The sequence below is a fragment of the Microtus oregoni genome, unplaced genomic scaffold (assembly GCF_018167655.1).
Source record: "Microtus oregoni isolate MIOR12 unplaced genomic scaffold, Mior012 000000F_ref0000247, whole genome shotgun sequence".
Taxonomy (NCBI): Eukaryota; Metazoa; Chordata; class Mammalia; order Rodentia; family Cricetidae; genus Microtus; species Microtus oregoni.
The window spans coordinates 67,557,046-67,701,224 of NW_024543059.1; the positions used below are offsets into that span (position 1 = coordinate 67,557,046).

General features: G+C 43.5%; 3 protein-coding genes across 5 annotated transcripts; 1 reads left to right on the forward strand and 2 right to left on the reverse strand.

Annotated features, from left to right (window-relative positions):
* Positions 1-1,869: 1,869 nt before the first annotated feature.
* Trmt10a (tRNA methyltransferase 10A) lies at positions 1,870-17,377 on the reverse strand. Of its 3 annotated transcripts, none has more exons than XM_041652126.1 (8): positions 17,246-17,377; positions 13,685-13,881; positions 12,606-12,768; positions 9,757-9,828; positions 8,775-8,849; positions 6,892-7,041; positions 5,176-5,281; positions 1,870-3,404 (listed from the first exon to the last, which is right to left on the reverse strand). In XM_041652126.1, the coding sequence occupies exons 2-8, from the start codon at positions 13,861-13,863 to the stop codon at positions 3,148-3,150; spliced, it is 1,002 nt and encodes a 333-aa protein (XP_041508060.1). In that variant the 5' UTR covers positions 13,864-13,881; positions 17,246-17,377; the 3' UTR covers positions 1,870-3,147. The 3 variants fall into 3 exon arrangements, with proteins under 3 accessions (XP_041508060.1, XP_041508051.1, XP_041508068.1); XM_041652117.1 differs by lacking the exon at positions 17,246-17,377 and adding an exon at positions 16,735-16,954; XM_041652134.1 differs by lacking the exon at positions 17,246-17,377 and adding an exon at positions 16,090-16,628.
* A 10,440-nt stretch (positions 17,378-27,817) lies between these two features.
* Positions 27,818-66,343, forward strand: LOC121448361 (microsomal triglyceride transfer protein). Its single transcript, XM_041652325.1, has 18 exons — positions 27,818-27,948; positions 33,640-33,827; positions 34,991-35,134; positions 39,805-39,912; positions 41,658-41,774; positions 42,057-42,196; positions 42,917-43,067; positions 43,981-44,138; positions 45,603-45,771; positions 46,445-46,552; positions 49,447-49,659; positions 51,296-51,507; positions 53,315-53,412; positions 53,502-53,623; positions 54,868-55,095; positions 61,092-61,216; positions 63,724-63,894; positions 65,033-66,343. The coding sequence occupies exons 1-18, from the start codon at positions 27,888-27,890 to the stop codon at positions 65,205-65,207; spliced, it is 2,688 nt and encodes an 895-aa protein (XP_041508259.1). The 5' UTR covers positions 27,818-27,887; the 3' UTR covers positions 65,208-66,343.
* Positions 66,344-80,398: 14,055 nt separating this feature from the next.
* On the reverse strand, positions 80,399-93,926 carry CUNH4orf54 (chromosome unknown C4orf54 homolog). Its single transcript, XM_041651030.1, has 2 exons — positions 88,491-93,926; positions 80,399-80,601 (listed from the first exon to the last, which is right to left on the reverse strand). Exon 1 carries the CDS (start codon positions 93,924-93,926, stop codon positions 88,527-88,529), a length of 5,400 nt encoding a protein of 1,799 aa, XP_041506964.1. The 3' UTR covers positions 80,399-80,601; positions 88,491-88,526.
* Between the last annotated feature and the right edge of the window lie 50,253 nt (positions 93,927-144,179).

Consider the following 144,179-nt stretch of genomic DNA (forward strand, 5'->3'; position numbering starts at 1 on the left):
CCTTAATTCATAAGCCAGAAAGTTTATTTCCACACAGTGTTAATGGTGAATGTTAATAATCAATATAGATTTTTTTGTGTGTTTTTTAAATTAACTATTTTTGGGCCACAGTTATTATTTTTAGTAAAAGTTTGTAACATGCTATGGTTCAACCATAACAGGGTTTATTTCTTTTCTTTTTTCTTTCTTTTTTTTTTTTTTTTTTTTTTTGATTTTTCGAGGCAGGGTTTCTCTGTAGCTTTTGGTTCCTGGCCTGGAACTAGCTCTTGTAGACCAGGCTGGCCTCGAACTCACAGAGATCCGCCTGCCTCTGCCTCCCGAGTGCTGGGATTAAAGGTGTGCGCCACCACTGCCTGGCAGGGTTTATTTCTTACATAAGAGTTTAGGGCTAATGTTCATATGCAGTGGATCCCTTTGCATTGCTTGTTGATTGAGAGAGGCCCAGGATCCTTCTACCTTGTGGCTCAATAATCATCTAAGGGTATCACTGCCAATTGTACCCAGCAGGCCAAAGAGAATTAGACCAGAGGAAAGCACTAAATTTTCTACTGTTGCTGTAACAAAGCATTACAAACTTTGTGATTTAATGCCACACGATTTTATTTTATCATAATTCTGGAGGTAGAGATGTGGAATGGGCTATTATGAAAATGAAGTAATTTTCCTTTGGGAGGGTCTGGGAAGAGTCTGGGTTTTTTTGTCTCCTACACACCCCTTCATTCATGGCTTTCCTCTATCTTAAAATAGAACCATAGACAAACAAGTAGTTCACTTCTTATAATGGATCAGTCAGACACTTTTACCTGCTTCTTATAAAGATCACACTGGGCCTGTTCTCCAGACTAATACAGATCATATCACTGGGGGCTGAGAAGATGGCTCCAAGGGGAAAGTGATTACTTTCAGGTCTGATTTCCTCTTTCCAGTTACTTAGCTTTTTTTTTTTTTTTTTTTTTTTTTGGTAATGAATATCTCCATGGGTTGGTTCACTCCCTGACTACTTTAGCCCTCTGTGCCCACTAGTTCAAGTCATCTCTACCTGTTCTTTTCTCCTTTTATTGCTTACCTGTTGCCATACAAAAAAAAAGTGAGAGAAAAGGCACATTCAGATTTTTGTCAATGGTCTTTAAGTGCTATTTTTAGAGCCCATCTTTAAATAATTCAGAAATTAATTATTTGAAAGTGAGCATTGATTCTTGTCTTCTGGCCGATGCTGAAAGAAGATATGCTGTTTTAAATGTGTGTGTATGTGTGTGTGTGTGTACCACTTGTGTGCAGGTGCCCTTACAATACCGGGAGGCAGGAGTGTGGCCCTACCATGCTTGATTCTGAAGCTGTAGAGACTAAGCTGTGGTTACTTTAGCTTGCTCAGCCTGTGCTGACTTCTTACAGTACACCTCAGAAACCTATACAGAGCTTTTGCAATTAATAAAAACTAAACCACGTGGTACTTGAGATAACTTCCTTCACTTTTATAATTAATAGGGTTCTGTTCTATATAGAATCGGTGGAGGCATGGAGTAGTCACACTTCTCTGGCTGCATGACAGAATGCCCTGACAAAAGGCAGGGGAAGGGCAGGCTAGCAGCAGGCCTAACTGGCCTGGCAGCTAGGAAGCACCTGTCACATTTTACCTGAACAAAGGAAATAGAACTGGCTATAAACCCTCAAAGCCCACCCCCAGTGACACGCTTCCTCTAGCAAGGCTTCACCTCCCAAAGTTCCCACAACCTCCAAAACAGCACCATCAGGGGAGACCAAGTGTTCAAACATGGGCACAGGCGACGCTTACAAAACAATGTTATCAGGGGAGACCAAGTGTTCAAACACAGGCGCAGGGAACTCTCACAAAATACAAACCTTGGACAATACAGTAACAACATGAACTTTATTCTCTCAGAACTGTAGTGTGGATATTTACATCCATTGTTTATAGACTTTGAAATAACTAGCTACAACAGATAACTAAGAAAAAAGCAACAAAAAGACAGTGAACATCACTACTGAGTCTTCCACACAGGCTTGCACCTAAGTGTGATGCTAGCACACACACATATTATCTAATAAACTGGGAGCTCCCGCTGCACTTGTGCATACACTCCTCTGGAATTACCACACAGAAGCTCGGCAGCTCCCCTCTGCTCCCTCCTCATCAGTTTCCAAACTCCTGTTTAATTTTGGATTTGGGCATTAGTGCATTCCACACAACCATTCCACGGTGATACATTGATTACAGGACTGTAATCGTGGACTAAAACCTAAGAGCTAAACGTGCATTTTCCTGTATGCTTACGTTGTTTATAGAAACACACATTTACATTAGTTAGGATAGTATAGTAGGAGGCAGATACACAATATTCACATTAAAAGCTAACATATATGGAGATATATGTTATTTACATGAAAAATATATAGAAAGAAAAGATATTACTTTTTGCTTTAAACTGGGGTAAAGACAAATTGATCCTTCAAAAATAATATTGTAAAATAATCTAGTCAGAAAAAATTTAATTTTGTAACTGAATTAATTACTGTTATTAAGGGATTTAAGATTATTCTTGTGATTATTTCAGAAGTATGAGAAGGCATCACAAGGGAGGCACAAGAATGGGTTCCACTATCCAAAATGAATGAATTACTGTGACCAGCAAACAACTGGTATTTCTCCTAGAATTAACTTATTTCTTAGAAAGAACCATACTGAACACAAAAGTTACAGACAGAAGGGCAGCCTTCTGAGTTCAACACTGTAGTAGACACACAGAACGTGCATGAAATCTGCTCCAATAGAATCAGACAAACAGTCACTGATGGGAACATAAACGAACAAAGCTGAAGGTCAGAAGGCACATTCTGAAGAAGATGCTCCAGCGAATGAAGGAGAATAAAGGCCTAAGACTACGGTAACATTCTCCATGACTCTGATTTGAGGCTTAAAACAACTTTGAAATGATACCTTTAAGTCTTCTCACAGAAAACCAAACAATCCTTTCTTGGTGTTTAGAGTGTTCATTATCGTTGACTCTTGACAAGATTTCAAATTCCACAACAGTGATGAGAGAAAATGGATTTTCTTGTGGTCTGAGAATTTGGTGGTACCACCCTCTCTGAGTTCTCCTAAAGTGTAGGACAGCAAGGGAAGGCTGGTCACTGTGGGACAGGACTCACTGAGGACACTGGGCTGCTCTGCTGGCCTTGCTCTTCCTTCTGTGGTGAGTCGGGGTCATTCCCGCAATGCTCTCCCTCGCTGGAACTGTCCCATCCTTCTGGCCGGGGCTGCTGGTCCTGAGGAGAGCTTTCACAGCCTTTGTGTGCAGGAACAGCTCCTTTCCGCCGGGGTAAGATCGTAAAAAATGCCTCCTGCCAGTCTCTTGTTTCCAAGAACTCCAGGATAATTTCAAACACTGCAACAAGGACAAATCGCAGTCACCACAATGCTGCAGACTGTCTACAATGTGACCTTTGTGCTGTGTGCTGGTTTGTCCTAGTTACTGCCAAGTTCTTACCTCCTCCTTTAGTGATTTTTTTCATTTGTATTTTAATAAATAATGCTTGCCTGAAGATCAGAGAGTAAAACAGCCCCTCTGGTCAGTCTTACAGACTAGGCAGTGGTAACACACACCTTTAATCCCAGTAGCTACACTAGTTTGCCACAGAAACTGGGTGATAGTGGTGCACACCTTTAATCCCAGCCCTAGAAAGGAATATAAAATGGGAGGAGCCAGCTCTCAGGCTCAATCTCATTCTGAGATTCCTGGAGGAGGACCGCCATTTCTGAGGTAGAGGTAAGAGTCAGTGGCTGGCTGCTTTGCTTTTCTGATCTTCAGGTTAACCCCCAATATTTATCTCTGGGTTTTTACTAATTGTGCCACCTCCTTCCTCCTTTTGGCTACCAGGGACAAACTGCATTGCGGTTCTCTAGTCTTTATGTTCTTTCCAGCTTTTTTCAGTCAGTTCTTAAGCTCCAGAAACTTACTAGATTGGTTGTCCATTACAATCAAGAGAGGACCTTTTGAGGTCCCATTATTCTCCATCTCTATGTACTAACGGACAGCTGGAAGACAGATGCTGGGCATTCAGCTGCATCTCCTGTCTTTCCTACAGAGAATCACTCCAAGGAGTCTTTTGCTTTCACATCAGTAGAATGGAAACCATGCCATCCCTAAGTTCACCATACTATGAGAGGGCTCTCTCGATAATTTTGTAGACAAGTAATTTCCACTAAGTATCAAAGGTTTTCAAAGAAATTTGTCCTTGAATAAATAATTTCATTTTTCTAATCCCATAAAGCCTATTACATGAAAAGTATTTAACTGTTGTGTACTGACTAAAATTGTTCCTTTAAAAAATGAACTAAAGGGGCTAGAGAGATTGCTCAGTGGTTAAGAGCACTGGCTGCTCTTACAAAGGACTGGGGTTCATTTCCTAACACCCACATAGTTGCTTATAACTACCTATAACTCCAGTTCCAGGGGATCTAATTCCCTCTTCTAGCCGCTACAGGCACCAGACATGCACTTGGTGCGCATACATACATGCAGGTCAAACACTCATACACAGAGATTAAAAATAAATCTTAAAAAAATCATTGAAGCTGGGTATCATGGTAGCACATGCGTTGTATCTCAACATTCATGATGGAAGAAGAGGCAGGCAGATTTCTTGAGTTCAAGACCAACCTGGTCAACTTAATGAAACCCTGCCTCAAAAAATTTTAATGATAATTTAAATAAAACTTAAGGCAATGAATTATATCTAAGCAGTGGTATATCACAGTGTTATTCAAAAAATCAATCCAAGTTTAAAATACTCAACAATGGGAGAATGATTACATGATTATCTATTTAGTGGCTGGAATATCACATGATCACTAATAATTGCTTCATCAAAACTATGATCAAGTGAGGGACAGAAGGACAGGTCCCCGGATTAGCAAGGCTGAGAGACCCGCCACAGGAAAAGATCTAAGAGGAAGCACCCCAAAAGCTAATAACAAGTATCTGCACATCACAAGATCAGAGCTTGTTGTTTTTACACTTTGGTAGATTCAAAAATCCCTAAAGTCCTCACCCTATTTCTAATAAACCGACCTCCCTTTCCTACTGTCACAATGGGAGATGCATGGTCTCCTTCCCAGCTCCCTCAGCTCCACCTTCAGCCACCTCTGCGGCTTACCATGGTTGACTGCCAGGACCTTCCGACTGTTCATCTTCACAAAGTCGGCCAGAGGCAGCTGGGCATGTTCAATCCCATAACTGGACGCTTGTTTAAACGTGAGTCCCTGCAATACAGACACTGGGACTTAGATGCTGTGCAGTCTATGAGAGTGTAGGGCTTTTGCAGGACTTCAGTGTAGACAACATTATCTGAAGAGTGTGTGCGTTTCAGTCCTGACAGTAAGAGGACCCAGGTCTAACCACCTCACTTCCCGGAGAAGAAACGGCATTCCCAGCAATTAAAAGCCTCTCAGTGGCAGAACAAGGAATCCCAGCGGGTCTGTGTTTTCATCTTTCCCAGCCCCAGCCCCATTCCTAACAGAGTTAAACTCTCCAACTGAATTCAGAGGAAAACACCATCACTCTTTCCGTGAGTGTAAAATGTATAAAGGAAGTTCAGTTTCAGTCACACACTGAGGCACAAGAACGGCAGTGAAATGGAATGCTGAAAAGCATTTCAACTGTCCTTATATTTTATTTTCCCTTTCCATCAACTAAAAAACAGATAGGAATTTTGTATTTTCTCAAACATAAAATGCTTGAAGTCTATGTCTATCCCAGATGAAAATTCCCAGAAGGCCATGCAGGAAGTGTAAGCTGAATTTTCTCAACAAGTACTTAGCATATTGGGGGAAGGGTTAAAGATGAGAGGAGCCAGGGGTTTTTGGAGAAAACTAGCTTATTACAACATGAGCAGAGAATCTGCATAAATTATAAGCTAGACTGTTCCACTGAGAACAACAGAAAGGTTGGAGACAAGGTTCCTTTGATGTTCTAGAGTTGCTCACACAATGCCAAGTCACACCTGGCAACCTCAAGATTACGATTTAACAAATTCAGTTTCTCTGCCATATTACACCGTGGTGCTTCACAGCTGTGCAGCCATTGCTGGACAGGCAGATGTGGTCACCCATGACATGGCAGAAACTGGATATACACACTGCTGCCGAAGAATACAAAGTTCCTTCATATACTGTGCTGACAATATTCCTTTAGAAAGAAAGAATGAACTGAGTACACACACAATAACGCTCTCGTCAGAAAGTGGAGTTGTGCAACTTTTTATCTCCACAAAAACATGAGATGAGGAAAGGAGGATAGGAGAGAAAAATAACTGGAGAAATCATATATTTAAAAACTACTACAGAGCTGGAGAGATAACTGCTCTTGCAGAGGACTGGGCTCATTTCCCAGCATCCACATGGTGACTCACTGCTTCTGCAAGTCCAGTTCCAGAGGTCATGACATTTTTTGACCTTCAAGGGCATCAGGCACGCACATGGTGCAGACACACATTGCAGGCAAAACATTCATATATATAAGATAAAAACCACTTTTTAAAAAATTGATAAAAACTTCAAAGGCTTAGCACTTCATTAGCACCAGAGCCCCTAGGAACACAGCGCAGCATACACACGCAGGCTCGGCAGCAATCCGTCATCTCCAATAACCTGCTCTGCCACCTAGCATGGCTGACGTTAGGCTTCATTTCCTTGTTCCTGCACGTGTGGAACATAGAAAACAACTGCACTGAGCTCCCTGAGCTGCAGGGTGGGGTCAAGAAGGCAACGTGAAGCCCTTTGCTTTGCTTAGGTCACCGCCACAGTGACAGGTGCTCGATCCTAGGGCTCTGTCACTGTGAAACACAGACGGAGGCAGGAGCAGAGCACAGTACCTTGTGGTGGTTGTGGTCCACCAATCCTCCAATCACATAGGCCTTTGACTCATCTAAGTCCTTCAGGACATTAGGAGAGTCTGACGTCAGATAAACCAGGTCTTCTTTCTTTATGAGTTCACTATAGTGCTCTGGTTTGATGTGGATATCCTTCAAAAAGAAAAAGAGAATGAGTGTATAATATTAGCAGGATATGATGAAAGCTGACTAAAAATAATTATCCTCTTTTCCCAAGAGAAACCTGTCCAAAAGCATCTGAGAGTCCGAGAGGCTATTGCTAGAACAGCATTTAAAATTCATAACCAATTTCTCACCTCACAGTAGTCACTGACTGTTCTACTAACCTTATTTCTTTGTTGGGGCCTTGGTCCCTAACTAATCCCACACACTGACGGCAAGCTATGTTCCTCAAATGTCACATGCCGTTATTCAGCCCTTTCCTGGAGGGTCAACTCCACACTCCTTAACTTAGGAACTCTTTCCTAACTATGGCACCAGCCCATTTTTCTCATTTATCTCTGCTCCAACAGCAAACAATAAGAATGTATTTTCCTGCCTTCTTGACCACAATGTTCTCCAGACAAGAAATGCCTTTTCCGATTTCATCTCCTATGAGAATCAACAGAAGGAAACGCTTGCCAGCTTAATCAACTGAATGTTTCTAGCCATAAACAAAGGACATTGAGCCTATAATTAGTGATCCTAGAGAAGCTAAATAAGGAGAACCCAAAGAAAAACATATAGGCATCCTCCTGAATATTAACCTTCATCAGGGGATAAAAGGAGACAGAGACAGAAACCCACATTGGAGCACCGGACAGAAATCTCAAGGTCCAAATCAGGAGCAGAAGGAGAGAGAGCACGAGCAAGGAACTCAGGACCACAGGGGTGCACCCACACACTGAGACAATGGGGATGTTCTATCGGGAACTCGCCAAGGCCAGCTGGCCTGGATCTGAAAAAGCCTGGGATAAAACCGGACTTGCTGAACATAGCAGACAATGAGGACTACTGAGAACTCAAGAACAACGGCAATGGGTTTTTGATCCTACTGCACGTACTGGCTTTGTGGGAGCCTAGGCAGTTTAGATGCTCACCTTACTAGACCTGGATGGAGGTGAGTGGTCCTTGGACTTCCCACAGGGCAGGGAACCCTGATTGCATATTATATGCTTTTAATGAATGCAGCTATTAGATTAGTAGGCACTAGGAGAGAAAGCTGGACCCCGAGAGCTGAAAACCGACAGTAAGCAAACAGGTACGGGCACAGCACAGCACTCCTCTCAACAGAAGAGTGCCCAGCCAAGCTGCCACATCTGCACCTAGCCAAGCTAGCCGCACCGGTACCAAGCCAAGCTGACCACATTTTTATAGAAACCTAGAACACGGAAATTATATATCACAAGCAAATTTTAAATCTGCTAGAAAAGTAAAAAGTAAAAGTAAAAAATAAAAATAAAAAATTGATAAATTAACTTCAACATATTTTAACACACTATGCCCATGTCCTATCCCCGCCCCCCCTTCCTGATCCAGCAGCTATCTCACATTTACAGCACACACCAGCTCACGAGCCAGAAGCTCACATCGGAGGAGTTTACAGCCGCGTTTGGTGACTGGATTTAGATGCAGAGACACTCAAATTTTAGAGTAAGGTTTTGAGATTTTCTCTTATAAGGAAGTAGCTCTAGACTAGCAGACATGACTTATGAGAGTGATTACTAATGAGCAGACACGTCATTCTCTCTCTCCGCTTCTCCCTGTGTAACTCTAGACACGGATGTAATGGCACACAGGTCTGAAGCACGGCATTTACTTAGATAAAACAGAGGCCTTCCAGCAGCATGAGAGAGAAATCACATGAGAGAGGACTGTTCCACTACCTTCCAGTTGACCCATCCTTTGTCATTTTCATTCATGTTCTTCTTCAGTTGACCTCCATGGCTTGTCAAATAAAACTGATGAGCAATTGGTAAGAGAAAAAGAAGGAAAATGATCCAATTAGTTCAAAATTTTACTTCCCTCATCACTCATCTGATCACCAATGGAAGGCAAAATATTTTTCACTGATTTAGAAAAAAAGAACTTGTGATCACCCCTGGAATAGGTGGTAGAAAGGACACGTGCTAACCCACTGGCTGCAGCATCCCAGCACCTCTTCATCCCTCTCTGCCATTGAGGACCACCCTGCAAACTCCCCGCCTTGATCAGGTTCTCATCCACCTCCCCGGTAGGTGCTGCTGCCGCTATTATAGTTGTTAGTTTTGCTGCTGTAAAGCCTTCCCTGACACCCATTTTACAGCTGAATCAAGGATGCTGAGGGCCTTGTGAAGGAAAAAAAAAGGTAAAGACTGTCACTGAGATAGGTGGAGAATTATAGGAAAACACAGTCCACACTGCTCCCATGTGGTGAGACACACACACAAGCACAGCATTTTGGGCAGCTCTTTGGCTCGTCACATCTCTGAGGCAGTAGTCACAACAGCAGTCAAAAAGTCTCCACCATCACTTAAACTAAGCTTAAGAAATCCTTTTCAGAACTGTCAGTGACTCAAAAGGAAATGTAAAACAGACACACTGCTAAGAGGCCCAGCTGTACACATGAGTACAGGGGCAGCCTACCTCCCCTCCTTTCCCAGTCCCCACAGCTGGGGGAGTCCAAAGCTGAGAAACTGGTGTGAAAACATACACATGCCCTAAAACAAGGACACCCAACTAGACAGCAACGAGCAGACACTAAAATGTACAAGAGTGGTGATACAAGAAACCTCTAAGACTCTCAGGTAAGCGCAACTGGAACAATCCATGCCTCTTGTCATGGGAGATGGGAAAGAACACTGAGTTCTTTTCACCTTTCATACACACCTGCACAGGATGTGATGCTCGTCGGTTTTCTGCATAGCAACGTTGAATCTGCTTATGGAGCTTCTTAATATCCTATAAAATAGCACAATTTAAAAAACAGAATTATCAAAACCATCTAAGGCCATTCTGTGGTATTACAGGAATAGAATAAGCAGAAGGAATGGCTAGGTAGGCAAAAACTTTTTTTTTTAAATGTAAAGGCAGCCGCAGAGGTGGTGGTGCCACATGCCTTTAATCCCAGCACTTGGGAAGCAGAGGCAGGCAGATCTCTGTGAATTTGAGGCCAGACTGGTCTATAAAGCTAGTTCCAGAACAGCTAGGTAAATACAGAAAAACCTTGTCTCAAAGTACCTCTGTTGTGATAGTTTTCATTTGATTTTCCTACATACTGATAAAATTGCTATAAGTTAACGTGTCCTGTCCTTTAAAGTCTCTATCTATTCAAAATGCTCGTTGACGCTGTCTTAACAGAACAAAAATACCTTCTTTCTAGACCATGCTATTTCCATGCTTTACCCCAGTATCACTGGTAAAATTCAACATTTAAAACAAAATGTGTGTTTGCACACTTAGTCTATGTATGTGCACCATGTAGATGCAGTGCCTTGGAGGCCAGAAGAGGAGGGTCAGATGCCTTGAAACTGAAGTTCCACATGGCTGTGAGCCACCACATGGATGCTGGAAACCAAACCTGGGTCCTCTGCAACACCAGCAAAACAGCACCAACATGGACAACCAAATCCACTGAAAATCTGAGAACGTTTGGGAAGGAAGTCTAGACACAAAAGAACAGAGTTAAGCACTAGCATTTTCTCAGGTGGGCTCTATTTGCTAGAGGCAAGTGCGTCTCATTTAAGAGAGGCTTCCTGACTCAGCTTTAGCTTAAAAAACCTTGCAGCTTTGAAGAGGCCCCACCACCAAACACAACAATAGTGTTTATGAATAGCTGACAGCATGTTTCTTGGTTGTTGGCAGAAACCTTTAAACTCTAGAGTTGTGGCAATAAAGTACCTCCGCCATGAAGCTAGACTCTCAGAAAGCTAAGGAATGGGGTGGATCCAGCAGTCAAAGCCACGGTTTTAATCCTAGCCATATTGCTTTGCAAATTAAAGACTCATGTGGTCGGAAAAAGAGAGGTATATAGTAAAGATAGATTCAGGCGGAAAAAAACCTCTAAACGGTTTATTGTGTGTTTAAAAATATATGTAGGCTTGGGAGAGAAAAGAAAAAGGATAAAATCCTTTAAAAAAAAGAAAAAGAAAAAAAAAGATGAAAGAAAGAGTAGTTGGGTGTGGTGGCATACAACTTTAATCTCAGCACTTGGAAGACAGAAGGAGGGGGATCTCTGTCAGTTCAAGAACAGCCTGGTCTACAGAGTGAGTTCCAGATTAGCCAAAGATACACAGAGAAACCCTGGCTCAAAAAACCAAAAATTAAAAATAAAAGAAGTAGAGTTTAAAAATAAAGCCATGTAAAGATGGAAAATACACAGAGAGTCTGGATCCGTATGTTATTATGTTCTCTTTGAATTGTTTGATGGCTGGGGAAGGAACAACAGCTGCTAAAAGACATTTGATTATAAATGCTGCTGATTAATCCAACATATATATTTTGAAAATGCTTTGACTTCAAAATTTAAGTCAAAAGATATGTTACTTTGGAGAAGAGGATTTGCTTTTGTTCCCAAGGGAAACGAAAGGTTGTGGATTCATTTATCAGTCAGGACTTGACTATATTCCTAAATTTTCTTTAGGTCTGAATAAGATTACCAATGCTCCCAATTAGCATGAAGTAGCTAGAAAACTATGCCCACATTCCAAAAAAAATGAATTATGGATGTTTGTCTTTGTTTAGAGTGTTTTGGTTTCAAGTTCTTATGGATAATGGTCAGGAAAACGTTAAACAAAGGAGATTAGATTCAGAGTTCTTGTTCTGAAAAAAAAAATGGCAGGGGAAGTACTGTGGGACAATGGTCTTGTACCCTGTAAAGATTTGTCACTTGTATTGGTTTAATAAAACACTGATTGTCCAGTAGCCAAGCAGGAAGTACAGGTGGGGCGACCAGAGTAGGAGAATTCTGAAAAGTGGAAAGAATCAGTCTGCAGTTGTCACCCAGACACAGAGGACGTAAGATGAGACTGCCTCACTGATAAAAGGTACCAAGCCACATGACTAGCACAGACAAGAATTATGGGTTAATTAAGATGTAAGAATTAGTTAATAAATGGGGACTTTGGGAGAGGGTTGAAGGGGAGGGGAGAGGCAGGGAGGGGAGCAGAGAAAAATGTAGAGCTCAATAAAATCAATTAAAAAAAAGAATTAGTTAATAAGAAAGCCTGAGCTAATAGGCCAACCAGTTTATAATTAATGTAGGCCTCTGTGTATTTCTTTGGGTCTGAACGGCTGCAGGACCAGATGGGACAGAAACCTCTGTCAACAAAACTGAGCTATATTTCCAGTCATGCTACAGACTTTTTAAAAACAAATTTTGAAACAGGATCTCACTAGTTCAGGCTTGTTTCAAATGTGCTATATAACCTAGGCTGGCCTAAAACTCTCAAAGATCCTCCTGCCTCAGTTTCCCAAGTGATTACAGACATGTGCCATCATAGTAATTCCGTAGATTTTTATAACTAAAATATAGTTATAACATTTTACTACCTAATTATGGGTAAATGTGTACATATGCATATATAAACATATACATAAATACGCATATACATATCAAAGCTCTTAATTTAGGAATAAGAAGTTTTGAAAAACTTAAGATGCAGTTTAATGCATCTGTAATATTACATATGAGAATAAGAGTGATTTAGCTGAGTTCAGATGAAGGAACCGTGGGATACCTTTAACACCATCAAGTCATCGAAGCTACAGTCGATGACAAGGCGGAGGCTGCTGTGAACCACGTTTCTTCGAATGCGCTTCCTGTCACCTCCATCTGAGCCGGATTCCAGCTGACACTGCCGTTCTAATTTCTTTCTCTTGCGCTTTTCTTTTCGTTTTTCCCTAAAATTTGTAACAAGACATTTTGTTATTTGTTTATTTAGACATTCACAAGACTTCTAATTAAACAAAAGACTGATCATGTTTGTAAACAGGCATGGTTCTAGGAAACACCTCTTCTGTGGATACAAGAATCAGATAGCAGCTTTATTTGCTTTATTTACTGCATGCAATAACGACACATGGAGGAAATGACTTTGTAAAGACAGCATAAACCTTTCTCTAATGAATAACTAAATATATTATTCAACAGTTTCATTACTGGTACTATACTATGCCCGAGAAAAACTTAAGAGTTAAAAAAAACAAAAAAAATGAAAAACTTAAAGATTTATGAAGAATTTTACTTTCATAACTCATCCCCTAAAACAATAATCTGGTTCAATAATTGGAAATACTAAAAGAAAATTTCACTAAATTTACTAAATGAACAAAAATAAAAGACTAACTTTTTCTAATCTCTTATAAGTTTTGGCATTAGACAATGGCTATAGCCTAGATGCTTTCACGAAAACCTGTTTTAGCCACATCTATGTCGGGCCAATGTTTGACCTTCCTGTGTTGTTTTAACCCATATCTAGGACACAGATGTGGGCTCCCTTGTCTCAGCTATTCCAACGGGTGTCCTGCTGTTCAGGCAGTTTAAGGAGAGAAAAGACGCTGAGCCTAACATTATCAGTATTGCAAAAAATGAAGTCACAGTTCAAAACACGTGCAGTTTTAACAGCAACTCAGAGTTGGCTCATAACACGCATAACCTTAGTTTTTCATGGCTTTGGTTTTAACGAAGACAGCTACAGACAGGAGCCGACACCCCGCTGCTGAATGAGGTGCAATCTCCTCTGCAGTACGCACTTGTGCAGTGCACTTGCACAGTACCTGCTGCTGAATGAGCCGCAGCCTGCTCGGAAGTACGTACTTGCGCAGTTCTCGCTGCTCTTCCCACTGCTTCTGCTTCAGCAGCTTCTTCATCTGTCGTTTAGATATTGGCTCAGTCCCTGCGTCTAGTCTTGGCTTCTGCCCCTCCTCTTCGCTCACACCTGGCTTTCTCTCCATGTTAGGAGTCTTGAGAGTTGCTGGCAGCATCTCAGATGACATATTTGTTGTTTCTGAAAACTGGGAAAGCAACGTTTTTTACATGAACAGATAATTTACAAACACAAAGCAAAATAACCCAAACGGCCAACAGATGCCAACAAATGTCAAATTCTATCAGTAATAAAAAAAAATACCAATTTAGATAGCAAAATTCCATTTATTGGCAAGGATCTTTTACTACGTAAAACATGAGTTAAATACCATTTGTTGGCAGTACTGGTATAGGACTGAGAAGTGGTGTTTACATATACTACTGAGGTCAGCATATGGTCTTTCCAGAGAGCAGGTTGTGTTTTGAGAGCTGTAATCCACCGATACTGCCCTAGTTATCTTCAGCTGTCAAGCTAACATAGCCCAGAGTTATGGGAGGAAGGATCAATGGGGAGACTGTCCAGATGGTATTTGTGGGTGGCCAGATCTGTGAGAAATTGTCTTATATTTATTGATGGGGGAGGGGCCAGCCCACTGTGAGTAGCTCCATCCCTAAGCCTGGTCCTGGGCCACATAAAAAAAGTTAACTAAGCATGAGCAATGGAGTCAGGCAGCGTGCAGCATACTCTGGCTTCTGCTGGAGATCCTGCCATGGCCTCTCTCAATAATGAACTGTGATCTATAGTAACCAGAGACACCCTTCTCACATTCTTTCAAAGTACAGTGGGACATTAGTTGCGATTTAGCTGATTCTTATTTCATACTGACAGGAAAAATGAGTAGATATGGAAATAAGAGTATTATCAAACAGTTCCTGCGTTTGATAGTGTATCACCTAACTTAATAACCTCATGAGAGCTGACTGTAGTTAGATTTACTTTAAAAATAAGCCATCATGAGATGATTTATTCAGAATTGAAAAGGCATTAAATCATTCCTATGAAAAAAGGCATTATAAACAAATCTAGCATACAGAATATACTCAAAATACTTAGCTGATTAAAACGACAAATGAGCCTGACAGTGGTGGCACACGCCTTTAATCCAAGTACTCAGGAAGCAGAGGCAGGCAGATCTCTGTGAGTTCGAGGCCAGCCTGGTCTATAAAGTGAGTTCTAGGATAGCCAGGGCTACACAGAGAAACTGTCTTGAAAAACTAAAGAGAGGAAGAGAGAGAGAGAGAGAGAGAGAGAGAGAGAGAGAGAGAGAGAGAAGGAGGGAGGCTATGGAACGATGTCCACCAGGAATGATATCACTGATGCTCTTGAATCACAGTGGTTGTGATCTGCGAGATCTGCACAACACTGGGTCATCAGTACTCCTGCATGGAGTGGGAGGAAGGCCCCAGCCCTCTCTGAGATCTCTACCCAGTTAACAGTTGGCAGGGAGAGGGCATCATGAGACCCTACAGCTATCTGCAGTTAATGGTTGCTGAGGGGAAAAGGGAGAGAGATTTTCTTTAGTGGTGTTGCAGAATTAGTACAAGGATGCCCATGTTCCTGTACATACCATACTGCTGAAAGGAACCCTAGTTAAACATGAGAGAGAGAGAGGAAGTATGGTGTTATGACTCAAACCCAGCACTTCCCAGTAACTTAAAACCTTAAGGGTGGGGGTTCTGAAGGGACCATGCTGACTGCACACTGTTGACAGATGGTGCTGAAGCTATTAAACTAAAAAATGTACAGGAATAAGGGAAAAGCAAGACTCATTAAACATGCAAACTTAAAAGCAAAATTAGGACAGACGCCAAAGCTACACAGAGAAACCCTGTCTCAGAAAAAAAGCAAAACTAAAATCCACAGGAAAACATTTTATGAAACAAATGTCTAATTTCTGTTTATCCATGGCAATATTTTTCAGTAGTTCTCAATGTTTGTTCAGAAACCTGAAGTGCTGTGAAAAAGGCATGTTTTCTCACTCCCCTACACCAGGGGGCGCCTTTGTCTTTCACATCTAAAATGTCTCAAATTAAATTTAATTTGACCTATCACAGAATGGTGACGATTTTTGAACAGCCTATCGAAAAATAAAGAAACATGAACTAGTCCTAACTAATATTAATTGATCTTAGCGATTCTCGAAACGTTGTGCTGGGTGAGTTTCCTAAGCTTTAAATAAGCCAGACGCACTGAAACAAATTCATGAAACGCAGATAAAACACTAGCCGGCTATCTTATTTTGGCTAGACTTTACCAAGATAGCGTCCGCTCCGACTGTCTACCACACAATAAACACATTGTGTAAGAATCTGCTGCAATTATGTTATGCAAAACATGGCACTTTTGAGCATACTTTGTTTTTGTCTGGGTCATGACGTAAGTCTCTATAGCAGAGCCTGGAATTCTCCCTCACCGGCAGTGATGCTCACGGTACATTTTCATCCACGAAGACAAGTTAATCGAGTATTTAAGAACATTTCATAGAAACTATAGAATCTAAGTGTGAAATTTTACTGGAGCACAATTTAAAAAATGGATGGCTAATTCATGGATCTAGGTTATAGATGGGATTATAAAACGCAGAACTGAACAATGACTAAGGGTATTTGGTGTGCGGAAAGCATACACCATCGATGGCCAAAGACAAAAACCTCAGCTGTTATTACGTCGTCTGAAACAAAACCCTAGTGGCTTTAAGGTTTTGTTTGCGGGAATTGCCAAGTTGCAATACCGGCAGAATCGAGTCAACGACCTGCCGGTAACATGTTTTTTAACATGTTGGTCAGTTCCGCAGTAAATACAGCCCTTTGTTCGGTTGTCAAAGCCCTTTGCCAGGCTTGGGAGGAAATCTTTTTTAAAAGACAGTTTTGTTCCGTTTTTTTAAGTGATAATCCCCTACTAGTCTCTTTACACCTCTGCACAAATAGCCACATTTCAAACACGAAGTATTTCAGTGACATCAGGCAACTCGTGGATCTTAAACTCATCCTCGGCTCACCACGAGGCTCGGCCGCATCTGCAGCAACCGGCCCTCGGCTCCCTACATCCGACCGCCGGGCCTACCGGGCGCAGGGGAAAGGAACGAGGAGCGGCAGGGACGGCGCCTGGCCCGCTCTCTAACAACAACGCGGCGCGGCGACGAGCGCGCCGCAGACTCCACATTTCCCTTCCTGTCCCACTTCCGGCGCGGACCCCCCCACGAACAACAGATACCCAGAGACTCCCGGGCCCAGGGCGCGCGCACACACACACATGCTCGCGTGCGCGCCCCCGGGGGGCCGTGCGCGCGCGGACGCACGCAGCCGACCAATCAAGAAAGGCGCGGGGGAGCAGCGTGGAACGCGCCACCTAACGTCACTTCCTCGGAGACCAGGCAACTACTTCCCAGGCTGTTGCCCTCTCCCCCCGGAAGCCGTGATTGCAGCGGAGGGCAGCGTGCTTTCGCGTTCCTTTGGCATCCGAAAGGATACCGAAGAGCAGCCGCGCCACAGCCGCAGCGCCATATTTACCAAGCCGCGGGGCCGCTGGGGAAAGCCACGGTGCGGTCAGTCAGCCTTTCTGAAGTGCCCGCCGCTCCAGGCCTCAGTCCTCCTCCAGAAACTTCAACTCCCAGAGGCGGTGGTTGCACGCCTGGTTACGCACTTACGGCTTACGTCATCGAGCTGCGCCAATTAAATACTTAAGTTGGGAAAGGGGAGGGGCTTGCAGGGGGCGGGGCCAAGGCCTGGGTTTTGTTGAAGAGCGAGTAGCCAGCGCGAGGTGTTTTCCGTTGGCAGGCACTGGATTGGTACTCACTCTCGCTTTGTCCATGTATAAGATCGGGTCGGGAGAGGAGGAGAGCCCTACTCATAAAAATTAAAATACGAAACAGACGAAATGCTTTTATTCTTTCGGTGTTGAGAGGATGATCTGTTGCCCGAATGATTTCTAATTTATGTAGAAGAGGTTGCCAGTATCACATAAGTTTTCCCTTGTGGAAAAAAGTTAAAAGTGAGGTTCTTGGTAAAAATGCATTGAAGATGAGAATTTTAAGGTTTTTTTTATATATATATCCTTACTAAAAACATACGCATTACACTCCATTCTTTGATGTTTTCCTATGCTATTTTGTGAAACACTCGTGATATTTCATCGTTTGTAACATTTGACCTTATATAATCTTTTTGCTAAATATAGAACAAGTCAACCGAGGGGGGGAAAAAGCAGTTATGCAGATTGACCCTTTTTTTTTAAATTTGACATTTTTGATTGATGACTATTGTCGAATTTGGAGATAAAAACAATTTTCAAACTTTTAAATAGAAGATTGCCCTTTCAATATTGAAAGAACCATGATGTAGGTTGTTCTTGATCCTTGCCCCTTGGACATGGTTACATGCTCTTAGATAAAACTGAAATGTCTCTGAATTTAGGGGCAAGACTGAAGTCTTTCTTTAAAATCTCGGGTTTTATTTGGGATGTGAGCCAGGGTTCTGGTGTGGATCTCTCGAATCTACAAGATTTTTGTTAACTGAGCATGGCGTGAAACCTGGATCGGTTGTGATCTGTTAGTAGGACATCTTTTTTCAGCTGCCTCCATATCAGGGCAGAGAGTAGCTGAGGAAGGATTAGTAACTGGATAGGGAGCTCTTTGCATGTAGGTCGTTAGATCCAGGCTGGCATCGCAGTGTGCCAAGTCTTTGAGCAGCTGTTCAGTTGCCCCTGTGGGATCTGTTTTATAAATAATGATACATTTTTAGAGGCAATGCCTAGCATCCTGGATGTTTAAAAGAGTCTTTAAGTTAGGAGGAAAATCCTCATTTTAATGACGTTAGCAAAATTTGACTTAGTTATTTGATTTTGTAGTTGCAGAATCAATCTGAAGTGTGTAAAAAAAAAGTACCAACAAAAGCTGCAGAATGACAGCATATAAAAAGTGTAAGGTAAGGTCATGTGATATGAAGCAGTCATTGATTTATAAGGCTCATGTTTATTAACAGCCATGGAGTTTGTCTTAGGATTTTCTACAATGACTAAATGTTATTTTTGTCTTAAAGGCTCCAGAAGTGAGTATATACTTAAGATGCTTATAGACATAAAGGAAAAGGTGAATGTTTCTTGAGCACATGGTTTCAGAGATCTTGTGATTTTGCTCCATCTTGGAAAATAAGGAGTTTCCAAATGTAAAGAAAGAAAAAGAATTTGCAACCCTGGGACCAGTGAAAGCAAAGACCAAAACGTGAATGTTTCACCCAATGGCTGAAAAAACAGTGGGTAGAACACGGAAGGAAGGAGAAAGGATAGCTCTAAAGATGTTTCTTTTTTGAGCAATGGTAGAAATACCATTCCATTGACTGGGTCATGTAGAGAACACTAAAAGGAAATCGTACTTAAAAAATTAGCAAGTTTGGATTTGAATATGTATGGAATCTGAGGGATCTGCAGGCATCTAAATAGAGACAGACTTAAAACCTTAAGGATAGCAGACCTTAAGTTTTGTTTTTTGTTTGTTTGTTTGTTTGTTTGTTTGTTTTTGGTTTTTCGAGACAGGGTTTCTCTGTAGCTTTGGTGCCTGTCCCGGAACTAGCTCTTGTAGACCAGGCTGGCCTCGAACTCCCGAGTGCTGGGATTAAAGGCATGCGCCACCACCACCCAGCCAGACCTTAAGTTTTGAAAGAGAAGCCAGAAGTTGAAATTGTGTGAAATCTGGTTTCTAGGTATTGACATTGCTTTGCTTTTTAAAATATTGAGAGGACATTATAGAAAATAGTCCAAAGGTTTCTAGAGAAGTTGAAAATAAAACTACATACATAAATCTGGAAAATGGTATCACTGCCTTGTAGATATCTGCTCTACTACATTCATTGTAGCATTCCCCATCACCAAGATAGGAAATCTAGTATCTGTCTCTGTCAGCAAATGAATGGATTAAGGAACGATTAAGTATGTACAATGAGCTGTTAGTCCTGAAAAACAAAGACCTTGCCCTCTGCCTAAGTATGAATGAGCTTAGAAGACACTGTGCTGTGAACTAAGCTAAAGTACTTTGTGTTTTCACTTGTGTGGAAAATAATATTCAGGTATGCAGAAACGGAATAAAGCAGCAGTTATGAGGAAGGGGACGCGCAGGGGAGGGAGGAAGATGCGAGTCAAAGTAGAGTGTCTAGATAAACAAGTCGAGAGTGAATGCTTAACCTGCGGACTGTAGGCCACAGAGTTGTTCTGCAGTTGTTCTCATACTAATGAAGTGGTTCTAACGGCTCTCGTTGCAAAGGAAGCAGACAAGTTGGTTGACTGAAATGATGGATATGTTAATTTGCTTCACCATAGCAACCTCTTTACTATTCATATCTAGCCCATAGCATTGTGTTGTATGCCTTGCAATGACATTTATGGAGAAAACAGAGTTTATGTGATTTAACCACAAATAAATATTGAGCAGCCTAAATAAATCATATCTGTGTACTGCTTTCAGACAATTGGCAGCCAGTTTAAGTTGGACCACAGATTGTAAAGTAAGAAGAGAGCTGCAGATAGAGCAGAGTTTTAGGACACAAAACATGGTAATAAATGCAATTGTGAGCTTCTCCATATGTTTGGCCACATTGGACAGTCACTAAAAATTCCATTTTTGTCAACCTAGTTATGACTTTAAGTCTGAGTACTCTTCACAAGTTGGGAATGGTAGGTGGGGGTCGGTAACACTTGTGACTACTTTAATTTTAGACTAGAGAGTCCAAATGGAATCAAATCTAAAGCATGACTTGAAAGTTGTCTAAAAAGAAGAAACAGCTTCTCAACTATATTATTTCAGCTGGCATTTTGGTTGACTTAGAGAAAATTTTAAAAGATATCTTAAAGCACCTTGTAATCCATGAATATTGAAGATGCTAGAAAAACGCCTTAGGGAGGAACGTCAGCAAACCCCCTGAATGTCTTCGTAGAAACAAGTGGAGCAGCCAGTGTGGCCAACTGCCTCAGACTGCTGTAACTAGGCACAAAAGAACCTGAGAGCCCCAACAACAAGAGGGCCACTGCCGAGCGTTTGCTGCAGTGTAAGGGATGCTCCCTGACACCCACAGGAAATGTGGCAGGTGGTCTAGCAGACTCTCTAGTCCAAGGTGAGTGTAGAAGACTGAGCGGGAAGCTCTGAAGATGCCACTGTGGAATTTGTAAAAACCTGTGTATGGGGGCACCGCTCTGGAGCTAAGCCCAGCACTTTGGAGAAACTGCTTGGGTCTAAATTGAACAGGAGCAGACAACAGGAAGAGAAAAAAGCAAGGCCAGATGCAAGTGAAGGAAGGGCAGAGATGAAGGTCGTGACACAGGTCCTTGTGTGCCATTTTACCAAAGTGACAGAAAGCTGTTTGTAGTCGTGAGAGTAGAAAAGCAGTTTTACCCTCTCCTTAAAAGTACAGATAATGCCCAGCCAGCAAGATGGCTTAGTGAATAAGGATACTTGCTGCTAAACCCGAGGACCTAAGCTCAATCTCCAGGACCCACATGGTGGACGGTAACTTGACTCCTGAAAGTTGCCTTCTGACCGCCACACAAGCTCCATGGCCTAGGCACACTCACAGTAAATGTTTTTAAGAGTATCGCACAGGATTATGGTTGGATTCCAGTTAAAGGTGCAGTAATACAAAATTAACAGTGAGGCAGATAGAGGCAGGAGACGACTATAACCAGTATTTCACACTAAACATGGAGACATTTTTTAAGTGGTAAAATATGAACAAAACAAAAAAATAAAATAGTTGAGAAAAGAATAATTACTAAAAAGTGCTTGTATGCAGAAGACATGCCCAAAGGTCTAGCCAGTGAAATCAACAGAGAAAGGAAAGAAGCAAAATTCAGATGGCATGATTGTCTCTCTATATAAAAAACCAAAAGGTTTCCTAAATCCTCATTTCACTAATTCGCAAGTAGAGCAGAATTTTAGGACAAAAAGTTAACACACAAAATCCAGTTGGTCTGCGTGCTGGCAATGAATGGTCTGATCTTGAAATTAAAATGCTTACCCCACCTTGTGACTTAGCTAGAAAGCTAGTAAATTTGTAAAGAGCCTAAAGGAGGAATCTGAAAGGCTGGGGGAAAATCCAGGATCTAAGTAAATTCAGAGATGTTCTCAGGTACTAGAAATTCAAGACCCTAAGAACATGCTATCCATACTTAGGTATTTATTATTTTCATGAATAAAAGAAACCAGAAAGCCCTGGGGAAATACCTGATTCTAGGAATTGTAGGAAAACACAGAGGGTGAGCCAGCAGCCTGTGAACACTGGAAACTCAAACCTAAACACGCCAGTGTGGGGTTAGCCACTGGAACACAACAGCAAAACCCGAAAGGACTCGTGAGTGTGTGTATGGGGGGAGGGGTGTGTGTGAGTATTCACTTGTATATGTGGGTGTGGATGTTTGTGAGTTCACAAGCGCACTGTGTGTGTGTGTGTGTGTGTGTGTGTGTGTAGAAGTCAGAGGTCAACACCAGGTATATTCCTTGGTGGCTCACCACCTTACTTTTTTTTTTGATATTTAATTTGTATTTTTTTTATTTAAATTTATTTATTTATTAAGGATTTCTGCCTCGTCCCCGCAACCGCTTCCCATTTCCCTCCCCCTCCCCCGATCAAGTCCCCCTCCCTCGAAGAGCAATCAGGGTTCCCTGACCTGTGGGAAGCCCAAGGACTGCCCACCTCTATCCAGGTCTCCTAAGGTGAGCATCCAAACTGCCTAGGCTCCCACAAAGCCAGTACGTGCAGTAGAATCAAAAACCCACTGCGATTGTTCTTGAATTCTCAGTAAACACATAGGCATCCTCATGAATATTAACCTTCATCAGGCGATGAAAGGAGACAGAGACAGAGACCCACATGGGAGCACCGGACAGAAATCTCAAGGTCCAAATCAGGAGCAGAAGGAGACGGAGCATGAGCAAGGAACTCAGGACCACGAGGGGTGCACCCACACACTAAGACAATGGGGATGTTCTATTGGGAACTCACCAAGGCCAGCTGGCCTAGGTCTGAAAAAGCATGGGATAAATCCGGACTAGCTGAACCACCTTACTTTTTGAGGCAGAGTCTCTCACTGAATCTGGAGAGCAACTATTGACTAGACTGGTTGGCCAGCAGGTCTGCAGGATCCTCCTTCCTCTTCCTTCCCATATTGGTTTGCAGCTGAGCACAGCCATGCCTGACCTTTTACGTGGATGCTGGGGACGTGAATTCAGGTTTTCATGCATTAGAGACTAAGCCGTCTTCCTAAATCCCTGAAAAAACTGTGAATGAATAAAAAAAAAAAAAGCAATTATAGCAAGATTAAATAAAGTAATATTGGGCTATGGCTCAAAGTATAAAGTATCTGTGAGTTCTAATGCAAAGGATTAAGTAAGTAATTGGGCAATAGAAGACAAGAAATGTGCCAAAGAAACCCTATTAATTCATGTCACTGCTCCATGCTAGGGATGAATGCGGCTCCCTTTTTAAAGAGGGGGGTTGAACATACTACTTTCTTCCAAAGAATCTAGAGTAAAGAATGAGAATAAAAAATAAGAATAACTGTACATGGAGAATTCTGACAACTCCAATCAGTCAGGGACTTAAAGCAACCATACCACTAATAGAACACATTGATCATCACAAACTGTTATAAAAATAAGCCTTGAGCTCTGTGGCCCTCTGCTGGAATAACTACAGTTAATAGTCCAGAGTTTCAAATCGAAGAATTTTTACAAAATACCAAACAGGATTCCTCAATATTGCCACAGCCAAGGAGAGCCCAAGGGGACATGGCTCCCACATCTTGATTTCAGCAAATGATACTCTTGTAGAGGTTCTGACTTCCAGGCTAGAGGATAAATCCTGTTGTTCTAAGCCAGTAACTTGATTGGACAGCTACAGAGTTAGTGCAGTGCTCTCCAAAAGTTCTGGGAAACTCTTCAAGCACTGTCCCCAAATACCATCTTCTGCACTCTATCCCTCATCTCTTGACCAATACTAAATATTTTATAACTTTTTTAATACTTGCTTTAGAACTATTGGCTTCATTTCTGCTGTAAATTAATTTATTTGTTTATTCCTATAAATAATTGGTCTGTAAACGTAATTGAGTTATATTATGTACACCTTTAAAAGAAATTGGTGCTTCTACTCGACATTTTATGTTAGGTTTGAAATTTCCATTTTAAAAAGTGCAATAAAATTTTGTTATTCATTCTTTATCATTTTATCAAAATTAAATTTTTATTTTTTTATATGTGTCTGTTGAAATCACTTTTACTAATTCTCTTCAGTCTGTCAACCTAGTTCTGAGTGACCAGACATAGTATTAGAATCCTTTTAGGTTAGTACAATGCACAAGGTTTTTCAGATTATTGACAAGTATGTGTAAATGTGTTTATGTATGTTTGCTTAATTCTGTTTTGAAAAAAATGACTGTTTTTATCTTAGATTCCAAATCTCTCATAGTAATTTAGTATTTCTTTATTTTGACAAAGAAAATCTTTAAATATTTGTTAAAATGGTATATATATTCAAGCATGCCTTGTCACCAAACTATAAGAATGTTCTTAACAGAGTATGTGCCTCAGGATTCCACCAAAGTGCTAAGTCCCTTACTACATTAAAAATGCCATCACACTTTCAAACAGGATGAGCTTTACAGAGTGATTCAGAGTGTCCTGAGTTTTCTTTCCTTTTCCTCCTGCCCTCCCTCCCCCCTCCCTCCCTCAGTGCCACACTCTTCCCAAGAGCAGATCAAAGTGTTCTGATGACACAGATAGACTTTTCTTCTCAGGGCTATCGTACATCCTGACTTGCCACATCTATATCTAATAGGGTAACTCATTTCCTCTAACCTTTAGTGGGCTAAAGTTCATTTATCTTCTAATCTAGGGAAATAAGTTAACTCCTAACAACCTATGATACTCAACAGAACACAGCTGTACTTTGAAATCAATAAGCCATCTTTAATTTCAAATCTTCCTCCTTTGTCAAGGCAACATAGTAGTGTGAGGGCTGGGTACCACCAAAGGGGTTTGTAGCAAAAATGTTATTTTGAAATGTATTATCTGAGCCAGGCAGTGGAGGGGGGGGGCTCACCTTTAATCCCAGCACTTGGGAGGAAGGGACAGGTGGTTCTAGGTGAGTTTGAGGCCACCCTGGTCTACAAAAGCAAGTTCCAGGCCAGCCAGGACTGTTACATAAAGAAACTCAGTCTTAAAAAAACAAAAATAAACAACCCAAAAAACAAAAACAAATAAATAAAAAACAAAACCAAAAAACCAAGCATATTATCTGCTTCTGTGCTGACTAGTATAGATGGGTGTCTCCTTGAAATTTAGTGTGGAGTACCCTTCACAGAAACATGTGTTGTATAAACTTCCATATTAAATCGTATAGTCTTATGCAAGGACATCTCCTTTAACTAATTAACAACATTATCAATTTTATTCCAAGTTCAAAAATTCAAAGATATTATATCTCGCATTTTAAGGTTCATTTTTCTATGTTCCTCAAAGTAGTTTTAATCAATGAGCCTGAGCCAAGAGGAAAGGGTTGCTGTGGTGACCAAATGTAAACTGTGGTATGGACACCGGCTTTTGGTATTTTATGCCAAGCTGTCAATCTTTGCTCCCTCGTGTGCCATGCGAAATGCTGGTGAGTTCAGGAGACATCGCTCACGTGTACTGTACGCGGTTTGCTCTGTGTGCTAGTGCAGCAAAGGCCGTTTGTGCTGTTCTCAGTTCACCTCAGCGAAGCAGTCTTGAGACACCTTCTCTCTAATGCCTTTGTAAAAAGAGAACCATATATGCCAACTCTAAAAGGATGGTGTTAGGACCAACAGAAGCGGCCTACTTGTATGCCTTGTGTTGAAACGATTCCTGAATGTCGTGTGTTCTAGTGGAAATCAGATGCTCAAATGAAACAGCTCTCCCCTGATTAGGTAATAGTGATATGCTTTTATTGGTTGGACTCTGATCCAAAAGCCTGACATCGACTAGTACTTTACCCAAAGAGACACGTATCACACACCACACAGTCTAGCGACAGCTGTAAATGTATATGATTGTGACTCGGAGGTGAAAATACAAGACGGTTCTCAAATACTAGAGTAAGATTCAAAATAGGTCTTGATTGACAGAAATATGTATGAAGCACAAACGACTAAAAGGACTGACTTTCCATGTCTACCCATCGAATGCTGTGGGCACGTTCGGGGATCTATTAAACTCCAAGCAAAGCTAGAAAGACCTTGTGGCGCGCGTGTTTAATCCCAGCACTTGGGAGGTAGAGACAGGAGGATCACTGTGAGTGAAAAGTCAACCTGTTTTACACCTGGAGTTCCAGGTCAGCCAGGGCTGCATAGTAAAGCACCATCTTAACAAACTAAAGGAGCAACAGCATCAGCTAAGCAGAAAGGAAGTGCAAGGACTTTCGCCTTACATTGTGTATGGGCACCTGGTGTCCTCATAATTTTTCCCGGTAAAGCTTCGTGTGTGTGTATGTGTGTGTGTGTGTGTGTGTGTGTGTGTGTGTGTGTGAGAGAGAGAGAGAGAGAATGCCCTTGTGTGTGTGTATGTGTGTGTGTGTGAGAGAGAGAATGAGAATGCCCGTGTGTGTGTGTGTGTGTGTGTGTGTGTGTGTGTGTGTGTGAGAGAGAGAGAGAGAGAGAGAGAGAGAGAGAGAGAGAGAGAATGCCCTTGTCTGGCCTCAGAAAAAGTGGTAACAACAAATGAAGTTCAACTGTCAAGAGGAGATTAAAATAATTTTCACCTTTCAATTTTGCGTATGAAAACACACTTCAAAGGAAATGCTTCAGTTTGGAGATTTTTCAATTTTACATTTCCTTTTGCAGTCTTGTTGCTTGCTATCTTTTACCTAAGCTGTCTAAAAGACAAGCTCCAGGTTAGAGGAGAACCCATTTTAAACGTAAAACATGGCCATGAGTGTCTTCATAGACATTCCAATAGCACTTGCCACCAGAGTTTCTCCTACCTCCCCTCCACACCCACATACCATGCCACTTCACTTATGTTTCTGTCAGGACTCTGGTGGAAGTTTCCGGTGACAAGTGTTGGCCGGGTCAGCTAGTGTGGCTTTACCTGGACAAGGGCATTCACTTTAATGAGGTCTCCTAACTAATATTCTGTTGCAAAAGTGGTGAGGACTGGGACTCATCCTCTGAATCTCTTCTTAGAAATACAGCTCAGAAAAGCCAGGACTCAGGTCCGAGGAAGGACCCAAACAGGTGTTACTTGTTGGTACAAGCAGGGGTCTGCTCTGGTGGCCTCGGCTGGCCTGTTAACACCTTAATGGTGGCCTTCCTGGTTTGCTTCAACCTTTGCCATTTCACATAGTAAGAACAGTCAGCCACATTGCAGGGATGACGGTCTGACACAATATTATCTTTGTCAATGGTGGTATGACAGTTCAAATTATAAAACTAAGTAATTTCTATAATGGTTTATGAATAGTATAAAATTCAAAAATAAGTCTGGTGGTGGTGGCACATGACTTTAATCCTGGCACGGAGAAGGCAGAGGCAGGTGGATCTCTGTGAGTTTGAGGCCAGCCTGATCTACCAACTAAGTTCCAGGGCAGTCAGGGCTACATAGAGAAACCCTATTCAATCAGGTTCATTGGGGTTAGGGCTAATTGAACCACACCATGTTTCCATTATAAACTAGGGAAGTATTCAAACAGTCAGTTAATGTTCTAGCTTTGGTGATGATTTTGTATTTGAACAGAAAAGTACCACAACCAGGTTTTCTTTGTTTTGTTTTTTTCTTTTGTTTTGTTTTGTTTTTGTTTGTTTGTTTTGTTTCAGCACGGCTCCTGGGTGCTTCTGCATTTACACATTTGTAGGACTGTAGACTGGTTTAGTTTGGCTCTCAAGATATGAACTTTCTTGGTTTTCCCTCTTGAGTGAAACATGTTTCTTAAAAGTGAAAGACTAACAAGTATAGCCCACCTAGGTTTAATCATTAATAGTGAGCCCTTCCATGAACTTAGGTCCTGATTTTGGAGTTTGGAGTCTGACCTTTCCCCTATAGATAAACACTGCTGTCGCAGATTCTGAGGAGGGTCACTTCCTTGCTGGCTGTCACCAGAGGAGTCCACTTCTCAGAGGCTCCTGGGAAGTGGATGCTGCAGAGGGTAGCCGGGCAGCATGATCCTCCTAGCTGTGCTTTTCCTCTGCTTCTTCTCCTCATACTCTGCCTCTGTGAAAGGTAAGAGCGTGCTGCCTTTTTCTAAGCTTGAATCTCAGCCGTGCATGTGTGTATGTGTGCCTTGTGTTGTGTTGAAAGAGTTCCTAACTACACAGTTTTTGAAAATATATAGGGTTGGAATATCTGGGGGTAAGTGACAAAGTGGAAATGGAAAAAAAATTAATTTCTAGCTCTATTTTACAAGAGTGGAGGTCCCTTTTCGTCTCAGCCCGCCATCCCCCAGAGCAGTATGTCTCTAGCTTCAGTTTGTCATTCCTGAAAAAGATTTGAGCTATTGTTACCTGGGGCTGACAGACCCACAGAATGCAGTGCCTTCATTTGAATTGTAAAATAGGATTTTAAAAACCCAGTCCTGAATTTTCCTTCTAGTTGCTTAGCAATGGGACAGCAAGAAGAATCAGCGCCAACTGAAAGATGGGGGTGGGGGTAGTTTGATTGCCAAAGAATTATGAATGAAATGGGAAAGCATGTATGGAACTCTGTTGGCATTCAAAAGAATAGAATAAACCAAGTCAGTAAATTGAAGAAAATAAAGCTGTGTATATGGGTTTAAGAAATAAGACATATTTAAAAATAGTGTTACTAGTTAACAGTTTCTGCTTTAAGATGAAAATCACGTTAAAAACATGTGAATTGATAATGTCGGAAAAAACAGTGAAAGCATTTTCACAAGGAATGGTTTCAAATGTGTTGATGTGAAATCTATGAATCCACCAAACAGTGAAAGCATTTTCACAAGGAATGGTTTCAAATCTGTTGATATGAAATCTATGAATCCACCAGCTTATAAACTTTTTGGCCTTCAGATTGTTGCCTTGTATACATATATCACTTTTTATAGTTCATAAAAAGATATAAGATTAAAACCAATTGATCTAAAGGCAATCTCTTATGGTGGGGTGATTTCTAGTGTTGCATACTCTAAGTGAGGGACATAAAGTAATCACACAGAAACCTTTAAAATTTGTTTGGGATAAATGCAACTTTTGATCACAAAGTGAAGTTTGTCTCAAGATTTGTGTGTGTGTGAAATTTCTATATGGAAAAAGGAATAGCTGTTATTACAGCAAGATACAGAGGACTATAATTCAATTATTTCATCTGAACAAATAAATTCTTAAAGTAGAGGGAATATTTTCAGCACTTTCAAAAACCATAGTGCTTAAGAGATAACCCTTCCTTAGGTACAAGCAAAAACTTGTAAATCTATTAGACTTGGAATTGTTAGAAGGCTGTGTTTTATTGTTTGCCTAATATGTACACAGTATACTATAGAACCCAATATCATGATTATTTTGAAAAAAAATGAAGATATAGTGGTTACAATGGATTCTTTTTTAATTCCCATCCTGTAAACGAAAAACAACAAGCACACACGGGCCCACGCACACACACACACACCAGCAGCACGAAGGCATGCCACCTGCGCATGGGGAAAATGTGGCTTAGAACATGACAGTTTGCTGTGTACAAGCTCAATGACAAATCCAGGTTTTCAGAGCCCAAAGCTTGTGCAACTGTGAGGCTGTCCTTGATAAGACAGTGCAAAAATACTTTATGCTTACAAAGGTTACTGAGAAAAGATAAGGAACATGTACAGGTTGTGAGGGCCCTCTTCCAAAGTCTTCCGAGGACCCTGGGCAAGTGAGGGGCCCAGGGCTTAGGCTTCTTTACATGAGTTTCTTCATTTCATTACAAAGACTTTCTTAGACTAAATATCACAAGCATGCAACACAGGACTCAGTCCTCTCCATCTACATGGAGTAGCCTTTGGTATTAGAGGACAGCGATTTGATGATAGATTCTTTGCCCTCATAATGATTGACATATAGCCAGCAAACGACATGAGACGGCTCTACCCTCCTCCTAACCGTAGGATGCTGGGTGATATGGAGGGCAGTCTGTTTGTCGAGTGTGGACTTCAAAGGCTGTTATTGGCCATAGCTGGTAACAATGGATCTGTTCTCAATGCTGACTTGGTGGGGTTTTTTTTTTTTTTTTTTTGGTTTGTTTGTTTTTTAAATGTAGGGCTTTCCCTTCCTGCTCGTTTACTCACCTCTACTTCATACTGGCTTCATTTCTGGTCTTCGCTCAGTCTCTGGCTCCACCTTGTTTGTAGGCCATCTGCATCAGTCTCATCCCATCTCTCCTTTCTCTCCTCTGCCTTACACTTTCCTGTCAGATCCTTAAACTCTGTTGCCTCTTCCCTTACCTCCTAAATACGTCTCCTAGAGCCTCACTCAAACTCACCTCGGCTTTGCCTCCTGACTTGAGCCAATTACCAGTGCCATTGCTCTGCCTCAACTTTCGGGCCAAAAATGCCATTGTGTCTTCTCTTAAAGAGCAGCAGCCTAAGACAGAAGCTAAGCAGCTCATAGATTGGATGCGCGGTGTTGCCACACCCTGGGCAGCATACAGAGAAAGACCAGAGGAAGGCTGGCAAGAAACACTGGAGCATAGTCTAGCCATTTGGAGCATCTTCAACTTTGAGCATTTGATGGAAAGGGCAGGCACTTAAGGCCTGTTGAAAGAGGTAGGAAAAGCCAAGGGAGAACAGGGCCCTTCCTGCTCAGGGCCTCATTGTCCCAGCATTCAGTAGCTGATGTGTCATGTGCTCCTTGTTACCGCTAACGAAAAAGCTAGAAAACATCAGGGTAATAGTTTTGAAGACTTTGGATTTTAAGAACTACTTCCTCCTACACATTCTTCCATAATTTTCATCAGAAGGCTCCTTCATGTAGTCCAAAAACTCAGATTTCATAAATTCTAAGCTTCAGAGCCTACACTGTGGGTGTGGGATGGATTTAGAGTCAGTCTTTGTCAGCTGCCCTGTTCCTGCTTATCTTTCACAGTTGAGGTGGGGGTTTGATAAGGCAGCGTGCAGTGCTTTTGTGCCCTATATGGACTGACTCTCTCTCTCTCTCTCTCTCCTTCTATATGTCATGCCTCCGACTTGGCTGGCCTGTGTTTGCACTTTGTTTTGTGTGATGTCAGCTCTCACTCATCTGTCACCTGCCTCTTCTGTGTTCCTACTGAAGTCCTTGTTCTCCCTTTGAACCTTTGTCAGACCATGGAACGTAGAATTGGGTCAGAAACCTCTTTCAGCTTCCAGTCTCAAATTCCAAGGCTATGGCCTTGTCCCAGGCTCCCTGATGTCCAGAGGCACCTGTTTAACCTCCTCTTCTTCTGCCATGTTGTTTTCTTCGTCAGTTCCCTTTCTTGATGTTCTTGGGTCTGCACGAGCCCTCTTCAGGGCCTTTGCACTTGCTCTCTCTGTGAGAATGGAGTGGGAGGAGCAGAGTGTAGCTCTTGCTACAGATGTGCACAGGACCAGCCTAAAGCTGACCTTGCCTCACCGAGTTCTAACCATTCCCTTTCTGATTAGACAAGTCTCCAACAGCATGGCTGTCATCCTATGGTGTTTGCTCATTCATTCATTTATATTTTATGTTCTAGCTCCTCGTCACATAAATATCAGCTCCATAAGCGTAGAAAAATTATCTCTTGTTTGTAGGCATAGCAGGTGACCCAAGGAAACTGCCCACATCCTAAGTGTTTCTCCGAGCATCGTTGTTGGAGAAAATAATGAATTCCTGGCGCCTTCCCTAGGAATGAAAAAAAATCAATCTAGAATTTTAGGGGTTTGTGGTAAAAGTAAGAGCATGATCTTTAGGGCCAGATAGCTATGGTTCCCATCATGGCGCCATTATTAATCCCCTGAGTAACCCTGGTCAGTGGTGTAATCCCACTGCCCTTTAGTTTTCTCATCTAATGAGGGATAGTAATGCCCATCTCCGAGCCAGGTGCAGTGCAAAATTATAAACGAAGCACCTGGAGCAAAAAGCAAGCGAAAGAAGGGTTCCAGGCCAGCCTGGGCTACATAGTGAGACCCTGTCTCAAAACAAACAACAGCAGACCAAGGCTGAACTGCTTAGATTTTTATGACTGTCAGCACACATAATCTTGAGGCAATTAGTGTTGGTCTCTTTTTCCCGGAGTCTATGCAGTCGTTGCATGGAGTGGGTGGGCAGAAGCTGATGTAGACCAGGCTGGCCTCGAACTCACAGAGAGTTCTTGCCTCTGTTTCCCAAGTGCTGGGATTAAAGGCGTGCACCCCTACACCAGATTATATACATACTTCTTAAAGGGAAAGTAAGTTATGACTTCCTGTTAGAGTTCACTGGCAAAGCTGCCCCAGTGGCTCTAAGGAAGAACATACGTACTGAATCCTTCTTGGCTGCATCTGTGAGTTCATACACAGAAAATAAACAAAGCCAGTTTCTGTGATCATAAACTTTTTGTGCCTGAGAAAAATTTAATCCTTCCACTGTGTGTGTTGTGGGGATGAGTTAACCTGAGTTGGAAACTGTGAACTTCTCCTTTGTGGGGTTTTTTGTTTTGGCTCCCAGTACTGATTTCTATGCTATTTGATATTAAATCCCCCTGTCCAAATTTAAGCCATCTTAAGATTTTGTGTAGTTTTTTTCCCCCAGGCACAGCTAATTTAAACTTATTTATAGGTGGCTCTTAAATGTTCCAATTTTCTTGAAAATATTATTACACAAGCCAAGTGTGGTGGCACATACCTTTAATTCCAGCACTTAGGAGGTGGAGGCAGGAGGATCTCTGTGAGTCTGACTCCAGCCTGGTCTACAGAGTGAGTTCCAGGACAGCCAAAGATACACAGAGAAACCCTGTCTTGAAAAAAAAATATATTATTATACAATAATATGCCTGGTACAGATTTATTTCATTTTTATTCATTTATTTACTTTTGAGTTTTTGAGACATGGTCTCATGTTGTAGCCTAGGTTGGCATGGAACTCACTATGTAGTTCAAGGCTTGCCTGGAATTATTATATAGCCCAGGCTACCCTCAAACTCATAGGCATCTTCCTATCTCAGCCTTCAAAGTGCTGGGATTATAGGTATGAACCACCACCATTACCCTGAAATGTTCTGTGGACAAGTTTGCTAGTTAAGATATAGAGAGAACTGCAGAGAAATCATTCTCAAGTGCAGCAAGTATGCCAAAGAACTGTCTCGTTGATGACTAACACTCAGCTGTTGAAATTAAAATCTTATCAACTATGATGCTGTAATGCTGGATCTGTGCTTTGGTCAAAAGCACTTGGTACTCTTCCAGAGTACCTGGGATCCATTCCCAGCATCCACATGGTAGTTTACAACTATGAGCTATGTAGCTCCAGTGCCAGGAAATCCATTGCCCTCTTCTGGCTTCCTTGGGTACTACATGCTTTTGGTGTACATACATGCAGGCAAAACACTCATAAAATTTTAAGTGATCTTAATGAGTTTGTAAAGCAATTCTTGTCAAGACCTCTGCTTGAACTTACAGTCAAGTGATTCAAAGCAACATGACCGTTGCTTTATAAACCGTCTTAGGCTCAACCAGAGCAGGGTGGAGATGACTTGATTAAGTGATATAAACAGTGCTTTTCTGAAATGGAAGCTTGTTTGCATGCTCATCGGTTAACTTACTCCTGTGTGGGTTTTAAGCTGATGGCTTCAGTAGACAGAGAAGCACAGCATCTCTGATTCAGCAGGTGCTTGTTAAGCTCCCCTGAACCTCAGTGAACTGAAAGAATGGAACGGTAGCAAGACAGTATGTTCTCGGGCCTGACAGGTGCCTGACGATTGAAACTTGATCCGTGCCCCTCTTTAATGCAGGTCACACAACTGGTCTCTCGTTAAATAATGAACGGCTATACAAGCTCACGTACTCCACTGAAGTGTTTATTGACGGGGGCAAAGGAAAACTGCAAGACAGCGTGGGCTACCGGATCTCATCTGATGTAGATGTTGTGCTACTGTGGAGGAATCCTGATGGTGACGATGACCAGCTGATCCAAGTCACGGTGGGCATTTTCTGTCAGCAGGAAGAAACAGCACCACACTAAGACTAGCTGTCAGAAACACATCATCCAGCAGCGCCTGGTTTGTGCTGTTGGTTATACTTGGCTTGCTGTCTTTCCCAGAAACAAGCGAAGCATCCACAGTTTTTGAAGTTGTTGCTGATCATTAGTGAGTTTTCTCCAAATCGTTGAAGCAGGCTGCTCCAGGCTACTGAGTAACTGAAGTCTGACCTCGAGTCCTATGTAGCATCTTAATATGAATAGGGACCTTGTATTGGAACCCATTCAGAGTGTCCTGGGAGGAAGGGATTTGCTATGCAAGGAGAGGCCTCATTTAACGGGTAGAAGGGTAGAGTTACTAATGAGGGACAGATCCTTTTATGGACTGAGCCAAGTACTCCACAGAATGACCGTGTTTGGTCAATGACCATGTTTGCTCAGCCATGATGGTTTAGGTTGGTAAGACTTTTTCTAATGTTGATACATTGTAATCCTATGGATTTCTTTTAAAGTTAGTTACTGTCAGATAGGTGCGCTGGACCAAATACTTAAAACAAATAGCTTTTTGTAGTAAGATTTATTGCAACCCATCTGACAATCATTGCTATTTCTTTGAATGTTTTTAGTGGTTGTTGTATTTTCAAAATTGGACCAAGACATCACCGTCCATTCCTCTAAGTCATCATCACTAGGACAGCAAAGCTTCCCTGCAGAAAACATTGCCCGCATCCTTGTTCTGTAACTCGGCAGCTCCCCTTTCATTTCATAAACGAGGCGGCAGAATGGGCAGGAATGCTTTCAGACACATTACAGACAGGGGGGCGAGGAGGTAGACAGCAGCTGCTCAATACCAGCAAGAAAAGTGGCAACGGCAAGAAAGAGCCAAACTCAAGTCGCACATAACCCAAGACCACAGAGTTGAGCATTGTCACTATTGACTCGTGAAAATAGCTAACATTAAATACTTTCTCCTTTTTAAAGTAAATGTCAAGGTGAAGCTTCATAGCTTGGTTAAGGCACTTGTCACGTGATGTGATGTGAGTGACAAATCCTAGGGATCAACATTTGAAAAACATGGCGACCTCAGGTGGTCTCCTTCACCACTTTATTTTTAAGAGGCAGATGTGGGAATTTTTTTTCTAATAACTTTTCCTTCTCGACTATAGATAACAGCTGTCAATGTTGAAAATGCGAACCAACAGAGAGGAGAGAAGAGCATCTTCAAAGGCAAAAACACAGCTAAGATCATAGGAAAGGACAACCTGGAGGCTCTGCAGAGACCCATGCTGCTTCATCTAGTCCGGGGAAAGGTAAGGGCTTGACGGGGGAGGAGTTCTCCCTCCTCACTGTCGGCTTCCTTTCCGCAGGTAGGACTCTAAGGGAATCATTGTTGCTACCTTTGTCCTCATGGAATCATTTCAAGAACTGAGGGGCTAAGGCTGCTGACTAAATATCTCTGAACTAAATCAAATCATGCTCTGAGTTCTATTTTCTACCCTGCTTCTCTCCTCCCCACCCCCTCCTCATTAAATCTTTGTAACAGAATGAAGTATTGACTTATGGATGAGAAATGCTGCTTTTAAAGCGCACCTCTCATGAACTATTAAATTAGGAGGGATTCCAGAGCCAGTGTAACCGAGACAATCATCACAGCACATTAGATACATTCAGGAAAGTAGTCAGATTAAAATGAAAGGTCAGAGCTTAGGTAAATAATGTGAATTCGTGAGGATGTCTGTCTGTGCCACCTTAAAGATACAGCAGCTTTCAAAAATATTTAGCTCTTCTTTATAAATATACTTGGAAAAGCATTAAGTATAGCGAAATGATGAGTGAATATTGTAATATCCATCTAGAAGCCCAGTAAGGAAATTGTGTGAATGCTCAGAAGTTTTACATATGATTGAAATCTAACCTACCTTATGCTCCTAATATGCTGGAACCGAGAAGCAATTGTGAACAGCAAATCATCAGGCATTCCACATTCTGCTAGGAAAGTTTTGGTCATGCTGTGCACTCAAGTTCAGTCACGAGGCAGAAACACAAAAAGGAGATGGGGGAGTTACAGTTGTTGGTTTGTGTGCCTCCAAAGTTCAGCTTTCGACCTCAAAATAATGCTGAGAAGTATTTTAACTCGAAGACGTCAGAAACCTGGATGGCCCACCAGGATGCACATTTGGTTATGAATTACTGAAAGGGGGACCAGAGGCTGGCGTGTGCTGTTGCACATGGAATCTGAACCCCAGCCTCTCAGAGTGCCTTTCTCTTTCCCCACCTGTCAGGGTCTTGACCTCCATTCAAGCTTGGTCCCCATGTCCTTCTTTCTCTGGTGACATTCACACCCCTCTAGGCCAGCTGGTCACAATCATTTGACTTCCCAGCCTTCTTGGTGCTTTGGAACCCACTCCTGGCCCCCCATTTCTCCTTTAGCCATCCATAGTCATTGAAAGTTATACTTTTCAGGAGAGAAAATGCCCCATCCGCTTGTACTCCAGCCCCTCCACTCCCGGCTCCATGAATCTTTTCTCCTTTCCCAATGTATCTCCACTTTGTGCTGACTGGAGCAACCATAAAGCTTTTCCTAACGTCCCCCAGGCCCACCACCCCTTGAGATCCCTTCTATTCAAGTCTGTCAAGAGCATTCTATTCCGTCCCCTGTCCATGGCAGCCACGAGTTTCTCGGGAGCAGCAATCACGTCTTTCTCCTAGTGCTTCCTGCAACTTGACTAGTCTAGTGAAAATTCCTGAGTGTTTGTGGAGTAAGCTGACGGGAGCCTAAGTGGGCCAGTCCTGGTTTATGATTTGGTTAGTTTATGCTAAGTAAGGGGAACGCAGTGCTTACGGAGCACTGAGCTCTGCCTGAAGACACCATGGACGTTGTCCCCCTCTGCTAGTCACAGACCTAGGAGGAACTAGAGTTCTGAGAAGTTAAGAAAACTTCCAAAGGGCACAAAAGTGGGCAGTCACAAAGTTGACATTTGAAGTACAGCCTCTGCCCTAACTTCTGTGTCCTACTGTCCTCTCAATGTCCTTCTGGGCTGGCTTGGGGGATTCTCTATTTTATTTTTCCCCCACATGTATTCACTTACTTGATTTGCATATGGCTTAACTTTATTAACACAAAGCACAGTTCTTTTCTTCTCTGGACCTCCAGAGTGGCAAGCTTCTTGAGGCCATTAAATATTAATTGCATTTATGATCTTCCCCACAGCCTATCATTTTACAGTGCCCTTGCCAGGAGCTGAGTGCAAAGTCTTGTAGCACACACACACGAGGACTCAGGGGCCCCGCTGTCCAAAGGCTGGAGGGACCTGCCACATCACTATTCCAGGGACACCCTTGTGCCAGCCCAGTGGGAGCTGTGGTTTGTGGTGATTCGCCGTAGCCACAGGTTAAAGGGCACCATTATCTATCCCACAATTGTACAATAAAGTACTTGGAAGAGGCTCGACCCTGTAGACTAAGAAGTCAACAGGAATTTCCGGCCACATCAATGTTAGAAAGGTCATTGTCATCTCAGATTACAAGGAGAGGAACTGCAAAGGCAGGGAAACTGCTGCTGGGCAGCTTTCGTGGAGGACATTTCTGCCCTGGGCCAACATTAAGTTCTACACAAAATCCTGGGGTCTCCAGAAAACCCTTTTGTTTTTAGAGTCCCTCTTTCTGCTCTTCCCATTTAGAACTCTCAGAGTTACATTTTGAAAGAGCCTAACAAAATACTGAGATACATATTCATTGCCTGTTTTCTTTCTCCCACGGTCACTGGTTGATCATGTGTAAGTGTTTCGGCGAGTTCTGATTTTGTCCCCAGGCAACAAACGAAGTTGGGAACGTGGCAGTTACCTGTTAATTCATTAACATTGACAAATAAAAGGTGTCTGTTTGGTTTTGGTTGTCCGTACTGCTAGAATTAAATTTGCCTCTTATCTTGCATTGTGTCCTGGTGTGGATCTGCCATCTACACCTGGCTTTGTAGCTCCTGCTCACACTGACCCTGCAAAGGAGCCGTAAGTGGTACCTGTCAAGACCATCCGTGTCTTCCCTTGCCTCTGTCCCATACTTCTTAGTTAGATAACAAGATAAAACAGTGAGTCCCTGTTTGCTGGGATCCGTTCTACTTATTTTTGCTGTTTAGGAAAGGATGTAAAATTACAAGGGCATCTTCTTCCCTCTAAGGAAGCTGGCCCAGATTTGATCGCATGACTCTAGGCGGTCCCAGCAGTCTGCCTTGCCTGCTCTCAGTTTGAGCTCCTTGGGTGGGTGGAACACTCAGCTTGCTGTTCTCTGGACGCTGGTGACTGTGGATGCAGATCGGAGGCCTGAGCACTTGGGTATTCAGAATTCATTTCAGAACTAAATGAAGTTATCAGCTTTATGGCCTGAACACCATAAAACACACTCAGTTCCTCTTGTGAAACAGTGAATTTAAGATTACTGCTGTGACAGCCACATGGGTCAGATTTCAATGGTCCAGCTTATTAATATGGTCATGGTTAAGTAATTTGACATTTGATGATAAGGGTGTCATCTTTACTTTGGGTCAGATTGGTCTATTCTAAAAGTGAATGGTTTTAGCTTTTGAAATAGCAGTCATAGAAAGGACAAAAACAAAACAAAACAAAACAGGCTTTCCACTTTACCAGCTGTGGGAAAACAATTACTCACGGGAAAAATCAAAACGATTTGGTTGTCGCTGAGTTTATGCTGTTCAGATTCCGTACCGTTATTGCTAAAGAAATCCAGTTTACACTATAGAGCATCAGAAAGCCAGCTTGGATCTGAGAAATTGCCTGTGGTTTGTTTGAGAATATGATCCCTGGATTTTCAGACAGTGAGGTCACTGTCACAGTTCCCTTTTAACCGGTACAAACAACACTATTCCAACACTGAAGGACAGCACAGTGGACGGGCTAACACCGATCACAGATACAGTAGCCAGAAAACCCGCCCCTAGCAGGGTGTGTCTAGGAAGTAAAAACAGAGAGTTGAGGCACTTGGGAGGTCAATTCAGGCACAATATTGTCTCCTAAGACACAGGGAATTTTTAGGTAGGCTGAATTACTCGGATTGGTATTAATGAAATTCAGCACATTATTGAACTTTGTATTTCATTTGAGATTCTCTGCCACCGCCTCTGTAGACCATAGAGATTTTTTACAGGGAAGGCGCATCTGTCCTCTGCTTCTAAACTGCTGGAAGTGTTTGAAGTTGGTCCAAAGTGAAAACACCAGGGTGCCTTCTAAAACCTCTTTGCTTTTTTGTGCTGCTTCTTAACGATAGGTTGACTCATTAAAATGATAGAAGATAAGGTGCCAGTGAATGTCAGTGATAAAACAGAGGCAAGTCACTTGCTTCCTACTCCTGCCCAACCAATCTTCTCATTTCCACCTTTCTCTACCTCCTGGTGAGAGCCTAAACAGTAGCCACAGGAAAGCTGTGCAGTAGAGACAACCCTGCCAGTCCTCCAGCCTTTGCAGTCTTCTGTGCTGAGTGGTGTCCATGCTCTGGAGCCCTTTGGCCCCCTGGGTTCCACTCATGGGCAAACCTGGCCCTGTCGTAGCCTACAGACATCAGGCCGTTCTGGAATCCTAACTGCCATTTGTGGCCGTTGTCATTCTTTTCTTAGAGCCTTAGTCGTTGTTTAGTTTGTGTTTCAAACAGAATTGTAAGAGAAAAGCGTGTGATATGAACGAGAGGAATGTTTCTCTTTCTTGCGCAAGCCTGGTTTTCACAGAAATCTTGACTCTCTGTAATGACTGCCATGTTCAGAACCTCCATTTTCAGCTCCTATGTCCCATTTCTTGATGACCCAGCATCTCAGAAATAAAACCTGCTTCTTTTCACAAGAGAGAAATCACAGCTTTGTGCTAACAATATCTCACACAATCAGTAGGGTGAGAACCCGGCCTCTCCCCCCACATTTAACCAGATCTGATAAACAATGTGTCATTGCTTCATTTTTATTTCTTTTTTGCTTTAGGTCAAAGAATTCTACTCATATGAAAATGAACCCGTGGGCATAGAAAATCTCAAGAGAGGCTTGGCCAGCTTATTCCAGATGCAATTAAGCTCTGGAACCACCAATGAGGTACTTAGCAAGAATTCTAAGAATTCTGGACCTTGGTGAAGGGTAAGGGGTGCTCGCCTGTAATCCCAGCAACCTGGGAGCTAAGGCCAGATGTTAAGCAAAGGTCTGCCCAGACCATACAGTAACTTTAAGACAGCCCAGGTAACTTCAGGAAACCCACCAGATCTCCACCACCCTCATAAAAGCTGCCTATGGCCATTCGTGTGCTAGTACCCAGTGCAACAGGCAGAGACAGGCGAATTCTGAGAGTTCGCGGGCCAGCCCTGTCTCAAGGGAATAAGGCAAAAAGAGATAGAGGAAAATACCTTTGGTCTTCTGTAGTCTACATGCATGCATATGAATGTGTACACACATACACACGGAATACACTCATGCAGTTACCACATACACACACATGCATAACACATGCCTCCCAAGCAATGATAAAATAAAATATAAAAGGGGCTGGGGATATGGATCAGCAGTAGAGAGCTCGAGTATGCATGAGGCACAGGTCAAGCCCCAGTGCTGCAAAATAAATAACTTGGCCAATAAATAAATCAGTCAGCATCTTGTCAATAAGGGTATCCAAATTGTTTGAAAGAATTCCTGCCTATTGAAATTCCACAGAAAATTTGAACCGCGGTACTCTTTTAGAAAAGTTGTCTTAGGTTGGGCAGTCAGATCTCATTTACATATAAAATTATTTATTGATTAAACACAAAGTTAAGGAATTGGAATCAATTATATTAAAGGTACTTTGGATAATTGTTGAATATGCAGAAAACTTTGGGGATCCAATGGTTGTTAGGTGTCTCTGTCCTGCTGCCTTGTGGGAAGCATATTAAAAATACATTCATGGATTTATCCCAAGGATGCTGAAATTATAGATAAGCAAAAAGCTGAATATTTTTTTCTATTTTTTTTTCTATTTTTTTTTCTTTAAAGACAGGGTTTCTCTGTGTAACAGCCCTGGCTGTCCTGGAACTGCCTCTGTAGTCCAGACTGGCTTTGAACTCACAGAGATCCACCTGCCTCTGCCTCCTGAGTGCTGGGATTAAAGTTGAGTGCCACCGCCGTGTTTTAAGTATCTCAGCTATTTTTGAATGCAATGTCAGTGGGCAGAATCACTACTTTACCCCAAGTCCCCTAATTCAGCGAGGAAATAGAAATGAGTTAGAGAGTTAAGTAGATCTCCAGCTCTCAGATTTGAGTCACGCTGTACACCAGTTTTCCTGTCCTTAGTTCATTCAGTCGGTCAGTGGCGGGCCAAGGGAATGTGGCTAGCTTGCTCCAGCGGCAGCAGGTGTAGCTCCAGCAGGGGCCAAGGGGAAAGCTTGGAGGGTTAAACAGGGTGTAGAGTGGGATGTTTTTGTCTACACTCAGATTTTTATTATGAATGGCAATGAATTTAGTTAATCCCATCTTGATACAGCCTAAAAACACCTCCCATTCCCCTGATAGTTACCCACATGACCAGAGATTTCAGTTATGGTCAGGCAGTTTGTCCAAATCCTAAGCTCAGAGAGAAGTAGGAATTGCTCATGATTCCCGGTCAAGTTGAGGACATACTTTAAGACTCAACAAAAGAGAGAATCAGCATCCTGTAGGAGCTGTCAAGGACTTCAGCTCTTTGTTTTGACATCCTGCGGTAAGGTGGGGTTCTGCCATGGATGTCAGGAGCCCAGGAATCAAGCCTCTATCTGTGAGAAGGCAGATGCTCCACACAGCGTCCCAAGCATGATGCTCTTAACTTCCTGTTCCAGATGGATATCTCTGGGGACTGTAAAGTGACCTACCAGGCTCAGCAAGACAAAGTGGTCAAGATTAAAGCCCTGGATACATGCAAAATTGAGAGGTCTGGATTTACAACAGTTAATCAGGTACGGCTGCTCTTGCTTCCTTTGAGGCATTCACTAGTAACATTCTGTAGAGACTTAAGGTACTAGAGAAGAACAAAGCAATAAAACTTGAAGACATTTCTCCTTTTAGGTTATGTTTTCCCATGTGTCAAATGAATAGATATTTCAGTGTGTTGTGCGTGGGGCTGGTGGGCAGTGGTGTAAGAGGGACTCTTGAAAGTTGAAAGACAGCTGCCATTTGATTCCATTAAACATTAAGAATAATTACTTTCTACTTATTCACTTATTTGTTTACTTATGCAGGTGTTGGGTGTCAGTTCAAAAGCCACCTCTGTCACCACCTATAAGATAGAGGACAGCTTTGTCACGGCTGTCTCTGCAGAAGAGACCAGGGCTTTTTCCTTAAACTTCCTACAGACCATTGCAGGAAAAATAGTATCGAAGTAAGACAATGCCAAATTTTTATTTTCCTCCATATATTACTGTATTTGATTTGTAAATAGGTGTGTGTGAGTGAGTGTGTGTGTGTGTGTGTGTGTGTGTGTGTGTGTGTTTGCATGTGCATGCCCACCAGGCTTCTTTATTTCAACTGTAAATTTCTTGAAAAAATTGAGTTCAACTTGTTCATCTTCATTTTTCACACAATCTAAAGTAACACATGTGAAATACTAGTTTTTCCGACAGAAAGATTAAATTTTAGAAGAGTAGACCAGAAAAGAATCACTATTGAGACCATTTTTTTTTTTTTTGGAATAAGTTTTGCTGACTGGCTTAGTTAGTAAATGGCACGTGATTGCCCTGAGCATGGTTTTCAGAAAGCAGGTCCAAACTCAAAAGGGCTGACATCCCATGTCTTGTCCAGCATCGAGGCAAAATTTCAGATATTTTGAAAGTCTAGACTTATACTCCCAAGTCTTTGAATATAACAGTTATGCCAGAAAAATTTTGTAATTTTGTGGGGTTTAAGGTGTCACTGGAGATGGTGCCGCGCAAGTGTAAGTGGAATAGATTAGTTGGTTTTGTGTTTTCTGAAAGAACCGCAGTTTTTGTACCTCCCTCCACACACACACACACACACACACACACACACACAAACACACACACACACAAACACACACACACACACATCTTACCCTATGCTGTTTCCATCTGGTGCTGCACAGGCAGAATTTGGAGCTGAAGACAACTGAAGCAGGTCCGAGGCTGGTACCTGGGAAGCAAGTTGCAGGTGTAATTAAAGCGCTTGACTCGAAGTACACAGCCATTCCCATAGTGGGGCAGGTCCTCCCTAAGACCTGCAAGGGCTGCCCTTCTGTAAGTATGAGCAAACCCGGGGCTAACGCTGGATGGGAATTGCTCCCCTCCTCCCTCCCTCCTTCCCGTCCTTCCTTTCTTCTCAATCTCCTTCTTTCCTTCCTTCCTTTCATCCCTCCTTCCTTTCTTTTGTCCTTCCTTTCTTTCTGCAGCAAAAATATCAGCTAATTCTATAAAGGAATCAATCGTCTTAATACAGACAGCATGGTGATTTGCCACACAGTTAACAGTCATGGATAGAATCTAGCATTCTATGCAATGAAGTAAAAAAAAAATACAGATGTGAGGAAGTTAAATTGTTTGCTTGTTTCAAAACTGAAAGATGCCACTGATTAGAATTATTACTATTTTCAGAACCATTGTCCGATAGCTGTAGTGTGTGAGAAAATGACCTTTTCCTCAATTCTGCTGCCCCTATAGCATAGGTACAGTCTCTGAACAGTTCAGAGCCCAACAGCAGCATGGCACTAAATTTCACTGTGAGGTGAGTAGGGAGCTCAAAGTATTTGAAACTTTAATTTTCAGCAAGTTAGAAAAGGGGTATAGTTCTGCAGCAGATCTCACTTTGCCCTTCCCAAATACCAGACGCCCTGCTGTCAGTTAAAAGTCTGCACACTTTCACCAATATGCTCCAAGGCTGGCCTCAGACGTAATTATCACGACAGTCATTGAGGGACCAACACATCCAACCATCACTTGGCTGTTGTCCAAGGTCCCGCAAGTTCAGCACTAACTGAAGAAAAAAAAACGATACTATGGAGGCGTGGCCCCCAGGGGAAGCAGGCCGCTCTTTTTGCTTCTAGCTTCATACACCATACGAAATGATCCGGGTGACCACTGTGTCTCTGCGGAGAATACTTTGTAAATTGGGAGCTCAGAATGAAGGGGGCTGCCCTGTGCCTGTGTTTTGCAGCTGGCGGAGCACTGGCAGTCTATCAGAAAACACCTGGAGCCTGACAACTTGTCCAAAGCCGAGGCCGTCAGCAGCTTCCTGGCCTTCATCCAGCACCTCAGGACTGCAAAGAGAGAGGAGATCCTGCAGATTCTGAAGGCAGAGAAGAAGGAAGTGCTGTAAGCCCACATTGTTGCTCAGGGTTGTCTGTCAGGAAAATGGTTTTACACTCTTCCTGTCTTTTTATTTTTTTAAAAAAAATTAATTTACTTTATGTGTTTGTATGTACACCATGCATGCCAGTTGTCCCTGGATGTCAGAAGAGGGTATTGGGTCCTCTGGAACTGGGATCACGAGTTGTTGTGAGCTGCCATATAGGTGCTGGGAATTATACCTGGTTCTTCCGCAAGAGCAGCAGCACCCTAAATCCCTGAGCCGTGTCTCCAGTCCTGTTGTTTTTGTTATGTCAGAAGGGCCCCTTTCGATATTCTGTCCTCCCTGCAAACCTGGGCTTCTGCTGGTCTGAACTCTCTAGATGCTGTGCCACGGGTCAGCAACATAATGCTCTCTTGGCCAGAGGTACACCAATTCTCACACTGATTCTCAAGACTGTTGTTTTGTGTCCATGAGTCTAAATTAGTACTGGCTCGGCTTTACAGTTATGTCCTGGTATGGGGGTCGCCTCACTTCTGTGGAATTAGTACTGGCTTGGCTTTACAGTTATGTCCTGGTATAGGGGTCGCCTCACTTCTGTGGAATTAGTACTGGCACGGCTTTACAGTTATGTCCTGGTATGGGGGTCGCCTCGCTTCTGTGGAATTGTGTTCTCAAGCTATTAATCAACAAAGTTTTGCTCTGTAGTCCAGGCTATCCTGAAACTTAGTATGTAGCCCAGGCTAGCCTTGAACCTGGGTTGATCCTCCTGCCTCAGCCTCCTTAGTGCTAGAATTACAGGACTGAGCCACTGTGAGCACGAGCTCAGTATGTAGTATTTATATTCATTATTCATATTCACATTCATTCATATGTTTATTAGCATGAAAAATCAGTTACAAATTTTATCATGCCCAGACTCAAGTAACCAAAGGTATTTTTCGTGGCTAGTTTTTAACTAGACTCTTTCTGTGAAAGACAATAACACATTCGTTGTGGATAAAATAAAGCTATACCATGGTGTCTTTATTTCTAAAGGGAAAATACTTCTCTCTTACGTGTGAATTTAAAATAGTTATCCACTTTCTATCAGTAATGGTGCTTTGGTTAAACTAGGTGTTTGAGAAATGTGTATATTTACAAATCTAATTAGAGAAAAGTATTCAATCTGGCACTTCAGATTGTATGTGTTACTCACATAGAGAACATTTTGAGCCTAACTTATGATTTTATGCACATAATTTTAACCTACAAATCTTCAGTTGTATTTTGCTTGGGCAAGCATAGTGTAGCAGGTTGTATGTTCTGAGAAAAGAGAAAAAGAATCAGAGAAGTTTAAGTAGAATTAAGAGGTCTTTTGAAGAATGTATTATTCATACTTTTTGTTCGAAGGAAAAATGTACTTCTCTAGGAAGTTCAAGTTAATGAGTGACAGATTTGTAGCAATCCCGTTGTAAGCACTGGTACCTGAAGAGATGCCTGCTTTACAGGCCTCAGCTGGTGGATGCTGTCACCTCTGCTCAGACTCCTGATGCCTTGGAAGCCATCCTGGACTTCCTGGATTTCAAAAGCGACAGCAGCATTGTTCTCCAGGAGAGGTTCCTCTACGCCTGTGGGTTTGCCTCCCACCCCGACGAAGAACTCCTTCGAGCCCTCCTTGTAAGTCAGGGATACTGGAAAGACGGTGATCCTGGACCACTAAAATAAAAATGATAAACACAAGCCCCTGGGGCGTAGGGAGGCCTTAAAGTGGATCCAGTCAGAGACAAGGCCAGAGAGAAGCCCTCCTAGGACTCACATTCTGAGTTCGCTGGCCTCTTTTCTGTGCATCAGTCAGCAGCAGCACAGCAAACCTTCACACTTAGGGTCTTCGCAGGCCTAGTGACCATCACATCCTATGCTTTATGACAGTCTGAAGATTATGGCCACCTGTTTTACATGGGGCAAAGGAGAGAACACTGGAGTGGAGAGTCTATGTGGTGCTTCCATAAACAGTTAAATTACTTTCACTTCAAAACTCTTCATCTGTTTCTACATACACATTGATGTCCCTGGTTCATATAAAGACTCAACTAACCTGAATAATCAAACCCCTGAACCCTGAGGGGTTCACAGACTAGAAATAAGATCACCTTATAGATCGGAAATTCTAATAATCAATCCTTCATGCAAAACTAGACAGCACGTTTCTAAGTGTCTCAAAAAAAAATCTGGGTTTGTTGTCTAGAAACACAGATTCATTTCCCTAAATGCATATACTTTATTAACCAAAACTGTCCCTTTGGAATGCTTAAGTGTTCTGATGGCATGTTCGATCTCTGCTTGTCCACAGAGTAAGTTCAAAGGCTCATTTGCAAGCAACGACATCCGAGAAACAGTTATGATCATCATCGGAGCCCTTGTCAGGAAGCTGTGCCAGAATGAAGGCTGCAAGCTCAAAGTAAGTGCCACTTGTCTTATTCCTGAGAAGCCTTCAGCCTTTCACTGTAGTGTGCTAGCTATGAATTCACCACCTATGGCTTTTACCATGTGGTACATTCCTTCTACATCTAATTTGTAGAGCCTTATCAGAACCGGAGGTACCATTTTGTCTCGTGTCTCTTCTGCATCTGTTGAGATGGCCATATTGTTTTGGCCTTCACTCTGCTGATATGGTTGGTTGCATTTGTTGGTTTGCATATCTCAGAGGATATCCAATATATTATTAAGCGTATGGCTCAGATACATATGCTTGCTCCAGGTGGAGCTTGGGTTTCAATAGCATGCATTTAAAAGAAAGTCAGGTGTTTCCTTGTTGACTTTGTCTGGGTGACCTGTAAAGTCCTGTGTGTTTCTTGGGTTGCAGTGTGTCCCCTTTCATATCTCAGATGCTCTGTTGTTGCATGTGTGTATGTCTATAGTTCTCACTGTTCTCTTGATGACTCAACCCTTTATCACAATTGAATGATATTCTTTATCTCTTTTGGGTGATGTGTATAATATAGTTCTTGTCCTTAGAAGTTATAGGACACTACAGCTTCTTCCTTGATTGGAACTTTTTCTATGATTAGTACAGTCTTCGTATGTGAGTTTTGTTGATATGAATTTACTTGCTACTGATCACCTAGAACTTTGTATTTTAGTCATATTTGCTAAAGTATCTTTGCTTGCCTGAGTAGGCTATCAAATCTCTCATCTGTCCCATTAAAAAAGAGAAAAGAATTCACTTCATGAATATAACTAAATATGGAAAACCAAGTGGATTAAAATATAGTAATATCTGACCAGGCAGTGGTGGTGCACGCCTTTAATCCCAGCACTTGGACGTCAGAGGCAGGCAGATCTCTGTGAGTTCAAGACCAGCCTGGTCTACAAGAGCTAGTTCCAAAACAGGCACCAATAACTAGAGAGAAACCCTGTCTCAAAAATTAAAAAAAAAAGTAATATCTGTAGATGGAACCTGTGTGTTTGTTTTGCAGACCCAAATAATCATACAGAAATTATGTTAATTACAACACTGTTTGACCAATGGCTTACACATATTCTTAGCTAGCTATTATATCTTAAATTAACCCATCTCTATTAATCTATGTATCACCATGAGGCTATGGCCTACCAGTAAGTTTACTGTGTTTTTCTCCTTTGGCAGCTAAATGGCGTCTCTTACTTAACCTTTTTTCTCCCAGCATTCAGTTTAGTTTTCCTGCTTAGCTCTATTCTGCCCTGCCATAGGCCAAAGCAGCTTCTTTATTAACCAATGGTAATAAAACATATTCACAGCATACAGAGGGGAATCCCACATCAAATATCCATTAAAAGCCTGTTTCCTATTTCACAAGGTTAAAATGATGAATATATACAGCCCCTTCCTCCCTATTCTTATTATGAGCTAGCATCAGTCCCTATTTTCTTCTGCTAAAGAAAGACAGCACTGCTTTTTTTCTTCTAAATTCTTGCTATTAAAAACCATATGGAAGATCATTCTTGATACCAAATGGTTCCACAGGAAGCAGCTGAAGATAGAATGCAGAATAGGCATTCAAGATAGGACTGCTAACAACAAGGATGCTGAACATGACTATCAGATATGACAGAAATCAAAGTTGGTATTGCATCTAAGATATTAGAAAAATGAAAGATCTCTATGTTTCCAACTTCAATAGTTACTAAATAGCTGATTTTTAAAATCAATTTCTGTGTTGAATATTGTGGCTAAAGACAAAATTGTTGTAAGGAGAGGAGGAGGAGGGCCACCCAGCTAGCTTACACCCGAAATAACAACATGGAAATTGTATTAGTTAAAACACTGCTTGGCTCATTAGCTCTAGTTTCTTATTGGCTAATTCTTACATCTTAATTTAACCCATTTCTATTAATCTGTGTATCGCCACGTGGCTGTGGCTCACCAGAGATTCTAACCTACATCTGTCTGAGGCGGAGGATCTATGGTTTCTCTCACTCTGCTTTCCTTCCTCCCAGCATTCAGTTCTGTCTTCTCCGCCTACTACCTAAGCTCTGCCATATCAGGCCCCAAGCAGTTTTTTTATTCATTAACCAATGAAAGCAACACATGAACAGAAGAACCTCCTACACCACAAAATCCATACATAAAAGCACCCAGTCAGCATTATTTACTGAGCATTGACGTTATACTAGGTATGATAGCAATCCTTTAATATAAAGATGCACAGAATATCATACCACCCCCAAAGCATTCCTTGTCAGTTTAGCACCTACGAAAATATCAACACAGTGAGCCCCCTGCCTATGGGGATTCTCCATTTGAGACTTAGCCAGCCGTAGGTTGAAAACAGGGAGGGGAAATGCATATGCAGTGGCCATGTGCCCAACACAGCTTAGCCACTCACCCAACAGCCACGTTATACAGAACACAACAAATATTCTAGAGATTGCTCAGGTAAGCAGGAGGGTGCACAGAGAGGCCATGCAAATATTGCTTGATTTTTGTCTAAGGATCCCAAACACCCATGAATCGTGGCATCACCAGGAGGTCCAGGAGCCAACCCCCTTGGATACTGTAGTATTAAACCATGAGCAAAGGGATCTGGGAATATGGAACCACAGTTGTCTTTGAGGTGTGGAGGAAGTTTCCTCCAAGAAGAATAACTTAGCTTCGTCTGGAAGTGTGCTGACGTTGTGCGTCTGGAGTGTGTTAAACACTAAATGCCCATTACTAATTGTGCTCTGCTTCTCTAGAACACATAAGCATGCCTTTGAGAAGACTTGGTACCTTTAGCAAACTGTACTTGGCAGCCAAGGCAAGGTTCCTAAAAGCTGATGTTTTCTTGTCTGCTCGTGTCGCTGGGCATTTGTCTGAGGTGTGTGCTGTTGTAGGCAGTGGTGGAAGCTAAGAAGCTAATCCTGGGAGGACTTGAAAAGCCAGAGAAAAAGGAGGACACCACGATGTACCTGCTGGCTCTGAAGAACGCCTTGCTTCCCGAAGGCATCCCGCTCCTTTTGAAGTATGCGGAGGCTGGAGAAGGTCCTGTCAGCCACCTGGCTACCACTGTGCTCCAGAGATATGACGTTTCCTTCATCACAGACGAGGTAAACGCCTGAGCAGAAGGAGGGAGAAAAAACACTTCTGGTAAACCAAATGCCATCTCCTCACAAGTCTCTCTGCTTTGGGTTTTGGTTTTTTTCCTTAGAAATAACTCTTAAGTTGTATTTAAGGCTGTTTGAAATCAGCCTCACATTTTGAATGGATAATTCCTGTATCCTGAAACACATCTTCTTATTTTAAGAAACAAATTCTAGGAGTTGGCCAGGTAGCTAAATCCTCCTTAGAAACATCTTTGCTTTTGTGCATTTCAGAACATTGGTAACGTTTTCAGCTGGCTGGATTGTGTGGTCTCACCTGTTTGCGTATGGTGTTCTAGAAGCTGCCAGCATTGTGATTTTGTTAGAGCCGGGAGAGCTTCAGGGCAGAGAGTGTTTTCCACTGAGGATGCTCTGTCCTCTTGCCACTTTTGTATGAAAGACAGTTGGCTGTGAAGCATGAGGTGTGGGCTTTTAAGAAAGACCAACCTTGCTGTCATTCTGGGTGGTTCTCTCCCAGGTGTTTGCTCTCGGGTGAACTATTGAACTCTTACAAGTCTGAGAGCAAGGGCAAAATTGAGGAGATAGAAAAAGGCAAGAGGCAAGGAGAACCAAAGAAAATGGCCTGGTACGTGTAGAATAAAGATTCAAGGGAAGTGTTGCAATCCTTTATAGAAAGCAATTCTTGAAGGAACTAAAGTAGCCCCGTGAAACCTGTATTTATTTCTCCTGGGGGCAATGCTTCTGTGACCTAATTCTGGTCCACTAGACCCCACCTGTCTAGGGTCCTGCCACCGTACCACCACCATACTGATGGCCACACGTAAACTTTGGGGAGACACATTCAACCAATAGCGATTGGTGCAGAATGCCAAATTAGGGGATTGCACATGAGTTGGGCCTGGGGATGTTTAGAAACTGTTTCTACTTTTAGTGTGCACATAAAACTGCTTTTGGAAACAGGCGCATTAAATTTTCTATTGAAAAAGAGAGGAACAGAATCTGAGGTACTGTACTGTAAGAAAATACCAGTTCCTATTGCCTTCTCCCCCCAAATTCCCATCGCCACAGCAGGAACCTTGGGGTCAATAGTAGGTAATGCCAAGCACTGTCGCAATAACACAGGAACTGAAAACCCTCACAGCTGACCCACAGTTTGCTCCTCATGCTGTGTCTAACATGGGTAGAAAGATACAAGCCCATGTGTTCACAGCAGTCATAAAAGAGATGCAGAAGACGGCAGGTCTTAGCTGCCTCCGCCTGAGAGCCATTCACATCAGTTCTGTTCATGGTCCATGCTAGCCTAGTCACATGGAATCAGCCTAATTGCAAAGGAATCTAGCAAACGTAATAGCACACACACACACACATATATCTAAATAAACACTTGCTATTTTCACGGCAATATCAATTTTTAAATTATTGTATTAATTTATTGAGAGAGAGAGTTCACCATGGCACACATGGAGAGTTCAGAGAGCTACCTTTTGAAGTCAGTTCTCCCCTCCGTCATGTGGGTCCAGAGGTTTGAACTCATGTTGTCAGGCTTGGCCACAACCACCTTTACATGATGGCCCACCTCACTGTCCCTCCAATATCAACCTTAAACTCCATGGGTGTACTGAGATTAAGCATCTTCTAATAGGTGAAGAAGACCTTGAACAGGATATACCACCAGAATCGTAAGGTCCACGAAAAGACCGTGCGCACGGCTGCGGCTGCTGTCATCTTGAAGAACAACCCATCCTATATGGACGTGAAGAACATTCTGCTGTCTATTGGGGAACTTCCCAAAGAAATGAATAAGTACATGCTCACCTTTGTGCGAGACATCCTGAATTTTGAAATGCCTTCAAGGTATGATGTATTCCATATGCCTCTTGCTACTCAAGCCGATTTGTATATTGATACGGTGCACACATAGTTCATAATCATGACCTGATCATTGCACAGGGGAGTGTTACATAAATCCAATGAATGCCAAATTTCCCCAAAGAAACTCTTAAGTGAGTCAGATAAAACAGTGTGCCTTTCTTTGGTGGAGATTTGGAACCTGGGGTGGACTGGTAAATTATGTTCGGAATGTTTTAACGTCTGATTACACTTTCAACAGGACTATTTTTGTAAGTAGCACAATGAGACAGAGCATGTCCTCAGCAAACGCTCTTTCATCTTAACTTTTCAGATGTGGAGAAGTTTGAAAACTTCTATCAATGGCCCAGGGTGGCTGTTCCTTAGAGCAGAGGAAACAGGACTAGGATTGGTGGGAGTGAAAGGACAAGGAAATCAGAATAAGAGGAAGGAGATTAGAAGCAGAAGGGAGGAGGACCAGGAGTAGAGTAAGAATGGACAGAGGAGCAGGGCAGTCAGAGGCAGGGGAGTGGGCAGAGGGGAGGGGAGCAGGAAGGAGGCAGGGCCTTTCTGGCCTGTGTGGCTCAGATTCTTGTTTCTTTGTTGTTCTGTGACACTCCTTGGAGGAGGCCCTGGTGTATTTGATGCCTCTGCTCTGTAAACCTGGTAATCTGGAGACAGGAAAGAGGAGGTAGTGGGCAGAGAGCAGCCTAGGAAATGGAAAGAAGCCATTGTAAATGTTTACATCAGTCTCAGAAAACACACACACACACACACACACACACACACACAAACTGTAAAGCTGAAAGGGATGTTGAGGTTCGCCTTGCTTGATATGAACCTCTTTCCAGTGTAGCGGTGTGTTTCTTTCTTTCTTTTTTTTTTTCTTTTTCTGGCAAGTGGTACCAGACTCCACTTGACTCTCCTCCTTGTCAGGAAGCTCACTCCACTTGGCAACTCTGTGCCACTGTTGGGACTTCATTATTGTGTCCTCCTGCACACTGATGCCTTCACTGGCTCTGGTTTTGTCTCTGGAGCACAGCAGAATGTGTGCAGTGTTCATCCACATGGAAACCCTCTGAATATTTGATGGCATGACCTTTTCAGTTCTAAGCTACGACTCTAGTGAGCGGCTAATACCGGCGCATAGGGAGATAAGTGTTCCACTCCTTCTTGCATCGTGTTTCTGCCTCAGACCTATTTTATTGGGGTGGGGTTGACATGTTGTAATTTTACTATTACTGATAAATTAGTATGACCAGTGAGAAACGAAAAGATCTCAGTGCTGATTACATAAACATGAGCAAGCCTGAAGTAAGAGTGAACGCTTTGGAGGAGAGAGTCATCCTGCAGGCTTTATTGAGCTTTTCCTGTGGTAGACAATACAAAGCTAGCAGTCCTGGAAATTTACTGTTCTGCATCATCTGCTATGGTGATTTTAGAAGGTATAGAAAAAGTCAAGAAAATGTGTTCAGCCTCCTGTGTAGCACAGCTTCCTTAAATTCATACACTATTTTAACAACACAGCTATGATGATTCAATGTGTTTTCTGCCCAAAGCATCTATCAGTCAGCCGAAGACATCTCTTAACTGGGAATCCTTACCCTTTGTCCTTTTGACACCAAACCGTTTCGGCTATGTGAGGAATGAAGGGGACAGCCCTCATCTTGCCACCGATGCCCAGCTGGCACTTCTTTTAGTCTGGTGGCATGAGGAAAATGTGGCCTTCTTTTTATAACACTGAGGATTTGGTCGCATTCCCAAAGGAACCAGACATTGCCATGAATGAGAAGTCTTCTCTTCTGTGTTGCAGCAAAATGATCCGTCGAGTCCTCAAGGAGATGGTTGCTCACAATTATGACCGTTTCTCCAAGAGTGGGTCCTCCTCCACCTATACTGGCTACATAGAACGTAGGTGACACCTGGAGAGCTCCCCCCACCCCCTCACCCCTCTCATTAGCGCTGCGGAGCCGTCACTGAGCCCTGTGTTTTGTCACTAGGTAGTCCCCATGCAGCATCCACTTACAGTCTTGACATCCTGTACTCTGGTTCTGGTATTCTCAGGAGGAGTAACCTGAACGTCTTCCAGTACATCGGGAAAGCAGACCTCCATGGCAGTCAGGTACCCCATGGCCCATGAGTTGTCAGTGGTAGAAACTGCTCTGAGGACCGTGACACCCCGAGAGCAGCGTTACAGAATATGTCTGTAAGCTGATGGTGGCTTCTGTCGTAAAGTTCCAAATCCGAAGTTGAAACCGACGTAGTTGGTTCGCTTCACTTCCCAGACGTCTCTCTGTAACTCCAAACACACCTGCATCAGCAGAATTGAGTTGAACCAGGATTTGCTAGTCAAGCGTCACTCACAGATATGTCCCGTGGGTAGTTCTGAGTATTTAATGTATGCGTGTTTGCCATTTTGTTCATCTCTGTAGAGACTGACTTCCCCTTAGAAGAAACTTCATAACAGTGTACAGCTCTTAGAGTTCATTTCTATGTCTCCAGTGCTACCAGGGGAGGAAAGAATTAAGTGTGGGCAGTTGAAAACTGGTAGAATTTTAGTTCAAAATTAAATGATGATTTATCGTTATTATGAATTATGCCATCATTTTGATTTAAGGAATATTCAAGCTTCAAAAATGATCCATAGCTATGAAAACCTGAATACCCATCAATATGAAATGTCCACACCCTTCAATAGCACCCTGGTCAGAATCCTACACCCTCCCTGCTGAGGCATTGCCATCTGCTCTCTGATATGCCCTGGGAATGCCAAACACACAGTGGGTAGTGCCTGACTATGCAGGATGAAAAATACGCAGGATTCCTTACCTACTGGTCATCAGGGTGCGAACCTCCTCATGGTGTGACCTCATCTCATGGGGAGGGATGAAACTGTGATGTGGAGGGGTGTGGATGTGGCTTCTCAGAGCAGCAGACTGGGCAGCACTGCCCTTGCCTCTCCATCTCCTTGCAGAGGCTCACAAAAATGGCAGGCCCACTCTATGAGACAGAGTCAGGAGATAAGCGTCTCGGATGGTGCCCTCCACCAGAACACTTGTGGCCTTTGCAGTCACAGAGGAGGCATCTGAGCCCGGCCTCTGCCTCACACTAGTGAATATTCACCTGTCTTCACCCCATCTAAATGAATCAAATCTCCCATACAGCCAAAGGTAGTTGGAAAGATTACATGGCGAAGACTAATTATCATTATGTTCAGACACAGAGGTTTAGTTTGAATTCTTGCCTAGTTACAGAAGATATTTAGGTTTTGGTCCTGAAAACATCCTCCTCGTAGCTCGGAGGCATCTCCATCATTACGGAGCAGGTGGGGAGCAGTGATCCAACCTTGTACCCTTTTCTCCCCAGGTGGTCATTGAAGCACAAGGGCTGGAAAGCTTAATTGCAGCCACTCCCGATGAAGGAGAGGAAAACCTTGACTCCTATGCCGGCATGTCAGCCATCCTGTTTGATGTTCAGCTCAGACCTGTCACTTTTTTCAGTGGATACAGTGATTTGATGTCCAAAATGCTGTCGGCATCTGGCGACCCTGTCAGTGTGGTGAAAGGGCTTATTCTGCTGATAGATCATTCTCAGGTAACTGTCTACCTCTCTCAGCCTGCAAGTGTTTAGTGTGTGCGCGCGCATGTACGTGTTTGTGCACAGTAAGCACGCCTTTCCATAGTCAGATCATGTGGAAGCCAGAGGTCAGCCTCAGATGTCTTTCCTAATTGCTTCCCAGCTTATTTTTTGAGGCAGTCTCTCACTGACTCTGGAGCATGCTCAAGTACGCTGTAATGGCTGGACAGCAAGCCCCAGGGTTGCCTGTGTCTCTACTGCCCCAGCACTGGGGTTATGGGTATACACTACTGTGCCTTGGTTTTATGTGAGTGGTGGGAATCGAAATCAGGCCGTAGGCTTGTGCAGCAGACACTACCCAGCTGAGCCTCTCGGTCCTCCAGACACAATATAAACACGTCTAGAAAAACACGTTAGAGCTCCATGGGTCTTGGTGCTCACCCTCTAAGCATTGGATCCTCTTGCTATTGTCGTCCCTTCTCCATTGCTGTACAAGAGTAACATGTGTTTCTCTGTTATTTGTTGCTTAGTGGAAAATGCCCGGGTGGGACAGAGCAGAGATGGCTGCATACTTGGCTCTCCAGTACTAGGAGCTTGGTGTTTATGCTGAATGCAGGAGCTGAGCTAGCTGGCATTGTGATGACAATGATTATGAAAATCAGTATGCTGCATCATTTTCATGACGTCATGCTAATGAAGGCCTGAGCCACGGCTGACACCAGCCAGTGTTTCGGGTTCATTCTTAGAGAGGCTTGCTCATCCGTAGGGAACAGAAGTGCTTTTAGTTCCTTGACCGTGCTCTCCAGGACTTGTCTGCTGTGCTCCTCGGCTCTCATCCTATAATACCTCTCTTTATGTGGGAGAGTTTCAGTGATGACCACCCTACGGAATTCGGGTGGCTTGCCGCATTGGACCTTCTGAGAAACACAGGAGGGTTCATTGGAACAGCCTTGAGATGAGTGTCTGAGGCTTACATTTTTTCTTTAATGCTTATACCTTAGTATAATAGTATTTAAAATGGAACATTGATAGGTACCATCTTATGGGGCATTGGTATGTACTCTTATTCATATTTATTATATTGAGCATTATACGGAGATTTTTATTTAAAATTGATGTGCTGTGGGAGTGGCCTCTTGTGAAGAACAGATCTTCAACAGATCTGAAGATCTTATCCGCTGTATCATTCTTCATCAAGGCACTAGAGGGTTCTGGTTTTTAGGTTCTGTTTATGAAGTCACAGGATTTAAGAGCTGAGACAACTTTAAATTTCACATTTTGTTAAGACTTGCCCCAAAGCATCAATGACTGGGATTAAATATTTGTCTCTGTCTTTATAGCTCCTTATGTAAATTCTAAGTAGACATAGATCGTAAAAAAAAAAAAAAGAAAGTAGTTTGGCTTTTATGATGTAATAAGCATTTGGAAGTAGGCAGTCCAGGGTTAACAAAGAAATCCTCAGGGACCAGAATCTGTGCACTTCAGCTCAGCCTGACTAACTCACTGTATAGCCCAGTCTGGTCTCAAACTCACAGAGATCCACCTGCCTCTGCCATCTGAGTGCTGGGATCAAGGGCATGCGCCACCATGCCCAGCTTTAGTATGGCTTTTAATCTCACCTTGTCACCTTGTGACTGTGTACTGACCACGCCCCATCTGCCACATCACCCAGTCCCCCAAGGAAGGAAGAGGAGGACATAGAGCTGGATGGCTATCCAGACGCCCTGGTAGAACATCACTGACCAAAGTCACCAGTGTCACGTAGCTATCTGTAGCTGCAAGGGAAGTCGGTTTTCACAGCGTTGTACTGGGTGGAGATGCACGTTGAAGAAAAGCATGTTTTTCCCCGTGTGAATGAAGAGGAAAACTAGGGGTGCTGCTCATACTCTCCAACCCTCTAGTCATGCAAAGCAAACCCTCAGTGCCGCAGACCCATAAAAGACAGAGAGTGACTATTCCAGGCTTGAGAGCCAAATGCTCTCGATGCACCTATACAGCCTTATGATTGCAGAGGAAAAACAGCCATCAGCAGGATAGTAAGCAAGGACAGCTGTGTTCCAAGAAAATTTTATTTACAACAACAGCCAGTGGAGCAGAATTTCCTGCAGGCTATAGTTTGTTAATCTCGGACTTAAATTTTCCTGTATGGCTTTCCTATTCATTAAGATACTTCCCCCCGGGCGAGGTGTGGTCTGTGAGCGATTGCCCTTTCACTATTATACATAACCAGTATCTGTGTGTGGCAGGCTGAAGTCTTCGGCAAAGCTGAGGTTATTTCACAAATAAGCTGCCAAGGCCCCAGGCTCTGCAGAACACTCCAGCGATGCCAGTCAAGCTTGAGAAGCACATACCACTCCAGGTCAAGTGCTGACATTGAAGGAAACATTGGCAGCTGGCAGCCTGTCACAGCCACCAGGGCAGATAGAATTACTCTCTCTCTCTCCCCCTTTCTCCCTCTTCTCCCTCTCCCTCTCTTTATCTCTCCCTCTCTGTGTCTGCTTTTCTGTGTATATCTCTCTGTCTCTCTGTGTGTGTCTGTGTGTATATGTGTCTATTTGTCTCTGTCTCTTTCTTCATATATGTCTGTCTGTCTCTGTGTCTCTCAGTGTGTCTGTCTGTCTTTGTCTCTTTGTCTCTCTCTGTGTATGTCTACCTGTCTCTGTCTGTCTGTCTCCTCTCTCTCTCTCTCTCTCTCTCTCTCTGTGTGTGTGTGTGTGTGTTTGTGTGCCTGTTTCTGCCCGTGTGTGTGTGTGTGTGTGTGTCTGTCTGTCTCTGTCTCACTGTCTCTCACTGGATTATATTTCACAGATGAGTGTCTGAGAACAAGGAACCTTGTTAGCCAGGAAATAACATATTTTCCTAAATAGAAGAAGCAATGAGATGAACTATCAAAATGTCAGTGTCTATTCTATAAGAAACACCTTGCAGGTCATAGTTAAAAAGCAAAGGGATCAACCCCAATTCAAAGTTCTGGTACCTTCTTCTTCTAGTCCATAGACAAAATGTTAAGTAAATGTATTCTGGGCCAGTTGAGGATGTATGTTTATGCTCTATATTCTTTGCAATGTTCCTCAGAACAGACTTTCTTACAATGAGACACAGAGTTGTAACTATGTTTCCTCAGAACAGACTTTCTTACAATGAGATACAGAGTTGTAACAATGTTTCCTCAGGACAGACTTTCTTACAATGAGATACAGAGTTGTAACAATGTTTCCTCAGGACAGACTTTCTTACAATGAGATACAGAGTTGTAACAATGTTTCCTCAGGACAGACTTTCTTAGAAACAAAGTTGTAACAATGTTTCCTCAGGACAGACTTTCTTACAATGAAACACAGAGTTGTAACAATGTTTCCTCAGGACAGACTTTCTTACAATGAAACACAGAGTTGTAACAATGTTTCCTCAGGACAGACTTTCTTACAATGAAACACAGAGTTGTAACAATGTTTCCTCAGGACAGACTTTCTTTCAGTGAGATACAGAGTTGTAACAATGTTTCCTCAGAACAGACTTTCTTACAATGAGATACAGAGTTGTAACAATGTTTCCTCAGAACAGACTTTCTTACAGTGAGACACAGAGTTGTAACAATGTTTCCTCAGAACAGACTTTCTTAGTGAGACACAGAGTTGGAACTATGTGACTGCTGTGAAGAGCAGCTGCAAAGTCCAATCCTTAGACACCATCTGGGTGCAGCCTCTCAGCCATCATTTTCCTGTCAGTGAAGAAATAAAATGGCTCTAGTGTAGATCAGCATGATGTTTAAGTGACTTCTCACGTGTAAGCATACAGGTGCTCAAAATCTGTTAGTTCCATACATTTAATTATCTTAAAGAAACACTGCACTGCCGGGCGGTGGTGGCACACGCCTTTAATCCCAGCACTCGGGAGGCAGAGGCAGGTGGATCTCTGGGAGTTCGAGGCCAGCCTGGTCTACAAGAGCTAGTTCTGGGACAGGCATCAAAGCTACAGAGAAACCCTATCTCGAAAAACCAAAAAAAAAAAAAAAAAAAAAAAAAAAAAAGAAACACTGCACTGTATGGTTGAGTCCCTTTCACAGAGGCGGGGGTGGGCATGTTGGTTTGCTCTCAGAAGCAGATTCGGTAGAATTCTATGTGCCTACATATAAGAGCTCTTCCTTTGCAGGGAAGAAAAACAATCTTTGAGAAAGCCTAAGTGTTTCTCCAAACCACTTGCAGTGAAAATGCCCTTCTCACACAGGCATTTTGACTGCTAACTGTGAAATGTTCTTTTCTGTGGCCTGGATGCTTTCATGTCCAGCTAATGCACAGCCAGTGTGAAGGTCGGGATCTACCTCTTAGGGTCCTACTGGACTAGGAGGATTAACAGGTCTCCAGATTCCCAGTCAGGAAAGCATGCTGATGCAAGGCAAGGCATATTCCTGAGGCAGGGTGTAGGAGTTACTTGGCAACAGGCATGGGCATGGCTTGCAGTAGATGTCTGGTGTCATCCATGGTTTTCAGAGATTTAAGTACACATTCGGGGATGATTGTTGAGTTTTACAGGACAGGTTGTGGTTCTTTATATTTGTCACAGAGGATGACATAGCCCCTGTATCTTTGGGCAGCCACATTTTTGTCCTGGAGTAAATACAGGTTTAAGCATCCTTAGGGATGTCACCTCATGTGCCCCAACCCTGGTACAGAGCACTCAGGAGTATCCTTCAGAACGAAAGCATTTTCATATCAAGGTCAAACTTTCTTATTCCACTTGGGTGTGAGCCATTCCTCTGAGGTTTCCTGCCATGTTTGGTATTTCTGTTTGTAGTTCAGAGCGAAGAGCGCAGCCCTTTCTCAAAAGTGCAGTCATGGCATTTGGTATCTGGCAAATGCATGACTTTTCTGGTCTGCTCATGGCAGCTACACAAAGAAGTTAGTCACACTCTTACTGCCAGGAACTCTTCGCATCTCTGGAGGAGTACCAGAGTGAAGGATACAGAGCCGCATTCCCAGAATCCTGCTCAGATTCAGCCCTGCCTCAGAGCCCATGGTTTCAGTCTAGCACAAAGCATCTTCAGCCAGCATCACCCCACTTAATGCACATGAAAAGCATGGGAGTTACAGTCTAAATACAGGCCAACAGCACAAAGCAGTGGCCTCCAGACAGTAAGAAAACAATCTGGGTGGGCTTTCCTTTTCAACGGCCATCATGCCTTTGGGAAATATAGTGGAGTTTGGGCTTGGCTTGACCACTGTTTGGAGTCATTTCTGATGTCAAACACCAGGGCGCAGAAGCTTAGTTCAGTTGCCTTCCCTTCCTGATCTAGCTCGGCCCAGGCAGTTCTGGAAACTTGGATAGTGTGCTGGGAGTTTTCATCCTGCAGTTTTGTTTGCCAGAAGATGTCATTGCCTGTGTTTGCCCCAACATAAAACCAGAGATGTACTTAAGGACGTGAAGAGATCCTTTGTCCAATCTTCATATTTTCAAAAAAAGCTACGGCTGGGCTTTTGTTGGAAATACCTTCATCCTCCTGGTCCAGTGGTTCTCAAATTCAGTTGAAGGCATATGAGAAGGAGGTTGCTGGGTGCCACCTTCAGAGTTTCTAAATCAGAAGTGTGGCTACCTGAGAAATTGTATGTTGAAACTGTTGCTAGAGAGTGCTGACTCTCTGCTGGAAGCCACATGTTGGAAATGAATTTCCCCTCCCAAAGAGAGGCAAGGATTGAAGGGAACAGCCTTCTCAATTGATACTCCAATCCTCTACTATTTTTATTGATTTATTTAGCAAATCGGCAATGCCTTCTTTTGGGGACCAAGATTAGGATAACATATTTCCAAGTCTTCTTCACTGGGGGAAATGGTTTGGTAGCAGAACCCTGGCCTAGTAGTTGAGAGGCCCTGGGCTTGCACTGAAACAAACAAGTGAGCATTGCTCTAAAAGCCCCCACAGCCTCACAGGCTGAGAGTTCACCGTACATCAGGAAGTCAGTGTGTATCTATAGAGGCATTAGCTAATCTCTGCTTATTGCTGTATTTTCTGCTTCTAGGATATTCAGCTACAGTCTGGACTAAAGGCTAATATGGAGATCCAGGGTGGTCTGGCTATTGATATTTCAGGCTCAATGGAATTCAGTCTGTGGTATCGTGAGTCCAAAACCCGGGTGAAAAATCGGTAAGCACAACGCAGAGAAATGCAGGGCTCTGTCTGGGGTGGTGCCTAGCTGTTTCCGAATCTGTGCTTTTTGTTTGCGCTTGTAACCGTAAAGTTGGAAATGATTGTGGGAATTCATTACATCGATAGCATCTTAGAAACAGGTCTGTAGGAGCATTGAGGGTCTTAGTGCTTTTGAAGACCTCCACAGACAACGCACATCTGGATGAAAGCTAATTCTTATTTTACTTTAGTAGCTGGCAGTTGTCTTCCTTGGGGTCTCTATTGCTGTAATAAAACACCCTGACCAGAAACAAGTTGGGAAGGAAAGGGTTTACTGCATCTTGTAGTTCCTCCTTAAGGGAAGTTAAGGAAGGAGCTCACAGCAGGAACGGAGGGCAAAGGGCAATAGGAGTGCTGCTTACTGACTTGCTCAGCCTGCTTTTTAAAATAGCTTATGAGACCTGGATAGAGGTGGGCGGTCCTTGGGCTTCCCACAGGTCAGGGAACCCTGATTGCTCTTCGAGCAGATGAGGGAGGGGGACTTGATCGGGGGAGGGGGAGGGAAATGGGAAGCGGTTGTGGGGAGGAGGCAGAAATCCTTAATAAATAAATAAATTTAAAAAAATAAAAATAAAAATAAATAAATAAATAAATAAATAAATAAAAATAGCACCCAGGGCCATCACCCTCTGGGTGGCAACACCTACACGGGGCTGGCCCCTCCCACATCAATTGCTAATTAAGGAAACGCCCTGCAGGCTTGCCCACATTGAGACTCCCTCTTCCCAGATGACTCTAACTTGTGTTAAGCTGACATCAAGCTGGGCAGCACGGTTGATTCCTTCTCAGCTTGATGAACAAACACATTACTGCTAAACCATAACCTTCCCTTTCTTGTTCATCCCCAAATCTCATATTAATATTACAATATAAACTATACGTAAATTTAAAGCTTATCTCTGTTGTTGGCATTAGAATCTCTCTTCACTTACTAATTCCCCTGGGTTAAATAAAAATGATAATCTCGTTTGTAACCAAATTTAAACCTTTTGTGAGTGAAAATAAGAAATACAAGGAAGGACAGGACTGCTCCTAAGTGTGGTGGAAGAGAAAGTGTATTGTAGACAAAAGAGAGAGCTTTGCCAGAGGCAAAGTTGAGGAGAGTACAGAACGCAGGGACCCTGATCTGGCCCAGTGAGGAGAGCTGGGAGGGGAGGGGAGACCAGGGGAGTAAAGCATAGATGAAAGGGACCCAGTAACTGAAATGTCCAGATTATAAGGAAGGGCAGCTCGGGGAGGGCAGCCCAGCCCCTGGGCTGGATAAGTTTAGGGTGGGGGGCAGCATATGCGAGACTTACCCTGTAATAGGTAGGGACTGAAGGATGCTGGGAGAACCTGGTGGCCAGGTTTTGATATGTTAAATAGGCACCTCAGCCATTTGTCCCAGGTTTGAGGCCTAACATTTTGGGTGTAAATATTCATTGTGCATAAGCACGCTTTCAAATAAGTATACATTGTTTACTGAGGCCTTGTCCCTTTCACCTGCCCTTTCTTCCAGTGTCCTTATTGTCACTGTCCCGTCGTCTGTCTTTCATTTGCTCATTCATCCACGTCAATAATACCCCTTAAACATTTGCTTGAGTATAAGGCAGGAGAAGATTCTGCTTAATGACTAAGAGTTAGAACAACCCTTTGGCCTGTTATACTGAGAACAACAGCACAGAAATTCTTTTAGAATTTGGCAGACAAAAATTAGAATCTCTCTCTTTTTTTTAAATGCGTGGCCATGTAAATTTGATTTCATTGTAAGCATAATGTCTCACCATTTAGTTGAAGTTTACAGTTGCTTAAAGTGCTAGTTTTGATTTTTGGTTTTTGGATTTTAAGTTTGGTTTATTAACTTATTTATTTTTAATCTTCTTCATTGTCATCCAAGCCATCTGCCCCAATCGTCAGCCTGTCTGTCTGGCTCTCAATGACCCCCGCTAAACCCATTTTATTTGCCTATATACATATCCCATTACAAGAATGGCTGTCACACAGCACTCTCTCAGGTATCCTGGCAACCATATACGTGCCTCTAGGGAACCTCTGAGAAGAAATGAAATGGAACGGAAATAGCTAACGTGAAGCAACAGAGATAGTTAACAAGAAAATTATCATAAATGTCAGTTGTCTTCTTGATGTGTTCATGATTCTCTTTCAGAAAATGTGGGTGTTTCTGGGACTGAGGGAGGACTAGGTCTCACGTGCGCTTCACCTTGGCAAACAGCATTATATGTGATATGCACTTAGCTCCAACATTCAGAATTTGAGGCAAGGGATGCCCAGGGAAAGAGCAACCTTCTGTGGCCAATCTCTGGCACCACTGTGTCCTGGTTCCAATAAAGCTTTATGCGTACCGAGGTCACCTCTCCATTGTTAAGTGCTTCCTCCCAGTCTACTGGTGCCATGAGTGGAGACTCAGGGGAAGTTCTGTTAGCTCAGTGAATGTGACAATAAGAGATGTTTTTCAAAACTTCCAGGGTGGCAGTGGTCATAACCAGCGATGTCACAGTGGACTCTTCTTTTGTGAAAGCTGGCCTGGAGAGCAGGGCAGAGACAGAGGCAGGCCTGGAGTTCATCTCCACGGTGCAGTTCTCGCAGTATCCGTTCCTGGTCTGCATGCAGATGGACAGGGCTGAAGCTCCATTCAGGTAAGCGAAAAGCGAATGCTCGCGGAATTAAATCCTAACTAATCTAAAAATAACTTTTTAAGGAAACAAAGGGACTCTGTTTACTGTAGGAGTTAACCACATAATTTCAGAAAAAAATACCATATGTGCAATTTCTGTCTGCAATATCTTCACATTTGCTTCCTGGACAAAGTACATTTGGCCATCCATTTCTCATGACCCAGGAGAATCCAGTTATCTGTACAATGGCCACCTGACCTTGTTTATGTTTGGACCCAGTCTTGAGAATTCAGCCTTCTGAATTTAGAAAACATGTGTCCCAAAGCTTAGGTCCTTAAAATCCTGTTGTACAATTCCCTGTGTGTCTACACCACTCCTCTTCCATCCTGGGCCCAGCTTCCCTTAACACTGTGTCCTTGGGTCTAGTTGCCAGTCTTTGTAGCGGAGCTATCCTGTGGAGCTAGGATGATTTGAGTCTAGGTAATACCCAACTCCTCCATAGTAGTTTATAAATGTTTCCTAGGACTTATACCATAAGGAATCATTTGAACATTTAAAATAGCAGGTCACAATTTATATCATCTTTTATGATAATCAGGCCAACGTTAAGTACCTTAATTTACCGGTATTTCATTATCCATATAAAAAAATGCATCAATAATTCAAGAACAAGTACCAGTAAGTCACATTTTCCTAGAACAAGCAATAGTGGCTTACACTCAGAACATTAACTTATGTTTATGTCTGGAATAATTCCCCATAAAAACATGCAGTGACCATAAGCCCAGCCATGTGACTAGCTAGCCTGGTTCTCCATTTTGCTTGTGCCATATTGCTGGGAATAGTTCCCTCTCAACACTCTACTCTTACATCCTGTTGGATGCTCCGCAGGGGAGTGCTCTTGGGGTGGGGCTTCTGGAATGAGTGTTGCGAGGTAGCAAGGCCTGTGCGGTTCAACAGCATCCCAGGAATTCACAGTGTGGCAGGACCTCCGAAGTGTGCTTATTGGTACCAGAAGAGAGGAGGAGAAACAATGGGATCGCGCTGCAGAGCAGCACCTGCAGCTCCTCTGCAATTTCCGGAGCAGGGCAGAAGCACCTGGGACCAGCGAGGGTGGCTTGACTGTTTGTAACTCCGCCCTTCCTCTCTTGCTATGCAGGACATTTGAGACAAAGTACGAAAGGCTGTCCACGGGCAGAGGCTACGTCTCTCGAAGAAGAAAAGAAAGCCTGGTGGCGGGATGTGAACTGCCGCTCCATCAAGAGAACTCCGAGATGTGCAACGCGGTGTTCCCCCCTCAGCCAGAGAGTGCTAACTCAGGTGGATGGTTTTGAAACCCAAGAGTGGTGCTTCCCTTGGAACCATTTCTTTGCGAGCTATGTGCTTTGATGTGCCTAATCTTCTCTCTCCGAGAGCACAGTGTTTACATGTGTACCTGTATTTAAGATGTTTGTGAAGAGCCATGGAGAACTTCAATGAATTAAACTTCGGCCTATTCAGGAGATGCCCCAGTGTCACTCTGAGTCACCATAGGACACTTGCAACAACATGCCTACTTTTTGTTCTTTGCAAAAATCCTAACGAGTACAGTGACTCTAGTTTTGTTTTAAGAAGAAGCTAGTGTCTGTATAAACAAAGAAAACAAAAACAAACCCCCCAAACCATAAAGGCTTAGGCAAATATGAACTTGATTCAACAACTTTCACCAGAGTGAGCCCTTGACAGAACCTTAAGCTTGTCTTCTAAGAAGCACATTGCCTAAGCAGGGCAGGAGTGGAGGAACCCCAAGCAAGCCATTTTTCTCCCTTTTTTCTTTTTCTTCTTCCTCTCTTTTTTTTTCTTGGTGGTTTTTTTTTCCCCCAAAAGGTTCAGAGAGAGGAGATAAGACTTAAAATCTTTGTTAGTCAGTCTCAAGAATTACTATTTATGTTTTATGTTAGTTTTATAAGCCTAAAAGTGACAGGATTAAAGCATACTGTGACATGTCCCTGCTAGCCCTGCAGTGAGACCACTTGGAAATCACTCTCCCTAATTTTGGAATTATCATACAGGAATAAAAACAATTGAGTCTCAGAGCATCCGTAGTTTTTCTCAGGATGTGTCCTTTGGATGCTGTAGCATGGTACACAGGTCTTTGGAGAGCACACCCTGTAGGCCCCACTTTCTACCTCAATTGTTTGATGGTAGAAGCTTCATCTCTTTGACTACAGTTTGTACAGAGATTGGAAGGATTGTTCCTCCCAGAAAGTGATGGATTTGTAGTTCAAAACTATGACACTGAAAACGACTTTGTGTGTGTTAAAGGGCCACACGAAACATTTGAACATATTTATTAATAAGAAAGATATGCTTATTGTAATACCCCCAAATAGTCAGGTGCTCATTTGTCTAGCAAACATATGCATAAAATGGAAGTTCAGCTGCAGCAGAAAATGAAGTGTGATGATGAAATAAATGTATGTAATTTACTGAACTCCTCTTGTCCCGTGTTGCTTGAATCCATGGTTCTTTGATCTAGCTACTTATGAGCCCAGGGACAGATGCACCGAGCTAAGCCTCTGCAGCAAGGCACACATCCCGAGTCTCTATCACTGGGTAGTCAGCTCTCTGAAGGACAGAGCACCAGTTTGTCAGGACGGGGCAGTTTGTCAGTAGCTTTTCTATACACCAATAACAAGCTTTCTTAGAACCCAGGAATAAAATTCTGTTTACAATACATTCAAAAAATCCCCAGGAATAAACCTACCGAAGGAGTTAACAAATCTCAGTAATGAAAACTTAAAGACACTAAAAAGAAATTAAAGGAGATGGTAGCAGTTAAAAAGATTTCCCGTGCTCACGGTTTGGCAGAATTAATATCATGAAATAGCTACATCAAGGAGAGCAATCTACCATGTGCCTCCACCAAAATTCCTGTGTCATTCTTCACAAAAGCAGAAAAAATAACTCAAAAGTTCCGAAGGGAGCACAAAAGACCTAGAATAGCAAACGCAACGCTGTGCAGAAAGAGAAATGCTGGAGGCACAGCAGTGCCTGACCTCAAATTAACTGTGAAGCCTTTGTAACAAGACCAGCTCGATACTAACACAAAACAACTGCGGGACAGAATAGAGGGCCCAGAAATAAACCCACATAGCCAGTCATAGCCACCTAACTTTTGACAAAGGTATTAGGCACACAGATTAGAAAAAAGGCAGCTTGTTGAACACTTGCTGCTGACACAGAATGAAACTGGATCCTTACTTTTCACTTTGTCCATGTGCCTCTCTCCCCCATTCTCCAAAATGGGTCAAAGACCTCCGTGTAAGACTTGGGGCTTTGAAACCATTAGAGAAGAATTTGACAAAATATCTCAAGACACACATAGGCAGAACTTTCTGTAAAGAAACTCTAAGAGCACCGAAATAATTCTAAGATTTGATAAATAGAATTGCGTAAAATTAAAGAGGTTCTGAACACCAAATGAAACAATCAGCAAAACAGGAAAACAAAAAATCCCACAGAATAGGAGACTCTCTTTGGCACCTCCACATCAGACAAGATAGTGAGGACCGCATCTCTAAAGGCTTTTGCTGTGTTCGAAGACACAGTGCCTCCTAATGACTCATGTCTGAGCGCTTGGCTCCTGGCTGGTGGTGCTAATTTGGAGAGAGAGTTGAGGAAGTTTTAGGAAGTTGAGCCTCACTGGAGAAAGTAGGTCACAGACAGTAGGCCTTGAGGTTTCATAGCCCAGACACACTTCCTGTCCACTGCTTCCTGACTGCAGACCCAACGTGCTTGGCATTCCTGCCGCCACACCTTCTCCACCATGATGGTCTGCGTCCCCTCAAATCATGAGTCAAACAATCCCTCCCTGACCTGACTTTGCCAGGGACTTGGTCATAGCAATAAAAATAGTGTGCAGTACAACCTGCAAAAATTAAGCACCCCAAACCCCAAAGAATGTGATCAGAAAACCAACAGCTGAACTGACAGCTCTCAAAGAAAGAAATGAAGAATGCTGGAAAGGACTTGGAAAAGTCTTTAGCCATCAGGGGAAATGCAAATTAAAACTACATCAAGATTCTATCTCATTCCAGTCAAATTGGCTAAGGTCCAGAAAACAATTCACAATTGCTGGCGATGATGTCGAGAAAGAGCAACACTTACTATTCATTGCGTGTGGGGATGTAAACTGACAGAGTCTATAAAAATCATCATGATTATTCCTTAAAAACAACAACCAGGGCTACCGTATGATCCAGATAGGATGCTCTTAGGTATTTCTTCAAAGGATGCTAAGTCAGGGGACCACAGAGAAACTACATGTTCCTAATAACCAAGGTCTGGAACTGGCTTATTGCCCGCCAGCCATGAACTGGTGCATATTGTACTTATACACAGTGGACCTTCATCCAGCTCTAGGGAAGAACACAGTCCTGGTGTTTGCAGGAAAATGGATAGAACTGAGGTCATCGTGTTAAGTGATATAAGACAGACTCGCAAAGACAAATACTGCATTTTCATTTTCATATAATGCCTGGGTTTCCAACACCCCAGTGTGTGTGTGTGTGTGTGTGTGTAAGTGTGTGTCTATGTGTGTGTGTATGCACATAACATTAAAGTAGAAATGGGGCAATGAAAGGAAATGGATAGGTAAAAAGAGAGGAAGACAACAGAGGGCAACCATATATGTGACATTAAAGCAGAAAGGAGAGCCGGGCGATGGTGGCACACGCCTTTAATCCCAGCACTCGGGAGGCAGAAACAGGTGGATTTCTGTGAGTTCGAGACCAGCCTGGTCTACACAGCTAGTTCCAGGACAGGCTCCAAAGCCATAGAGAAACCCTGTCTCTAAAAAAACAAAACAAAACAAAACAAAACAAAACAAAACAAAAAAAAAAAAGCAGAAAGGAGAAAGGGTGGTAAGGGACCAGCAAGGCAGGGGAGTGTACGTGTGTGTATGTGTGTATACATATGAAAATGTAACAATGAAGTCCAAGACTTTGTGTACCAATTTTGAAAACATTGAAAGCTAGTAAAAACTTATTTGAATCTCTAACACTTTTATAACCATGGAAATGGAGCCTCCGTGTTTAGAATCATGTGTTGTTCCTGCAGAGGACCTGGGTTCAGTTCCCAACACCTCCATGGTGATTCACAACCGTCTGTAACTCCAGTTCCAGGTCATACTGTGGAGAATAAGTGACTATTGAATACTCTGCTATGAACATGACATCTACAGGGGACTTGAGTTTTGTGCATGGTGATAGATATGGATCTATTTTCATTCTTCTTCATCTTGATATTCAGTTATGCCAGTACCATTTGTTAAATATGCTTTCTTTTTTCCATTTTTATATTTTTTGGGTTTTTTTTGTCAAAAATCAGGTGTTCAAAAGTGTGTGGATTAATATCTGGGTCATTGATTCAGTTCCATTGGTCCTCGTGTCTGTTTGTATGCCAATAGCCGGCTGTTTTCAGTACTGCAACTCTGTAGTAGAATTTGAAGTCAGGGATTGTGATGCCTCCAGAAATTCTTTTATTGTACAGAATTGTTTTGGCTATCCTGGGTTTTTTGCTTTCCATATAAACTTGAGTACCATTCTTTCGAGGTCTCTGAAGAATTTTGCTGGGATTTTGATGGACATTGCATTGAATCTGTAGATTGCTTTTGATAAGATTGCCATTTTTACTATGTTAATTCTACCTACCCAAAAGCTTGGGAGATCTTTCCATTTTCTGGTGTCTTCTTCAATTTCTTTCTTCAAAGATTTAAAGTTAATGTCATACAAACCTTCCACTTGTTTGGTTAGAGTTACTCTGAGATATTTTATGCTATCTGTGACTATTGTTAAGGGTGATGTTTCTCTGATTTCTTTCTCAGTCCATTTATCATCTGTGTACAGGAGGGCTACTGATTTTTTTGAGTTAGTCTTGTATCCTGCTACATTACTGAAGGTGTTTATGAGTTGTAGAAGTTCCTTGGTAGAATTTTTGAGGTCACTTATGTAAACTATCATATCATCAGCAAATAGTGAAAGTTTGTAACCCCTTGATATCCTTTTGTTGTCTTATTGCTTTAGATAGGACCTCAAGAACTATATTGAATAGATATGGAGAGAGTGGACAGCCTTGTCTTGTTCCTGATTTCAGTGGAATCACTGGGAGTTTCTCTCCGTTTAGTTTGATGTTGGCTGTTGGCTTGCCTTGATTATGTTTAGGTATGTTCCTTGTATCCCTGCTCTCTCCAAGACCTTTATCGTGAATATGTTGTATTTTGTTGAAAGCTTTTTAAGCATTTAATGAGATGATGATGTGGTTTTTATTTTTCAGTTTGTTTTTATGGTGGATTACGTTGACAGATTTTCATATGTTGAACCATTCCTGTATCTCTGGAATGAAGCTGACTTGATCATGGTGGATGATGGTTTTGACGTGTTCTTGTATTTGATTTGCCAGTATTTTATTTAGTAGTTTTGTATCAATATTCATGAGTGAGATTGGTCTGTAATTCTCTTTCGTGGTAATGTGTTTCTGTGGTTTGGGTATCAGGGTAATTGTAGCCTCATAAAAAGAGTTTGGCAGTGTTCCTTCTGTTTCTATAGTGTGGAACAATTTGAGGAGTATTGGGGTTAGTTCTTTGAAAATCTTGTAGAATTCTGAGCTGAAACCATCTAGTCCTGGGCCATTTTTGGTTGGGAGACTTTTGATAACTGTTTCTATTTCTTCAGCAGTTATAGGTCTGTTTAATTTACTTATCTGGTCTTGATTTAATTTTGGTAAGTAATATTTATCCAGAAAGTTGTCCATTTCCTTTAAGTTTTCCAATTCTGTGGAGTACAGGTTTTTGAAATATGACCTGATGATTCTCTGTATTTCCTCCGTGTCTGTTGTTATGTCCCTCCCTTTTCATTTCTGATTTTGTTAATTTGGATATTCTCTCTCTGCCTTTTGGTTAGTTTAGATAAAGATTTGTCTATTTTGTTGATTTTCTCGAAGAACCAACTCTTAGTCTCATTGATTCTTTGTATTATTTTCTTTGTTTCTATTTTGTTGATTTCACCTCTCAATTTGATTATTTTGTGCCATCCAGTTCTCTTGGGTGAGTTTGCTTCTTTTTGTTCTAGTTTTCAAATGTTCTCTTAACTCACTAGTGTGGGATTTTTCCAGGTTCTTTATATAGTCCCTAAATATTTATTTATAAATACTCACGTGTGTGTGTGTGTGTGTGTGTGTGCGTGCGCGCGCATGTTATGTCCATGTGTAAATGCAGGTGCCCTTAGAGTCCAGAAGTCACTTTCAAATCCTCTGGAGCTGTATTACAGGAGCCTGTGAGCAGCCAGCCCAATGTGGGTGCTGAGAACTCAGCTTGAGTCCTCTGCAAGAGCAATAGGCATTCACAGCCACAGATCCAGCTCCCTAGTCACTAGAAATTTGTTTTTCTTATGTAAATATTTTCTCAAGTGAAAGGTCAGCTTCTCAGGCTAGAGTCATGCATATCATCTGCAATGTCCTCTGTGCAGCAGATGGTCTATGCTCACCAACTGCCATGCAAGCCCCTGTGGCGTCCATGACATCCCCAGCATGATCTGCTCTCCAGGTCTCTAAGGGTTTTTCAGGAGAACAGGCACTGTTACAGCCTCCATAACCAAGCTGTTTATTTTGCTCTCACAGCACAGTGCTCCCAGACTACCCTTGTAAGAACAAAAATAACTAAGGACCAGAAAGCAACGGTTAGCTCTGGAGACGCAGTCCAGTTCACCGAGTACCTGCATGTGCGAAGGTCTGGGTCTGATCCTCAGCACAATATAAAGTGGATGGTGTGGCCCATAAATGGACTCGCAGCACACAGGAGCTAGAGACAGAAAGATTCAGGTTATCCTGTTACACGGCAAGATCAAGACCAGCCTGGGCTATAGAAGACTCTACCTTAAGGAAACAAAAGAAAAAAATATATAAAAAACTAGGTTAACTTTCTGTAAAGATAAAGGAAAATTAGCATTTCTTAAGCACTAACCTTTAAAAAAAATGTTTTCACAAATCCCTAGCATTTACTTTCCCCAACTTACAAAACACCATGGGGGACAATAGTACACTATAGAGAAATAACTTACTAGTCGGAACGCAGCTGCTCTCTTTCTTGCTGCTTTCTCAGAAGGTGGCACCCACAGTGACCAGGGCCCAGTAGTCCTAACACATGTAGCTCCCTAACACAGGCTGCTTCTTGCCAGTCACTCCATCTCAGCAACAGGCAGAACATGAGTATTTGTGCTGCAGGCAGGTGACATGTCCCAAGTGATGCTCACGTTATCCGTATGGGGATCAAGTTGGGGAGCCCCAGCTTGAAGGAGACCCTTGGACTCACAAGTCAGCCTTATCTGATGTTTGTACCCTATGGTGGTGGGGAGAACAGTTGTGGAAGAAACAGCTTTTGCCTTCTGGGCTAGAATGGAGCTTTCCCCCAAACACCAGCTATTGGAGAAGATTGTTTTAAGGTGTATGACTTTTGTTTTTGCAGCATTTGCTTAACTCTGTGAAGCTGTGATTCTTTGCCTGTCTAAAACACCTGAGGATCCTAATAAAGAACTGAATGGCCAACAGAGAGACAGGAGCAAGAATAGGTGGGGCTGGCAGGCAGAGGGTATAACTAGAAGGAGAACCGAGGAAGAGAGGAGCAACGAGAGAGGTGGAGGAGGACAACAGAGGCCAGTCACCCAGTCACCAGGCCACCCGGCCACCCGGCCACCCGGCCACCCAGCCACCCGGCCACCCAGCCACCCAGCCAGCCACAGAGAAAGAGCGAAAGTAAGATCTACAGAAGTAAGAAAGGGGAAAAGACCAGAGGCAAAAGGCAGTCTGGATAATTTAAATTAGGAAAGCTGGCAAGAAACAAGCCAAGCTAAGGCCAGGCATTCATAACTAAGAATAAGCCTCAGATTGTGATTTATTTGGGAGCTGGGTAGTGGCGTGGCCCCTCCACCCTAAAAAAAGCCAAAAGAGTGAAACATCACACAACAACCAGGGACGGCATCCTCCCACCCTCAAGGTGTTTTGAAAAACTGAGTGTTAGGATAGAGGTTTCTAACTGAGTGATTTATGGGATGGCTTGCCATTAAAGTGTAAGGTTTCTCTAAAAACTGATACCTTGCTTGTGTTGAGGATAGCCAAGAGCTGTCTTAAAATCCCTTGTGACAAAAAATTTCAGGCTGTTCATGCCTTTTAGTCAGTAATTCCACTTCTAGAATTTTGTGCCATGGACATTAGCAGAGATGCTTGCCAAGAGGTATGCGTCAAGGTGCTCAGTGCAGCACTTTCCTGCACAGCCTCAAACCACACATCACATTAAAGTCACATTAGTGTGCCACGGCTTAAACACACCCTGAGGGAGTCATGTGAAGAAATAAAACGTAGCGTTAAAAAAGTCACTCCAGGGGCTGAAGAAATGTCCCAGTGTGCGAGGGTACACACTAGGCAAGCAAGACCCGAGTTCACATCCCCAGCACACGTATAAAACCCGGGCATGGCCACTCTCACCTACACTCTTGGCATTGAAGGATGGAGGCCGGCAGATTGCGGAAGCTCCCTGGCTAGCCAGTCTGGCTGAAACAGAGCTTCATGTCCAGGGAGAGGTCCTGCCTCCAAAACAAAGTAGGGCGTGATAGACGACATTTAATATTGTTCTTCTTTAATAATAATTAGTTCATAACACCTCTGACCTCCACAAGTCTGTACACGGGTGCGTGCACTTCCACACCCACACGCATGCAACACACGTATGATTATCCACCAAGAAACTTATAAAGATGTAGGCTTTTAATATTATGAAGCAAAAATGAAGACGGCAAATTTGCATGGAAAGTATCAAACACACCTCAGAATATTTAAAATTTTCTAAATTTCCTTCATTGAATTTGCATTACATGCTCAAATAAAAGAAGTTCTATTCCTTGATGGATTGAATATCTCTAAACAATCTGTGTAGCGGTGGATTTGAATCTTCCAAAGACAGAAGTAATAAAATAGAGGCATATTATAGCAGTTGATATTTTTTTAATCATATTTGTTTATAGTGAGTGGTGTGTGTATGTGTGTGTGTATGTGTGTATGTGGACTTCAGTGCTACAGTGTGCCTGCATGTCATACTCTGTATTTCCTATAGTATGTGTGAGAGTGTGTGTGCATAGACTTAGATCTACTGCATGCATGCATGGCATACTCTATAATTGTCTATAGTGTGTGTGTCGTGGACCTACAGCATGCATGCATGCCATACTCTGATGTCCATGACTATGCTAACTTTACAGCAGAGATGCAGACTTAGGGAATAAAAGGGATTAATAGGAAAGATAGAAATGAACTTCACACCCAGGTGTTTCTGTCTTGAATACATCCACTCTTACTCTCTAAAGCCTAGAAGCCTTCCAAAAACATTGTCTGTGAGGGACACTCTGTGGGTTAAGCTGTAGCGTTAAAAAAAAAAAAAAAAAAAAAAAAAAAAAAAAAAAAAAAAAGTTACTTTTTCCACACCGCTTCTGTTGGGTAGTTTCTGTCTCGGAATGTTGAGTATGCTCCTTGTCTGCACTGTTCCTCGTTGCCCTGTTCTCTGAACAGCTAAACAGCCCTTCACTCCCAGTCCTTTGCAATGCCTTTATCTTCCCAGTCCTGTCCAGGCCCAGTGCTCCCATCCCCCGCTAGTCCTGGGCTAGGCGGCTGACATGGCTCTCTTTTTGGTGGCTGTTGGCCAGTTTCCTTTCAGTCTCCATGCCTTTGGCAAGGCTTGGACTGAACAGCTTTATAAGCATTCTCGTCATAGTTAGAGGCTTCCCGAAAACTTAACATCTCTCAAGAAGCAGAGTGCCTGGCGTAGCTGTCATAGGCGTCCATTTTTCCTCAAAGGATGGTGATTCCCTCCACACTTGATGGACAACTGTAATGAATGCCCTTCCTGACTCCAAAGCATTGCCCAACACAAACACCTACCCCATTATCGATTCCCCTCATTCTAGATTCGTTTTTCTAGAATGTTTGTCTGAGCCTAAACTCCCCTAAGGACTCATTTTAGAGCCCGTTCCTTAAAAGCATGTTTGAAGACAGCCCTTCGTGATAACGAGGGTGTGAAACTCAACAGCCAGTTCTTTGGCAAACCTCTCCTAGAGGTGGTGGTTGCATTCCTAGCTACCACATCTTGGTTTTAGAGTTACCTGTTGATGGAGATGGTGAAAATGACGTCGTATCCGTATCTGAGCGAGGCCTTAAGCAGCTGGCAATATCTGCTTCCTGCCTCCTGGAATTCTCGGTTACAGAACATAGCCAGGACGTTTTGAAGATGTCCGAGCAGGGAGGCTCCCAAGAGGACGCGAAGTCATTTGGTCTGTGGTTCAGCAGAGCTCTGAGCTAAAGGCAGCAACTCACAAGTCTGTAAGAGAACACTAGGAGAGAGTGCTCTCTGGTCGCTGTCTGCCAAGCCCAGCTTCACCTGCAGATGTGTGAGCTACACACATGGTTCCTGTTTGAATTTGCTAGAACAGTGCTCAGCAAAGCATAATCAGGAGAATGGGCATACTCTGTTCTAAAGCTACAGTGTTTACAATATTGCATGCCTCAGATCTTCAATAATTGGGGCCTTGTCAGGTAAACAAATTCTCCATGAAAATGACAGGAAATTTGTTGGAATCCAGCAAGCTGGGACGCAGAGGAGGTCAAAGGAGGGACTGAGCTCCATTATTAAGGACAATGGCTGGATTCAAATGAACAAAAAAATCAGTGAAAATTACTTCCTATCAGAAGAGGCGTGGAACTGTTTTAGAGCAAGAATGCCAGTAGTTCATGGTTAAGGTGTTTGTTGACTACAGCTGTCAGCCTGTGAAGGGCCACCTAGTGAAGGCGGAAATGATTGGCCGCTTAACAAAAAAGGAATCTAACACTAGCTCAGAACTAAGAAAACAGATCGGTGTTTATTAAGGGTTAGACTTACAAAGTCAGGATGTTCTGCTTGGACAATGGACAAAGATCAGATCCAAAGCAAACCCAACAGCCAAAACGGGGGCCCCAGGGGCAAGCAGAGAGAAGAAGGAAGGGGCGGGACGCGCTTCCGCATCCAGGTAAATAGTCCATGAGGCCATGCCTCAGTAGGCTGGTAGGTATTAGCTGTAACCTTCCCACTGCACCCCGCCAATTTGCAGGCCTTTAACCTAGACCTTCGGAGAACTCTGGTCACGCACACAGAGTCCCTGAGCCTGGGAATTTTAGGACTGCGTGGTTAGGCTATAATGGAGACTAGCATGCTGGTTAGTTTTTGTCCGTTGACTCAAGCTCTGCTTGTCTGAGAAGAGCAAACCTCAACTGAGACAATGCTTCCATATGTTGGCCTGCTGGCAAGTCTTTGGGGTATTTTCTTGATTAATGATTGATGGGGGAGGGCCCGGCTCACTGTGGGTGGTGCTGCTCCCTGGGTAGGTGACCACGGTTGTATAACAAAGCAAGCTGAGCAGGCCTGGAAAAGCAAGTCAGTCAGGGGCATTTCTCCTTAATCTGTGCTTCAGTTCCCCTTGGAGTTCCCTACTCTGCTTTCCCTAGACGATACGCTGCCCGAAGTCACTGAATCTGTGTTTGTTACCATACCAATAGGAAATGGATGTACTTGGTTGTACAGTAACTACAGGGTATGTTTCTTAAATGAGGAACTTAAACTAGAAGTTAGAAGAAAATAAAAACACCCAAAGCTTGCTTTGTGAGTTAGAATAAAGACCAACCACAGAAGCTTTCTTTATGGTTACTTTTACTGGAAAATAACAACAACAACAAACATTTTTTTCAAAACTGTCAATATAGAAAACCAATCCACAAGATTGCACCGTCGTTTACAAACGCTGGCAGCTACAGGTAAGTCGGCTTTCACACAGAGATCCCTCGCAGTGGTCTTCTGCATGGGCAAGAGCACTTGAAAGGCAAATCCTGGAGCTGTTGGCTGGACTCAAAGTTCCCTTAGCTGTGCTCGTAGCACTGTGCTATCGAATCTCATCAAACCTCAGCTAGGAACTTCTCCACCAAGATGACTCCATTGATGAATTTTCAATTTTTACATTCTTTCCACATACCATCATTCACAGTCTAGGGCATAGGTTACCATTCTCCAACAATCCTTCTCTATGTATTACACAATATACACTCTTCTATCATACATGACTTCCACGGTCCTCACTTTCTCGTCCAACTCCACTGTCATCGCTAAGCAAGAATATAATTTATATGTAAATATACAAACACACATCTAGATAAGGTGTTGGGGGTGGGAAAGAGGCTATCTGCCAGAAAACAGATACTGGCTAGTAGGTAACTCAAGAAATCCAGGAAAGGACTCGAGGCCACCACAGTAGCTTGAAAACAGCAATTCAGCAACCATAAGAAACACTAAATTAGTCGTGTGTATTTTATTCTGCACCATTTTGAATTAAATAGGAATAAATCCAATAACAGACACAGGAGTCTTCTGGGTCTTGTGTTCATACTCGTCACAGATGGAGTGTGATTCGGATCAGACTCAAGTTCAAGGCACTCCTGAGCAAAGGCTGCATGCTGCTCAATGATTTTATGTACCCATGAGGCCGACCTCAGAACCAGAAACTAAAGACTATATAAGCAATCTCTTGACTATATTACTTATGTATACATCTCCTTAGAAATTATGTAAAAGCCTAACAGCTTATTGATTTGATTTTTATGAGCAGTTTTCTCAAACAAACTTACACATAGTTTTCCCCCATCAACAGTACTGATAAAATACAGGGCACCTTTTTCTTTCAAGTATCTGGGTAAAATAGCATACCCTGAGATTTTGGGGTGCAAATATTACACCTTGTAAACTGCAGAAAGAAACTCCTCAAGCACCACATAGGAAAATGTATACCATGATAGTCTTAAATATAAAGAGTATCATTGAATGTGTTTTCTGTGCACATATACACACTTATCATGAGATTAGAGTCATCTGCTTAGACACCAACACTGCACACATTTATTGTGAAAGCGTAGCCATCTACTTAGGAATCAATTCTGTCCTTCAGGCCAAGGTAGATAGAGTTCAGGGACTAAGATCATTTGGTTTGTAGCAAATACAGGCTTTTGTTTCTACAGTGGAAGAAGAGAATCGGAACACATCCAATCTTTTTAAGAAGCAAGAGTGAAAAGGTCAAATCTGAGTAAAGAAAAAGGTGTTTGTGTCATGAGACATTTTCTGGTCATATAAGATAGATTTGAAATGCATGCTAACTTTTGAAACGTATCACAAAGTTGTTCAAGTAAAATTCATTTTTAGCTTAATTGCTCAGAGATGGTCCTATTTGCACTGATGCTTTATCCTGGGCTTCATTTACCCATGGGGGCAATTTCAATAAGTGTTCAAAGAAATACATCCTGGTCAACTGAACTTTTATACTGGCTACATTTGCGCTTAGTTTTCAGGAAACAGGTCAAACAAGGCCTATGTCAAGTTGACCCCATACCAATAAGGGAAAGGATCCATGGGTTGAAATTCCTTCACAAAGTTCCTCACGATCATTCTGGAAACTGAGCCTCACACATGACCTGAGAAAAAATTACAAAGGCCAGGCCACGTTCCGTCAGATTCAAGCACAGAGCTCCATCCAGGGTACCTTTTTTATTAGGGGTTTTATGATATAAAACATGACGGGTGGTTCAGTAGTTAAGAGACCTTGTTGGGAGTTACCGCTTCTTAGGGGTAAAAGGCTTTCTAGATTCTTGGTTCCTCCCACAGTGGTTGAAAGAAGAAGGAACAGCCATGTTATTCAAATGTCCATACCAGCTCCAGAAATGACAGAACAAAGGGAACAGAGATTGGGATGTATGCCTATGAAATGCTTTCTTCTCCATCACTCGAGGTAGGAAGTGGTCCAGCAGATGATGCTGCAGCTGTGAATGGCCAATAGCTGGTATAAAAGGCATCAATCAACATGGGGCTATAATTGTATTTTAACCACTTGGGCACATCACATCCTTGGAAACTTGTGGGAGGGCTCAGCCTTTTACATAAAAGCAACTAATAAAAATTTCCCTGCCTCAGTTTCTCTCCTACCATGTGAGAATGGAAGGCCAGATCTGCTGGTGATAATGAATACTGATAGTAGCCCATGGGCTTCCAACCTCTGGACTGAATGTTTTCTTGAGGAGAAGGGGTGTCTCTTTGTGGGGAGCTGGCAAGCAAACCCAATGGGCTTTCCTGAAAGTCTCCTGGGACATAAGAATCCTTCCTGGTTTGGGTTCTATCCATGCAATATGCCCATATATTCCATGTTTTCCACTCAAATCCTTGAGATTTCACACTGCTGCTTTAGGGCCTGCAGGTTGAGATCTTTGAAAAAAATGGGTTCTAGTCTCTTGTTCCAATCTTAAGTGACCTGATAGGCAGCCAGCTGGCCTGAAAAAAATGCTAAAGTTCTGAGGTGAATCTGCTATGAGGAAGAAATCATGCTTTCCTAAACATGGCCCAAAGGCTTCTTCCATTCCAGAGATCATGCTTCATAGCACATGTCTCGGAGATGAAGCTTTATTTCACAGCTGTTGGCCAGTGACTGAGGGGTCAAAGCCACTGCTCTTGCCTCAAATCTTGCTCTTTATCTAAAAGAACTGAATTTTTAGAACTTGTTTTTTCCCCTTTAAGGGTGGCCCTCGAAGTGACATTGAATCTGTTTGGTTTTGAGTCTGGATTAAAAAACAAAAGCGTAATTACAAAGTAGTAAAATTGTGAAAACCTTAGAAAATTCAGTATTATAAGGCAGCATAAAATTCTTCACGTCAAGCAACACTCTTAAGTAGAAACCAAATATAGGTCATCAAAATCAAAATGATAATTTAAAGACTTGATCAGAATGCTTTATCTTTAAACAAATGAGTGAGCAATTCCTTATGAAAGTCTTGAGAAAATACGTGGGCTTTAAAGGATTTCTAATCTAACTGATTAGAAAGTAATCAAGAAATTCTTCAGTGCATCATTTAATTGAGACATCAATTAGGACAAGCTGAATGTGTCTGCTCAGTCAGAATTGGGTTACACCTGGTCAGTAAAACATCCCAGGGGGTTGGAATCTTAATATCTGTTAAAAACCTAAAGCAAGAAGCAAGCACCGTGACTATAGATTTCTCCTTTGGGATGGCGAGGGCTGGAGGGCACCAGAGCCACTGAAGCAAAGTTCCTTCTCCAGAACTTCAGGCGGCAAATGGTAAGAGGCAGGAAGGAATCTATGAAGGAATTCACGAAAGGGGCAGGTGTGTGTGCTGCACACTTACAACGAAGGTCGGATTCTTGAGAGCCACTAATATAGTCCAAGGAACTCCAAGGTCATTTGTGATCCTATTATTAATTTGCTGATTTGGTTTGCAATAGAACCAATCAGATTCTACAGCCTGCTTTGAATGAACCATTCAAATACTCATTGTACTGTTTGCCTGGTCACACATGCAGGAGGGAAGGCAGGGATAAGAAAGCATACATCCTGTATTAAAGTATAAAAAGAAGTATTTTATGGGGAGAAACACAACCATTCAGTCATCTTAGTGAAACCGAAATAACGAAAGCTACCTCAAAAGAGAGCTGCTCAGGAAAATATACAAACTTGCACACGGGTCCTAAGAAATAAAAGTTCATAACACAACTGGTAGGTTTTCAGATGAACTGGTTGTGTTACGATGCAAATTTCAGATTAAAGAACAGTCCGCATTTCTGCCTGGCTCCTGCAAAAGAAACAGACGCAAAGAAAACACGGTCAAAGAAAAGATGGTTAATTCTGAAAGAACATTCCCCATATGCTATTTAATTATTTGGCTCATTTCCCTATAATGTGGAACTTATATTTTTCAATGTGTTTTGAAACCATGCCTCTGAAGCTACTGGTCATTGCTGGCTTCCAGAAAGGGCAACCAAGTGCAACCTGCCTTTGGAAACTGAATCGCATTCAATCAACTGTTCAAAATGACTTTAGTGCGAAAGGTTGAGTTTTTCTGAAATTGTTCACAAGGACAAAACAATATATTGTATGTGTCCCTAAAATTGGCACATAGAACTGATATTTAAGTTAAATGGCGTCCTTTGTAATTCACCATGTCAGTAATCTAATTAGATGAATGAAATGCGAGGGATTCTCGGAAAGCAAATGACCACTAACTAAATCATGTGGAATTTCTTTCTCACAGTGCGCTATTATATAAATTAGATATAGTGGTTATAACATGTAACTCAATTAAACCCATTTTAAGACAGCACTGACATTGTTCAAAAGCATTCGAGAAATTATCCCTTTCTTCTACGTTTATTAATTTTTAGTATAATCTACTAGAACTTCGCTTAAGAACCTTTTATAATGCTTAAAAGTTGATGTCCAAATGTAAGATGATTAAGACAAAAATACAATGAACAGCAAGTGATATTTGTTGAGGAGTAAGACATCTCTATCATGTGAAAACTAGCCTTGAGGAAGAAGAATCAAATAACAACTCTCTAACTGTTTGCGGTCAAGTAGCAAGGCAAGGAAGGAATACTTTAATCCTGTGACCTAGGACAAAAAGCCTGCTTAAGAACAAGATTATTAAGCCAGAGAGCTAAAATAATAATGCTTTTGCAGCGCATATGAATATATTTCAACTGTAACTTTTTGTTTCATATTTATATTGAAAAAATACATTGAGGCTAAAGGAAATGTTGGAGCATGCAGTGCCCACAATTTAGCCGTCCCCTGGAACTCACTGATACACAATTTGCTAAGCTTGATTTTCTACCTTAACTCACACAAAGCAGCAAGAGTAAACTTAATGTAATCACATGCAAAGGAGGAGTGACCCGGAGACTAAGAACGATTTGTAGTGGCATTTCCTTTGTACTTTAATAAATAAAGCTTGCATGAAGAACAGAAAATTAAAATAGCCACACTGGCCAGTCTTATAGACCAGAGAGTAGTGACACACACCCTTAATCCTAGTAGGCACAATGACACACCAGGCCAGTAGCATTACTAGCTTGCCATAGAAACCAGGCGGTAGTGGTGCATGCCTTTAACCCAGAACTAGAGAGGATCATAAAACAGGAGACAGCTCTCAGTCTCATTCTGAGGTTTCCTGGAGGCAGGGTCACCATTTCAGACTGAGGTAGAGGTAAGAGCCACTGACTGGCTGCTTTGCTTTTCTAGTCTTCAGGCTGAACCCCAATATCTGTCTCTGTGTTTTTATTATTTGTGCTCCAGTAGCTCTGGCTTGGTGCCATCCTAAGGCAAAGTTCATAAGGGCTCCTTGAGCAGAGTGGAAGGGTGCCAATAGGAGGAGGGGAAAAGGAGGGAGGAAGAAGAGGAGACTCCGCTTCAAGATGGCAGCCAACTGAGACAGTCTCCTAGGATCATATTTAAGGATCATTAATCTAGATAATACTTTGTGGATATCCATAAGGCATTTTTTTCTGCTTCTATTAATTTTAGAGAAATTTTGTTTGAAAATTTGAAAGTATTGATCTAATTCTTATTGAGAGTGATATAATAATAATTAGCCAATAAAACCCATCAGAGGCCTCGCAAGGGGATCCTGGGAGCAGAGATGAAGGGTTAGTTATACCGCATAAGCAGGGGCTCTCCCCAAGTGCCTTCCCAGGAGTTTAGACCTGGAACACTGACAGCATTCAGCAGGGATTCAGCGTGGACTTCCCCTCGGTCTTCCCAGTCTGGTGATCAGACAGAGAGGAAAATCACCACTGGCCGTTGGCAGGCTGGACCCAGAGCTTTATAACATGCTGGAAAGCTCTGAGGGATACTAGAATGCCCTGGCACCCAGCCAACCTGCCTGGAGACCAGCCAGCTCTGAGGGGACTGCAGAGCTGTGGGTACTATCTCCTATCTGGGATAGCTCTCTGTGCATAAATCCCTGACTCCTCCCTGGGCCAGTGAAACAATAGGGCTGTTTCCTCCTCTGTCAAGGGCCTGAGGGAAATTTGCTGGTTACTACATGCCATGTTCTTTGAGGTGAGTTGACAGTTCCATCTTTACAACATTGCCAAGCTTATTTCCATTTTACAGATAGGGAAATGAGGCTCAACGTGTGTATAGCAGGGGCCTGGACCAGTGAGTAAGGATCCCACAGTCTGGGTCCTAGCTGTCTGACTTTATGTGTACCTCTGCTCTGGTCACGGTCACATACTTCCCCTTCAACCAAAGGGTTCCAACCCATTTGCATCCCTGGGGAGGGGGTACCCTCACATGCACATCCCACACCTCTCCTCTCCCAAACTATCTCGTCACTGAGGACATAACCTCCAGTCCAGCATTGCTGATATGGCTCAGGTTCTCTTTGTAACATAGAATGATCTGGCTAGATTTTTGTTTTGACATGAGAAAAACTCATATAGAAGTTTGATATATATTGGATATATCAGACTTCAACTTATTCCCTTCTCCCTGCCTTTCTTGGCCCTTTCCTCAAACTCAGCACACACATGCACACACAAACACACACACACACGCATACACACACAACACATACACACAGAGACACACCACACATATAGTCTCTCTCTCTCTCTCTCTCTCTCTCTCTCTTTCTCTCTTTTTCTCTCCATGCTAGTGAAATAACTAGAAGACTCAAATTTCTCTAGGATACAACTTTCATTTCCCACCTGACTGAACAGAAGTTTGAAAAACTAGCACCAGGGCGGCCAGCCTAGCCATATTCTGCCGTCCTCTCAGAGGACACAAACAGCGCGTAATGAATTCATTACTAAGCTTACTGGCCAAGAGACAAAATAAAGATACTGAAAATTTTCAGATAGGCTAAGTTTTGCACAAAGGGTCAGATAGGGGAAGGGGAATATTTCATAACAAAGAAAAATGGAGGTTAAAAAGTAAGAGAACCAGGCAAGTGAGGATCTTCTGTAAATGGGCAAACATGGGCTTCAGATGGCCCGGACTTCATTTACTATGAATTGAGATAATTGATGTCTTCATTTGCCCAGCAAGGGTTAAGAAAGTATCTACTTATGCTATGGAATAATTCTTTTGTATACTGTGAAGATGTGCTGCTCTCAATGTTAATAAAAACCTGGCTGATGGCTAGGCAGGATTTTCAGGGCAGAGAGAATGCTGGGAAGAAGAGGGGTGGAGTCTCAGGAGTCACTGAGCAAGCAGGATGGGAAGTATACAGATGAGGTAAATGAGCCTGGGGCAGCACAGAGATTCTTAGAAGTGGATTAATTTAAGTTACACGAGCTAGCTGAAAATGAGCCTAAGCTATCGGCTGAGCGGTTATAATTAATACTAAGTCTCTGCGGTTATTTGGGGAGTGATTGGTGGGACATTGCTGCTCGGCAGTCTAGATGGAAGAGTCTACCTACGTACTTGTTTGAGGAAGCCAGTGACAAGAGACCATGTTGTGGTGAGGAAGAAAATATAAAGGTAAACAGAGCACAACGGTAAGCACAGTGCTTGGGAGGCAGAGGCCGAAGAAACAGGGATTTGAGGTTACTTCAGATGAGTTTGAGGCCAGCCTTGGCTAAGATGTGTGTGTATGTACAATGAACTTTGGAGAAAGGTACGAGAAAAAGCTAGAGGAAAGATTAATTCTATGAAAAGGGAGAAAGGTCAATTAAAATAAAGGACATTAAGAATAGTATAGAGCTGGGTGGTGGTGGTACACACTTTAACCTCAGCACTTGCGAAGCAGAGGCAGGTGGATTTCTGTGAATTCAAGTCCAGCCTGGTCTATGGAGATAGTTCCAGGACAGCCAGGGCTACACAGAGAATCCCTGTCCCCAAAAACAAGACAACAACAACAACAACAATAAAAGATAGAACGAAACTCTAGCTATATACAATAATTGGAAGAGGGAGCCACAACCATGTTGGGGGAGGGGAACAGAAATAAACCATTGGTTGTGGGGTGTAAATATGGGAGTAACTGAAAATGAAGCGTGGAGTTTACAGCGGCTCAGCAACTGGAAACTGAAGTATGTTCTGGGGAGAGAGCTGGCAAGGCTACCCAGCCCTGCACTTTAAGCTATTTGCTCTGTAATAAGAACAAAACCCTGAAAAGAGTAAGGACATGGGCTTATATAGAGATGTGTGTGGTAGGCTGTTAAAGTCAATTGAGTTGACAAAGGGAAGGAAAGGCTAACAAGGACACAATTAACAAAGGGCCCAGAATAACTTCTCAGAGAGCAAGCAAACCCTAGAGCAGACACCCAGGAGGCTATCAAAATGTCCTTAGAGAGAAAGAAAGGATGGAGATGGGAAAGATACTGATTTGAATGTCCAGGGTGCAAGCCAAGCCTTTCATAGAAGGGACGGTAGCTGAGGAAGAATCACCTAACTTCTCAGTTTTGATACAAATGGAACCAGGTTTGATGGTCTCAGAACTCCTTTGGGCCCACTCAGAATACACCATGAAGGTGGGTGTTGAAAATGGCTCCCCCTGAATCCAGATTTCTTTTTCCTTTTTAGTTGCTGACATATGAGGCTCCCTCTATTCGTAGGGTAGAAATAACCCCAGAAGTAAAGAGAAAAGAAAGGTCATGAAACTTGCTCAGAAATGAAGAAATAAGCCTTGCAGAAAAACAAGGGGCATTCAATTAAAACAAAATCTTTGCCATTCTCAAAGGTTGGACCCTAGGTGGCAGGTTTAACGTTGATTAAAGTTTTGTTCAAGTAACTTAACAAAACAAAAACACTCTCACACACACAACATCTAAAGAAACAAAGTGCTGACAATTTACAGTGCTTTGTGGGCTGGCATGAAAGCCCCCACAGCAAAAAAAAAAAAAAAAAAAAAAAAAACAGAGGAAATTAGAAGAAGAAAAAAGGGGAAACTCGTAATGGAACACCCAGAAACAGAACTGGTTGCTTTTACACTCAGGCTACACAAGGGCTGCTAAAAATAGACAACGAGGCTGTCTTTGAGCTGAAAGGAACCTTATGGAACGCTGGAACATCAGTGTAGAAGGGGAACGCTGTCTCGTTGTGTTGGAATATATGTTCCTGACTTGCGGGGTGACAGCACACAGTGGCTGCAGGGTGCACGCATGGAATTCATCCTCAGTGACTGATTTCCTGAAAAATCCGTATGGAATAAGCATCCCCCAAAGTAAACGGAGACATCAGTAGTCTACCTACCAGATGTCAGCAGGCAGTTAGCCACAGATGTTCTCTCCCTTAGCTCTGCGCTCTCCTCTGCCTCCTCCCTTTAGGGTAAGGGCCAGCCCCTACACTCTTCTCTCTCGCCCTTTGGACATTTCAGCGAAAATCTCTAAGTCTAGTTTACCTGTTGGTGGGTTTGCTACTATAATTGGATCAAATCCCTTATGTTTGGAACTGAAATCACATGCCGAGACTTCACTCAGGAAAACCAATAGGGGCTTTGGACTGTTTGAGCTCTGTTTTCCCAAACTGTCAAAAGAATTAGCCCCCGCTTTTTAAAATCTGACTTTTCATTGGAAAGTATAATGTGGAGTTCTGAAGACCTTTAATTCATAGCTACGTTTGGCCTGCTAGATTTCTGCCGGTACACGCATAAAAGCGCACCCTTGATTCCCAACTCCTCTGCTTAAATCAAAACCAACATCCTTCTTCCTTTCTTTAGGGCTCCTTGCTTCCAGCGAGGGTAGGAATAAATTCAAGGCTACAGTTTGGCTCTCGAGACGCAAAAGTCAGATTTCTGCCTGTGTCTGGTGGAAACAGCATCACACTAAACCAAAGAAAGGTCAAAGGTAACTGCTAAGAGGACCCCATGGGAGGAAGGAACCACTGTGCAACCTCCTGGGCACCCGGCACCTCCAAAGCTCTGCAGACTCCTCGGTGATTAGCTGATCCAAAACAGCCCTAGGTAAACACAGCATCTGTGCAGGGAATCAAAGTGCTGTCCCTATAAGATAGCATATCTGCAAAGCTAATCCTCCTCTCTGAGTCTCCCCTGCAGGCCCACTCGGGTTCCCTCTGTGTTCCCTACCCCGCCCCTCTTTGTTGGTGGTCATCATACAGCTCAGGGCCTGTGGCAGCCTCTCAGAGAGGAACAACCCAAACACTCTTGTCTCTAGGTTGCTACTAGAGCAGAGTTCGTGTTTTCGCTTGACTTCTTAGCAGAAGTCCAATAATGTGAACCTATGCCGTGTTTTCTTATCTTGGAAGACACTTTGCAGCAATACACTGTCCTAGCAACTGACATTCTGATACACATAGAATGACAGATATTTATGTCCCCAAGCTGGTAGTATGGTCTGTTTACCTTAGGTGCATGAATAAGCATTTCATACACACACACACACACACACACACACACACACACATACACACGCGCGCACGCATGCATGCACACAAAGCACACACACAGAGGCTTGGGGGAGTGATGACTGTCCCCTCTTGAGATAACATGGGAATCTTAGAGTGTCTGTCATTCCCTTATCTCAGTCCCCCTTTTCCTTTTCATTCAATGTGACTTTTCCCAGGAAATGAAAATCCTGGGGACATAAAATCTCAACCCTGCCTGCTTTGAAGGGCAAAGATTATCCCAGACAAGCCTGCCTGCAGCTCAGACACCCACCGTGTGCCCCTGCCGGGAGGTGTCTTCACTCTGTTTTCTGTGCTTGACCTGAAGTGTCCTGGTTCCAGCCACCCACATTCATGCCACCTATCAAGTTCCACGGACTGTATTTCTAGCAGAAATCCCTGCCTGTGAGCGCAGATCAGGCTAGGTGTCAGTAACGGCTTCTCTCTGCTTCCCTTTGCAGCGCGGGAGTTGTTCATTTTCAAAGGGAGCAATGCAGATGTAATGGTGCTTATGGGAATCGGAATTAGCTTTGGAGCGGGGTGGGTTCAGTCCGATCAGTACAGCAGGAAATACAACAGATCTATCCAACTTTGGCTCCACAATCTCTCACCCTCTTGTGAAGGTCAGACTGTGTGTGTGTGAGAGTGTGTGTGTGTGTGTGTGTGTGCGTGTGTACACGCTCATGTTGTATATCTACCCACACATGAGACACATTAACAACCCTAAGAAAAGAATTCTGATCATTTGGAAACTCAAAAACAAGAACTTAAAAAAAAAAAGTAGTGTTTTAGTGTAAGACATTTCAAGAGGAAGACGTGAAAGACGGGAGGAAGGGATTTTTGTTGACTTTAGAAAACATCCATTTTAAACTCTTCTTTCTTACTAGGAAGCAAACAGGTTAAATTTGTTTCTGGTGACCTGAAGTGGGTTATCTGTCTCCCCAGGAGGCCAGGAACAAAGAAATAGCCTTGTTCCACCAAATCTAGATCAGACTTTCATTTCTTTCTCCTTCCAACCTTGACTAAAACAAAGGCCAAGAGACATTTTGGGAGTTCATTTTCCTGTCATTCTCTAGTGGGACAAACATCAGGCAACTTGCAAAGGTCAAAGGGCTGGCTATCAATGGCAGATTGAGGGGTAAGGAGAGGAGGCAATTATGGAAAATAAATTCGTTCCTTCATTATCAGATGGAGTTTAGTCTCCTTTTCCCAGAATTCCCACAGAATTTCCCAGAATTCTACAGACAGCCACTGTAACTCTCCCACACCCAATACAAGGACACCAATGGTCCTTCTTCTCGTATCAGGACCCTTAGAGTAAGATTCATCACTCACCAGGAGCTGTTCCGCTCTGCCGTCCTGGGTCTCTTGTCATCTGTGTTCCACCACGAAGCTCATGGTGGTGCCGTCAAAGGAAGGGGGAGCGATGATCCGTGGCCCCAAGGGCTGTGAGGCGATGCTGATGACAGGTTTGCCGTGGAGCTGGGCGAAGCCCTTGGCCCCCACAAGCTGGGGTGTGGCTGCCGGGGCGGAGGAGGAAGAGGAGGCAGGGGACTGACCAGAGGCCATGAAGTACGGGGCTTCGGTAAACGTGGCAGCTGTCTCTTTGCTGGGGGTCTCTGCTGCCACGGAGAGGTCACCGCCTCCTGCAGTGTGAGCGATGGGTGTGGGCTGCAGGGCATTGGGGGGTAGCACTGTGGGCAGAAATCCGGGATAGATCATATAGGTGGGCCCGTAAGCCCCAGGACTCAGGGCTAGAGGAGGTACAGGAAGGGACATGGGTGCCACAGGTTGTTGTTGGGAGGTCATGGGCACGTCCACATATTGACCTGTCTCAGGGTCAAACAACCTCCGGGTCATGGGTTGAACGGGCGTGTCCACCAGATAATACTGCCCGGTGGTTACATCAAGGAGCATCTTGCGCTGGGTCTGCTGGGGTGGTGGCTGCTGAAAGGGGTCTGTGGGAACTGTGGCTGGGCCTGCAGGGGCTGGGGCTGCCATCCCGGGTGGCGAGAAACAGAGGACCTGTGGCTGGGCCCCCTGCAGAGTGAAGGGCAAAGCCTGCTGGTGGTAGACCGCTGTGGCCGTGGGCATATGCTCGGGGCTCTGCGGCCCTGTCGGGGCAGCCACTGTTTCTCGGTGGTTGTCAGGTTTGGTACGCCAAGCTGGCTTACTGGCTCCGCTGATATGAGAGCCTTTGGAGTTACTGGGGACCTGACTGCGGGCACTCAGCGGAGGCAAGCTGCAAAGAGTGGCAGCTGAGGAGCTGGGAGGCCCATCTCTGGAAGCCCCAGGCCTGCTGAGCAGCTCTCCTGAAGCAGAGCTTCCTTTAAGGGGGATGGTTAGGTAATTCTCACAGGCATTATTGCTCTTCTCCAAACTGATTGCAGCTTTCCTGTTGGTGACCTCATCGGGAGGTGCTCGGGTGGCTGGGGAGATCTTGAGGGAGCTGAGTCCCTGGGATTTGATGCCCTTGCCTGTTGAAAGGCTCTCTGGAGAAGGCCCCTGTGGGAATTTGCCCGCAACACCCCCGGTTTTTTGAGCGCTGCTAGCACTCACCGTGAACACGTTCCGGTTGCTGGGGAGTGGGGGGAGGGGCTGCAAAGGTTGAGTTCTTTCCACGTCCTTGTGGACTGGGGGAATATAGAGAGACCTGGGCCTTTCTCTGGCCATGTTCTCAAAGGCAGCTGCCCGCGCAGACACGCTCTCCGTGCTGGGGTTAGAGTTTCTTCTCTGCAGACGTTCTATGGGGCCCCCTCTCAGGACCACGCCACCTCTGTGTCCCGTGTCTCGTTCTTCCATCTGCCCCAACTGCTTAGTCAGCTTGTCAGGGTCTCCTTCAGGTCCAGTGACCCCTTCCCTCTCCTCGCTGGCAATGAGGGACAGGACGTGGCTGTCAGCCATCATGGGCAAAGGGTCACTTTTGCGTTTCCATTCATTCCGGTTGAAGCTATACAGCTCTTCCATGGACCTGACTGCTGCTGTTAGCTTCTCCAAGGCATTTCGAGCTGGCTTCGGTGCCTTCCCTTCCTCCTTGATGTCTTCCTCTTTGGTTTTCTCTGGGGTCCTCTGAGCCTTGGAGACAATCTTGAGCACAGGCAGGTAAGAGCCCTGCTCGGATTTATTGGGGGCAATGGTGGCCACGGGCAGCCTGCCAGATGCCCTGTGAACCAAGACAGTCCCTTCTGGGGAGGAGTTCAAGACCCTACTGCCACTGCCCGCTTTGCCCACACCTTCCCTGGCCTCTCGGTCCACACCGTCTTCTCTTGGATTCACAACCGCCTGGCACGTGATCACCATAGGGGACAGGGACCTAGATCCTCCAGCGGCTGCAGCCAGCTGCCTGGGCTTGGACCCCGTCAACCCCTGCTCCGGGGTGACGCTGCCCTTGTCACTGCTGTCCCCTGACCCTTTGATCAGTTTCCTGACATCTCTCACCTGGTGGAGAGGTCCTTGGGCCTTGGATTTGTCTCTAACATCTCTTACCTGGAACTGGGGCACTTTTTCCAGATTGTCCCCACCACGGAAGAGTTTCTGCTGGGTCCTGCTGTTGTCCTCAATGGTCTTAAAGAGGTTCGAGTTGCTGCCACTAGCCAGTTTAGGCGTGAGCAACTTGGCAATGTTGAAGTCTGAGCTTGGCTGTTGTACACTCCCCAGCCGGATCTTGATTTCTGGAGCCTTGGGCCTGATCACTGCCATAGAGGTGGCCTGGGCAGCAGCAGGGTACTTGGTGGCCTGCTTCTCTGGCTGTTTGTCCTTGGGCGTCTGCTGGATGTTGGGCACAAAGAGGCGAGACATGATGGTAGATTTGCTGGCAGAGATCTCCCCAAGATCAGCCTTCCAGTCCCCACCTTTGGGGAGCTTCAGCTTCCCAATGGGGGCTTTCTCCTCCAACTTCTCTGCCTCTTTCTCCTTCCATGTCCGGAAGGCGCTGTTCTGACTCCGGAGAAAGATGCCCTTCACAGTCTCGGAAGCACTCTTTTTAATTTCACACACTTCTGTGTGTCCATCAGAGGCATTCCGGCTGGGGCCAGCGTTGCTCTCTCTAGGAGTACTGGCTTTGAAAACAGGGGACTTAGAACCTACGACAGACCCTTCTCCACCTACATCAGACACGCTGACCACCGTGTACTCGGAACTCGCCTCGGAATGACGCGAGCTCTGCCTCTGCAGACCCCTCTCCCAGGGCTTCTCGGCCCCAGGAGTTCCTTCTGTCTCCTTAGAGGTGCTGGGGGCGCTGCGGCGCGACGTGTTGGTCACTTCTGTCTCCTTAGAGGTACTGTTCCGGCGCGATGTATCGGTGACTTCTCCTCTCTCCATCTTGAACTCATGTTCTCGCTGCATTTTCTTGGAAATGACATTTTTGAGCAGACTTGAAGCAAATTTGGACTTCTTCTGGGGGCCGTCACTGCGAGAGGCAGGCTTGCTACCCTCAGATGTCTCGGACCCATCATCTGTGTACACCGACCCTGGGCCTTTGTTGGAGCCTTTGCTGGTTCTGCAGGGCCCAGTGGCTGAGCTGGCTTTGCTCTCACTTCGTAGATTGAGGGGCTCCAGAAGTGTGACAACCCGGGAGCCAGTTTGGACCTGTTTCTGGAAGCACAGGGGTGTCTCCACATGCTTGATTTCTCCCTCAACTTTGCTGACCACAAACTCCAAGGCTTTGGTTTGGGACTTCTTGGCCTGGAGGTAGATCTGGTCTGCAGTTGCTCGGGGGCCACCACCCTTCCTCAGACCTGCAGCCACAGAGGCGGCACTGCTTCTCAGCAGGCTCTGTTCCACCCTGGCTCCGACACCTCCACATTTTAAGTCCAGGAAAGTTGACCATCGTCCAAAGCCCACTTCAGAGAGCGTGGCGGAGGATTCTCGGGAGCTGATGTTGAGAGCCTCAAAGTAGGGGTAAGCGAGGCTCCGGAAGGCCCTGGAAGTCAGGTTCCTCACCTCTTTGTCTGCATCGTCCAGCTCGCTCACTGCACTGGAGGCTCCGCTGGAGTAATCCACCAGCTCCTTGGCCCGAATGGCCCCGCACCTGGTTTGCAGTCGAGCTGGGACTGCAATGAATTTCTTTGCATGGTCCTGAGCCACGGCTGCAGCCGAATTTTGCTTCTGTGAACTTGAATTGTGTTCAGCAGTCGTAGAGACGCGGAGACTCATGTCGCCTTCATGCTTGGCAGCGTAAATAATGTTTTGCTTTGCACGCACGTTGCTAGGCTCATTTATAGCCCGGGAAGTTGGCTTGATTGATAGGAGGATCTGGCTTGCTGCACTCCTACAGCTGCTTGCTGCAGTGGCCGATGCCCCTGAGGCTGCCTCCCGGAGCTCCAGTAAAGGCTCAGGTGGAGTGGCAGTGCCAGGTCCAGTGGGTGGGGAAACAGTGTCACTGTCAGAGGGGCCGCTGCCCACTTCTGTGCTGCTGGTGTCCCGACCACTGCTGCCTGCACTAGGGCGAGCCAGGTCACTGCTGATGGGGCTGGGAGTCCGAGTGGTGTTGGTGCTCGGCGTGGTGCTGGCGTAACAGCTGTTGTCATCCTCTTCTTCGGTGGTGATGTCTCCTGGGGTCTCATCACTGCCACCAAAGGAAGCATAGTCCACGAACGAGTAGATCACGTTGTTGTCCTCGAAATCCCAGCGAGAAGCCAGCCCCACATCGAAATCCATGCCCTGCTCTACCTCACTCAGCTGGATCTCATGGGTGGTGATGTAGTGTGTGTCCTCATTCTTCAGGGGGTCCCTCTTGCCCTGCGACTTGGTAATTATGTCCTTGCACTCTGTTCCATCACTGACCCCTCCTCCTCTATCCTCCCTCGCTCCCACCCCTTCCCCTGCTTCTCCTTTGTGTTGTTGGCAGCTCATTTCCGGCTCACTCTCAAAGCCTAAAGATGAAGAGGAGGTGGCCAGGACCCCCAGTAACTTGGTGGGATCATCCGTTTTGGAAAGGCCATCGTCTTCTGCTCTGTTTACCGGGGAGGAGGAGGAAGATGAGAAGTCATTCTCACCAGTCTGGGAGCTGGGGCATTGGGAAGAAGCAGGACTCTTCCTAGGGCTTGGAACCTCCCTGGCACCGCTGCTGGGTTCATCCTGGGCTTTTGTCTTTGGGCTCCCGGAGGCCTGCTCTTTAGGGCAGTGTTCCAGTAGTTGAGTGGTCTGGGGGCTCTCCCTTTGGACTTCGGCTGAAGCACACATCTCCACATACTTGGCTTCAGGCTGGGCTGAGTCTGAAGGCTCAGAAAGCAGCGGCAGCTGCTGCCTGGGCTCCGGGTTGTCTTGAGCTTGGCTCAACTGGTCCTCCGCAGGCGTCAGTCTGGTCTGAGGGTTCATGTCGGAAGTACCGCCTTCCATTCTGAGCCCTTGCCCGGGTTTCAGTGACAAGAAGAGACAGTGGTGAGCTCTGGGGCTGTCCTGGGTCCCACTCTGGTCCTGGAGGGGCCGCAGAGTGGCCTGAAACAGGTTCCCACGTGCCTTTGGGGCTGGCCCCAAAGCTGTAGGTACCACTGCTACAGCTGCCACCACCGCCCAGTGCTTCAGCCCCTGTGGTGGGGCCTCGGCAAGCCAGACTGCGGTGGGAGGGCTCCCAAGACGGGCAGCAGAAGTGGTCCGTAGCCAGGGGGCTGCGGCTCTGGCCGCGATTGTGGCCAGGGTCCTGCTGCCGAGCGGTCCTGTCCAGTTGCTTGTCTGGCACCGTCTGTGGCTGGGGGTCTGAATGCCATCAGCCAGCGAAGAAGCTGCATCTGGAGGTCGACGCCGGGTCTGCCAGAAATGAACGGAAAGCATGTGCTGCGTCTGGTGCAGCCTTGTCGCTTTCCTGGATGGGGAGGTAGAGGGTCACGTCATTCCAGAAATATTTTTAGTGTCCGTTCCCTCCATATCGAAACTACACTTGAGGGTAAAAGGAAGAGGCTGTGAAGAACCGAGGGAGAGGAGGTGGGGTGGGAAAGGAATGCGGCTTCTAATTCAAATCCACCAAATGTTCATTGTAATCTGTTTTAGAGCTGTCTAGCAAGTACACAATTACCCTTCACTGGCTGCCATCTTTCTCCAGCCTCTGATTAAATGAATTTTCTCTCCTTGTTCAAAATTCAAATTTTGCACTACACTTCAAATCAATTAAGGAAACGCCAGAAATATTCTGAGTCCCCCTTGTGCATATGGTAATTTTATATTTGCCTCATTTGCATGCTCTTTCTGTCCCATGAGTGACAGTAATGAAAGTTTTCACAGGACCAGAATTTTTTTTCAGCTGCCTTTCTTTTGGCCAAACTTAAATTCTGTGGAATGTGACCTTCTTGTTTGAAAATGGGGGAACCCTTCTAGGATCCTTACTGTGCTGATTCAAAGCTAAAAGGGGAAATTTTCCGAGATCTAAAACCTCCTTAAATACACTTGGAGCTACCGGCACTCTGAAGAAACACGGGAGGACAATATGGACACTGTTTCAAGTCGCTATAGTATCTACTCAAGCTAACCCCAGGACAAGACAATAAGCCCCGTTAAATATAACCTGAGCTGCTGCTTAGTGATTGGGCTCCCCTGGCTGTGTGCCAGGCCTGCAGGGCACAGAGTCAAAAGGCAGGGAAGAACAACAAATATGCTTACCCTTCTTGAGTACAGTGCAGCTCAGAGGGAGGTTCAGAGGGGAAATGTGAGCCGGTGGCATGCCCCATGAAACGCAGCCAAGATCCCAGTTCACCAGCTCTGAGATACAGCCATTCCAAACAAGTCAAGGGTTGTGCAGGCAGATTTGCCAAGGAAACCCAAGCCAGGGGTCTGGGCTAGCAACCTATGGGGCAATTCCCTGGGCACAGTCCATGGAGAACCACAACTTGGTTTTGGCGAGATCTGGCCCTCATCACCTGCCAGGCCCAGTTCCACCGCTATACATAGTCTGTGTGTCACTTATGCCGATTGGATAAAGTCCTATTTTAAACATGCACATTTGTGGGAAACGAAAATAACACCGTCAAGCATCCCCTTTGGACATGAATGCCACCCCCACACTGAAGACTGTTCCTTCCTCTGAGTAGGCTTGCGGGTAGGTAGGAGGTAGGCACCCCTAACAACTGCAGCTTCTACCTTCTCCCCTATTGGGATGCAGGCATCCCAGCGCACAGTCTCCTTGGACAAGCCCTCCTCGCTACCACTAAAACATGAACAGGAGAGTCTGAGTGCATCAAGAATAAAATTATAAAAATAAAATCATATCTCACAGGAGAAAAAAAAGAAATACCTTCCAAATCTTAGTATCTTAATTAATGAGCACAATAACTAGGGACATTTTAATTTGTGCATATATACGTATATAACATTCTGGTTTCTCTGTGTAGCTCCGGCAGTCCTCAGTCTCTCTCTCTCTCTTGACCAGGCTGGCCTCAAAGTCACAGGGATCTGCCTGCCTCTGCCTCCCAGGTGCTGGGATTAAATGCGTGTGCCACCACTGTGGTGCAATTTATGCATATATTAATAACTGAATCCTGTTTAGAACATGATGAGTTAAGTACAGTTACTGTACTGATTTTATAGATGGGAAAACTGAGACCCAGAGATGGGACAGAATTCAAACGACCAGATATTAAGTCTGCATGACCACAAAGAAACCACGTAGCTGTTTGAGTTTGGTTTTTTTTTATTTCATATAATCAACCTGGGATTATATGAAAGGACCATATATTATATGGATTCAGGACCATGATCCTATTAATAAAATGGAATTAAATACAGTCACCTCTCAGGCAAGCAGCGTTTTCAGCTCTGCATTTTAAGTTTTCTTTGAGGCTGACCATGCCTCAGCCAGTGAAGCCTCAAGACAGCCCCAGGTACTATGGGCCTTGTGCTTCACAGCTGAACAAGAAGCAGAGTTTCTGCTTGTCAGGCAGTTATAATCTAAGGAGGAATAACTCCAGCACTTTCTTATGGCTCTGCCTGTGATGGCAACACAACAGATTTTTCCAAGTTTCTTCCTGTAGTTCGCAAAATATAAAACTGGAAGGTCAGGGGCATTGCGTGTGAGTTAATTCCTAATTTCTCTTCTCTTCCTTCCTTCCTTCCTTCCTTCCTTCCTATTATTTTTTTGTTCCTTTGTTTTTTTTGAGACAGGGTTTGTAGATCAGCCTCGAACTCAGAGATCCAACTGTCTCTGCCTCCTGAGCGTGGGAATTAAAGGCGTGTGTGCCACAACTGCCCAGCATAATTTCTTAGTATCCAAAGTTCCTAAAATCTCCCTCCCAAGTTCTGCTCCCTCTTTGAGCACAACCGTGGCCAAACCTCCCTGAGACTCAGACACAGCCTAGTTCTAATATAGGTACTCACCTTCAGGATATCCGCGTGGCTCCTTCTTGGCTTTCTAGGGAAACAATGCCAGTGTAGGTGGGGGGAGGAGGGGAGAAAAAGGGAAATTCCTTCATATAAAGTCAATTTCCAAAACGTTTTGTTTAAGCCAGACCACAAGGAATCCTTTTAAAAATCACGCAAGCTAAAAATCTGCAGTAGGACAGACTAGTCAAAGTAAAGAAATGTATAAATAGAAAAATAATGACCAACTTTAGGGTAAAGATAATAATTAAGAACTCCTTCATGCATTTTCTTAGAGTCCATGTATGGTCCCCTGAAGGGAATGCTCTCGAATCTGCTGCATAGTCTGGAGTCATCGGTAGCCACGGTGCCTTTTATTCTTTCATATGACTGCAATGCACTTTTTTACAGATGAACTCAGGGACTGCCTACCCAACCTCAAGTCCTGAGCACTCTGCAGTGACTAATCCTGCCAGCATTAACCCATGCTAAGCAGGCATGCTTGGGAAGCCAGGCAAGGTGTGCCGTGCCGATAACTTTAGATGGGAATTCAGAGAGCAGCAAAGGAAATGACTCAGCATCCTTATTCTCACCTCTGTGGAGAAAGTGTCTCAGCTTTCCCTGAAGGTCCTCTGAGATAGATTAGTGCATGTAAAACCTTAGCAAGAGTTTGGAAATGAAGAATGACGGCCACTCGCCAGTTGATCAAAGGATATTCTTATATTTAGGGTCCAGCCATGGTATAATATGATAACTAAGCGTACCGTTCAAGAGAAACGAACAAACAAACATGAGGAAATGCATTGCGTTAAACTTAGCCTCAGGTTAGATGCCAAATGCTTAAGCCAAACCTTCCTAGTTCCTCTGGGGTGGTACGGGAAGGGAGGGCGGTGGTGCCTTACATTCAGTTGAAGGTCTTTCCATAAAGGTGGGTATGGCTCTCAGCACACATTTAGGTGGAGAAGGCTTTTCTGCTGGCTACTGCCGAAGACCCCCGGTGTGGCCAGCCCCTTCCTCCCAGGCCCAGTAGGGACACACAAAATTAGTGCCTGAAAGAAAGCATCCTGCCCTCTTTTTTTTTTTTTTTTAACTTCCCTGAAAGTATCCAAAGGTGCCTAGTTATTGAAATAACTGCCTCACAATCATAGGACTAAAAAGAAATTATTTCTACTTTATGGATTAAAAAAGAGGGAGGCTGAATAAAACTTGTGCCTTATAAGGCTTTCACACATTTTCCCAATTAACAAATGTGGGACCCTGTTAGAACTGGGTGTCAGGTGGTCCCAGCCTGCGCTAAGTGGGTAGCTGAGCCCTGAGTCTATGAGGTTGTCGGGGAGGGTGTGGTCGCTGTCACAGGGCCATGCCCATTGTAGGCCAATTAAACTGTTTCACAGCCTCAAGCCAGCTGCCTGCCCATGGGGCCGGCTGGTCCAGAGATGTGGAGAGGCAGGCTTAGAAGAAGAGGACTGTCTCTGTGAAGGGAAAACAGCATGGACAGCGGGGGATGAGGAAGAGAAGCACGTCATTGTAGCATGGAGCCACAGACATGCTAGATGCAACCCCTTAGCTATGCCCTTAAAACTTGGAAGGACAGGAAGGGACAGTTCACCACCAGAAATAAACCCTTACTAACCAGCCCTTGAGGCTGCACATAAGCTCAGATGTGGCGTGGCTGTTCGCTTTGTCCCTCGAGCCAGGAGGCAGATCAGGGGGTCCATCTTCTCCGGCTGCCCGCCTCCACTCTTTGTCCCTTGAACCCCTACTGGGCTTTCTGCTCTCCCTTCCTCGGCTGTTATTCCTTTGAGCCGGGGACATGCTGCCTTAGACAATTGCCTTTTTCTCCTCAGGGAGCTGTGGAGATGCCAGGTTCCCGATAGGACTGTTTAAAGGAAGATGTTCCCTTGAAGGCCACCCTCAGGTGGAATCTCTGCAACACTACTTAAACCAGCCTAACTCTCAATCTTGGTCCATCTCATCCATGACCTGCCTGTCATCCCGGCTTGCATGTTGTACATCCAGAGAGGAGGAGGTGGCACAGGTTGTCCCTGGTCTGTGAGGCCAGGGCAGGGACGATGTCTCCCTTGCCTTTCACAAGATAGAAGTAGTTAGAAGCAGGATCTAACTAGCCAAGTTAGCCACTTGGGTAATCACGTATGTCATGTATTTCTGTAATTTGTAGGAAGCAGGTTTTTTTTTCCTTTTAAATCTTTTTTTTTAAATATTTATTTATTTATTTATTATGTATACAATGTTCTGCCTACACGTACCCCTGCAGGCCAGCAGAGGGCACCAGGCCTCATTACAGATGGTTGTGAGCCACCATGTGGTTGCTGGGAATTGAACTCAGGACCTTTGAAAGAGCAGGCAATGCTCTTAACCACTGAGCCATCTCTCCAGCCCTTCCTTTTAAATCTTGATGTTACATTTTGAGCCCTAACTCTTGATGATTCTTTGTAGCTTTTTATTTATTTGTTTATTTATTTATTTATTTATTTAGGTTTTGTCTAATTTGAAAAATGTGGGTTAACTATAATGGTACTTAGAATGATCATGCCATATCTCACCAACCTGTATATTACAATATTAGCAAATCACCTAATGTCTTAGTCACTGTTCTGCTACTATGAAGAGACACCATGGCCAAGGCAACTCTTATAAAAGAAAACATTTAATTGGGGGCTGGCTTGAACTTACAGAGCCTTAGTTCAATAGCATCATGGCAGAGAGCATGGTGGCAGGCAGGAGTGGTTGGAGAAGTAGCTGAGAGCTACATCCTGAGGGAAGGGAGAGAGAGAGAGAGAGAGAGAGAGAGAGAGAGAGAGAGAGAGAAGATAATGGGTAAGCCCGGCATAGGCTTTTGAGGCTTCAAAGTCCACCTTCAGTGACACACTTCCTCCGAAAAGGCTGTACCTCCTAATCCTCCCAAACAGTTCAGTTCTCTAGTGAATAAGCACTCACATATATGAGCCTATGGGGACCATTCTTATTCAAAATACCACACCTTACGAAAAATTGAAACTGATTTACTGGTCATCTTTCTCATTAGAATTCAGCCCCTCTTCAGGCAGGATTATGTCTGATTTGTTTATTGCTATTTTATTTATATATTTATTGGTTTTTTGAGATAGGGTTTCTGGGTTTTCTGGGCATGCACCACCGCCCAGCTGTTTTTATCCTAACATCTAGGATAATGGAAGTCTCATAAAAATTAAGCTTTTGGTTCATACATCCCTGGTGTCATCCTCCTCCCCCTTCATTCACTTCTCTCTCCCTTCCTCCCAGTGCAGGATCCGGAACACTTTGGGAACAAAATAAATCTTTGTTAACCTGCAAAGGACTGAACAGTAGGGAATGAGCAAACACTCGTTTATCCTACAGCACTGAGTCAACGGTTAAAACATTTACTTGGGATAACTGGAGGCAAACTAGCAAAATTCTTTAGGGAGCACCTTACTAACTGAATAGCTAAGTATGGGCTCCAAGTGAAGCATTAAGGTGCTTTGACCTCTATGTATTGCAATGCAGTTTCAAAAGACACATTCGACGTCCTTAGAAACAAGACTCGAAAGTAGCAAAAGTCATCCTTTTATTTTTGCCTGCCTTCTAAACTTCCTTAATAATAACAAAATGTTTAACATAAAATAAAATTCTAAGTACATAGTTATCTGTAGGGATAAGTCCCGCCCCTTGGAAGGAGAACACAGCCAACAGACCCTCCATATATTTACAGCATGTTTTCCTAGTATCCGTTTATATGGCCGAAAATATTTTCAATAAAACCCTCCAGGGTCTCCTTTAAGAAGATGGTTTCACATTCCCAACTCAAACACCTGCCTGATTTAATGTGCTACTATTTTAGTATGTCCTGAAATCATGTGTTCCCTTCTTTAAGACTCAAACTGGCGTCTGTATGTTTACCATCCACACAGGCTCTTGGAAGAGAAACTGGTGTAGAAGATTCTTCTGACCACTAATGTCGAGAAGCACAGGCGGGAAAGCCATTTTCATCCAGGCGAATACATCTCCATTTTTCCATGTTATTTCCAACTTGGGAATATGTTGCGGGAGGTCCTCCCACTCCTCCAGCCTATCACCGCTGAAGTACCAGCCCATTGGGGCGTGGTTTCTCTCCCTTTAAAAAAGCGGCCACTTCCCTCTCCTCTCACTCTTCACTTCCTGCTCCGCCTGCGACTAGACTCCTTTCCTGGTTGTGTAAAGGGCTGTTGCCTGGGACAGTGATCTGTAAGTTTTTCCCCCTTTTAATAAATACCACCCTATTAATCATAATCCCAAATTGGTGTGGCATTGTTTGTGACTTACGCCTTCATTTTGGCACCCAACGTTTGGTTTCAGAACCTCTCCTTTCCCGGCTCGCAGCCGCGAGTTCGGCTTGGCAGCCACTAGTTTGGCTTGGCGGCCGCGAGTTCGGCTTGGCGGCCGCGAGTTGGGCTAGGCGGCCACAAGTTCGGCTTGGCGGGCACTAGTTCGGCTTGGCAGGAGCCCTCTCTTCCTCAGCTGCTGCCTGTGCCTTGCAGCGGTGGCCTTGGACTCCCCACGTGGATTTAAACTCCACAGGCCCGCATAGTCTCTGCCCACGTGGTTTGCTCTTTTCTGAGTCGTTTTTAAATCTCCCTTGCAAGCACAGCTCTTACGTGGTGCGAACCAGAGCACGCAATTGCTGAAAGCTGCGACCCTCAGGGTGACTCTGTCACGTGGAGGCATAAGCGGCTTCCAGATTGCTCTTCTCTACCCCGGGATTCTGGGTTTCTGGTTCCGTCTCTGGAATTGATTTAATTACATTTACTTTGTTGAGAAACTTGCATTTTCCAGTTTTTAACATCTACTAAGGCACTGAAACAGGACCATGTTTTCACCGCGACTCTGCAACAGCGCCACCTGCTGGATAATATGTAATATGGCAGTTTTCGTTTCTAACGCAAATTTTACTGCTTTGTTTTCACTAATACAATGGATTAGTAAATTTATATTTACTAATACAATGAATTACATCATACAAGGTTTATATGATTATGGGGATACCTTAATTTGCTTGTTACTAGGCTTCAGTTTTCTTTTCCATATTCTATCATTAAGGAAGAATATGGCACTCCTAAGAACGATTGAATCTTTACGTACTAATAATGAACAGAAGAATCATTGGTCCAATGAATGTAGGTCAACAACAGACAGACGGGGAAATCCGATATCATCGGGAAACTCCTTGGGGGCCTCTCGCAGGCCCCCAAGCCAACAGTGGCCCAGTCATTCCCAGTCTCAGTGGAGAACGTGCCTCACCAAGAAAATTAAAAGCTCCAATTTCTGCTGTAAAAAGTAATACTGGTCTAAATAATGAATTACGTGTGGAGGATGAGTCAAAAAACCCAATAGGACAGAGTAAACATATATTTTGGCAGACTTCTATTAATGATCAAAGACCAAAGCTAAGAGTCTGTATAAATGGCACTTTTATTGAAGGCTTATTAGACACAGGTGCGGATGTAAGTATCATTACCCCAGAATCTTGGCATCCGAATTGGCCTCTTCAAGAGGTAGATGTTCAGTTCCTGGGAATTGGAACCCTATCTCGTGTAAAACAAAGCACAAGATGGGTTGAATGCATAGGGCCCGAAGGGCAAATAGGAAGACTAAGGCCATATATAGCCAATATTGCCATAAATTTATGGGGCCGTGACCTGCTACAGCAATGGGATACCCAGATTAACATTCCTGTATTTCCAGGAACTCATAATTCTAGGAAGGATATGATGAGGTATTATGGAAAAAGGTCACCAGCCATTCAGGCTGTACAAGAACATACAGCAAATACCAAACCTTTAGAGGTACCAACAGCCCTATCGTTAAAATGGCTAACTGAGAAGCCAATATGGACCAAACAATGGCCTCTAGCTGAAGATAAACTACAGGCATTGGAACAGCTGGTGCAAGAGCAACTAGATGCTCACCATATTGAAGAATCAACCAGCCCTTGGAATTCTCCTGTGTTTGTTGTAAAAAAGAAATCTGGTAAATGGAGAATGGTGACAGATCTAAGAGCTGTCAACAAAGTAATTCAACCTATGGGCCCACTACAATCTGGAATTCCTTTGCCTTCTCTGTTACCAAAAGGATGGCCTCTTATAGTTATTGATTTGAAAGATTGTTTTTTCACTATACCGTTACAAGAAAAGGATAGAGAAAAATTTGCCTTCACAGTGCCTACTTATAATAATTCTCAGCCTAATAGGAGATATCAATGGACTGTCCTCCCACAGGGTATGCTCAATAGTCCTACACTGTGCCAATATTTTGTAAGTAAGCCATTGGAAATAATTCGTAAACAATTCCCCAAGTCCATCATTTATCATTACATGGATGACATCTTGTTATCTGATTCAAATAAAGATACTTTAGAAAGGATGTTTGAAGAAGTAAAGAAAGTCTTGCCTAGGTGGGGATTACAAATTGCCCCTGAAAAGATTCAAAGAGGAAATTCTATTAATTACCTAGGTTACAGAATAGGGTTAGAGAAAATTAAAACGCAAAAGGCACAAATTAGGAGAGACCGCTTAAAGACTCTTAATGACTTCCAAAGATTGTTAGGAGACATTTCCAGTCTACGACCAGCTATTGGGATAACACCTGATCTAATAGTTCATTTAAACAAAACCTTAGATGGTGATAAAGATTTGAATAGTCCAAGAGAATGACAGCTGAAGCAGAAAATGAACTGACATGATTGAGGAAAAATTACAGGAGGCACATGTGGATAGGGTGAACCCAAATCTTAGCTGCATCCTAGTCATATTGCCTTCCAGAATTTCTCCTACAGGGATTCTAATGCAGAGGGAAGATATTATTTTAGAATGGATATTTATACCTAATAAACCAAGTAAAAAATGAAAAACTTATGTGGAAAAAGTCTCTGAATTAATTATAAAAGGTAAGCTGAGACTTCGTCAACTAGCAGGTATAGACCCAGCAGAAATTATAGTGCCTTTTACTACTGAAGAAATAAAAAAGTTATGGGAAGACAATGAACTGTGGCAAAGAGCTTGTGCTAACTTTTTGGGAGAAATTAATAGCAACTATCCCAAAAGTGATAGACTTAATCTCATAAAAAGAACTTCTTGGATTCTTCCTAGAATTGTACGTGATGCTCCAATAACTGGAGCCCGTACGTTCTATACTGATGCAAATAAATCAGGGAAAGCAGGTTACAAGTCAGATGAATTGAGTAAGGTGGAACAAAGCCCTTATAATTCTGTCCAGAAGGCAGAATTATATGCCATTCTTATGGTGCTAAGGGATTTTAAAGAACCTCTTAATATAGTTACAGATTCACAATATGCAGAAAGAGTTATCTTGCATATTGAAACCACTGAATTTATACCAGATGACACAGAGTTGACTTCATTGTTTATCCAGGTACAAGACATAATCAGGAACAGGCTTTGTCCGATGTACATAACACACATCCGGTCCCATACAGGTCTGCCTGGTCCTCTAGCCCAAGGCAACGCTGATCAGTTATTGATTGGAAGTGTGTTGCAGGCCTCAGAATTTCATAAGAAGCATCATGTCAATAGTAAAGGCCTAAAGAAAGAATTTTCCATTACTTGGCAACAAGCTAAGGACATTATAAAGAGATGTCCTACTTGTTCTTTCTATAATCAAACACCGTTGCCTGCAGGGAGTAACCCAAAGGGTACTAAGAGAAATGAAATTTGGCAGATGGATGTGTTCCACTTTATGGAATTTGGTAAATTAAAATATGTACACCACACCATAGACACGTATTCAGGTTTTCAATGGGCTACTGCCCTGAGCTCAGAAAAGGCTGATTCAGTAATCACACATTTATTGGAAGTTATGGCCATCATGGGTATACCTGCACAAATAAAGACAGATAATGGTCCAGCATATGTATCTAAGAAAATGAAATGCTTTTTTGATTATTATAATATAAAACACATTACAGGTATACCAAATAATCCTACAGGTCAGGCAGTTATAGAAAGATCAAATCATACTATAAAGGATATGCTGAACAAACAGAAAGGGGTGGAAAACACCCCCAGAAATAGATTACATAATGCTTTATTAACCTTGAATTTTCTTAACGCTAATGAGAAAGGAACGACAGCAGCAGAAAGACATTGGATAATGGAAAAGTCTGCTGAACTAAATCAACCGATTTATTTCAAAGATGTGCTGACCTCTCAGTGGAAGCCAGGAGATGTGCTACGTTGGGGAAGGGGTTTTGCTCTTGTTTCCACAGGAGAAGAAAAATTGTGGATACCATCAAAATTAATAAAGTTTCGATTTGAAGAGGAGAAACCTCTTGGAAAGGAGAAATGACAACTCATCCACAACGACGATATTCATACAGGTGGTAAGAAAAACATATAGAATGGGGGCAGGGTTCTGTTCTTATCTCCACAGGAAAACACTCATCTTTGAGAAATTCAAGGGACCCTGGATGTTTGGATACTGACAGATGAAAAAATACCTGCCCAATAGGAAATATCAAGACAACTGAATGGGTTGTGTAAGTAATATTTAACCATATTTCTAAATTTATAAAGCTGGTTTTGAAGTTGGACTCTGGCTCAGTCCCTCTCCAATTCCAAGCCTGTTAGTAAGAGAAAAACCCAGAGTTTCTGGAGTTTCTGTCTCATGTCAAGAGCCATGATATGGGACAGAAAGAAATATGAGTTTAGAAAACATCTTTGCTTTTCTTCATATCTATCATACTTTTCATTGAATATATCTATCATGTCTTTCATTGAATATATATATATATATGTCTATATGATTAATGTTTAAGTTTTTCATAATGAACAATGAGTTTTTCCTGAAGTGACATTTGAAGTTTCCAGGAAGAAGATGGGGCCCCATAACAACAACTCCACCTGGTTGATATGACGTCATGATAATGATAGCGCTACTACAAGACCTGCTTTTGGTACCAGCTGCACAAGACAGTTCCAACTTGGTTAGCTGAAATGGTGCACATCTTATACAACATTTTGGCCAGACCTGCACAAAATACTCAGAGACTATTGGCAATTTTAAAAGACATTGATCTTGAAATTTAACCATCATATCACTTTCACAGAATCCCCCAGAAAGAACGTCACCCCCATGACAGCTGGAAGTAATTCTAGAGGACGACGTCCCCTTTCCCAGTAAAGTTTGCCCTTGGGTTTAGGGACATCATTTAGGGGTTGATTATAATTAGTATACGATTGAGGGTTGGGGGAGGAATTTTATACGCTCAGGGATCATTTTGAAAAAAAAAAAGGGATGATGGGATAATAGATTTGTAATTGTGAGTTACTGTTTTTAGACAAATACATTGGTATAGATTCTTGTATATTGATACAAAGTTAAATTATATTGACTATTGTACACATGCATATTTCTACCTCTGTTTAAAACATTTTTTATGTATTGACATATATTGTATTGATATATATATATTGTATATATTTACCATATTGCAGTGTACATTTCTACCTCTGATTAAGATACTTATATAATGATTGTGTATTGATATATATTTACCTACTGCAATGTATATTTGTACATTGTTTATATTTGGAGGTCATTGTCCTCATTTGTTTCACAGTCGTTTATTGTCTTAGTCTTTAAGTTAGATAGATATTGAGAATTATATAGACTAATAGTCATCTAAGTTTGTCATTTATAATAGACTAATCAGGTTCTTTAGATATATAGAGATTATACTCAGTATAGATAGATAATCTTCAACTTCTTCAAAGAGCTGTAGAAAATGGCCTTTAATCTAACTCAGAGTTTTGTGGTAGTGAGACACAATTGCTCCTGGCAACACCACTCTATTCCCGAGAGAATGTTGAGCACCAAAGACATTCCACCTGGAGCCTTCTTTTTGGCAGAACTGGCCTTGGGGCAAAGAAATGCCCATACCTCAACGACTGACAAAGATACAGAGCGTGCATCAATGGATAAAACAGGGCTGTCATATCCTGCCAAGACAGGGTAAGATAGTTTTGAAAAGTTGCTTGCCTTTGAAAATGGTATGTCAGTTATGTTAGGCCTTAGCCAAAGTTGGTTGTTTCAATGCTGCTAACGTGATTTTGGGTGATTGCCCAGGTAGCCAGTTGTCTCTGTGATTTGTTGCATGTTTTGGAAGTTGTTTTACTAAACTTCCTAATTACCCAGGTAACATTATTTCCCTTCTCAGATCTTTGATGGGGTTGAAGACTATATAAATGTAGTTACTTTCTCTCATGATTTGGCCAAGTTATTTATTATACAAGACCTAAGCTAGTTAGAATAGGATATTTGTACTTATTGTATATAATTTCATAGTAGGTTTAGAACTCTCTTATTTAAACAAAAGGGGGAGGTGTTGCGGGAGGTCCTCCCACTCCTCCAGCCTATCACCGCTGAAGTACCAGCCCATTGGGGCGTGGTTTCTCTCCCTTTAAAAAAGCGGCCACTTCCCTCTCCTCTCACTCTTCACTTCCTGCTCCGCCTGCGACTAGACTCCTTTCCTGGTTGCGTAGAGGGCTGTTGCCTGGGACAGTGATCTGTAATTTTTTTCCCCTTTTAATAAATACCACCCTATTAATCATAATCCCAAATTGGTGTGGCATTGTTTGTGACTTACGCCTTCAGGAATATGTTCTCCTAATTGGTGGTCTTCCCTGGGTTTCCCTGACTGTCCTAGGGTGACTAAATAGCTCTGCCCAATCCTAAGACTTAGTAGATAGAAGAACACACGCTGGGCCCACTCAGACTTCTCTCTCGTTTCTATTCCTGGAGAAGCCCACTGGATTAACAATCAGATCTGGGGCAGTACTTGGGAACTGGAAAACATTTGTATAGTGGGCTTTCTCACTCCATGGTTCACAGGCTGGACACTTGTCAGTCCTGTGAAACATAGCTCAATCCATAAAACAAGCAGAGCCAAAATCATTTTTGAAAACCATTTGAGTCACCTGTAAGTCCCTCTTCAGGATCCTGAGGATGTCACCTTGCGGAGGAAGAATGGCCATAATTATGCACAATGCATGAGAGCACATGGCAGCTGGGAAACAGCACATTTGCCAAATAACACCGCTCAGCGCGTCCTTCCCAGCGGCCCACCCCAAGGCTTGGCTTTGTGCCCATGCGAAGCCCAGAGGTTCAACGAGGAACTTGGCTTCTGAGACAGGTTTATGTTTCGGATCCCGACTTCAGTCCTGAAGCTTTGCTCCCACTCTGCTTTGGAAACGAGTCCATTCGGAATCAGCTGTGCACCTCAGGCAGCACCTCCAAGGAGCCGCTTCAGCCTTGATTAGACAACCAGAATCCAGCCCAGGTGTCTTTTCTACAAAGGCAGGTGGGACTTTCTTTCCCACTCTGAAGCCTGATTGTTTTTATTTCCTATTTGTTATTTGCTGCCCTTCTTTTATGAAATGATTTGCTCGTCTGGTTGATTTTTCGGGGTGGGGTTATTTAAAGGTCTCTTTAAAGGCCAGTAAATGGATTTTCCATTCCTTATATTGTGGCGTACGGTTTAGATTACTTATAGGGGCCGAAATAAGCACCTTGCTTATGAACATATTTGGGCAGCAAGCATTAGGTTTTACAGCTTGCAAGCCAAGCACTACCCCTCTTAGGATGGCCTTCTAGACCGCACTCTTGTCCTTTTGCTGAGACAGGTGGCATCTTAGTCCCTAGACTGTTGGGCTGCGCTGCTTTCGGCTCCCACTGCTGCTGGCATGAAGATAACGCTGGTGACTTAATTGCACTTCCTGTGGGGAGAGTAGAAATGATCTTTGCTCTAACTGCTTTGTTTTTTCATATTTTTATCATTTAAAACTGCCGCCATATTCTGAAATCTCCTCCAAAAGAACAGCCACAGTGGCCATTTCTTCTTCACACCCCTCCCCTCAGTCACACTCATGTAGTTAACTCCTTCCTCCTCTTCCAAGTCCACGCTGAAATGTCACTCTGTCCACGATGCCCACCCTAGCCACCCTCTGCTCGAAGATGCTCTGCTCCATCTCCTCTCTTCTCCATCTTCTCTAACCACTCCACTGTTCCAGGCAGCATTTGCTACTTTCTAATCCACTATATAGTTGTTTGCTCTTACCTATTATTCTCTGCATTGTGGGCCTGTCCTCTCCTAGAGAACCAGCTCACCAAGGATAGAGGCTGGTCATTCCTTAATGGACTGCTATCCCACGTCTCCTAGAATTCTGGGCATAGCTTTATAGATGTACTTAGAAATAAAGGATGTGTACATCAAAGCCACGAGTGATAATGGTACATGGAAAAGAGACTTCTCTGGAGGGCTCGGAGCTGAAACAGGAAGACCAGCGGAGAGCCTCATGCACTGTGTCAGGTAAGAGATGGTGGGGCCTGGAGCAGGCAGGGGGACCCAAGTGCTCCCGTCTCCCCCTGCCACCTGTATGCATTCTTAGCAACCACTTGATGATTTGTCCTCACTCCACCCCGGCCTGGCTTTCAAATCCTTTACAGCATCCCTTTAAAGCCCAGTTTTCGTCTTCATACCCCTGAGGAGCCATGATCAACTTCTGCCAAATGCTTTGCCACATCATGTTTTGGCAATATCCTTTACATAATGTCCACCATTGTATCTGAACATTGGCATTCACATCTTTGCATAGTCACACACGGTGAATCCCTCAAGGCAAGCACACATATTACACATGGTGAGACCCTCAGGACCAGCACACATATTACACACGGTGAATCCCTCAAGACCAGCACACATATTATACACGGTGAGACCCTCAGGACCAGCACACATATTACACACGGTGAATCCCTCAAGACCAGCACACATATTACACACAGTGAATCCCTCAAGACCAGCACACATATTACACACAGTGAGACCCTCAGTACCAGCACACATATTACACACGGTGAGACCCTCAAGACCAGCACACATATTACACACAGTGAGTCCCTCAAGACCAGCACACATATTATATACGGTGAGACCCTCAGGACCAGCACACATATTGCACACGGCGAGAACCTCAAGACCAGCACACATATTACACACGGTGAATCCCTCAACCAGCACACATATTACACACAGTGAATCCCTCAAGACGAGCACACATATTACACACGGTGAGACCCTCAGGACCAGCACACATATTACACACGGTGAGACCCTCAAGACCAGCACACATATTACACACGGTGAGACCCTCAAGACCAGCACACATATTACACACAGTGAATCCCTCAAGACCAGCACACATATTACACACGGTGAGACCCTCAGGACCAGCACACATATTACACACGGTGAGACCCTCAGGACCAGCACACATATTACACACGGTGAGACCCTCAAGACCAGCACACATATTACACACGGTGAGACCAGCACACATATTACACACGGTGAATCCCTCAAGACCAGCACACATATTACACATGGTGAGACCCTCAAGGCCAGCACACATATTACACATGGTGAGACCCTCAAGACCAGCACACATATTACACACGGTGAGACCCTCAAGGCCAGCACACATATTGCACATGGTGAGACCCTCAAGACCAGCACACATATTACACACGGTGAGACCCTCAAGGCCAGCACACATATTCCACACGGTAAATCCCTCAAGACCAGCACACATATTACACATGGTGAGACCCTCAAGACCAGCACACATATTACACACGGTGAGACCCTCAAGGCCAGCACACATATTACACACGGTGAATCCCTCAAGACCAGCACACATATTATACACGGTGAGACCCTCAAGGCCAGCACACATATTACACACGGTGAATCCCTCAAGACCAGCACACATATTATACACGGTGAGACCCTCAGGACCAGCACACATATTGCACATGGCGAGAACCTCAAGACCAGCACACATATTACACACGGTGAATCCCTCAAGACCAGCACACATATTACACACAGTGAATCCCTCAAGACCAGCACACATATTACACACAGTGAGACCCTCAGGACCAGCACACATATTACACACGGTGAGACCCTCAGAACCAGCACACATATTACACACAGTGAGACCCTCAAGACCAGCACACATATTACACACAGTGAATCCCTCAAGACCAGCACACATATTACACACGGTGAGACCCTCAGGACCAGCACACATATTACACACGGTGAGACCCTCAAGACCAGCACACATATTACACACGGTGAGACCCTCAAGACCAGCACACATATTACACACAGTGAATCCCTCAAGACCAGCACACATATTACACACGGTGAGACCCTCAGGACCAGCACACATATTACACACGGTGAGACCCTCAGGACCAGCACACATATTACACACGGTGAGACCCTCAAGACCAGCACACATATTACACACGGTGAGACCAGCACACATATTACACACGGTGAATCCCTCAAGACCAGCACACATATTACACACGGTGAGACCCTCAGGAACAGCACACATATTACACACGGTGAATCCCTCAAGACCAGCACACATATTACACACGGTGAGACCCTCAAGACCAGCACACATATTACACACGGTGAATCCCTCAAGACCAGCACACATATTACACATGGTGAGACCCTCAAGGCCAGCACACATATTACACATGGTGAGACCCTCAAGACCAGCACACATATTACACACGGTGAGACCCTCAAGGCCAGCACACATATTACACATGGTGAGACCCTCAAGACCAGCACACATATTACGCACGGTGAGAACCTCAAGGCCAGCACACATATTCCACACGGTGAATCCCTCAAGACCAGCACACATATTACACATGGTGAGACCCTCAAGACCAGCACACATATTACACACGGTGAGACCCTCAAGGCCAGCACACATATTACACACGGTGAATCCCTCAAGACCAGCACACATATTATACACGGTGAGACCCTCAGGACCAGCACACATATTGCACACGGCGAGAACCTCAAAACCAGCACACATATTACACACAGTGAATCCCTCAAGACCAGCACACATATTACACACAGTGAATCCCTCAAGACCAGCACACATATTACACACGGTGAGACTCTCAGGACCAGCACACATATTACACACGGTGAGACCCTCAAGACCAGCACACATATTACACACAGTGAATCCCTCAAGACCAGCACACATATTACACACGGTGAGACCCTCAGGACCAGCACACATATTACACACGGTGAGACCCTCAAGACCAGCACACATATTGCACACGGTGAGACCCTCAAGACCAGCACACATATTACACACAGTGAATCCCTCAAGACCAGCACACATATTACACACGGTGAGACTCTCAGGACCAGCACACATATTACACACGGTGAGACCCTCAGGACCAGCACACATATTACACACGGTGAGACCCTCAAGACCAGCACACATATTACACACGGTGAGACCAGCACACATATTACACACGGTGAATCCCTCAAGACCAGCACACATATTACACATGGTGAGACCCTCAAGGCCAGCACACATATTACACATGGTGAGACCCTCAAGACCAGCACACATATTACAAACGGTGAGACCCTCAAGGCCAGCACACATATTACACATGGTGAGACCCTCAAGACCAGCACACATATTACACACGGTGAGACCCTCAAGGCCAGCACACATATTCCACACGGTGAATCCCTCAAGACCAGCACACATATTACACATGGTGAGACCCTCAAGACCAGCACACATATTACACACGGTGAGACCCTCAAGGCCAGCACACATATTACACACGGTGAGACCCTCAAGGCCAGCACACATATTACACACGGTGAATCCCTCAAGACCAGCACACATATTACACATGATGAGACCCTCAGGAACAGCACACATATTACACACGGTGAGACCCTCAGGAACAGCACACATATTACACACGGTGAGACCCTCAGGAACAGCACACATATTACACACGGTGAATCCCTCAAGACCAGCACACATATTACACACGGTGAGACCCTCAAGACCAGCACACATATTACACACCGTGAGATCCTCAAAACCAGCACATATATTTTATTGATATTTACTTTTTGTAACTATACTGAGATTATGGTCTACTCATGGACAACAGTCAGCAAATCACTGGGAATTATTTTAGGATAAATTTGATACATTTCATTTGAGAGTCAGATGTATTTGCCAGGCTGTAGTGGCCCCAGGCCTTTAATCCCAGCACTCAGGAGGCAGAGGCAGGAGGATCTCTGTGAGTTGAAGGCCAGCCTGGTCTACAGATTGAGTTTCAGGACAGCCAGGGCTACACAAAGAAAAACCTGTCTCAAAACACCAAAAAGAAAAAAAAGGAAAAAAAGAAAAAGAAAGGAAAGAAGAAAAAAAAGGTGGGATATCTTTTTGTCTTAAACGGTTTTAACTTAATCATCTGGTAACAGCAGATGCTGGAAAACTCTTCCTTGAAGAAGTTATGCAATTTTTAAGTGTATTTTTTATACACAGGTGAGGGAATACCATTTCTGCAATTTTAAAGATTTCAAATGCATGAGAATTCAAGCGTAGCAGCTTTTGCGGCTCTTTAGAAATCAGATTAACATTTAAAATTTCAGGCTCTCACTTCTACCCTGAGTTTCTAGCCTTGAAGGTTTGTTCAGGGTGTCTGGAGAAGCAGATTAAACCAGTTGTGCCGTAGGCTTGAAGCACTGGGCAGCCGGCCAGAACTCCCCAAAGATATCCCCCTTTGTCTTTTCCAGCCTGGCTCTGGGGATGAGTCTGCTGTGCTAGAAGAAGCTACCGGAGATGAGCCCCCGTTTCAAGCAAACTTCTTGATCAGCAAGGCTTTGTTTGGTCCCAGAAGTGAAGGTGGCAGCTCTGGTGGTGATCCTCCCCATGGGGACCTCAGAGTCTCTCCTCTGCAGAGCCGTGGAAGGGAGGATCAGGTGGCCCTTGGCTGGCTCTCAGATCAGGCTCCATTAGACTTGCCTTTTCTAAATTTAGAGCCCTTCAGTAAACAGCACCATGAATGTGCTGCGTTCTGGCTGGGAAGCACATGACCTCTTCCACCAACACCTCACACACATTTATAGCTGCTAGGCCCTTCTTCTCACTAACCTGCCACCAGCTTCACCTTTTTACCTTAAAATTCAGTTTGTGTGCGGTGCCGTCAATAAATGAATTTGAAGAAGAAAAAAAAAACGCTGACTCTGAACTGGATAAATAAATAGCATTTCACTGATGATTGGGTTCTGGTCTCCAAATGTGCTGGGAAATGTCAGCCAGGCTGTTGCGATCACTGTCCCCATGATCATGATGGGACACTTTGACCATCTAATAAAGCTGTCAGACAAATGAAGACACTGTGCTGCTCTGCCCAGATGAGGGTGGAGAGTGTTGCAGGGGCCATGATAAAGAGGTGGACCCTGTTTGACTGTCTGAAAGGACCCGATGGTGAAGAGGCAATCTCTTTTTTTCATCTCATGTTCGGCTTTGGCCCAACAGAAATCTTTCTTTTCGTAGCAAGCACCTGATCTCCCAGTTTCTGATACCCTCCCCTAAAAAGCAAACGTTAGAATCGGCAGCCCATCTTGTGTGCAAAGCGCAACCTGAGTTCAGAAGGGGAAACTGTGAGAGCCACGGGATTGCGGAGGGGGCGGTGACTGGAGGAGTCTGGAACTGGAGAGGTCCTGATACAAACCGGAGAAACGCAAGCAAGCCGGAGCAGCCGCCAGCGCGCATCGCCCCCATCGCCTGTGCTTTGTGATACACGGTTTGAAACAATGTCTCTGCACCTTTGGAGTCTACTGTTGCCCCAAAGGATGTCCAGCACTCCCAAACCATCAAACCCCTCTCATCTACTATTTTCAAAATCTGTTGGGTTTTGGAGACTATTTGCCCACGTCCAGTCAATTTCTGTTATTAGATTAGCATACCAGTCAAAGAGTTTATAGTAACAATTTCATAAAAAGAATCTTAGTCTAAGAACAAGTAGGGAAAATGTGGCTATGGTGTAATGTTAGTTAAATGTGAGAGAGATTAATACACAGGACAAAACAAGTGAAAATAACTGGAAATGTTGTCAGAGGTTTATATTTCCCGTTTTGATTTTTTCTTCTGGTGACCACCAGTTATTTGTGTGTTCTTTTTTTAATTATTGTTTTCATTGAGCTATATGTTTTTCTCCAGTCCTCTCCCTTCCTCTCCCTACCCCTTCTACCCTCTCCCACGGTCCCCATGCTCCCAATTTACTCAAGAGATCCTGTCTTTTTCTACGTCCCACGTATTTGTGTGTCCTTGATAAGCTCCATCCGCTGTTCTTCAAAATAGGTTAAATAATAAGATTTTGTGCATTTATAAATGGACAATCCTATTGTAGGGAAAAATATCCCGTGCCATTTTCTTTAATTTACAAAATGTAAACTAGGGTTTCTTCTTTACAAGAAAAGTGTGGTAGATGTTTTTAAGTCAGAATATGCCAAACAAAGCCTTTACCAATAATAGGTGTCATGCCACAGGAAGAACCAAAAGATTTCAGTTAATGTCCCAGCTACAGTATTGATTAGCTCTTTGACCTTGACCACTTGAGTGGTTTTGTGCTTCTGTTTCCTTTTTATAAAACAAAAATAGTAACACCTACTTCACAGGCTTCTTAGGATCAAGTGAGATCACTTCCGTCCTGCCAGCCTACTCAGTTCTCAGTCCAGCGACTGCTCATTATGTCCCAGGGATTCAGAGGGGTTTGGTGCTGAAGCTGTGATCCCCAAAGCGTGGGGACTTTCCACTGCAGTTTTCCTCTGAGATGTCTACCATTTGTTAAAATGCTGCATGACTCTGGATCCTATCAGGCCTGTAGTAACTGGATACATTTATTTGCTAAACTACTGTTGCACATTTTAAGAATATCATAATGATGAAAACATGTTTAAAATGAAATTTGGTGTCCAGGTGGTAGAGGTGCACACCTTTGTTCTTAGCACTCAGGAGGCAGAGGCAGGTGAATCTCTGTGAGTTCGAGGCCAGTCTGGTCTACAGAGCAGACACCAAGACAACCAAGATGGTTACACAAAGAAAGTCTGTCTCGAAAAACCACACACACAAGCAAATAAATAAATAAAATTTGGTTTCACAACTTCTTAGAAATACAGCCACTGTCTAAGGTGAAGGGCAAATTGTTAGAAATAAGTTCAGAATCACGGCGAGAGAAAGCACCACTCCACTGGAGTGTCTGGACAAGGCACACTTTCAAGAGGGTGAGCTTGCAGATGTGAGCCCACAGATGAGAAGTGTATGTGGTTGTTAGTCTACAAGAGGGTGAGCTTGGAGAAGCGAAGACAAGACAAGAAGTATACCTTTTCTAACTCAGGTGGTGACTGTGTGTGTTCCCCGTTGCCTGGAGTACAACCTCACAGTTTTGTGCAAATGGCTAGCATTAAAAGAATTGGCACAGAAGATGTGAGAATTAATCTGAGAATGCAGCAAAACTTTTGGGTAAACAAAGGTCTTACTTGGGGGAGGGGGGATAAAACATTTGCATAAAAGGCCTACAAGGTAAGGGAGATAAAAAGATTTGAATTCCTTGTCATAAACAAGTTTTATAGTATTTGAAAGAAAAGACTCATACTTATTTTTTTTTAATTTTGTTTTTACAAAATCACCCACATTATTTCATGTCTTTCAGATATATGAGGATTGTGACCAGAGTCTACTTTAAATAACATGCCATCCCAACTCTGGACAATATAAAGAAACAGTTATGCATTCTCAGGCTTTCTAAGCAAAACAGAAGCCTCATGTCTCGTGACTTGTGGGTGTGGATGCTGTCCAGGGGCTCAGCACCCTGGAAGCTCTTCTGCATTCCTCTGTAGTCTATTCTGATGCCCTGTGTCCAGTGCTCTGGCAGGATATCCCTGCGTTTCCAACACCCGTGTACGACTAGAACTGTTCTGACTTTACATTAGGTCCTGGAGTCTTACAAACCTCTTCTACCCAACTCAAGAAGCTACGGAGACCGTCTCATGAGGTTTTGCCCAGTCACAAGGAAAGTGGCTGTATTTGTATAGCTCAAGGATTCTCCAAACGGAGGCTAGTCTATTTTAGAGCATTGTCCTAGAGTCTTATGGTACATAGCCTATCTGGCCATCCCTGATAACCCTGAGGAAAATTACCAGGTCTGAAACATTCCTTGAAATGGAATCTGAAGCTGGGTTGCTTACAAAGTGTGCATTCTCTGCTCTCCTCTGGCCACTTTCATCGAGCTCTGCAGACAGAGCATCGCAAAGCTCTGTCCAAGCCCAGCCCTGCTTAGTGCCGTGGAACACAACCCCTAGCCTCGATCCGGACTGTCACTGCCTTTGCTCAGGGTTCTTTCATCTTTCCCTGAATTATGATAACAGCCTTCTCACTTGCCTCTTTGCTTTCAGCCCCCTCCCATGCCCTGTCCATTTTTTTGGTGTTGACAAACCATGTAAATCAAACCTGATACTTTCATTCTCCTGCTTTTGGTCCTTTGGAAACTTTCCATTGCCTGAGAAAAGAGGTCCAAACTCCTCAGCTTGGGTGGAAGAGAGTCTAGGGCTGCTCGTGACCGGCTCCTAGGTTATCTTTGCCTCCGAGCCCCCAGGCTTCCTCAAGGGAATGTCTTTGAGCTTGGTGCTGCCTGTGCCTAGAACACCTATAATTTCACAGTCGCTTGAGTTGACCAAGCCCAGCTTGGATATCGCTTCCCCTTAGAAGCAACCTGAAAGTAAAATGACAGACTCTGAATTTAGCAATGAGAACGCTTGCGGGACCCACGGAACATCTAAAAGTAGCAATCTTAAGAAAGGTCAAAGTCGTGCCTGTGGAGATGCATGTGGACCAACTGCTAGCTCCAAACCCAGTGAACTATACAGGGTGAAGGGGCCACGGAACTGAATTGCTATTTTTCCTCTTAACCAATGGACCAACACCAGATACCATACAATGGGTGTCCATGAGTAACTCTGGGCTGTGACCTGAGATGATCGAATGGCCAAGGTGCCCCAGAAGAGGCAGCCACAAATCACACAAGAAATAAAAGATGGAAAACGGGGCAGAGAGAAGTAAGTTTAGGAATGAGGAAGGCTGAGTTCCGATCATGGTCATCTTTTTCAGGCCTGGTTTATTATTTCGACGTGAAAGGACTTCGATTCTCACATTGTGCTTGTCATGAACACGAGAGCACCCAGCATTTTCCTAAGGTCGGTGTAGGGGGAGGGAGGATGAAGCTAGCTCTTGAGAAGCACTTCCACTTCTGTGGCGCTCTGGTTCTTCAGGGTGAGGGATGTCAGAAGAATGTGCTACACTGCTGAACTGTGCTTGAATTCTCTAAACAGATGTAGCCCACCTGTCCGTCATCTTCCCCCAGAAGGAAGACCTGCCTCAGCTCCTCTAGCAGGCTGGTTGGGTCCACTCTCACATACCCCATGCTACTCTCCCTGGAGGAGGGGCTCTTACTGTTGGACTTTGTCCCAAGCAACTCAATATCAGTGAGTCTTATCACTTAGGTTCTTTCCATTTGGTATTGTATTATATAAGCCAATGAAACACAGAGAAAAAGAGCTCTATTTTTTTTAATTAATTTATTTATTTATTATGCATACAATATTCTGTCGGTGTGTATGTCTGCAGGCCAGAAGAGGACACCAGACCTCATTACTGATGGTTGTGAGCCACCATGTGGTTGCTGGGAATTGAACTCAGGACCTTTGGAAGAGCAGGCAATGCTCTTAACCTCTGAGCCATCTCTCCAGCCCCGCTCTATTTTTTTTGACTTTGAAACAATGTCCCATATATTTTCCTCTGGCCTTGATCTCACCATGTAGTCAGGATGAACTTGAGCTCCTAATTCTGATGCCATGTCTTCTCAAGTTCTGGAGTCACAGTTGTAGGCTGCCATCCTCTGTCTATGCAAGGTTGGGGCTCAAATTCAGGGTTTTGTGTATACTAAGCAAGCACAGTATTCACTGACTCATGTTGCCATCCCAAGAACTCTATTTTGAATGACAGAGTACTAGTTCATCAGATAGACACATGAAAATCTCATCAAGCGTGGTGTGTCCACAGTCAATCAAGGGTTAATCTACTGCAGACATTGCAAAATAAATATTCTTCTGTCTTTTAACAGAAATATTCCAATATATATGCATTATTTTTAGGATCTTTCAGTTTAAGTTTTCTTTTTCAGTTACTGCTAGTCCTCTGCCTCTCTCTCTTCCCACCCCCGTCCATGTGTGTATGTGTGTGTTTACTTAGCAAAACTGTCTTTCTGCAAAAATCAACCAACCTACTGCAACACCTTGGGGCTGGAGTTCTTCCAGGAGAGACCATGACTTGCGCGAACCCTCCCTGGCCTTGCTTCATGCAGCTGTCCCAGGCTCAATGGCCACTGTAGCACAGACAACAGGGTCATGTCCAACCACAACAGGTGTCTCTGATTTTAAGTCTTTCTTAAATTTCAGCAGAGACTGCAGTATGGTCACGGAAAAAAAAAAAAAGTTGGCAGAGGCGCAGGAAGCTTGCTGGGGCTGTGGAGTGAGTGGCGTGCTCTGGACATCTCCAGCTGGGCAGCGTGTTTTCGGTGCCAGAGAGCTCTGCTTGGCAAGCCCAACATGACAAAGACGGACCAATTCTGTTCTCGACTGCCACCAGTCACTGGATGACTTATATTGTTTTGCTAGGTAGTGACAGGTCACCAACCACACTAAACCATTGCTCTGAGATAGTTTGACTATTTACAGAAAAATCAGCCTTGCCAGGAGATCGACAGAAATGTACTTCGGTCGAGCAAATGAAGTTTATTAGCTGCATGGAGAATGTGCTCAATCATCTGGAGATTCTGAGTAGAGATCTTGGGTGTGGAAAACAGTTTGATGAGAGACTAATAAGTGTATTTTATTAGCCATGCCTGTGAGAGACTGCCTTGATTGACTACTGATGTAGGAAGGCCCAGCCCATCCCTGGGCAGGTGGTCCTGGGTTGGGTAACTTGAGGTAGAAAGAGAGCTATCAGGGAGCACTCCTTCATTGTTTCTTAATTCAGTTGCTTCTTGAGTTCTTGCCCTGCCTGACTTCCTTTGGTGATGGATTGTAACCTGGAAGTATAATATAAAACAAGTTGCATTTGGTCAGTGTTTGTCACAACAGAAAGCTAACTAGAACAGAGACTGGTGTGGGAGGAATGCAAAATCAAGGGTTGCTAGGGATCGGAGTCAGTTCAAGTTCATCCTGGGCATCTTAACAAGATCCTGTCTCAAAAGAAAAAGAGGGCTGGGATTTGGGCCAATGGTAGTGCACTTGCCCTGCATGTGTGAGCTCCCAGATCAATTCCTAACACAGAAAGGGAAAAGTGTACATGTAAGTTTCTGTCCTGCCCAGTTCCATAGCCATTCAGCCTAAAAAAACACACACACACACAGAGGCTTATATTAATTATAAAGTGTTTGGCCTATTAGCTCAGGCTTATTATTAACCAGCCTTACAACTTAAATTAACCCATAATTCTTATCTATGGTTAGCCACATGATTTGGTATCTTTTCTCAGTAAGGCATTCTCATCTTACTTCCTCTGTATCTTGCTGATGACTGACTCTCTGCCTTTCCTCTTCCCAGAATTCTCCTAGTCTGGTCACCCTGCCTATACTTCCTGCCTGCTACTGGCCAATCAGTGTTTTACTAAACTAATACAAGTAACAAATCTTTACAGTGTACAAGAACATTAACCTACAGCAGAAAAGTGTGAAAGAAAGAGACGTTTGCTTTTTTTTCTATTGCAAATTAATTTTTAAGTCCTCATTAAAATAGTTGAAACCTTAATTGGAATGAACTTTATTCTCCTTTATTCCCAGCTGATATCTGCTTCACCTCTGCCAGCACGCCATTCCCAGAGATTAGTTCCTGGGTTTTAATGGGACTTGAAATATCAGGGGAAATGAACATTTGTTAGTTAGTATTTCAGAAATACACACTCCTTCCATGCAGTGATACTGAAAGACTGATTGAAATCGGATCCCAGAAAAAAACTCACCTGGATTCACCCTGCGTGGTCAGCACTGGTCTTTGCTTGGTAGCATTAAGTCCTAAAAATTCCACCCTCCTCTGACTTAAAGTCATCCAGATTTGGCCTGAGGATTTATTGTCCAATGGAGACAGAATCCTCTTTACCTAGAAAGGGTGGTCACCCCAGGTCATGCTGGATGAAACTAAACAAGTACATTAAAGCCTAGGCTGGCAGCTGTCTTTGCCTATTAGATAGTCTTTCTGCCCTGAGCAGATGCTGTGGGCAGTCACCCAATCGGGCTGGAAACACACAGGCTTTGACTTTTAACACTGTGTACATGTGTGCACATGTACATATAAATATATATCAATCACCAACACTTTCATGCCCTTTAGTTTCTAGGCTGGTCTGTCAAGTGTCTTTTCAGGGCTCTCTAGCTCAGTGCTTGGCACACAGTGAACAGTCTACTATTTTGTGGCATCCTTGGTTAAATAAGTAAATGATAAATAAACTTAACCTTTGCATAAAAGGTGACTCTCCACAGAAAATATGCCAAATAAAAGACTCAACCCATGTAAACTTTTTCTTTGTTTGCTTTTATTTTGTTTCTTTAAGACTGGTTCTCATGTAGCACAAGCTGGTCTGGAACTCTTTTTGTACCCAAAGATGACCCTGAATTTCTGATCCTCCTGCCTCTACCTCCTGAGTGAAGGGATTACTGTGCCTGGTTTTATGTGGTGCAAGGGATTGACCTCGGTTCCTCATAAATACCAGGCAAGCATTTTGCCAGCTGATCCCCATCCCGAGGCCTCAAAAGTATTTCATCTGAAAATTGGCCCGATAGGTGTTGTGTGGAAAAGAGCATTACCACGTATGTTACGCCACGATGGGCGATCGATCCCTCGCTTGTTGGGTTATGTGCTATGGTGATTGTGGGGCGGGGGGGGGGGGGAAGGAGGGTTTTCTTCTGCCTTTAAATGAATTATCTTCACAGCAGAATAGTTCTGCCCAGGAGAGCTGTGGTCAGTTCACCGTCTGACACAGGAGAGCCTCTGATAGAAACGCAGGGAGGCTCGCGGTCAAAGGGGTGGCAACTGAGCATAGTCTCCTGAACTTTGTGCTGCAGGGAAGCAGGGATCCAGTCCCAAATATAGAGCTCACAGTGACAGTGGGAATTTGTGTCTTGGTGCCTGGCAATGTTTGCTGTTTCCATTACAATAGTTATGGCCATTAACTCTGCAATTACCTTTATTTGAACACCAATAGACTAAGCACAAGGTGCCCAGTGTTTTGTTTGTAATTGCTATTACCTCTCTAGAACACAGCATGTTATAAAACTTGGAAAAGGCTAAATTACTTATTGGGGCTCTTAGCTGGAGAAAGGTCTTCCTATCTCAAAAATCCATCAACCTGCCCTGCACAGGAATCCATGCCTATAGTCCTAGCCATGCAGAAGGCTGAGGCAGGAGGATCCCTTGAACCAGGGCCTCCGGATCTGCCTTAGCAGTATCGTGAGACCTCATCTCTTTAATGTTCCTTCTGTCTGGATTTCAAAATACCCTAGAGGATGAGAAAAAAAGCCAGAAGAAGGAGTCAGATCCCCAGGACTGGAGTTACAGGAAGTTGTAAGCCATCATGTGGGTGCTGAGAATCAAACCCAGGTCCTCTGGAAGAGCAACCAGTACTCTTGACTGCTGAGCCATCTCTCCAACCCCCAAAATCTATTTTTTGAACTACTGAAATTAGCACATAAATGTACTAAATTTGTAGACTATAAGTTGAGTATATATTTAAAAATATCAATTATTAGGACTAAACAAGGTGGCCTAACAGAAAAGAATGCTTGCTACTCTTCTGGAAGATCTGAGCTCAGTTCTGAGCACCTCCCAAATGGCTGGTAGACACCCATGACTCCAGCCCCCAAAGATCTGATGCCTTCTTCTGGCCTCCACATGCACCTTCACATGTATGCCATACACACATACACAAAAATAAAACAATTTTTTAAATACCTAATTTTATGTTCATGCAGTTATGTGCATATGTGTCCGAGTATGTGCAGGTAGCTGCCGAGACCAGGGTCCTTTCTCGGGTGCCCATCATGTTTTTGTTGAGAACATCTCTCACTGGCCTGGAGCTCACTAAATAGGTTGGCCAGTGAGCCCCAGGGATCTGCCCATTTCTGCATCCCCAGCATTGGGGTGACAAGTGCCTGCCACCATTTCTGTATTTCTTTTTTTTTTAACCTAGGTTCTGAGGTCTTCACGCTGGCCTGGCAATCACTTTAATGACTAAACTGTCGGCTCTATTTTTATGTTTATGGACTTGCAGAAAACATTTGGAAAATATTTTAAATAAAATGGTTCTGAGTCAATTTAATAAAAGTCTAGTAATATTTCTATGCTGAAAACCTTAATGGTGGCTAAAATAAAATTGAACAGATTTAAAGAGAATTGAGAGTTGTGGGATATTCACAGATCAGCAAATATCAGTCACCAAGTTTTCAGCTCTTTCTAAATTGACTAAATTAGGATTATGGGACATAGTCCTAAACCAAACCCTAGGGCCGTTTTGTATAATTGGGTCCACCGTTTCACAGTTTGAATGACTCGGATGTCATTAGTGTGAAAGTATAGGGACTAAAAGAAATGGCACTGTCATTCCTGCAGAGAAAAATGGATAGGGTGGATTAAAATGGATAGGGTGGATTAAAATGGATAGGGTGGATTAAAGTATTAGAAGCTAGACCCGCACATTCACAATTTGTTGACTTTCTACAATCAACAAAAAATAATCTTTTCAATACAGAGAGCTAGATTTTCTGAATAAATGTGCCAAAAAATTAAACCTCATCCTCTACATCCTACCATTCTTGAAGAAGGAGAGGCGGCAGACAGCTAGACTCTCCATCATGTCTGAGCCTCGGCGGGTGTGTTCCTTCATCTGCTTCACACCACAGTGTTTCTCAAGAAGTAGGTTCACAACTTCAGCCAAGAAAAGAAATCAATTTTTATGGTCGAAACAAAATATCCTGGTTGTGTGACCAAGCAGCTTCAAGATATTAAAGTAGAAATCCGAGAGGTACAAACGGACCACATTCATCGGAAGGCACGCACGTCTTTGCCACTTGCACGGTTAATATTGGACTTGCACACATGCTCATGGCTGCCCTTTGACAGGAATAGTTGTCACATCTGACACTGATGAACATGGATTTCTGAACGTCCAGCCTGTTGTGTTGACTCATTAGAATAAGTATTCTCTCCTCTTCCTTAACAAATAGTGCAGCAGTACAGGGCTTTCACTGATAAAAAAATAAAAAGCACAAATATAAGGAATTATAGATATGTTTTCTAATTTAGTAGTGTCTAGCATACTTATGGTGGGTAAAAGTTCTGTTGTACCCAATGACTTCTAAAGTCTAAAAACATTGATGCTGGGTACCAGGTATCTCATCTGCAGAGGAGATCTGCTCTGTGATTGCCTCTTACTCTCCAAATGCTGATATGATTTAGACATAATTCATCCTCTGAGCTACACTTTAGACACGGTAAACAGTTTTTAAGCTGATGTTAGTGTGTTTTGTGGAGCAAGCATGCCACTTCTAAAATAGAGATTGTAGGATAGTTCCAAGGTTAATCTTAAGAAGGAACTGATACTTTAGTTGTGCCCGTCACTGTCTCTCCCCTTGGGGGAACCATGTCTGCTGTGTTTATAGTAGGTGTAAAAGAAGTTTGTTCATGTTAAATAATGTGTGTGGGGGGGGGTAAGGGCTGTCAACGCTAACATCTCAGGCTCTGTCTGGGGGTGAACCTTCTTGTGGAACCCGAGACTATAATGGAGATATTTCCATGAGTTTGTAAGTTATGGGGATCTTTCTGTTCTGAAGATGAATGAAGGGCCTCTTTACGGGGTGAAACAGAATAATAGGGAATCAAGATTGGGCTTCACTCTTTTCAGAGAAAAACACGGGGATCCTGAGTTTCATTACTGCAAAAAGAAGTGGAGATTTGAAACAGTGCTAGCTGGGGATCTGTGATTAAAGCCAAATAAAGAATGAGAAGACGCAGTCCTGATACTAATTCCAAATAGCAGGTGAGAAATCCACGCTTCTCCTGAGAATAAAGCAAATCTTAGTATCTGGTGTGGTCTTACTATGAAACCTCTTAAAACTCATGTGTTGAAGCCTTAGTTAGAACGGGAGCTTTGGGGAAGTGGTTGGATCATAATGATTTGATCCAAGGACGACCCATTGATGATCTCATAATTTGAGGGCCTTATGGAGAGGTGGTAGTCACAAACAATGAAACAAATACACAAAAAAACTCCAGCATCTATCTGTAATTTAATAAATAAAAAGAAAGACAAAGACAGGAAAAACAAAGGCAAAAACAAAACCAAAAACCAATAAACCCGACCAAGGCCTTGATTTAAGACTTTCAGCTCTTCGAACTATGAGATAATGAACTTTAGTTGTTCAAATACCTGTGGTGTTTTATTATTGTAGTCTCAGCAATCTAAGATATCCTGGGACCTGTGTTTACTGAGTCTCATGTTCTTATATTCAATTAATCAAGGTTAGAAAACTACATCTGTACTGAATGTAGTTCATTTTCCCCTAAACAGTGTAGTATAATGACTATTTACATAGCATTTACAATATGCTAGTTATGGGGGTCATCCAGGGGTGATGTAAAGCACACAGGAGGGTGTGTAGTTTATATACACATCCTTTGTAGCCATTTTATATAAGGAACTTGGGCATCCACAAGTTTTGGTATTGAGAGTACTCAAAATCCATCCCCTACAGATCCTACAGGGCAACTGTACCTCCTAACAATGGGAACATCCCAATCCAATTAAGCAAACAACCTAGGATAGATGAGAGACAGAACATCAGTTAATGCGTTAATCCGATCTATATCTGCTTCTCATATATAAACAACAGAATTCACACAAAATGTTTATTTTTAAGATTACCTTTTTTGGAACGAGGAAATATAATATGTGAATGTCTCAGAACTAGGTTTCTAAAGTGATTTCAAGTTACACTGTTTTGATACATTCAAGTCTTAAAATCATTCATTCGGAAGATTTTAATTTTTCACAAGTATCCAACTCTTAATTTCAACTAATGAGAAAGGAGACATTTCGGAAAGTTATGCATATCCTCCACAGCCTCCTAGGCAGCCCAACAGGAGAGACCCCTCTTAGAAATTAGTCTGCTGGACAATCCTTTCCGCTTCCACGTCTGTCATCCTCAGCTCCACCTGCACCATAGCCCTTGGCTACAGTTGGAAACCTTGGGTGTTGAGTCCCAGCTCATTAGTGGCCACACAGGAAGGGGGCATCTTCATCAAAGAATCTGCTGATGAGGGCTGGGGAGGCTGCCGTCCTGAATTTGTCACATCTGCGGCAGATCAGTTTCAGGAAAAGCACTACTAATTGAGCAGCAGATCGCTGGTTTCCATTAAACGGTCAAGGCTGCGATTACAGTTTGGTACCCGGCAAGTCCTTTGGTTGAGCACAGGCTACCTGCACATGCTTGCCCAATTCAGAGAGCCTAAGGTTACCTGGTTCCTGCATTCTCGGAGGAGAGTTGAGCTTCTGCTTATGGAGTATCGGTCACCAATATGGCTTGTGTACACATTTCCTGAGAAAAGGCAAAATGCACTGCTGGAGAAAAATCAATATAAAATAGACTCAGTTGCCTCTGCACCTGAAGCAAAGCAACCTTGCGGAGGAGGTTCCGTGAGCTGGCAAACACACCTATCAGAACATAGTTGGCCAATGGAGCCTCTCCCATGGACCGCGCACCAGACACCTGACAGAGAGAAGACAACATTGACATATCGAAATCAACAGAAGCTTGACATGTGAACAGCAGCACAGAACATCCGGTGAGAGGTCGAGCTCCTCGGACACCGTCATTTAAGTCCCCGCCCACTTGCCTAAGTCTGTACCTTGTGTTTTGACAGAATAGATGGCTTTCCATTCTGCAGCATCACGCTCCATATGATCCATACGCTAGATTAGCTGCATCTCTGATTCGGACTGGAAAGAAGGGGCATTCAAGGGGAGGTTGGCCGGCCCACGAATGTCTGATAATCCTCACCAAGTTGAGCTGTCCAAGCTTCACTGAAGACAAAACATTCTTGAGCATCTCTATTATATGAAGACTGACCTGTAATCATGGTGCTGAAGAAAGCTATGAAAGCACAGCAACAATGTTTGCCGAACCACTTCTCAACAGTAACCGAAATGGTGAGAGATGTGGAACATAAGGCTGGTTGTCTTTGAGATTCATGGACATTATTGAGGACAGAGCAAAGCCACAGTCTTTTAACTCTGAAAGTTACAATGTTATTGTTAGAGTTAAAGACCTTATCCTGAATCTCCTTTCTCTGTTTCATTGAGCAAAACAAGATTAAAGATTAAAAGTTATTTGCTTAGTTGGCTGATCCTCATGACCAGGTTCTTTTCTTGACTTTGCTTGCCCCGTCACATACATAAGCTACATAGAAAAGGGTCTTGCCATGTTAGGAACAGTGCTCTGATGTTGGCCGTGTGCTATCTTAGCATGGAGGGTCTCTTTCGATGCCTGCCATTTACTGTCGGCTAAGCACAGTCTGGCATGGCAGCATTCAGCACTAGTTCTCGACCACTAACCAAATTTATCTTCTCCCAACTTTATTAGTTTATTAGTTTCATTTAGCACGGTAATAAGCTTATCTAGAACTCACCACTTTCTACACTCTATCAGGTTGGGGAAAGGTTAACGCTGTTGCAAACCGACACTACTGTGAGCAATTCAACACAAGCTGGAGGTTTCTGGGATGTAGCGTTCATGAATTTTAGTCCCTGTTGATTTAGTTCCCGGTTCCTTGCAACTGAATGACTGTCTGGTAATATAGCACAGGCAAGCCCACTCGTGGCTGCTATCTCTCAGAGGAATGCCGGGGCTTAAATGCTTACATATCATATCCTGAGTCTTTATTTCTAGACCAGTGGGTGGATGAATAGAAAGAATTGAGGAAATACACCTTCCTCTGTTTCAGGGAAGGAAGAGGATTATGGGCTCATATTATTGCCATCAGGTGTGAGGTGAAGTGTGGGTGTCTGCCGTGAGAAAGCTTGAGGAATCTGTGGGAGCCCGTGTTCTGTGAAGGGGTCCCAGAGGGCCATTTAAGAGTTCCTTCCCTGATGTCATCATGCTCATCTAAAATAACACCCTGATACTTAGATAAATTCTGTCCTAAGAACATAGATCCTAGCTTCCTTCAGATGCCACATCTATTTCCATCCTGCTACTGGAGGAGGAGGTGGTCAGGGTAAGATTGTTCTTGATAAGAATCACATTTTAGACAAGAGCCAAAACAGTCGGTAAAGGAGATGGTAACCATCTCTGCAGTTTGAGGCAGAGAGGAGCTGAAGCTAAATGAATTGACAGAGAGATACACAATTGCTTATTTGAGAGAGTTCTGTAGCCTAGGCTGACCTCAAACTTGCTGTGTAACCAGGGATGACCTTGAACTTCTGACTATTCTACCTCCGCATCCTGAACGCTAGGGTTACAGGTACACTACCACCATGCTACAGTTATGCAGGGCTGGGGGCTGAACCCACGGTTTCCCATAGGCTGTCACTTCTCCAGCCCTACAATGGCAGCTTTCTGCTCCCTTTCTCGAGGTGTTCTTGCCCTTGAACATCTCTTTGCATTCAAGGTATTGTGGTAATCATTCACCTTTGCCCAGAAGAGCCGTCACCAGCATGGGTCCCGGGTAAATCTAGCTAGACTCTCCTCTATAGGAAGCGACTCCAGCTGTGGGTAAATATAGCCAGACCCTCCTCTATAGGAAGCCACTCCAGCTGAAGAACAAAGAGACAAGAACGGGACCTCCGGCTGCTCTGAGGGGTGTTCTGGAACTCCAACAGCTGCTTCCGGAAGTGTTAGTCCCACCTTTCACAGCCTTTCGGCGGAAATGCTTATCAGCTCACTCACAACAGAAGATCTTTGCAATTGGGCAAGTTGATGTGAGGACGCGCGTGGTAGGAGCTGGTGAAGCTTCCTGAAAGAGCCCACCTCAACTGGCAGCTGAGTTCGTCGGTGTGCAAGGAGAGCCGAGCGTGATGCTCTGTCACAGACATGGGGCCGGGTGCCTGGAGCTGGTCCTGCTCATTTATTCTGAATGATGTCATTTTAGGTGCTGGATTAAGGTTTCAAAATTAGTATTGATGGAGGGCAGGGATGTGGTGGGTGTGGGAAGATGTGCTCCCCCCCCCCCACACACACACACTGTCTTTGTGTTGGGAAAGCAGGGCAAGGGTGCAGAATGGAAGGAACAAAGCTTCTCCTCCCTGGCGTCTGCTGTTTATAATCGCCTGGCTTAGGTGGGCGCGGTCGCTTTGTTTGCATTCTCTTCTGCGTATCCTCATCTGTGTCTTAATCCTGCCCTAAAAGGCCACAAGTCCCATTAGATTAGATCTACCCGAGTGACTTCATTTAATTTAATTAACTCCTTAAATGAAGTAATAAGGGCAGTCGGTAGAGCATGAGACTCTTAATCTCAGGGTCGTGGGTTCGAGCCCCACGTTGGGCGCCATATGAAGTAATAAGGGCGGCGGCGGGGCTGCGTCCCCAACACTTAAAGATCTGAAGATAAGACTTCAGGGCATCCATTTTGAGGTTATGACATTTCTGAATAAATGTCCTTTCGGTACTGTCTCAGACATGAGAGACAATACTGAGGGTCTGAGAGATAGCTGAGGAGATAGGAGCACTTGCTGTACCAGGTGGACGACCAGAGTTCATTTTCTGGAAGGAAAGGATCGATATCTGACAGTTGTTCTTTGACCGGCATGCCCGCACCGTGTCAAGCGGTACTCCCACACTCGAGAGCATGTGAGCGTGCACATACCCACACGCGCGTGCACATGCATGCACAGACACTATTAAAAATAAATATACATCAAGAAACAATAGAAAGATGGAGTGAAATGAAAGCTGTGTTTTATGAGGTCGACTCAGTTTCAGGACCAGCTTGGTTTAGAGGGCTTTGCTCTGTCCATCACTTGAGGGGAGGGACAAAAATAAAAACCAGCTCTTCTGAAAGGGATGCAGGTTAAAGAGCAGCTGTGTGGTAGGGAGAGTGGAGTTGTCTCTGTCCATCACCTGCCTACCGGGGCTCAGCCAAGGCGTCTTGCCAAGGCCAGTGACTCAGCAGAGCGTGCAGCCAGCAGCTACTGAATGACGCCCTCCAAGCAGCTACTCCAGATTGTCTATACAGAGAAGTGGAGTAACCAAGGAGCCATTATGACTTCGGTCCTGCTGTTCCCCTCTGGAAATGCATGTCCACCGCAGCGTGTCTTCTCTGCACACTTCTGCATTGTCTCAGTGTTATAAAGCGATGCAGCAAGGGGCTGCTGCCTCAGGTCTTTCACCCTCATCATAAAAGCCTATTTGCTTCTCTGACTGACACAGAGGGGAGCCACATGGCTCCCAATCCTGACAAAGGCAGCTTGGAGCAGGTAGATAGGGATGTGTTGCTTAGCAGTGTGTTTAAGTCAAAGCACAGGGCTTCTATTTGAGTCTCAAAGTCAGCCTGAGTGGTATAACCCTAAATCAGCAAAAGTGATAAATCCCAAGCTCACTCCTGCTACAGAGAGAGCTCAGCTCAGCACCCTTGACACCCTTGGGGAGTTACCTGAAGCAGCTAATCTCTCTTGCTGTGGAAGAGCTTGGGGTTGCCATTAGATGGAGCTCAACGAAAGAATGAACAGAAGATGCAGGATTTTTGTGCATTCGAAAGCAGGTTTCCTAGAAAACCTAAAGTCTATCAGGACAGTTAAAGGGGTGCAGTTCTTCTTGCGTGTGATTTCAGAGTAAAACGTGCCGCTCTGTGTTATCAGGACAGAGCTGTAAACGCTGACTCTTAAGTGAGGTGCAACTTGAAAGTGTGAGCCATTAAGCCCTAGGAATGGATAGACAAATCCATTTGGATGGTCTAGTTTATTTTGTGTTAGAGTTCAGAATGTACGAGCAAACTCAGATGTCTATATAATTTATGAAATGAGGTCTGTCTCCTATGTTTCCTTATTTCTGCCCCTCCATCATTCCCATCACGAGGAGACGTTTTCATATACTGAAGACTTTCGCAACAATGATACACATGGCTGGGAAAAAGAAAGCCAAACTAATGTTAGACATATATGGTCTGGGTTTGTCCAATGATGGGTGTGGTAGATGAGCCTTATGAGGGCACAGAGCCTTTCTCTCTCTTGCTCAATGGTTAATATAAAATAGAAATATGCAGACCAGGGCTAGAGGAATAGCTCAGAGGTAGAGAATACTCACTTAGTGTGTATGAGAACCTGAGTTCCTTTCACAGCACTACACAGAGAGAGGCAAAGAGACAGAGACAGAGAGACAGACGAGAGAGAGAGAGAGAAAGAGAGAGAGAGAGAGAGAGAGGAGAAGAGAGACAGACAGAAATGATAGTTAAATAGTACACTTTTTAAATATATGTGTTGGAGCTGGGCGGTGGTGGCGCATGCCTTTAATCCCAGCACTCAGGAGGCAGAGGCAGGCGGATCTCTGGGAGTTCGAGGCCAGCCTGGTCTACAAGAGCTAGTTCAAGGACAGGCACCAAAGCTACAGAGAAACCCTGTCTCGAAAAACCTATATATATATATGTGTGTGTGTGTGTGTGTGTGTGTGTGTGTGTGTGTTGTAGGGGAAAATGCTTAAAGGTCCCACCCCTAATAATATGCATTGGAGATTATATTTACAATGTATGAACTTTAAGTGCAAGTTCATACCACAGTGATATGTGTCTATACAGCTGTTTAGTCTATGCAGAGACTATTCACATGTCCTTTTCCTATGGTGTGTGTGTGTGTGTGTGTGTGTGTGTGTGTGTGTGTGTGTACTGAGTGATCTCCCAGCATTTGGGAAGCTGAAGCCGGAAGATTGGGAATTCAAGGTCATTTTGGGCTCTGTGGTAAGACCTTGTCCCTTAAAAAAGAGAGAGAGAGAGGTTCAAATATATATGGAGACACACACACACGTGTGTGTGTGTTGGGGTAGTCTATATTATCGAGTGAGGGTAATTTTAGAAGCAGAGTATCTTCTAATTGAACATAACACATCTTTGGCTATAAATAGCTGGATGTGAAATGAAGCAGGAAGAGCCACACAAAGTCCAGCACTGTCGTGCTCCCCACATCTAGGGCAGACATCTTCAATTCGGTCAATCAGCTCATGTTTTCATATAAAAACACTCGAAGGGGCCACAGTCTAGGTTGGGATTTAAGGAGCTAGAGGAACTTGGGGGAAACAGTCACCCGAGCTCTTCCACTGGCCCTCAGTTGATACCCACACAGCCATCTGAGTTTGAGTCTGTTTATGTCAGACACGGAGGTTCTGAGGAATCCAGTACCTGTTAGCAAAGTTCAAGGAAGCTATTTCCTCCCCAAGAATAAGGGGATCCAAGGGAAGGGTGGAAAGTGTTAGACTATGACAGAGAACAATGAAAGACTAGTGTATTTTTAGCTTGGGGTTCTGCACCAGATCTGACTTTAGAGCATTGAATGAGACCATGCTATCTTGAGTTTCTATCCTTGTATTTAAACCACTTTTGAAAAGAGGATGTAGACTCCCCGGAGCTCATTGACTGGAGAGTGAGAGAAATTAAAAAAAAAAAAAAATCAAAGATCACATGGCCTTTCTAATCGATGGATGACCTATTGTTTGGTGAGGTCAGGGTGGATGTTGATAAATGTCTAAATTTGGTACAGGGCAGTGCTACAAAGGATGTTGGTACTGTTGCTTTGTATTTACATAATGCTTTGCAGGTTGTAAAATGTTTCGCTATCTCATCTGATGCTCACTGAAGCACAGTGGAAGAATCAGGCTAATTATCAGGGACCCTGCCACAGAGATAAGCAGAGGCTCCAGATACTTGATTTCCCAAAGGTCACATGGAAGTCATTAGTGTGGGCTTGAGCTTTGGTCTTTTGCCTCTAAGTCTTCAGCCCACTGAGTGGTGTCTTCTTCTGGACATCATGAATTAGAGTACAGAGCCTCTGAAGAAGAGGACAGTGGTCTGCATTGAGTCCTGCTGTTTCTGGGACAGCACTATTGACCATGCAGGCCTGGGCTTGTTTTGGCATAGCTGATTTTTGATGGAGTCCCTCTCCTCTGCCCACTATATGCCAGCACCACACTTCAGGCTGTGACATCTGAATTCATCTCCAACCAATTCTCCCATGGAGGACAATGCTCCCCTGGTTGAAAATGGATGATTTGGTCTTTTCACCACAGTGAGCTCCCAGAAGAAATCCTGTCAGTCCCTGTGGAAAGCTAGTATGTATGCTAGGCATTGTTTATGGAAACTGGCCCAAGGATGAATTCGAATGGAAGGTGAAGGCAAGGATGCTGCCTTGTTGGATTTGTAACGGCTCCTAATAAGCCAGAGGAGAGTCCGATGGTCACTGACCTTGTGGTGGTGTGGGGTAGTTGATGTGGAGGATGGAAAGAGGCAGAGATCGTGAAAGGCTTAGAGGAGGTGGTGGAGTATGCGTACCGTGGGACTGAGTCTATTTCTGTCTTTGCTACCAACCGAGTAGTAAGACCTTTGGCAGGTCACTATATTTTTCTGGGCACAGAGTCTGCAGTCATAAAATGAAGAGGTTGGGCTGTCTTGCCTTTAGGTCCCTTCCAACTGAAATACTCATGTGTGCGTACTTGATACCTATTGATCGTAAACCCCACATGTTCCTGAATCTAACTCCAAACAGCCCCAAATCAGACACATTAATAATTCCATAGAAAAAAGCGTAGCTGCTCACACTTTGACAGAAAAATAAGGATTACTAGCAGCCTTGCATGATGAGGTTGGATTTTGTTGACAACAGTTAGGTGTTGCAAGGGCAAACAGAAAATCTTTTTGGCTTTCAGACCCTAGACTTCAGCTCTGTGGACATTGTATTGTTACAGTTACTCCATTTCAGCACTGATAATTGATTAACAAACTCTATTACTAAAATCTGAAATCTATTAAACCAAGGGTATTTTTCAAACTCTCTAGAAGGTAGAATTTTACTAACAGGTAAGACCCACTCCTATTATTTATTTTCTTGGTTATTAAATGTCCAAGCTGCCTCAACTGGCATGCTCTCACTCTATTATCTCACCATCATTCAAAATTTGTATATATGAAAATATGAACGCATTTTTTAAAAAGTCCTTTTTAATGTAAAAGCATGTGATAAATTTCATGAGCTACCCCCTGTATGTAGTAATGAAATGATAATTTAGCAAGTTAAATCCAACTCATGGGAATCTAATGATGAAAATGTTGGGGTTTGTGAGGGTCATACCAACCTGTACTTGGGGAACTGAAAGGGAAAACAAGCCAGTGAGTAGTGTTCCCGAGACAGTGCTGACCGCACCAGCAGAAGCTCCTGGCTAGAACATATGTCAGGTCCTCAGGTGGGGGAGTCTGACTCCTGGGCATCTCAGGTCTCAAAAGCGCTATAAATAGTGCTGCCAAGCAGGGCGCTTTGCTTCCCTCAATCAACACTCCCTGCTGTCTACTAACCATGCTCCACAGAAGAGCACGGAGCGAAACGCGCCTAACAGAGAAGGCGTGCTCACTGCCGTGAAAGGATATTTGCAACTCGCGTCAAACAGTCCTTTGGTGAAGAGCTGAGAGCAAGATATGCTAGCCTCACTCCGTGCATCTGAAGTTGGGGGTGAAACTTCAACGTAAGATAGCTGAAGCCACAGAGAAGTCACGAGATAGACTGGGTGAGGGACTAAGGAAGAAAGAAAGGAAGGGAAGAGTTGGCAAGATGGTGTTGTTATTGTTTATAGAAACTGCCTGAGAAATATCCAGCCATCCAGCTGTCTGTTCTGTTATGACATACTCAAAACGATGCTACCACTAGTTATTATAATAAATATCAAGTAGTATGATAAGTGTTGGGAGTATAGTGTGGAACAAGACATTTGAAATGTATGAATTAGTGGTATAAACAGATAATGTGTAGATTCATGAGATAAACAGATAATGTGTAGGTTAGTGGTATGAACAGATGATGTGTAGATTAGTGGTATAAACAGATAATGTATAGATTAGGATATAAGCAGATAATGTATAGATTAGTGGTATAAGTAGAGAATGTATAGATTAGTGATATAAACAGATAATGAGCAAGTAAGGAAAAAGCACTTAATTTCAGAAAATGTATAATTGCTGAAAAGGAATCAACTACACAATAAATTAGTATTTGTCCTAGCTAGCTTTAATTGTCACCTTGACACAGGCTAGTGTCTTTTGACATGAGAGCCTTGACTGAGAGACTGCCTGGATCAGATTGGCCTGTGAGCAGGTGTGAGAGGGGTTGTCTTGATCATGACCTGGTGGAAGAGGGCAGCCGGCTATGCCACAGGCTGGCAGCCCTGGGCTGCATGCAAAAGCAAGCAGAGTCTGAGAGTAGCCAAGAACAGGGCTTCTTAATCCACCTTGGCTTCCAGGTTCCTGCCTTGAGCTCCTGCCCTAACTTCCCTCAGGAATGGGTTCTGACTCGTAAACCAAATAAATCCTTTCTTCTGAAGGTTGGCTTTGATTCGAGCGTTTTATTGCAGAAAGAGCAAAGAAAGCTAGAAGAGCATTCAATTTGTGTCAAATGCCTTTGAAGGGATTCTCAGCAAGGTCCTTTCCAGGAGGTGAGAGCCTACAGACTAAAGCCAGAGAGACGGGGAGCTGGAAGACTGCCTAGAGAAAAGACAAGGAGAGGAAGGGAGTTGCAGAAGTAGCAGGATCCAGGACTGTGGGGCCTGGTGGATCCCAGATGTCTATCGTTTATAGCAAAGGCAGAGAGTGGTTATTGATTGAAAGTTCAAAACCAAGGTCAGGTTTTTAGGGTTGATGGTTTTCAATGAACATTCCTGCTGCTGCTCATTCTCTGGTGTGAATACTTTTTTTTTTATAATCGCTATGTAAACAGATATCCACAAGCATCATTTGCTAGAGATAATAGCACTTACAGTGACATCAGCTGAATTCCATCTTAACCTGGCCGTATTGGACAGAATATAAAGACTGATGTTGTGCTTCCTTTCAAGCCTCACCCTACATGTTGAAAAATTCTATCTTTCCTCTCATAGGCATTTCTTGGTAATTGTGCTTATATCTGCCTGCCATTCTTTTTTTCCAGGTTGAGATGTAGAATTAGTATTGCGTCTAGAAAGCCATATGTGAAAACAAAGTCTGTGTCTTTTGGAGTCAGCTTTTACTTTGTTTTGTCGTATGTATTATTCTTAAAGGGATCACCATTTGTTTCAAGTAGAAGACATGAGGAGAGATGGGGGGAGCAACTTTAGATGTGCATATATGCATGCATGATGTTTCGTTACCATGCTGTTGAGCATGTTAGGCTTTGCATGGCTTTGCCAACATTTGTCATCCTGTTAAGACTTTACTTTTATGGTCGGTTGACTGGTTGTAGTGTGAAATGAAGTCAACTAATGAATTTCTAGAAGTAGCAATGTATAACAACGGTGAACATTTATCTCAGTTTGCATAGGAAGTGGCTTAGTTTCTGCCTTCATCAGGGTTTCTATTTCTGTGATGAAACACCCTAACCAAAAACAAACTGTGGAGGAAAGGGTTTATATGGATTGCACTTCCACATTGTTGTCCATAGTCAGGACAGGAACTCAAACAGCGCAGGAACTTGGAGGCAGGAGCTGATGCAGAGGCCATGCAGAGGTGATGCTTACTAGATTGCTTCTCAGAGCTGGCTCAGTCCACTTTCTCATAGAGCACCAGCCCAGGGATGGTACCACTCACAATGGGCTGAAGCTTTCCTCCATTAATCACTGATTAAGAAAACACCCTTCAGCTGCGTCTTATTGAGGCATTTTCTTAATTGAGGCTCCTTCTTTTCAGATGACTCTAGCCTACATCAAGTTGACATAAAACTAGCCAGCACACTGGTATTTTGTCTTAGGGTCTCTAATGAAGCTGCAGTAATAGTCTTCGAGGTCTGTAGTCACCTACTTGGAGCTACAAGATTGGCTGTCAGCACCTGGAGGGTGATGTTGAGAATGACTGCTGCTTGTACTCCATCTGCCTCATCCTTCATTGCTGGTCAGTGGGCTGTGCTGAGTTATCACAGCCACTTCCTGATCTGGTGCTCTCAGGTCAGTAGACTCAATGACAAGGTATGGTCCCCTCCTTTGCATTTTCCTTGTCTACAGGAAAATGAAGGCAACTTCCATTGCTGTCATTATTTCTGTAGGAACATAAAGCAGAAGTCAGTATCCCCCTTTTCTGAATGAGAAATCTGGAAGTCAAAAGATAGAAAATAATAAAAGCAAGTTAGCATTCAAGCTCAGATCTCCAGATGTAAATTGGCCTTTCTTTTTCTTACCACTCTATCTTTCTATACAGTAAAAGGAAATATTAAAATAATACCCTAGCTGGAGACTGGAGCCAGACACGAGTGGAAGACAGGAGAAAGAAAAAAGCAATGTATTAATTTTGAACAGAGGATAAATTAGTAACATGTATATCTAAAGGTTTAGGTGCCCTTATTTTGGGGGATATTTGAGTGACACAATTAAGACAATAGCTTATTGTATAAAATGATTTTGACTACACAGACACCAGATGAAACCATTATGGCAGTTGTTGAAGTAAACACAGTGACAGGTGGGGCTATTGGATGGTTACAAAGCGAGACTGACCAAGGATATTTTCTTACTTTTGAGACAATGTAAGAGCAGGGACTCAAGGAATTTCTAACTAGGTTATCAGGTGTGACCCTAAAAAAACATTAGGAGACATATGAATTAGCTTTCACATTCACAGAAGAGTAACGACTGACCATGAGCAGGGCTTGCAGGGCATAGAGGTGTTGTTTGAACTCAGGCCTGTGTGAATCCAGTCTGCATATCTTGCTCTCCTATCACCTGCCACAAGGTAATAGCCCAAAGAGTTAGTTCTTTCCCAATTCTGTATTGTTAAATCTACTAAAAAAAACTCTTTTTGTTATTTGATGATTCTCCAAAATGTAGAGACACACATAGACACACACATGGAGTGTCCTCTCTCAGTCCTCATGTTGAGCTCCTGTCCCTTCTAGTGGACACACACACACACACCATGATTCCTGTCTTATAATTTCCCAGGCAATCATCTCGATCCACCAGGCTTGTCTCATTTCTTCTGTTCATCTTCTCCATCCATTTTTGCTCATCCTGGTCACCCTGATGGTGTCTTCATTTCCATGGTATCTCCTTAGATCCCTGCCCAAAAGCAACCACCCACTGCAAGGCATCGCTACTTCCAGCCCGCTAGGTTGACATAGTCTCTGAAATGACCTGCGATGATGCCCACCTGCTAATATTTAACCCTTGTGGAAATCCATCCCCTTGAGCATGGAGCACCATAGCAACCCACTTGCAATGACTGAAATAGACAAGGTGCAATGGGATGTCACTTCTAGGAGAAGGCAAGACAAGGTTTGACTTTCTTACTTGTCTGCTCAAGGCCAGATGCCATATGAGAAATTGCACTGTGGGAAGGCTCCCTGGCAAGGAGCCGAGGAAGGCTTCTGACAAATGGCCACTGAAAACCTGAGGTTCCCAATCTGGTTGTCCTTGAAGAGCTGAGTCCCACCAATAGCCATACCCAAATCCTGCCCTTCAGAAACAAATGCTTTTTGAAGCTGCTAAATCTTGAGATAATTATTTTTCAGTAATAGATAACTTCTGGTAATGTAGTTGTTTGTGTCCTTATCATTTCCAGAAGCCTTTAAAGACTATCATTTGCCTTCAGAAAAGAGCTAAGCTTCTCAGTCAGACAATGGGGAGACTTTATCTTCAAGTCCCAGCATGACCGTTAATAATTAATTGAGGATTATTTGATAGTTGAAGGCAGTAGTGTGTAATTCAGATATCAACTGATGCCACATTGTCCTTAAGAGCTAAAAAAAAAATTGGTACCATCATCTAATACACACTGTGTGGAAAATCTAGCACCCTCCCAAGCTATCTGTTTCCTGATGGATTTAAGTACTCATACCCACATCTGGTCTTATTTTGTTTCTGCTCAGTTAGCAAGCAGATTCTCTCTCTATTCCACAGATGCTACCATTTTGTAAACAACCAGCTCAATCCCATTCTTACACAAGCACAGACACTCATGGGCATACACATAGGCCTCACACACTATAGAATATTGCTATATGAAGCATATTTCACAAAAGTCTAAGTATTTCTTTTATAGCTCAAGTAATTTAAGATGAATATTAGATAGTACTATTAAAATATTTGAGAATGTGAAAAAATTCTTTACATTTATTTTAGTTTATATTTATTGTAACTGAAGACTACTCATTCATTTCCCAGCTGCCCAGACTCAAATAATCATACAGAAACTATCTTAATTACAACAATGTTTAGTCTATTAGCTCAGGCTTCTTATTAACTAACTCTTACATCTTAAATTAACCCATTTCTATTAACCCGAGTATCATCACAAGCCTGTGGCCTTCTGTAAGGTACCAGCATGTCCTTCTTCTTTGGCATCTACATGACGTCTCCTTGACTCTGTCTACACTGTCTATAGATCTCTTCAAGCCTGGCTATATTCTGCCCTGGCATAGACTGAAGCAGCTTCTTTATTAACCAATGGTAATAAAACATATTCATAGCATGAAAAGGGGAATTCCACATCATCTCCCCTTTTCTGTCTAAATAAAAAGGAAGATTTTAAATTTAACATAGTAAAATTACATATAACAAAACAGGTATCAAGCAAGAATTACGGTTACAATATTTAGTCTATTTGTATCTGGAAAAAGTAAATATTCTATCATTTGTTTTATCTTTGTGAATCTAAAGTTTCATACCTAATTTATCCTTTATCATAACTAAGGAAAACTGTAACTATTTGTCTTCAACTCTTCAAAGACCCCAGAAGGATATATTACCTAAGTAAACAGGAAGTGCGTTGTAAGCAACTTCCAAAGTTCTAGAATTAACAGTCATCCAAAGTTCTTCTGTAATGTTAGAGCCTACAGGTCCATAGTATCTGGCAGACTTTTCCATGAAGCAGGAAATTTGGAAGACTGTTTCACCTATATTGGCAGTTTGTCAGTCATTTTCTTCTGTGTCCTGAGGAATGTCTGGCAATTTCTTCTGTGAAGCAGGAACCCTGAAGGACCATCCCACCATTTGGAAAGTTCAGCAGTCACTTTTCTACAGACCCTCAGACCCTGAGCTTTCTGTGACCTTTTGCCTGCTGGAAGTAAACAACCCTCATGAGTTCCTGGAAACAAGGAAGTGGTTTCTGGTGGATTTGCAGTAGAAAATCCCAAGAGATAGGGTGTGGCCACTAGTCAAGGGGAGCACTATATAAACTGCCTTGGGACATAATAAAATTGGCATTTTTGCTTCAAGAGTGACCCCTGTCTTTACGTGTTCTTTAATTCCTAGGCCCTTGCCTGACTGTGGTTCCAGGTGGTGCAGGCACCGCATACCACCAACTGAAGGCCAAACATTCAAACACACAAGCCCATGGAGGCCATTTCCACTCACACCAGCCTTCTACCACCTTCACCTTACATCTCATATGTGAACAGCTCCACGCACTCTCTCATTGCACACCTCACTTGTTGTCTTGCACACCTACCTGGAGCACCTCTCCCTGGAGCAAACTCTCTGGCTGGATATTGTCTGCCATTTCTCTAACATTACTCAAGTGGGCTACATGTTTCCAGCTGCAGCTAGCACTGTCTGCTTGTGCTTTAGTTGTGTGTGTGTTCTTTTCTCTTCTCCTAGATGTTAAGCTCTTACGAGAGACATGAGCTTTTCTAACATAAACAAACCCAGGCCATCAGAGACACTTTCACCAGATTTGTCAAGAATCTTAATATTGAAACTGGGAAGATGTGCCAATGGGGAAGTGCTTGCTCCTCAAGAATAGGGACCTGAGTTTCAATACCCAAAACCAATGTAAAATTGGATGCAGTGGCAGTGTGCCTCTGCAATCCCAGTAGTCCAGAGACAAGATGGGAAGTTAAGACCAGAATCCTAGCTAGCTTGGTAAACACAGTGCTCAACACCAAAGGCCATGTCTCAAACAAGGTGGAAAGTAAAGAGCCATGCCCAAAGCTGCCCAAAGTTGCAGCATATGCCCACCCCTCCTCACAATATGATTGTGCACATGTGCCCATACACCCATGCTTCACATATCTGGATACAGATTTTTTTAGGTGTTAATACTATTGTGCTGCCAGGCGGTCATAGGACAATTAATTTGACAGCGAAATTAATTGTGGATGGTAACTACCACAGCATGGAGCTCTAATCAAGAGATGACCATAAAGACCTATCAGAGAAAGTAGAGAAAGTATATGCTTTGCTGTCCTTCTAAGTAGGGCAGTAGGGGAGTAGCAAGAGAGCTGCTTTTTTTACTTGGTCTTTATTCCCCTTTCTGGTCCCCCTCGGTGTAACAAATGCAAAAGAAAGTCTTTGTAGTTATAGATAGGCCAGGAGAGCAGTCTCCAGGGAGGGCTCAGTTAACCTTCATTAGTCGCTAACCAGCATTGGCAGCTTGTTTCTAAATTAAGTTCTGTGGACTAGCTACTCTCAATCTTTCCATGCACAGAGTGACTGTTCTTGCTCCTGGGAATGATCCCTAAGGAAGTCGCAGCAGCCATGATCCCTGCGGGGGTGAGAACTAATCTCAAGACCGGGGGGATTTTCAGAGTAATGGATTTTTTTTTAAGTCATTTTCAGCTAGGAATATAAAGTAATGATGTAAGGGTATCAGCCAATGAAAAGGATCTTCCAAATTAGACCCAAACAGAATGCTTTCCAAAGAAAAGACAGGGTTTGTGGGCACGGAAATCATGACAGTCAGCCATCAGTCATGAAGACAGAGGTAAACTGAGAAGAACCTCCTACCCTGCTTCTCTCAGATTTCACTGCCTAGAAAAGCAAATGTCAGACTTCTTAGTCCGGGCTCAGCTTCTCTAGTTCACAGAACTGAACCCAGCTGGGAACCATTTCAACTGTTGAGAGAGGTGAAGGATATACACTGAGACATGGTTTGCTAAATTTGTCAAAAGACACCTACCTTGGTGTCGTGTTCGATCTTCCTAGAGAACAATTCAAATACATGCATGCAAAGTGTTAAAATATGCCTGTCCTGTGGTGGAGAAATAGTGTATCTTGGAAGTTAATAGGGAAACCAGCTGATTTGTTGTTGCAAACGTGCATCTATTTGAACCAGCAAGTTTGCTCGGTGGGCAAAAGCACTTGCTTTGTAGCCCTGAAAACCCAAGTTCAGTCTCTGGAACCCCTGGTGGAAAGGGAGAACCAGTTTCTGAAAGTTGTCCTCTGATCTCCATGAATCTGCCATGGTACATGTGAACCAGTGAGCATGTGCGTGCACACACGCACACACATATACAAGCATTCTTAAAAGTGCACCTGATAGAAAATGCACCATTGCTAATGGGGACTCTGAGAGGAGGGCACAAGGTCAAAAGGGGAAGGGACAAGATAAAGTAGTAGGATATGTGTGGCATGAAGCCAGAATAGGAGATGAATTTGGGAGGAAGAAGAGGGCTGGGAAGAGGACATGTGGAGGGAAGAAGGCAGTGGGGAACAAATGAGAACAAAACATGATATTTTAGTGAAGATGAACGGTCTCAATGAAATCTCTTACTTTGTGTGGTAACTAAAACAAGAGGAGACAGGAGGTGATGGTGCACACCTTTAATCCCAGCACTTCGGAGGCAGAGGCAGTGTGAGTTCAAGCCCAACCTCTTCTACAGAGTGAGCTCCAGGACGGTCAGGGCTACCCAGAGAAATCCTGTCTTAAAACATAAACAAATAAATTAAATTAAAAAATAAAACAACAAGAAGGGAAAACATATCTACTGAATATTTATGACACATGCTTACCTAAAAGTAAATCATACTTCATTAAAATATAAACTTAAACAGATAAAATATGTACAATGTGCCAGATAAACTAAGCACTTATATGCATTTATTTGATTCAAAACAGGTCAATAAGTAGGTATTAATGATGCCTTCATTTTACAAATGATATATACTCAAGGTCCCATGACTATTACTTGTCAGAGCCACAGAAAGGAGGGAAGGAGGAAGAGGGTGAGGAAACACGGGAAGAAAAAAGGAAGAGGAGGAAGAAAAATGGGATGAAAGAAAAGAGGGAGGGAGAAGGGGGATGAGGAGGTAAGGCAGAAATGAGCGAGAAGACAGAGAATCAGCATTTGAAAGTCCTGGGGAGACCTGGAGAGCTCCCTGTGATAACACAGACTCACAGACATTGCCATCTCCTTTGCCTGCCTTGAGACCATGTGACTCCATGACTGGGGTGGGAGCATGGGGAGGTAGACCTTCTTCAGATCTCAGTGAGCTCAGTGCAGTCACTGGTCCCAGCAGCTTCTAGAGATACAGTAAAATATCCCATTTGTTGACTATTTAAGGAACAGTGGACTCGCCAGAGTGTGGCTCCTGGTGGAGCCTTCTTCCAGCACACTCCAGCGGGTCTGCTTCTTCTGACGATTGTTCCTCTTGTCATCATCTGAATTCTCCCCTTTTCCCTGTGATAGACCAGGAAGAATCACGTCTGGGGATATCTCTAAGGGATTTCTCTAGATTGGGTTAGATAAAGTAGGGCAGCCTAGCCCATATGTAGGCGACATGATTCACGGGCCTTGCTGGAAGGAAAAAAGGAGCCAAGTATTTTCCCATCTCCCAGTCCTGACTGGTTGCTAGGTGACCAGTCGCCTCAAGCTCCTGCCACAGTCATGGACTGCATCATCAAACTGTGAGCTGAAGTCAACCCTGCCTCCCTGGAGTTGCTGCTGTCAGGGTATGTTGGTGTGAAAAGGAAAGTAGCTCATGCATTTTTTTGTAGGGAAGCCTCCCTTCTTTCTGCTGGGTCTGAACATTTCCTAATTAAAACTTTTCATTTAATTAATTAGCAAGCCCAAGCTCTTCCTAACATAGAGATGAAGACATTTTGAAATGTTATTTTTTCAAGATGACTGTTCTCATGGTAAAATCACACTTGGGGTCCCAGAAGAGGAGTCCAAAGTGTCTCTGTGGATAATCCTGTGACAGCAACCCAATGTTTTCAGTACTGAATCAGTTAGATACTTGAAACGGGAGGTCAATTCAAGGATGTTTTAAAAAATGGTATTTCTGTGGCATAAAGATTATATGATTAGGGCATGGGACAAACTTCAGAATTACAGAATCTGCCCAGAATTAGAGAAAAGATCTAAATCATGGAGAGTTTGGAGAGTTGCCAGATATTTTGCTTTCCTCTAAAGACCCAAAGGAAATCTGCTGAGAACTCTCTGGAAATGCTAAGTGTTTTTATACTCTGGATGCCTTGGAACAGAGAGGCAGATTTAGGAGGACTATACAATAGTATTTGTCTAATACACAGAATACATTGAAATCACTGTGAATGGATTCCACGTAGCAAGAAGAATGTAAAGAAATAATGGTGAAGAACCCCATGAAACCGCATGCAGCATAAGCTGTCGAGTGAGAGGGGGCTGAAGCTTCAAAGTTAGATGTAACCCAGGTGGAAGCTCAGCTTACTCATCACCAGTTGTACCGATGAAGTCACACCAGCTCCCCGGAAGCCTGACTAAAGGTTGAGGTTGG

Excerpts from the sequence above, each read along its gene's own strand:
- CUNH4orf54 (XM_041651030.1), bottom strand. The coding sequence starts at position 93,926 with ATGCTTTCCGTTCATTTCTGGCAGACCCGGCGTCGACCTCCAGATGCA.
- Trmt10a (XM_041652117.1), bottom strand. Across the intron at positions 9,829-12,605 it reads ATGACTTGATGGTGTTAAAG|GATATTAAGAAGCTCCATAA; the intron begins GTATCCCACGGT and ends GCTATTTTATAG. Across the intron at positions 3,405-5,175 it reads GGTCCTGGCAGTCAACCATG|TGTTTGAAATTATCCTGGAG; the intron begins GTAAGCCGCAGA and ends TCCTTGTTGCAG.
- LOC121448361 (XM_041652325.1), top strand. The coding sequence starts at position 27,888 with ATGATCCTCCTAGCTGTGCTTTTCCTCTGCTTCTTCTCCTCATACTCT. Across the intron at positions 27,949-33,639 it reads ATACTCTGCCTCTGTGAAAG|GTCACACAACTGGTCTCTCG; the intron begins GTAAGAGCGTGC and ends TCTTTAATGCAG. Across the intron at positions 33,828-34,990 it reads ACCAGCTGATCCAAGTCACG|ATAACAGCTGTCAATGTTGA; the intron begins GTGGGCATTTTC and ends TCTCGACTATAG.